Below are 103,874 nucleotides of genomic sequence, written 5' to 3' on the forward strand. Positions count from 1 at the left end.
TTAAAAAAATAACCCATCATCTCAATAGGTCACATTAGAAAAACCTATGTGATCATTTCAATAGATGTTGGAACTTAACTTCCTAAACAGCAGAGGCCCAGGGATCCAGAGCTGGGCTGGGTGTGGGCTGGCAGAGGGTGTCCCAAAGGTGGCGTCTAGGGGTCAAGGCAGCACGAGGCCCAGCAGACAGCCCACTCCAAAGAACTGGACAGAAAAGCAGCAACCGGATAAAGGTGAGAGGACAGAGCCAGGGGAGACGCGTGGAGGCACAGGCATGGGCTTCGCTGCAGGGGCCCTCATGTCCTCTGGTCCTGAGCCACGTGTAAACTCAGCTGCTGAAAACGCATTTGAAAACATTCAGCATCCACGTCTCATAAAGTAGCTCTTAAGCCTAAGACGCTAAGGATAATGCCTTCACACGAGAAAGGACGCATCAAAAGGCAGCCCACTTAAACCTAAAAAAAAAAAAAAAAATGCTTTCCTGTTCTGATTTTCTGAGGAGCCATTTTGCATCTTCAAGATTTTCTACGATAAAAAGGGAGGGGGAGTGCAGTGACAATTACCGGGGAACCTGAGGAGGAGAGGAGACCGTGGGGAGCAATGAACCTAGTATTTTCTGTGGTCGAACCTACATCAATCTATTTACGTTATATCTCAATAACGAAGTCGTTTTTAGAAAAACAGTTCAGTCTAAATGGAGACCGATAGAGTGGCTGGGAACACGTGTTCCGTCAAGACCCCCGCACCTCTACTTCATAGCATACACAAAAACAAGTTCCAGGTGCACTGAAGGCTTACACGTAAAGCTGTAAAATGAAAACTGTGGGAGAAAATATATGGGCTGAGGATTAGATGGGGTCAGGCAGTTTAGGGTAAGGGCCTCGGGAAGGAAAGATGGTAGATAAGGAGGAGAGGAGCTGATGGTCAGGATGTGAGCAAGACAGGCAGCATGTACCTGTCAGCCACAGAGCTGCCCTTCCCCTGAACCCAAGAGCGGGAACTAAAAGTGGGGAGATGAGGGCAAAAGGAGATTGGCTGGTGTTTTTTGAAAGAGCCAATAGAAGGCAAGTGCAGGAAATATAAACCCCTAGACTAGTGAGCTTCTGAGGCAACCCTTTTCTGGGACCCCTCTGGCATGCTGAGAGCTTTGTTACTTCCAGCTGTAGTAAATGTCTCTTCCCTTGTGCTTACCCCTCCCTTGTCCATGAATTCACTCATGGACAATAAACCCAACAGTTCACACTCATTTCTCAAGACCATATACTTATTCCAAGATCAGGAGATCTACTAGACCAGAACAGAAAACAGTAAGTCATAAAACAAGAGGAACACCATTTGATTTCCCCTCAAATTAAAAATTTTAGAAAGGGCTTACATCAAAGTGCAGTGATAAATTGAGGGAAAATTTAAAAGGATTAAAAAGAAACTCTTAAAATCGATAAGAGAAAGACATATAATGTAACAGCAGTAGATATATTCATGAAGATGGTGAAGAGGCAATTCTGGCAAGAGCAGATCCAGGCAAGAAACCAATTAACAGACACTCCCCAGCAGAGACCCGCAAATTAAAAAAACCCAAGGAGGTCACTTCTCACCTAGCGGAGGAGCAAAAATTAAAAATAGTGACAACACCTGCTGATGAAAGGCATGCTTGGAAATACTCTCTCTCATACATGGCTGTTGGAAATGTGAATTACAATAAAAAAAAATTCCCTTTTCCCAGTAAAACCATTCCTGGAAAACCACCATGGAAATAGAGGCAACAACTCATTGGGATCTGGCTAGAACCACGCGGTACCGTAGCCTGGTAGAAGTAGCGGCAATCTGGAAACCACGTGAGTGAAGGCCCTTCCAAGAAGGGAGTGGAATCTTACGCAGCCATTACTGGTAAAAGGACTGATTAGGCCTGCACCCCAACATGGCGGGATTTCTACTATGTACTCACAGTTAAAGGAGGAAAGCAAGGTGGAGAGTATTGTATGTTAATATGATTCAACTTTAAAAAATATAATTTTATTGATTTCAGAGAGGGAGAGGGAGAGAGAGATAGAAACATCAATGATGAGAGAGAATCATTGATTGGCTGCCTCCTGCACAGCACACCCCCTACTGGGGATCGAACCCACAACCTGGGCATGTGCCCTGACTGGGAATCTAACCATGACCTCCTGATTCATAGGTCGATGCTCAACCACTGAGCCATGCCAGCTGGGCATGATGCAACTTTTTAAATATGATAACACCTGTCCCCTCAAAATATAAAACCTCTGAGTGTGTGTGTGTGTGTGTGAATTGCTAGACAGAGTGGTGGAAGGAAAGAAGTTACTAAGGAAGCAAGCAAGCTAGGCTGTTAACATGGAGAGGGAGGGGAGAGAAACACTACTTAAAAATAAGTCTCTATGCTTAAAAACCATGTGTATGATGTGACTCCATCCATGCAAAATTATGTGCATAGAGATGGGGGAAAGGGTGGTCCCCAGAATATTAATGATGGTTATCTCAGGGGGTGGGAATTGCAGGTGACTTACTTTTTTCCTTACATTTTTTTCTGTGTTTTAACTGTTATGTCATGAGTATATACTATTTATATAATCTGTGGAAAACAAAGCTATTTTCATGGGGGGGAGGGGGAAGTATTGGCATGTAGAGGTCCCCAGGGGACCTCATTTAATGAGCACAGAAGATCAAAGATCGATATTTAATTAACATATCAATTGCTGGCATGTCAACTGATGTTTTCCAAAACGCTTGCAGGGTGGGTTCTCTTAAGTAGCCAAACTGTCATCTGAAACATTGTTTATAATCCTCCCATTTAACTAAGACCGAAGAAGGCAATGATTACAAATACCAGTGGGGCAGGAGGCGTTAAAGGACGGTTTATTTCAGTGCCCCATCGCATACCTGGGTAACTGGCTCTCCTGGACTCATCACAGCCTAGAAGTCCCTCAGCGAGCTAATCTCCTGGCAACTCCCAAACCCCTTCATCATCATTGCTTTCGAACTTTTTTGTTAAAGCCATTTTTTCCCTAGACCTCTCGGTAATGGTTCTTAAAGTCTTCATTTTAAATCTTCAGTCTTGGTTTTGCTCTTCTTACTACTTCCTTCTCACGCTGCTTGGCTCCCCCCGGCTGGGTATGCCCCTTGCTTTTGGTGGGCACCGATTTCCCTCTTCTCCCATGCCTTCTCTCCACACACCTGCCGGGTTCAGAGGGGGGCTGCAGAGCTTGGACATGCCAGGCTCTCCAAAAGAAAAACGATAGGGTCAGCAGGTGAAACGGGAAGTTGGGCCTCACCGGCTCTCCCTTTCACAACATGCATTGAGCATTGCTGTAAGTCCAAAGTCCAGCAGCTGTGGTCAGTGCTGGGGAAGCGCTTGGGGAGGATGCCACTGGAGGGAAGGCGGCGGGGGACAGCTGCTAGAACTTGGCCAAGAGATGAGCAGCATCGCCATCACCTGGGAACTTGCTGAAAATTCCAATTCTCGGGCCCCACTCCCGACCTTCCAAAGCGGACACTCTGGGGGCGCGACCCAGCAGTGTTTTATCAAGTCCCCCGGGGGATTCGGACGCACCCTGGAATTTGAGAACCACGGCTCTAGTGGAGGCCAGAGGGAGGATCTTTAGAGGAGAGGGCGAGGAGAAAGAAAGGAGGCTTTGTGAGGGCCTCTGATGCCAGTCAAGGGGGTTAGACTGCCCCGTAGGTGCTGCCTCCAGGGTCGTGACAAAAGCAGGGGCCGGCGTCACCTATACAAGCTCTCAGCTCGGCGCGTCTGGCAGCTCTGGCATTCTCTGTGCACCTGGGTCCGAGGAAGGTACTGAGTTCCCCCCCTCCACCCCCCGAAACACCGGGCGGTGGGCAGAAGAGAGGTCGGGCTGCAGACATCTCCGCACCGCGGAGCCATGGGTTTGCGATCCAAGAGGAGGTGAGCCCACGCGGGAGCTGGGGAACCAGCAAAGACAGGGAAGGAGGTGCCGGGACCGAGTCCCAGAGCCGCGCCGCGCCCCGACGCCCACCACCGCCCAGCGGGCGGCCCGGCGCGCCCAGGCCCCGCCCCTGGCCCGCGGGGCGCGGCGATTCGAGACCTCGGGCCCCGCCCCCGGCCCCGCCCAGGCCCAGCGCGCTCTGCCCGCCTCCCGCGTGGGGGGAGCCGTGGGGACCCGCGCGCCTGCGCGCGCCCGCGGCCGGGTTGCAGGGCTGAGCGCGCGCCCCGCGGCCGGGGCAGGAAGATGGTGGCGAGCGCGCGGGTGCAGAAGCTGGTGCGGCGCTACAAGCTGGCAATCGCCACGGCGCTCGCCATCCTGCTGCTGCAGGGCCTGGTCGTGTGGAGCTTCAGCGGCCTGGAGGAGGACGAGCCGGGCGAGGTGCGCTGAGGGCCGGGCGGGCAGGCCGGGCGCGGGGCGCGCGGGGTCCTGGCGGGGCTGAGGGCGGCCGGGGCTGGGGAAGTGGGGCACGGGCCGCAGGCGTGCCTGACGCGGGAGGCCGTCTGGAGCTGGGCATCCGACTCCTGGCGCCCCTTCCCAGGCGGGCCTGGGCGGCTGCACGCGCGGCGGGGCGCGACCCGGAGGCTCGGGCCGCAGGCGGGCCGGGGGCCGGAGCGGGAGGAGCGGGTCTCGGTGGGGTGGTCTCCGGCCCGGGGAGCAATGAAGGTCAGGCGCGGGGAGCGGGGCCGGGAGGCGGGGCTAGGCCTGAGCCTGCTCCGGGGTGGGGAGCCCCAGGCCAAACTTTCTGAAGTTGGGAGGGGGCTGGTGTGCGCGCCGCGGGGGGAGGCGTGGGGCCGAGGGACCCCCAGAAGCGCCTGCCGGGCAGCGGCCGGTGGGGAAGTGGAGGCCGGGGGTGGAACTCAGTCCAGCAACTGAGGGAACAGGGAGTGACCCCGAGGGAAAGACCTACTAGTGTCCGAGGCGTGGCTTTCTTAGCCCAGCGACTCCAGGGGTCTGAGGAACCTGCACGGGTGGGTCTTCGGCAGGAGATGCCAGAGGCGGGTGGGGGGAAGTGAACTGGTGAGTTGACCTCAGGGAATTGGCTCCAAGGGAGTGGTGGCGGCGGCAGCTGGCTTAGTAGAGCCCCAGGCCCTGGAGCGGGGCAGACCCACCCTGCTCACTCCCTGGTCCCTGCGCCCCAGGGTCTGAGGTTCTGACATTCTTGGCTGACCATGGTTTCAGCTAGAGGCCCGGGTCTGTCCTTCCCAATGTGGTCAGGAGTCCAATGGGGTCTGTGACTGTCCTGGAAGGTTGGGGAGGATAGGCCAAATCCCGGCCCTATGCTGTGGGCCAGGGGGCAGAGCTCCCCTGTGCCCAACCTGCCCCCTGGGTTTGGGTGGCTCTAAGGCAGGCGCTCTGTTTGCCACGTCCTGTCCTCCCGGGCCTCTCCACCTGGCAGGGTGAAGACCAAAGGAACCCCGGTGTCCACGTTCCCTTTGTGCATCTGGGCGTCGGGGAGGCCTGGTGTGGGGGCTGGTTGAAGAGCTGCCCTTGCCTTTTTTGGGAGAACCAAGAGCTGGGATGGTGAGGGGAGATGGGACATAGTCACGGGAGACCGTCACTCCTAAAGGAGCTGAGATGGGGGTGTGGGAGGCTGGCTCGGGGCACCTGAAGGGAGTGAGTTTATTCTGTGTGGCCCAATAAGTAGGAGGAAGAGGATGTTTGGGGCTCAGTGTAAGAAGGCTCTTTGGGCAGAGGAGACATCCTAAGGCCAAGGCAGGCAGGAGGCCTCTGACCCTGGAGGAGGTGAGCAGGGGCCAGCGGCCCCTGGGGGGGAGGGGCACAGCGAAACCTCTGAGGCTTCTCAGAAACGAATGGCCCCGAGCAGCCGCATAACCCTGAGCGGAGAGTGACAGGGAAAGAGGTGGTGGTGTGTGCTTTCTTAAAAAAAAAAAAAAAAAACAACCCTGAGCGGCTCTGGCCAGCCTGAGAGTGTGCAGGCTCGAAGTCCCTGCTGCCCTGGGGTGGGGACCTGGGCAGTGGCGTGGTTGGGATCCCCCCTTCCCACCTCTTCCTGGCAGAAGCTGATAAGGAGATCCTGTGCTGGAATGGAAGATGTCCTCGATGATTGAAAGACTGTGTAGTCCACGTAGCCATCAGTGCTCGGCCCCCTCAGCAGCCACCTCACCAGTTCTCGGGGTTACCAGGCAGCATAACCTAGAGCTTAGGAAGGTGGGCACTGAAGTTGGACTGCCCCACTTGGCCGTCCCGTGTCCTGTTCCAGCGCTGCTGCTAAGTAGCGGGTGACCACTGACAAGTCACCTAACCTCTCTGTGCCCCCATCAGTGTCTCCCCTCACGATGGGGATCAGAATAGCACCTCTCCGGTTGGGTGACTGTAAAGATTACATGAAAATGATGCCCGTGAAGTATTTGCAGGAGTTCCTGGCATCTGCTAAGCCATCAGTAAATAACTCGTTGTTATCCCAGCATGGCACATCAGGGTAGGGACTCATTCATTCATTCATTCATTCATTCATTCAACAAATATTTATTAAGTCCTACTTGGTACCAAGCACTATGCTAATGCTGGGAATACAGAAATAAACAAAATAGACAGGGTCACAGCCCTCATGGTCTGCAGGGAGAGCCCCCCAGGGGAAAGGAAACTCATTAGAATAACAAGGGGGCTGGTTTAGATCCCTTGGTCTGGGAAGGCTTCTGAGGAGGTAGCTTGTGAGCGGAAGGAGCTGGTCAGCCTGGGGCAGAGGGGGGCAGAGTTTGGGCAGAAGGCCCTGAGTTGAATGGGCTCAGCTGCCTTCGAGGAATGAAAGGAGGGTGTGGTATGTTCCCTGGAAGAAGGCTCAGGAGTTAGTCCAGGACGCATCCTAGAGACCACAGGGAGGGCTGAGGGTTTTAGTGTGAGTGCAGTGGGCAAGCCCAGGGGGGTTGCGCAGCGATGGGATCCGATGTGCACTTAGGATGCCCATCTGTGGAGGGGGCTGGCGTGGAGACCAGGATGATCATTAACATCCAGAGAGCCAGTGTATCGAAGCTTTCACAAACACTGCCTCGCCACTGATTTTAAACGCAGCCTGAGAAGCCCAGGGAGGTGGGGTGTGGGGTGAGCGGTTCTGCGCTCTGTCTCCCCGGCTCAGAGGATCCCGGGGGGTTGCAGAGCCCGGAGGTGAGAGAGGACTTCAAATGCCTCCGCAGTGGGGAGGAGGGGGGCCTTGGAGGCCAGAAGGCACCCAGGTCAGAGGGACAGTCCCCACCCTCAGGGATCAGAGGGGACCCTGACCTCAGGGACTCGGACCTCAAGGACTATTTGAGACAGCTCCTCCAGCAGCCCTGCAGCTACCATCTGCACATGCCTGGAAGGGGGCAGGGCTGGGGGCTGGCTGTCCACCAAGGACCCTCTTCTCCCCCCCCCCCCCCCCCCCCCCCCCCCGTTCCTCACTGCTGCCTCCTGGCCCCCCAGCCTCCTCGGGGATTGTCCTTCTCCGCGTCAGCCAGCTCCCTGCTGCAGTGCAGGGCACCAGCATGCCCATCTCCTCCCACATCCTATCTCCCACCGCAGCTGGCCTGGCCCTGTGCCCTGGACCCTGCCCTCCTGACCAGCTTTCTGACTTGCTGAGACTGACTCCCACCCTGAGAGCCCACAGCTCCCCTGCCATCGCTGCCCACCGAAGCTGGAGGGGATCTTTGTCCATCGTGTGGCCAGATCAGACATCGCCAGGTTGACACTCAGCTCAGTGGAGCTGCACTCACCTTTCCTGGGGACTGCCCACTTCAAGGTGTCCTCCTGCGTGGGCACAGGACGGGGTCTGTGCCTCCTCCCCACCCTGCCCTCCCTCTTGCAGATGCCTCTTCTCAGATGGGAATAAACACTCCCGGCTCTCACTGGGCGCCTCTCAAGAGATGAGCAGGCTGGCTGGGTGCGGGGCATAAAGGGCGTGGGTGCTCGGGTGGAGGGATGGGGCTCTGGCCCTGAGGTGGCCGCCAGCCTGACGTGTGAGGTGCCGTGCTCCATGCTCCCACAGGGAAGAGGAAGAAGGTTCTAGGGAGGTGAGGGGCAGAGAAAAACCAACACAGCCGAGTCCACAGGGTCTGCAGGCCTGGGGCCCTCTCCTGACATCACACTGGACTAGGTTCTCCTCCCCTTCCAGTAATAATGATTACCAAGTTCTAGCCTATGCCAGGAGCTTTGCATTCCTTCATTTCACTCATTCATTCGACAAATATTTGCTGAGTGTGCACCGTTGCGACATTCTGGGCTCTCAGGATGCATCAGCGAACAGAACAAGCCCTGTCTTCAGGAAGCTTGCATTCTTGGAAGGGGAGGGGCACAGAATCCTACCTAATAAAATAGTAATATGCAAATTGACCGCACCTTTGCTACGCCCAAGCCACACCCACCAGCCAAAGCCATGCCCACCAGCCAATCAGGCCAAGTATGCAAATTACCCAACAAAGATGGAGGTTAATTTGCATACACTGAGGGAGGGAGGAGTGAAGACTGAAGACAACTTAGAAGGAAGAGGGAGGAAAAGCGGAAAGCAAGGTGGCTGCCAGAGGGAAAGCCCGGGTGGGGCGGAGCAGGGCGGGCAGCAGCTGCGCGCAGGTGTAGGTGCGGCGGCTGCAATGGCGGCGGCAGCGGCCACTTGCAGGATTCTTCCTGCAAATGGGCTACTAGTCTATAATAATAAAAGCGTAATATGCAAATTGACCGAACGGCCGAACAATAGAACGACTGTCCGGACGACCTTCCGGATGAAGCAGCCGTGTCGGCTGCGAGGGATCGAGGCAGCTGTGGCGGCTGTGAGGGGGCTGCGAAGGCCTACTCTTGCACGAATTTCGTGTATCGGGCCTCTAGTAACAATATAAATACGTGGTAGGTAGGACCAGAGAAGGCAGCAAGTGCTAAGGGAAAAATAAAGCGGAGGATGAGGGCGGGCTGGAGTTTTAGGTACGGTGTTACCGTGGGCCATACTGAGAAGACACCACCTGAGCCAAGAATTGAAGGAGGCAAGAATGAGCTGTGGGGGCAAGGCGGGCAGGGAGCGTTCCAGGCACTGGACAGGCAGGAGTGGCAGTGATGGAGGCAGTGAGAAGTGATCTGATTCCGGATGTAGTTACCTTCTTTATTTATTTAAGTTTGTGTGTGTGTGTGTGTATGTGTTTTTAATCCTCACCAAAAGCTATGCTTTTACAGATTTTAGGAACAGAGGGAGGGAGGGAGGGAGGGAGGGAGGGAGGGAGGGAGGGAGGGAGGGAGGGAGGGAGGATGAGAGAGAGACATCAATCGGTTGTCTGCCATATGTGCTCTGATCGGGGATTGAACCTGCAACCTAGGTATGTGCCCTCAACGGGAATCGAATCCGAGACCCTTCAGTGCATGGGATGATGCTCCAGCCAGTTGAGCCACACTGGCCAGGCTGTAGTTCCCTTCCTGAAGCTAACCCCCACAGGGCTTACTGATGATTGATTGGCTGTGGGGTGTGAGGGAAATGAGTCAAAGCTGACTCCTAAGAGGTTTTGGCCTGAGCAACTTGAAGGATGGAGTCGCCGTTCGCTGAGCCGGTGAAACAGGAGTGGCTAGGGAGGAAGACCGGAGTCTGCTTCTGGACGTGTGGGGTTGACAGGGCTGGCAAGCTCCCATGGGAGATGTCAAGAGGGTGGGCAGTTAAAAGCCTGAAGGTTCAAGGGAGCAGTCCAGGCCAGAGGGAGAGACGGTGGAGTTGAGACGGAAGGCGGTCCCTGTAGAGCAGGACAAGGAAGGCCCAGGGAAGCCCTGGGAGAGAAGGAAGGCTCGGCCAAGAGGGCTGATGGGTGGTCACGAGGCCGGGGAAACACGGGGAGGGCATCCTGGCAGCCAGGTGAGGGGGTGCTCCTAGAAGAGGCTGGGTGCCGGGGGTCCTGCTCCTGAAAGGCCAGGCCAGAAGGGCCTGAGGAGCTTGTGGGGTGCAGGGGAGGAGGTCTGTAGAGGGGGAGACCCATGGAGCGGGTCGACAGAGAATGGCGAGAGAAAGTGGGGACAGCTAACGAGACAGCTCTTTCTAGCTGCATTATCTTGTGTCCGTCTCATTGGACACGGTCCCTCCTGTATCTCACAGCTGAGGGAATGTGCTCAGAAGGTGGGTGACGGGGAGTGGCCGAGGCAGGCGGGGAGCCCTGGGGCTCGGAGTGGTCACACTGTCCCTCTTGCTTCTCCTGTGCCGTGTCTCATCCACCAGACACCACCCAGGTGGCCCTTGTGCCAGTGACTCCCCCGGGTGCTGGGAGATGGGGCTGACATGACAGTCCCCCCAACAGCTCCGTCTGCTAGAGGAACGTCTGACTCAAATGGGACGGCTTCGCTTGAGGAGAGGTGGATGGGATTTGGTCAGGCAGGGAAGCGGGGTCAAGAGGGGGGGACAGGGCGAGCCGGGGAGAGGGGGACCGGGCCACCTTTGAGAAGAGGCAGCAGAGGCCAGGAAGCGGGTGTAGCAGCCACCAAGGCCCGCCACTCGGATTTCCCTCCCGGAGGGAGAACCTGCTGTAGCAGCGTCTAGTTGCCCGCCTCCAGCTGCGGGGTCTCCATGCTCTGCCTTGGCCTCCCAGCCCCAGCCACGCACCTCCCAGGCAGCCCCAGCCCGTGCTGAATGTGGCCGTGGTACCAGGCCCCCATCTAAGGCTGTCTTTGCACTGGGGTTCCCATGAGCCAGCCGGGGCTCCCTCCATGCAGTCCCTCCCTCCTTGCACAGGCGTCAGCCTGGAGGCCTTGCCTGCTCCCCATCGTCCTCAGGTGCTGCTCCCACAGCAAATCTCGCACTGACTCTGTCTTGGTCTCTGCTTCCGAGAGAACCCAACCGGTGTGGGGTCTCGGGTTTCACCTCCGTCCTCTCCACCAGGCAAGGCCCCTGCTCCCTGCCGTGGCCTCCATGGCGCAGCCGCGTGGACGTGCTGCAGGCAGAGGAACGCTTTCCTTCCGTCTCTTCCCAGCTAAGCGGGGCGGGAGCGGACACGCATGGCCTCTGCAGGGTCCCCCCCGCACCCTTCCCTGTGGCGTGGGGACATTCCTGTTCACATCTGCCGAAAAGGAAAGCGGCACTGAGTACAAAGCACAAAGGAGCCACGAGGCCCGTGGTCTGTGTGGTGGTGGGTGTGGGTGCAATGGTGCTGGAGGGAGGCCGGCGCTTCTCAGCCAGCGGCTCGGGGACTCGCAGCTGTGCGGAGTCCTCGGTGCACAGGACTCCTCTCGGTAAAGGGAAGCAGGGGCTCGGCGGCCTGAGGCCAGCAGGGAGCTGAGGGAGCAGAGCGGAGTGACTGTCCCAGTGACCTGTGCCTGCCTGTCTTTCACAGAAAGGAAGACAGAGGAAGCCACGGCCCCTGGACCCCGGCGAGGGCTCCAAGGACACAGACAGCTCGGCGGGGCGGCGGGGCAGCGCCGGCAGAAGGCATGGGCGCTGGCGGGGCCGTGCCGAGAGCCCAGGTGTGCCCGTGGCCAAAGTGGTGCGGGCAGTTACCAGCCGGCACAGAGCTAGCCGGAGGGTCCCTCCCGCCCCACCCCCAGAGGCCCCCGGCCGCCAGAACCTGAGTGGGGCAGCCGCCGGGGAGGCGCTGGCCGGGGCAGCCGGCTTCCCCCCACATGGAGACACAGGGAGTGTGGAGGGCGCCCCCCAGCCCACAGACAATGGCTTCACCCCAAAGTGCGAGATTTTGGGCAAGGACGCGCTGTCCGCACTGGCCCGGGCCAGCTCCAAGCAATGCCAGCAAGAGATCGCCAACGTGGTGTGCCAGCACCAGGCCGGGAGCCTCATGCCCAAGGCTGTGCCCCGGCACTGCCAACTGGCTGGTAAGGGACAGGCCTGGGTGGAGAGGTGGCAGCCCCGGGAGGTGACGTGGCAGGGACCCCACCCCCGCTTCTCAGAGGAGCCAGCTCAGAGGGGCGCATCTCCTTGCCCAGCTGGTGACGAGCACACCAGGTGGCAGAGGGGGGCCTGGCCCCGGAGCGCTGGGCTCCAGGTCCGGGATTCTTCCTTGGGAGGCAGGCGGCTCCCTCTTCCCATCAGGCCTCCACCCTGTGGCGGGCAGGGCCTCACTGATGCCCTGCTCTCTGCTCAGGGAAGATGAACCCCGGCATCCAGTGGGAGGAGGCCCGGGCCCAGCAGCCCGCGGAGGGCCCCCCGGTCCGAATTGCCTACATGCTGGTGGTTCACGGCCGCGCCATCCGCCAGCTGAAGCGTCTCCTCAAGGCCGTCTACCACGAGCAGCACTTCTTTTATATCCACGTGGACAAGGTACGGTGGGGAGACCCCGGGGTTCTGGGTGAGCAGAGCGGAAACCAGGACGGTCACAGACACAGGGTTTCTGAGCTGCTCAGGGGGCCCGAGTTAGGGGAACAGGCCTCGAATAGGGAGCGGCCAGCGCCAGGTGACATGTGCTCGCCATTCCTTGCCAGTGGTACTCTGTCCCGGGTTGGGGCGGGGTGGGTGTGGAGGTCGTAATGCCGAGGGCCCACCTACAGCTGCTAAGAATCTTCCCCCCACCCTTAGCGCTCCAACTACCTGCACCGGGAGGTGGTGGAGCTGGCCCGGCAGTATGATAATATTCGCGTGACGCCCTGGCGCATGGTCACCATCTGGGGCGGGGCCAGCCTGCTGAGGATGTATCTGCGGAGCATGCAGGACCTGCTGGAGGTGCCTGGCTGGGCCTGGGACTTCTTCATCAACCTCAGTGCCACCGACTACCCGACCAGGTGGGGGAGGGGGGGTGCTCCGAACCTCCTGATGGGAGGGGGCCCATGTGGGCACTGGGGTGGGAGGGTCCTGGCAGACCCCTTCCTCTCCCCAGCCCAGATTCCTCCTCTCTTGGCCCCAGCCATGTTTTAGGGGAGGGGTTGGTGAATGATGATGTGAGGATTGAGAGTGACAAGAGATGGGGAAGAGGAGGAGCCAGAGGTGTGTACGAGGGGTGCTGGGTCAGACAGCAAGGGGTACAGGAAGGATGGGGTGGTCTTTCTCGGGGGCCTCAGGTACCCATCACCCTGGGGTAGGGCACATGTCCTGGAGGCCAAGAGGTGAAAGTGATGAGGGCTGGAGGGAGTCCGCTCTGGGCCAGTGACTGAGCAACTGCCCACACCCCATTCCCTCTCCAGGACCAACGAGGAGCTGGTGGCTTTCCTGTCCAAGAACCGGGACAAGAATTTCCTCAAGTCACATGGCAGGGACAACTCCAGGTGACGGGCTGGGGGAGGGGGCCCTGGCCCTGGGGTCTCAACACAGTCCCTCCCACAAGGGGATATGGACACCCAGCAAACCAATCACGGATGGAGGAGTGCTGGTTCTTAGGCGGATGGGACCCCACCCTACACAACCCCCAGCCTGGGCTGGTCTGCGGCCCACAGGTTCATCAAGAAACAGGGCCTGGACCGGCTCTTCCATGAATGTGACTCGCACATGTGGCGCCTGGGCGAACGGCAGATCCCGGCGGGCATCGTGGTGGACGGCGGCTCCGACTGGTTCGTGCTGACGCGCAGTTTCGTGGAGTACGTGGTGTACACGGACGACCCGCTTGTGGCCCAGCTGCGCCAGTTCTACACCTACACGCTGCTCCCGGCCGAGGTGGGTGGCCCGGCCCTGACCCAGGCCAGGGAGGGAGCATGGTGGGGTGCCCGTGGCTCACCGCCCGCCCTGCCCTGCCCTGCCACCTGCAGTCCTTCTTCCACACGGTGCTGGAGAACAGCCCGGCCTGCGAGAGCCTCGTGGACAACAACCTGCGGGTCACCAACTGGAACCGCAAGCTGGGCTGCAAGTGCCAGTACAAGCACATCGTGGACTGGTGCGGCTGCTCCCCCAACGACTTCAAGCCGCAGGACTTCCTACGGCTGCAGGTGCTCCCACGGCCCCAGTCGCTGCCCCTTGCTAGGGCCTCGCCCCGGCCTTCCGCCAGGTCAGGAAGGACTCAGGGTGGGCCAGTCAGAGGAGCTAGGGCCTGCCGCTGGAGCTGCTCTCGGGGCTCAGGGATGACTGTGGCCAGTCTGGGGTGCTGGGAGGGGCCCCTGGGACCTCCAGACCCCTTACCATGCTTGCTCTCCCTCTCCAGCAAGTCTCTAGGCCCACCTTCTTCGCCCGGAAGTTTGAGTCCACTGTGAACCAGGAGGTCCTGGAAATTCTGGACTTCCACCTGTATGGCAGCTACCCGCCCGGCACGCCAGCCCTCAAGGCCTACTGGGAGAACGTCTATGACGTGGCCGATGGCCCCAGTGGGCTCAGTGATGTCATGCTCACCGCTTACACCGCCTTTGTCCGCCTCAGCCTACGCCATGCCGTCACTACTGCGCCTGCGCCGGCCACCCCTCTCTGCAGGTGAGACCTTCTTCTGACATATTGCAGGGGCCCTCAAGGTGTGGTGACTTAGGGGGAAGCCAATCAGAAAGAGAGCCCCGGCTCCCAGGGAGCCCCCAGTCTCAGGCAGGGGGAATGCAACGAAAACACAGGCACAGAGGTGCTTGGGTGTGAGATTTGGGGCAAAGGAAGTACCTGGGAATGGGACTCCCCAGAGCCCCCTCCCTGGGACTCCAGACCACGTTGGATATGCTGATGGCATCTCCCTTTCTCCCCGCTGGAACCTTCTTAGGTTTGAGCCCAGGGGCTTGCCGTCCAGCGTGCACCTGTATTTCTATGACGACCATTTCCAGGGCTACCTGGTGACGCAGGAGGTGCAGTCCTCAGTCGAGGGGCCGGCAGAGACGCTTGAGATGTGGCTGATGCCCCAGGGGTCGCTGAAGCTGTTGGGCCGCAGTGACCAGGCCAGCCGGCTCCAGAGTTTGGAGGTGGGACATCTGACCCCCAGCAAGACTCAGGGTAGAGGGAAGAGAGGGAGACACTAAGGGAGGGGCAAGGACTGGGTTCACGGGCCCTTCTTACCCAGTGACGGCAGCCTTGGCGAGGCCTCGTGCACATGCCTGGCCCCCCCTGCATGCACACGTGGAGGAGCAGCGCCCCTGGGGTGCAGAGGACGCGCAGTGATCAGAGAGGGGACTAGTTCCGCTGTAAGGCAACCTCATCTTCTAAACGGCCAGGGCTTTCTTCTAGAGGGGCTGGGACACCCCATTCAGGCCGCCGCTTAGGCTTTTCACGGTCTCTCATTCTCTTCCTCAGAGGCCTTGGCTTCCTGTGGGGTGGTCTCTGGGCAGGACCTTGAACCTTATCTGCCTTCCTGCCCCGCCGCTGCAGAGCAGGTCGGAAGGCGAGCCTAGAAAGAATTGTAGTCCAAGACCCTCACTTTGCAGATGGGGAAACTGGGACCCAGCAGGAGACAGTGACCAGCTCGAGGTCCCACAGTGAGTTAGAGGCAGCATCAGAGTAGAGAGGACTCTTCCCCAGGCTCCTGCCCAGCTGCCTCCCTCCTTACAGGTTGGCACCGAGTGGGACCCCAAAGAGCGTCTTTTCCGGAACTTTGGGGGGTTGCTGGGACCATTGGATGAGCCTGTGGCCATGCAGCGCTGGGCCCGGGGCCCCAACCTCACAGCCACCGTGGTGTGGATCGACCCCACCTACGTGGTGGCCACGTCTTACGACCTCGTGGTGGACGCAGAGACCGAGGTCACTCAGTACAAGCCCCCACTGAGCCGGCCCCTGCGGCCAGGGGCCTGGACGGTTCGACTGCTTCAGTTTTGGGAACCCCTAGGGGAGACCCGCTTCCTCGTGCTGCCCTTGACCTTCAACCGCAAACTACCTCTCAGGAAAGGTAAGGATCTAGTTCCCAGAGGCCAGGGAGATGACCCCAGGAAGCTGATCATCAGAGCTAACCCCCCTCCCCCTTAGCTAGAGAAGGGAAGGGGGAAGGCTGGGAACTTGATGGTCTGCCCCTTAGCATCCTGGGGCTCTGCTGTGGTATGAAAGGGGAGCTGTGGAGTCAGGTAGACTTGGCTTTGGGACAGCTCTGACACTTTAATTGGGCTTTTTAGCCTTGGCCCGTGGTGGGCAAACTGCGGCTCTTTGGCCCCTTGAGTGTGGCTCTTCCACAAAATACCACGGCCTGGGCGAGTCTATGTTGAAGAAGTGGCGTTAGAAGAAGTTTAAGTTTAAAAAACTTGGCTCTCCAAAGAAATTTCAATTGTTGTCCTGTTGATATTTGGCTTTGTTGACTAATGAGTTTGCCGACCACTGGCCTTGGCAATCTATGTCCTGAGCCTCAGCCTTACTACGTGTAAAGTAGGAGCTAATGTGACTATCGGAGAGCTCCTGGGTGCCTGGAACACAATCCACTCAAACTAGCTCACCTGAAGAAGGGGGAGTTACTGGAAGAATGCAGGCTGTGCCCCCAGGCCCCAGGAAATGTCTCAGATCTCACGGGATGTCAGAGGTACTTTCTCGGACTCTCTGGGCCCTCTTGTCCCTCGTCCTGTCTTCTGTTAGCCTCGATTCCCGACACATGACACATGGCCTCTCAGGAAGACTGACCAGGGCCTCTTGGTCCCCAGGTGCCACATTCTTGGGACAGCAAATCTGTGCCCGGTGGGCAGGGTCCCATAGCTCTCCACCCACTTGGCTGAGGCTAAGGGAGCGGACCCTGAACGCGGGTATAGGATGCAGGTTCCCGGGGGGCGGGGGGTTGGGGGGTCTATGTCTCCCAAGTAACTAGTCCCTGGGAGGCATTCAGGATGAGTCTGTGGGTAAATGTGTCAGGTACAAATAGGTGGGTAGATGTTTCCGTCCTCTGGCCACATCCTATCACAGAGAAGATGGATCAGACTGGGGGTAACCCAGAGGAGGATGGAGTAGTGGGGGGCTGTGGCAGATCCAGAGCAGGCAGCCGCACCCCTACTTTCCCAGGACTCAGCCTGACAGGCTGAGGGAGGAATGGTGGCAGCTTCACAGCAGGCAGGTCCCGGAGCTGAGCCTGAGCAGCTGGGTTTTATGGACCGAAGGGGTTCTGAGCTGAGGGAACAAAGCTGGCAGGTGTCCGGCTTTGGGGGAAGCGGAGTGGAGGGGAGTGGGATGCAGGGGGTGGCAGGAGAGAAGGCTGGCGAAGCAGGGCCCCACAGCTGGAGGGCCTGGGCATGAGGCTTCCGATGGCTCTGGGAACCACTGGAGATGGTTGAGAAGGGGCGGGAAAGTTACCTTATTTCCTGTTGGGCTTCAAACCTACTGTTTTACTTAATCCTCAAGCTGGGAATTCAGCAATGACTGTCTTGATTTGATAAACGAATGGTTTTACGGGCACAGAAAGTTCTGTGGATTAGCCCAGGTCACTCAGCAAAGGTGTGTGTGACTCAGTAGTAGACTTGGGGACAGAACTGGGGTGCCCAGACCAGACTTCCCGGGTCTGGCCTTCATGGAATCAGTGGGGCCAGGCGTGCTGACTGCATGCTCTTGCACCCCCAGATGAAGCCAGCTGGCTGCATGCCGGGCCCCCCCACAACGAGTACATGGAGCAGAGTTTCCAGGGCCTGAGCGGCATCCTGAGCCTGCCGCAGCCAGAGCCCGCGGAGGAGGCCGCCCGGCGGCACGCCTTGCTCACAGGCCCGGCGCTCGAGGCCTGGACAGATGGGGAACTGAGCGGCTTCTGGTCTGTGGCTGGACTGTGTGCCACGGGCCCCTCCGCCTGCCCCTCCCTGGAGCTCTGCAGACTGACCAGCTGGAGCTCTCTGTTCCCCGACCCCAAATCGGAGCTGGGGCCTGTCAAAGCAGACGGGCGACTCAGGTAGCAGGGCCCCGCCAGCACCTCCAGAACACCCGGGGAATTGCACCTTACGGACAACGGAGGGCTGTCCCCACACACACAAAGACCGGAGGCCCAGGCAACACACCCGTGACAGCCATCAAGAACCCGCACAGACGGCAAGGAAGGTGGGCGTAGTCCTCACTACTGCTGATGGCTCTGCTGGGGACCAGCGGGTGGCAGGAATGTGGGGAGAAGGGCTCCAGTTTCCATGCCCCACGCTTCTAAACCTTCCCCGCTAGTTTTTTTTTTTTAAAGGAAAATGGGTGGTGGGGGAGGAACTGGAAACAAAAGATGTGCAATAGGGCTCAGAGGAGCCCCAGGAAGTGGGCCATGGCTCTGGGGAGCAGGGCCTGATGAGCCCATCTGCTGTTGCTCTGGAGGTGGGGCCTGGCTCCCTCTCCAGGGCCTCCCCCAGCCTGGGCCTTGGTGCTCATGGCTGAGGCTCTGTAAGTGCCATGCCAGGCTCTGAGGACCTGAGAACAGGTGATTTGGGGGAGAACTGCAGAGCTGGACTCGAGTGGGACAGCCTCTCCTCTCGTGGCCAGGGGACCGGAGTGAGGGCTGGGGCTGGCTCTAGGGCTTCCCAGCATGCCCTGCTCCTTGATGGGAAAGGCGACACCAGGGCCTACTGAGACCAGTGCAGTCTCCCAGGCACCCAGAACTGCAAGCAGGGCCTGGGCTCCTGCCTGAGGGGCGAGCCCTCGCGAGCAGCGTGGGAAGAATTCTCTGCCGGGGCTCTCAGCAGAACCTGGAGCAGCATTGTGCCTGAAGCTCAGTGTGAAGTCTGATATATGCAACAGAAGAAATATATCTCTATCTCTCTAAGCCGAGCCTCTGTGTTTTTCCTCTGGGCGTGGGAAGCCGTCACCCTTAGGCCTTCTTCTCCTAAAAGTCTTGGCTGATACTTTGGCAGCCACGAGGTGGAGGTCTCATTCCAGAATGGCGACAGCTCAGAATCAACCCAAGAACCAGAAGGGATGCAAAAACCCATCTAATTCAGCTCTTTTTCGGAGGGGTCAAGAGGCCCAGAGACTTTCAATTGCCTCCCGTGAGGCCTGCCGGAGAGCCAGTTCGGTTCCTGAGAGTCCTGACCCAGCACTTCCTCCCCTGCTGCCAGGCCAAAGCAGGTGCCGCTGCTCTGGTATCCCCAGGGCCCATCCCAGAAGCCCTCCTCACTCTGCTTCCCGCCCAGTCCTGAGTATGGAGCGCCCTCAAGAACAGAGGGTCCCGGCCCCGGCCTGCCGGCTACCTTCAGAGTTTGTCCCTTTAGGGCCCTGGCCACTGCCCTCGGACCTGGGAGGGCCAACAGCTTCCCCCTTGTTCTCAGGACCTTTTCCCTCCTCCTCTCCTGCCATTGTCAGCAAGGGCTCTCAGCAGCAGTCCTTCGCCTTACTTCACGGGGGGGTGAGGGTGAAGGGTTCTTGGCCTTGGTCAGCCAGTCACGCTGGCCTGGTCAGCTCAGCCTGGGAACATCGGGCTCAGTTCCTGCCCTGGCTGCCACATGTGAAGTTTGCCTAGTGGCCAGGAGAGGGCACCCCTGACCACCAATAAGGGCGTTGGGGTTTTCCATTTGTTTAGCCACTGTGCTGACTCCTGCGTGCAATCTCATTTACTCCTCAGAATCCTTTGAGGCAGACTTTTATTACCTTCATTTAGCACATCAGGAAACTGAAATGATGAGCCCACAGTCACAACTATTAGGTGGTGGCAGCAGGTTTCAGATGGAGCAGGCCTCCCTGTCACTCTGTCACTACATTCTGCTCAGGGCGGAGACCGAAGAGCAAGAACTCTTAAGAAAATAGTGTTTGGGTTCAGTGGCTAAGATAACTGTTTTCTTCTGGCCCCTACTTTAGTGAACATCGAGAAGCTCTACTCTCGTTCTCTAGAATATTTTTAACATCAAATCTTAGGTAAATAAAAAGAAAAACTGAGTTCAGCACATTCGATCCAGGTAGTCAAGATCAGAACATTTAGACTGCTTGCTAAGGACTCAGACCAGCCTGCGAGTTTGGCCTGGGCTGTGGCTATGCTACTGTCAGGCTAGTATACGTCTTCAGTCTTCTGTTTGAGCTTGGGTCGGACCGGTGCTCTTGGTTCAGTCCCTGCCACTCTGTCACACCAGGTCCTTGTTACTCATTACTGTCACCTGCTGAACATTTTGCCTTTGCACTTTTAGTCCAGTGCCGTGGTCGGCAAACTGCGGCTCGCGAGCCACACGCGGCTCTTTGGCCCCTTGAGTGTGGCTCTTCTACAAAATACCACGGCCTGGGCGAGTCTATTTTGAAGAAGTGGCGTTAGAAGTTTAAGTTTAAAAAAATTTGGCTCTCCAAAGAAATTTCAATCGTTGCACTGTTGATATTTGGCTCTGTTGACTAATGAGTTTGCCGACCACTGGTCCAGTGGATCATGAGCCTCACCAAAGGCTCTGAATTAATTGGCCTCACGTGGGAACACAACGATGACGACGAAGTCTGGGTTCAAAGCTCCCACAGGTGATTCTAATTTGCACACCTGTGTGAAGTACAAGTCCAGCCTCGCCCTCATTGCTCTGGAGGCAAGTCTTGGCCCCATGAGTTAGAATCACTGCAGACCAAGGACCAGGCTCCTCTCTGATTCCTGACAGGTTCAGAGGACAGGCTTGGGGGTGAAGGCCCTCCTCTCCTATCCTCCCCCCAATCCACATCACTGAGGGGTGCCGAGTGCAGCTTCTCTGCCGACAGTGTTTCTCACCCCATCTTTCTGTAGGGTTAGCTGTCTAGGGGCTTGGGCTTGTTGAGTCTTCTTTGAAATCCTTCCCTGGGGTCAAGATCAGGATTCTGGTCAGGCAGTGGGATAGTGGTGGGGTGGGGGCTGGTTGGGGAAGTCTGGGCCCCGGGTGCTGCACAATTCCTTTGGAGGGAGAGCCAGGGCTTTTGTATTGTGGCCTGCATGCCCCGTTTCCAGGCAACCACGGCCAGCTAGGTTCCATTCGTGGTGGAGTCAAGACCAGAGGATAGCCAATTGGCATTCAGAGCCCAGTTACCTGGGTCAATGGGAAGTGGAGTGGGGCAGAGTCGGGCTGGGAGGGAATCTGGGAATGCCAAGTGCAGAAATCTGGGCGAGTTGGAGCTCCCCTCTGGCTGGCTGTGAGGTTCAACAGAAACCAAATCTAAGTCCTGAGCTTCACTCTGAGTCGTCCTTCATCCCCAGGACGGCTCGGCTCCCCTCCCTGCTTCAGCACCACGGGATCCTCACTGAGGTCCAGGCAGTGCAAAGGTGCCAAGAGTCCTGGGGCCATTTCTGGAGTGCTTCCTCTGCTGGCCCCCCCACCTGCTCTTCCCAGGGCCCAGCCCAGCTTCTGTGGGATCCAGGCGGGAAGCAGTGACATCCTCAAGCACAAGCTCTCCTCTTCCCTCCCCTCTGGGGATGGCCTAAAACAATCCCCTCATCAAAGCAAGTCCCCGCTCGGCATTCGCTCAAGCTCCTCTTTCCTGCCAGGGGTTCCCCCTTGGTGTGCACTACACAACATGCAGAAAGACCAACAGATCAATAAGCAGCTCCATCCAGGTTGTCCCCAAATACAGACTCGACTCCAACTAACTTTATTCTTGCCCCAAGGTCAGGTCTCCAAAGTCACTTCACAGACTTCTTCCCCAGGAAGCCTTGTTGTCACCCCAACCCTTGACTTCGGTACCACCCACTCCTGTCACTTGGCTCCAGTCTCAGTCCAACAGCCTTGACCAGGAGCTCAAAGCATAGCCACCAGTTTGAAGGTGCCCTCAGGCTTGGCAGGAACCACGTGGACAAAAGTCTTATAGAGCACAGCGCCCTTGGGCAGCCTGGTGACCAGATCCACAGCCTCCGAGTTGTTGGGGTTGGGCACGTAGACATCCTTCGTGTAGCGGACGATCCCCTCCTCCAGGGCATACAGACACCTCCTCTTCCCCAGCCCCACCTGCAACACACAGACCTGCTCAGCTACAGGGAAAGCCAGGCAGGTGGGAAAGGGACCCCAGGAGCTACTCATGTCTGCGCAGTTGGCTAGAAGCCACACTGGCCAGATCTGAAAAGGCCCAGGAAATGCCCCTACTCTCTGCCCCTGGGAACCTGTTTCACGTAGACTTCAAAAAGTTGTCATACGAAACACTAGTCTGACCCACATTTTCATTTATACAGTGACCTGTCAAGTGTAGACTTTAACGAAACAACAGACCAAAGCTATATGGACAATGTATATGCTAATGAAACATAATGATATTAGGTAATACTTCATATAGTGCTTACCATGTATAACCTTCGAGGGATGTCTGACTGCCCTCTCACAATCCAGGACTGCTGGCTCCCAACTGTTTGCCTGCCTGCCTGCCTGCCTGATTGCCCCTAACTGCTTCTGCCTGCTAGCCTGATCACCCCCTAACCACTCCCCTACCAGCCTGATTGACACCTAACTGCTCCCCTGCCGGCCCGATTGCCCTAAACTGCCCTCCTCTGCTGGCCTGGTCACCCCTAACTGCCCTCCCCAGCTGGTCTGGTTGCCCCCAACTGCCTTCCCCTGCCAGTCTGGTCACCCCTAACTGCCCTCCCCTGCTGGCTTGGTTGCCCCTAACTGCCCTCCCCTGCTGGCTTGGTTGCCCCTAACTGCCCTCCCCTGCAGGCCTGATTGCCCACAACTTCCCTCCCCTACTGGCCATCTTGCAGCGGCTATCTTGCATACACATGGGGGTGGCCATCTTGTGTGTTGGAGTGTTGGTCAATTTGTATATTACCTCTTTATTATATAGGATTACTGTGCGTAGGAGCATGGAGAGGTGGTCCCAGAAAAGAAATGGGAGAGGGCACAAAACAACTCACATGGGCGCCTGGGTGCCAGCGAAAGTGGCGCTGAGTCCCAAGGATGTTGCCGGCATGAACATAGTGACCTAGAAGAGAAGTCCACAAGTGCACTGACTATGGAGCAGCACAGCAAACTGCTGAGAAAACATGATGGCCCACACAGTCCTGACCCAAAGGCTGCACACCAACCTCTGAGCCTGCACCTGGATAAAACCAATTCCCAGGTGGTCCAGCATGAGCAGCTCCCTGTCTCCCACCCAGCAGCCTCCTCCCCTGAGTCGCATGCCCAAGGTTAACACTATCTGCTCTTCCTCAAGGCCCCCACCCCGCCTCAGGCTTTATCTGACTCTAATCTGGAGCCAAATGCTCTGGTGAGCTAAGTGGAGAGCAGTAGGCCAGGCTCTCCTGCTCTTCAAAGGAAGGCTGGGGCACAAGATAGGTGCAGTGGGAAATGAAAGCCAAGGCACAACCTCACCCTCATATTTCTTGATGCCATAGCTTTTGCCTCGTGACTTTCCACCGAGGTTTTTGGAGCTGCCACCTGTCTTCTTGGATGCATATCTGACGGCAAGAGCTGCAACCTGAGGAGGCCTCAGCAGGGCTGTAGCTGCAGAGAGAACAGAAATGCTGTTCAGACACTCTGTTTCTCTGCCCCAGTAGCCATTTGCTAGTTTGAGGGGTGGTAGGAGGCAGTGGCAGGGGAGGTGAGGAGATAGGCGAGCAGAAATGCCACTTGACTGTGTTGGTTTTCAGGGAGTGTCTCAAGCCTTTGGCCTTCTCCCATGGTAGGAGACAAGTCATTCCTTGTATTGTCCAGAGTGTAAGCACTGCATGGGATGTGTGTGTGTGTGGCCAGGGGATGAGGGATGGGGCATAAAATATTAATGGGGAAAAAAAACCCAAAACACCATGTGCCCTGGGTCTTGACACATTCAGCCCTGTTGAGGAGAAACAAACACTGCAGAAATAGAAGTCAGCAAGAGGACACCACAGAGCTGCCTATTTCAGCCTCACTCACCATCACGCCCTCAAGCACTGTGGAGGGGCCAGACCACAGAGCCCAGCAACAGGACACCCAGAGAGACACCCACCACTTCCTTAGCCAGCCACCCATCCACTGCACACCAAATACTTGTAAACAACAAGAGAGCCATCTAAGGATGGCTCCCACAGGATCCCGGGCATCCAGAAGGCTGGACCCTTTCTTCAGCAAGCCCACCAGGCGCAGGTCCAACCAAGAGGGCTGACACTCTGCCCTGCTAATCTGACCTCTCTATACCCATTCTAAGGTGCTCAGTGGCATTTGTTTTAAAAAGGAAAGTGAACTAAAATTCATACTAACCGAGATGTAAGCCACTTGCTATATGACAAGCTCAGGGCTGGCAGTCCTTGCATTCAGGTCTCCAGACACAGTCATGGTTAACCAGGGACATGACAGGTATAAGAGATCTTGTGGGTCTCTGGAGCCTGTAAGTTCAGAGTTCCTAAAGACTAAGTTTCTGAAGTTTTAATGAGAACTGAGACTAGCTGGGGCAACACACCAGAGATAAGGACTTAGATAGACAACACATTAAACACATGTCCAGCACCACAGTCTACCTCCATTTAAATACCGATTCATTTGTTCACTTACTCACGTATTAAGCTCAGGAACTGGGCTTTTGCTTTACCTACATTATCTCACTCACAAATCTTTGCCCTTCACTCTACTCCTCAGCCTTCTTTTCAAAGTAAGTGATGCTACCACCTATGCAGTTGCTCAGGCAGAAATCAAGGAGTCATCGCAAATCCCTTCCCTCTGCTCACCTCAATCTCCAGTTCACCAGCAAGCTCAATGGGTTCTACCTCCAAAACAGACTTCAAATCCATCCCTGTGCCTCCAAGTTCACTGACACTAACATCTCACCTAAATCATCTCTCATCTCTCAGGAAGCCTGGGTTCCTGACTTCCACCCCTACCTTCCAGATTCACATAAGAACAAGGGTTTGCTTCTCAAAGTTTAAAATTGAGCCAGGTCACTCTTTTGCCCTTCACTCTTACAGAGCTGAGCTTCCTGTCATCCTTCTTAACATCAGGTCTCAACTTAGATGTTACCTCCTCCGAGGGCTCTCCTGACCACGCAACCTACACACACACACACACCTGCTTTCTTTCACAGCACTTGTTACTATTTACATTTCATTTGTGCTCATTTATTGGCTTATTCACTAAAAAGAATCGTCCAGGGCAGTGGTCAGCAAACTCAATAGTCAACAGAGCCAAATATCAACAGTACAACGATTGAGAGCCAAATATTTTAAACTTAAACTTCTTCTAACGCCACTTCTTCAAAATAGACTCGCCCAGGCCGTGGTATTTTGTGGAAGAGCCACACACAAGGGGCCAAAGAGCCGCATGTGGCTCGCGAGCCGCAGTTTGCCGACCACGGGTCCAGGGGATACAGACTATGTCTTCTTTTCTGCTGAGATCCCCAGTGTTTGGCACAAAGACCTCCATCTGTTGAGCCAACAGACTGACTGAGCTCAGTGTGCCGATGTTAGTAACCCATTTATGTAGACGAAAGCGCCCAAACAAAACCAGAGAAGGGAAGCGGGGAGCCCATGCCACCCATCGCTAGGGAAGCTGTATTTCCACTCCAGGCAGAGGAAGGACACGTGTTCCTCGAACCACCACCCACAGCTCGGCGCCCTGGCTTGTCACGTGATCAGCGACAGCCGCCCTTCAAACCTCGTGGCCCCGCACACTCCCCCCCACCCCCCACGCCCCGCACCCAGGGTCCTCCGCAGGGAGCGGCCTGCACCCCCGCCCCCAAGGCTCCCTGCAAGGTCTCCGCTCCTCCTCCACGCCTCCCCCCGGAACGGCCACGCGTCCCTTTACCAGCGGCCCGCGTCGTCAGCGCCAGCACCGCCGACGCCATGTTTGCCGTACACTCGCTTCCGGTCTCACAAAGCTTCTGCTTCCGCTATCGGGGGATTTGCTTCCGGGTCCCGCGTGGCAATTCAAAGAGAAGCGGGAGAAGTTGCCGGTGAGCTAGTGCGTGCAGTGCGGGTGCGGAAGCGGGTGCGGACGTGGTGGGCTGGAGAGGGCTGGGGTGGGCTGGGGTGGCCTGGGCTGGGCTCCCCTCCTGAGCACTGCTCCACAGGGACTTGGCCTGGGCGTCCTGCGCCGCTGCGCGCGGTGTGGATGAACTGAGGAGCCGCCTGGCAGAGGAGCAGGCTCTGCGGGGCCCGCCTGTCCCACTCCCTCATTTTGCAGGAGTCTCTGGAGGCTCTGCGAGGGGACCGGGATGAGGCCCCCCTCTAGTCCTTGAGCTTCCTTTCCGGAGCTCTTACTGTGTGCCAGGTACTGGCGTAAGCGCTGTAGAAGATGCATGGTTTCTCTTACTTCTCACAACCTTATAAAGTAGGTGTTGTCATTATCCCTGTTTTACTAAGAAGAACGCGAGGCCCAGGAAGGTTACAAGGTTTATCCCCGGCTCATCCCTCCAGTGTTACAAAAATTTGTTCAAAGAATGACTCTCGCACAGACCCAGCGACTGCATACCTAGCGAGAGAATTGAAAACACATCCACATAAACACTTGTGCATGAATGTGCAATGGCAGCATTATTCATAATAGCCCCCAAATGGAAACAAACCAAATGTAACAAAAGTAAACCTTGGATGCTAAGCGAAAGAAACTGGTCACAAAAGACACATATTGTATATTTCATTGATATGAAATATCTAGAACAGGAAAAAGTAGATTTGTGGTTGCTAAGGGCTGGGGGGAAGGAAATAGACAGTGACTTCTCAATGGCTATGGGGTTTCTTTTGGGGGTGATGAAGACATTCTGGAATTAGATAGTAATGATGGTTTCACAACCTTTGTGAATATACAAAGAACCACTGAACTATGCACTTTAAAAGGATGAATTTCATGATGTTAATATCTTTTTTTAAAAAGGATGACTTTTGTCAACTCCATTTCAAATGTAAAGATCAATGTGGGAGAGGTGTGTGAATCTTGTTACTACCCCCTTAACATTTTGTATTAGAAACCTCCACTTCATTTATATCTCACCTTAACCCAGAAAGGATTTGAGGAGGGTTCCTGTTAGACTGAAGGTGTAGCTCTCAGAGTTCCAGGTTGAATGTGTTGAGGACATACCCTATTTCTCTGTTTCTCTATATCATATTTATCTCCATAAAGCTTGGCCACAGAACACATCTAGTGGACTGAATTGAATGCCACAGTCTGTCTCATCTTTCTTTGTCTTTTAGAGAATTAATTTGATAGCACGTATTAATGGCTCTAAAGAAGTCATCACTCTCCCTGGACTCTTCCAGTGATGCTGAGGAGTTGCCAGTGTTTACCTTTCTGAAGAAGGAACCATGTTCGACAAAGAGGAGGCAGCCTCAGAGGGAGGAGAAGATCGTAGTGGTTCCCACCTCAGATTCTGAGGCCTCCTGTCCTCCATCACCAAGGTGGAAAGATCCACCACCCGTCCCAGACACAGCTGAAACCATCACACCAACGCAGCCGGTCAGGGAGCTGAGCAGTGGAAGTGAGGATGAGGAGGAACTCATTCCCCTGGCTGAGAGACTTACATGTAAGTTTTTGACCCACAAGCAGCTGAGCCCTGAGGATTCTAAGTCCCCAGTTAAAAGCGTTTTGGATCATCAGAATACCGAAGGAGCATCACATGACGGGGAAAAACAGCCCTTTCCAAAGATCTGTGATGTTCCCCTCCAAGACCCCTCAGAAAGGTGTACATTGAATAACAAGGACTCTACGGGAGACAGTCCATACCATCAGGTTCCAGCCTCCCAAGCGACCTGCCCTCTCCGGAGCTTCAGCTTGTCAGTAACCAAAACAAATGCCGAGGCCCGCCCACCTCCGAAGAGAACCAAGCACAGTCAGGTCCAGGGGAGAGGCTCACAGGGACGAGCAAGCCGGAAGGAAAGCACCCTGACACGACCGCCAAGGGACAAAAAGGCAGCACCGGCGAACAGACCAAAAGCCCAGAGGCCAGAGGAGTACTTAAAGCACATCGCCGTGGCGCTGGATCCAGGTCCTCCTAGCATCTGTCTTCACCCTGTGCTGGGTTTTCTGCTTTTCGGGCCACCCCCTGACAGCCCTTTCCGTCTGTTGCAGTGCTTTTACAGATGGAAGGCGGGGGCCAGCTCCTGGGAGCGCTGCAGTCCATGGAGTGCTGCTGTGTGATTGAGGCGCAGGCCGTGCCACGCAGCATCGCCTGGAGGAGGAGGGCCGGGCCGGCTGCGGTAGGGTTTCTGCTATGTCTTCCTTCCTCCCTCTTATATCAGTCAAGGCCCCAGTGGGAAAACAGATGGTACACTCAACTTCGGATAAATTGAGGAGGATTTAATAAAGGAACTATTTTCCAAGGCGTGGGTGGGGTACAAGGAAACTGCAAAGGACAGTGCAGTACTTCGGGGTGATAACAGTATTGATTATCCAGCTCGGGTACTGTTGTCATTTCAGATCATTCTGTTGTGCTGGGCTGTCCTGTGCATTGTAGAGCATTTAGCAGCATCCCTGCCATTTACTCACTAGATGCCAGTAGCCCCTTCCCCTGTTGTGACAATTGAAAATGTCTCCAGATGTTGCAAATGTTTCTTTGAGGAAAATCACCCTGGTTGGGTACCACCAGGTTATCATAGCTGTTATCATGCATAGGCCTGAAGGGAGGAGGGGAGAACGTGTTTCCTGGAATCCAGGAGAGAAATGTAGAGAAGACCACCTTGAAAGAACCTTGACCTCCCGTAGAGGAGTGTAGCAAATGCTAGGTGATCCTCTTGGGAGGGAGCCAGGGAAAGAGATACCCTGCGTTTACTCTCCTCCCTCCCTCTAATCTCCAGGGCCAGCAGCCAGAGGGCATGTGGACTTTGTGACGTGGTCTGTAGAGATCACCCTGCTTGGGCAGAGAGCAGAGTGGGGAAGGGAGGAGAGTGATCTGTGGGGCAGAGGGAAGGTAATCCACACAGGATTCCTAATCCCCTCTAACGGGGCTTTGAGAATAGGCGGGCTTGTGTTTGAATTGCAGCCTCGTGGCTTTATTGCTATGACCCCGGGCAAGTAATTTCATCACTGTGTGCTTCGTGTATAAAATGAGGATACTGTTACGTCCCTTTCAGTCCCCCCCCAACCCTTGTTGTAGGGACTAAATGAGATAACCAAGCACCGAGCACATAGTAGGCACATAGTACATCCTCCTTCCTGGCCTGGGCACCCAGGTTACTATACCTCCTGTACCTTCCACTCCTCTTATCTGCGAATCCAAAATACTCGACCCCGCATTTTCAAGAGTCTGTAGATGAAACATCATATTTTTGCTCTCGTGTTTGGATCTCATAATTTTCTCAGCCCATTTCAACTTGTAAATATAACTTTCTTTTTTTTAAAAAAAATTGATTTTAGAGAGTGGGAGAGATAGAAACAAGGATGAGAGAGAAACATCAACATCAATTGGCTGCCTCCTGCACACCTCCTACTGGGGATCGAGCCCACAATCTGGGCATGTGCCCTGACAGGGAACCCATCCAGTGAGCTCTTGGTGCATGGGATGGTGCTCAACCACTGAGCCACACCGCCCGGGCTCCTTTCTTATCTACTGCCTTTGAGATGCTGAACAGTTGAGGACTGGGGAGGGACAGGATCATGGTTATTGGTTCTTGCCACCATGACTTAATTCCAGAAGAAAACGAATAAAACAAAATGGGCTTGGCTGATGGGGGTGAGTTCCTTCCTCTAGAACAGCGATCGCCAACCGGTGGTCTGCAGACCACTGGTGGTCCATGAGGTCCGAAAGGTTGGCGACCGCTGCTCTAGAAGGCCTGGGTCTCTCTCGCAGGTGCTGAGCACCTGCTGACTTGCCTCCCTCTGCTGGGTCCCGGGTGCTTTGGCAGGATGGAGAGGAAGCCTGGGTGGAGGAGCCGGTGGTCCTGGTGCTGCTTCCGGCAGAGGCGTTTGTCTCCATGATCCACAACTTCAAGCAGGTGGGCAGAGCCGGAGGGGTGGGCGCTGAGGCATGGGACGGAGGGCTGACTCTAGGGAGCAAACACTAATGCAGCTCCTGCCCCTTTATGCAGGGAGGTCTAGGCAGCACTGAGAGAGGGAAGGAAACACTTCGGAGCTTTGTAACAGACATCACGGCAAGAACAGCGGGAAAAGCTCTGTCACTGGTGATTGTGGATCAGGAGAGATGCTTCAGGTTTGGATTTGTCAAGACTTAGCATCAAAAGGGGCAGCTCTTGGGCCAACAGGGGTGAAGTTATTCATCCCAAATCTAGATCCTTCTGCCGGGTAGCATTCCTGCCGAGCCCTGTGGGATGCTCTGGTCCAGTCTTCTTGTACCTCTTCTGCCTCAGCTCAGCCTGAAGGTGCTTGCTTCCCTTCTTTGACTTCCTCCCCTGCTTTAGTGCTCCAAATCCTCCAAGGAGAAGGAAACAGGGAGTGGCAAACGGAGAACAGGCCAAGGAGAAGAAGAAACATAGACCACCGGAGGCCAGCACAGGGCCCGTGGTGTCCAGGGTGGACATGGAGGAGGTAAGAGCGTCCTGTTGCCTGAGTCGGGCTGGGCACCCATTTTACTAACCCGATTTGCTATTGAGAAAGAGTGACATGCCTGCTGGCCAGGACTCTCTGCCTTGGGACTAAGTAGGAGAGGATGGGCTAAACAGGAGCCAAGGGGTTGGGATCAGGGAGGAGAGAAGCCTCAGGGAACATAGAGGGAAGAAAAACTTCAGGCTAGTCTCGCCGCCCTTCCAGTCCGAGGCCTTTGGGTTTTAGGCGTTGGTGGACCTGCAGCTGCACACACACGCCCAGGCTCGAGTTGTGCAGAGCTGGAAAGAGCTGGCCGACTTCGCGTGCTCGTTCACGAAGGCCGTGGCTGAGGCGCCCTTCAAGTAAGTGCCCAGGCCAATCCCAGCCCACTGCTGGCTCTGGTCCTTTACAGTCGTTCTGGTCCCCAAAGATGTCCCTTCCCCCCAAACTCAGTCCATTGTCTCAAGCTCGAAGCAGGAGCTGACCTCACAAGGGGGATTCTGGGGAAGAGCCCTCAGGCCCAGTCCCTTTCAGGTGTTCTGCTTTAGCCTGTGTGTTTGTGTGCTGCCGGTTGGCCCAGGTTGACCAGTAGGCAAAGTTACCAGGATTCATTGCAGGTCGGGTCACAATGTGATAGCCTCTCATAAAAGGAACAGTTTTAGCCTACTTAGCTCAAGGAGTGTTCCTAGTCAGAATTTAAATGAGACCTCAGAGGCCATCTAATCCAAGTCCCTCGTTTTCTACCCGAGGGAACTGAGGCCTGAAGAGACTGACTTAGCCAAGCTCCCAGCAAGTTAGAAGAGCCAGAACTAGACTGTGCAGTGCCTGACACCCAGTCCCTGGTGTTTGACCATGTGCACTGCCTCTCCAGTCAGTGCAACCCAATCTCAACATAAACTAAAGATTCTGGCACTTTCCTGGTACCTTCCCTTTTAATGAAAAGGACTAGATGTTGTTTTTAAGGGAATCAGTAACTAGCATTGCTTGGGATCAAAGTGAGCAAGACATAACCTTGTGCCCACCTCTTTCAAGGTCACTGGAGGGAGGAGTTTAAGATCCCAGTTAGGGGACAGGTACAGGAAAGTAACCAAATCTCTTCATCCCTGCTGTTTGCAGGAAACTCCGAGATCAAACTAATTTCTCCTTCTGCCTGGAGAGCGACTGGGCTGGAGGGGCGAAGGTGGACCGTGCTGGCAGGGGCCTTGCTCAGGTCTGGCGGAGGCAGATTCAGCAGCTGAACCGAGTCAGCCTGGAAATGGCTAGTGCTGTTGTGGCCGCCTATCCCTCCCCACAGCTCCTGGTCCAGGTATGCTGCTCCAGGGTCCACCACCCCACGCCCTGTGGCTAGGGGACTCCCAAATGGTTTTCACGGACAGCATGGGTGAGGGCCCAAGATTGCCTTGTAGGTCAACAGTGCAGGTCTGCTGAGACCTGAGTTAACATTGACCCAGGGTCGGGGGACAATTCTCATCCCCCAACCCAAGCTCACCACACCCTTGTTCCTCGATGAGGGATGAATGTGGATGGTGTGGTATTAAGAGATCATTTTCCACTTTCAGGCTTATAGGCGGTGCTTTTCAGAGCAAGAACGCCAGAATCTGCTTGCAGACATACAGGTGCGCCGTGGGGAAGGCGTGACATCTACCTCCCGCCGTGTTGGACCAGATCTGTCCAGGCGTATCTACCTTCAGATGACCACGTTGCAGCCAGATCTCTCTTTAGACAGTGCAGACTGAAGCTAGCCCCAAGGGACAGGATGAAAAGCTGGGGATTTCTGCCTCGGGACATGACCAATGAAGAGAGGGAAGTGTCTCCTGGAGCACAAGCCCAGGTCAGGCCCACGACAGACTCTTTCCTGGGTGCCGCTGTGAAAGTCTCCCTACTTATCAACTGGCTGAGATGTTTGCTGTTTTCTTCACCAGCATTCAGCATTCATTTTGCCTCCTGGCAAAAATCAAGTGCCATGCATAAGCCACCCCTGCCAGCCCTCAAAATACAAAGGAACACAGACAGACCATTCAGACACATATTTAATAATTGTAGAAATCCAAAAGAACCTCAACATCAAGTCTTGAGATCATGAGCGAAGTGCCCTCGGTGGGTTGGCTTTACTAGGCTGGGTGTCCAGCCCTCTGTTGGCCCACGGAGGCTGCCTCAACCAGCCAGGGAACGGGTCTGATCGCTGTGCCGACTTCTGTATTCTGTCAGTCTTATCTTATGTACTATGTGTTTAGTTTCAATAAAGCATTTGTACCAGTGGCTCTGGAGCTTGGAGGAAGACTAAAGGAATGCGTAGTGATCCAGAGTAAGGTGTGGGCCTATACAGCAGAGCTATCCTTGGGGGAGAAGTCATTTCTTCCAGGATCAGGACAATCACAACTGGCAATCCTATCCAGTTGGGCCACTGAGGCTAGAAAGCTGGAGCCTGTCCTCTTCATCTCTGAACTTTAAGGAACTTGCAATCGGGAGTTTCAGTGAATGGGCACCATGACATGGCCATTCCTGAGCCCTACATCCAGCTATTGTCAAAGATGAAGCAAAGGAGGCCACTGAGCAAGAAAACGCTTACTCTGGCAAACGAGAGTGACAGCCCTGCCCTTAATTGCACAAGTCATTAGAGTTCCTGACCCCTTTTAAATGCCTCGATGCTCCTTGATTCCCTTCGCTGCCTAGGTAAGTTCTAGGGCTAGAATCAAACAATTCTAAACCTCAGTCTCTGACGCTGGAGTGTTCAGGTTGCCTTAGAGGTATTTAGTCACACCAACTACTGACAGCTGTCACAGAAGGCAAAGGCTTTGTGAGGCTACGCCTTATTTACTGGCAATGGGGAAGTTAATGCTCTAAAATCGAGGCATTTTATGGAGGCCACATAAGTAGGGACAGGACTCCACAGGAGCTGCCCAAGACCCTCAAAGCTATGAGATTTCTACTTGTGGGCCATGAATCTGTCTACATGAAAGATTCCATGCTGTGGCTGAGAGATACTCCATTCTGGTCTCTCAGGACATTATAAGGAAGGCAAAATTATGGAAAAGAAAGAATACCAGAGTGGGAGTCCAGTTCCCTCAAAACAGCTGGGAGACCGTAAGCAAGTCATGGAAGGCCTCAAGTTCCTTACCTGCAAGTGTTCTATTGGACTGCATAGTCTAGAAGTCCCCTTCTGAGCCTGAGACTGTATGGTCATTAAAATGTCTGAATGCCTGAGGTCCTTAAGAAAATAGGTATGCCCCTCCCCTCCGATTTAGGCTAGATTTGCTGAGCATGGTGTCCTAATTCCCAATAACAACCCACTGCCTCCTGATCTGCCCCGGGTCCCCGGGGAGGAATGAAAGGGTTTGTGACACAAAAAAGTGTAAATGTAGTGACAGCTGACCAGTTAGAAATGAACCTTGCCTTTATAGTTTCGTATAACAACCAGAAAAGACTGTTCCTCTCTTCACCCCCAAGCCTATTTCTTTAGGCCTGAGGTTATTCCCTCTCCCTAATCCCACTTCTTATTCCACCAGGGAACCCTGACTGAGGAACAAAGAAGTCCTACAAAGAGGAGGTCTCAAGTACCAATCAGCAGCCATTTAATGACGGCAGGTAGGTCTGACGCTAAAAAGAGGTTGTGTCCAGCAGAACCCAATTCCATAGGAATCCAAGTCCCAGGGCTGGGAGGCAGCAGGTGTTGAGGACACGCTCATTGCTGAGGGTCGGTCTGCAGGACCCACTGGAGGATGTGGTGGCTGCGCAGACCCCGCATCGCGTTGTCGTAGATGGTGTTCACGCTGGTGCAGAGGGGCTGCTGCTGCAGCTCCGTCACCCGGCACACCACCAGCCCGCCCGCCACGCACAGCAGCAGCAGCAGCAGCAGCTTCAGCACCACCCAGGACCGGGTGTGCTTCCGGGGTGGCTGCTTCCGGGACCGAGAGCCGGACTTGGATTCTGGAGTGACAAAGTCACAGTAGACAAAAGAGTTCAGTCATTTTGAGGAGACCCACCCTGTCCACCACTCAATGCTGTTCTCCTCCATGCAGATCCACGTACACCCCTCTCAGGCATGAATATTGTTTTAAGAACATCTGAGCTCTTAAAAACTTGCTATGTGCAGACTGAAATGTAAACTGCCTTCTCCTTGGATTCAAGAAAAGACATTCAAGACTGGAACTCGTTCTGGACGTCTCACGTGGCGTACACAGTCCCCAGGGTCCTAAGGCCTTGAAAACATGGTGATGCTCCAGGCCTCTCAGGGTCAGGGGAGGGGCTTGTCAGGAGGCATGGATGGAGGGCTGCCCACTTGGGGAAGCACTTTTAAGATTTTTATTTTTTTAATTATTGATTTTTAGAGAAACATCGATTTGTTGTTCCACTTATTTATGCACTCATTGGTTCTGTATGTGCCCTGATCGGGGATTGAACCCGCAACCTTGGAGTATCGGGACAATGCTCTAATCAACTGAGCTATCTGGCCACAGCCTTGAGATGTATTAATATTGTTAATTATTAAACTGGGTGGCACAAAAGTAGGTTTATAGTTGTGAATCCGTGAAACAGCTTATTTTTGTATTATTAGTTATTAATTACGGTATTATTTTCCATAGGAACAAACCTAATTTTGTCCCACCCTGTATAAGATACATATAAAAAAACAGTGATTACTGCTGGGAATGGGGGATTAGAGGTGACTGCCATTTTCTGATCTATTTAGAGAGAACTTTTCTACATTTTCTGCAATGAACACGTATATTACATTTATAATTAGAAAAAAATGGTTTTGAGATTACTAGGCAACATTTAAAAAAAACCTGACTGAGCACCCTCATGCCAAGAACCCATGATTTTCTCTCTTCATCCTGTCACTACCCTGTAAGAAGGAGGATCCTCATTTTACACAAGGAAACCAAAAGGCGGTGAGGTTAGGCACCTTGCTCAAGGCCAGCAAGGGCGAGCAGGGCCTCCGCTCCCCTCCAGAGCTGCTCCTGCTCAGGGGGTCCCTTTGGCCCAGAGGGTATACGACCGTCCCATGTACATGGAGCCACATAACAACACAAATTCAACTGGGCACACTCAGGCAAAACACTAACGTGTTTTTTATACCCCATGGCTCCCCGAACACGGACCAAATGACTCCCGTGGTGTTCAAGCAAAAAGGGAGTACTGTGTTCCAACGTGGAAAGAAAACCATAGGCAGGGCTGGCTTTCCTGAGCCAGCTCCACGCTCTCAAAGCACACCCAGTGTTCTTCACGAGTCATGTGACCACATGCATCCTTCACCTTTCTCGGTGATTTTAGATCTAACTTACAAACAGTGCAATTCCCTGTCCTGGGAATGCTCTCAGCCACATCTGACCAAAACCCCACATGTGCCTGTGGGGAAACAAGCCAGCCAGGCCAGACACTTGTTCCCCAGGAGAATCCTCCATTCCTCATAAGTAAACCCTCCGAGGTGCTCCCAGGCCAGAGGGGTCACTGTATCTGATAAGCTTTCAAGCTCGCTCGTTCATCCACGCCTGAACACACCCGTGCGTCTCCCCTCTGCACCTGCCGGGGCCTTAAAACAGGGGCACACTTACTCGATGCCTGATTTGTTTCCTTCTTGGGTTTCTTCTCTGGTTCCCGTTTGGATGCTTTGAGGGCATCGTACTCCTTCCTCCGGCGCTCCTTCTCTTCCGCCTTCTCCCGCTTCCGCACCTCTCGCTCCTGAGCCTCCTTGGCTCGCTGCTTGGCCTCCCGCTTCTTCTCCGCCTCTACAAGGAAAGATTTCCCCAAATGGCTTCTCTCCCCACACCTCCCAGGGTGCTTTCCCAGCGACTGAAAGCGTGGATTCAGCCTCCATTTCCCTAGGCCAAGGGTCGCCAAGGACACCTGAGGAGCCAGCTGCCTTCCTGCCCTCCCTGCAGTGTAATGAGCGGCCCTCGGGGTTTGCTGGATGGACTCATGAGGGGGTTTCTAGCCACGAGCTGCGAAGAGATCAGGGTGAGCTAACAAGAGGGGCACAAGGCATGCGTGATGAGGCCGGTGCTCCCCTAGAACAGGTACCGACTCAGAAAGCACAGCGATCGACAACTCGGCTCTGAGCAGAAGCAACAACGGAGGTGTCGAGTCCGCAGGATTCCTGTCTCCCGAGCTCCGGGAAGGAACGTGGCTTGAGAAGGACAAGCAAGAAGAGAAAGTGAGCACTCAGGTTCAGGGTTAGAGACGATGGAAATGTTTTTCTGAACCAGCGACATGAATAGTTTGTAATGTCTAGACTTATTCTGATTTACTTCACAGTTCAAAGATGTTTACACGCAGTCCCCAACTTACAAATTATTGGCTTCTAAAAATGCATTGCCAAATTCGTTATTTGGACACCTGAAGTACATTTTTCCAAAGCCAGATGCCGCAAATGGTGGCTAAACGTCCTTTTAGGGCTTAAAGGCCTGTCTGAGCCACCATGCAGCTGAATAGCAGCACTATAAGGACTGTAGCTTTCCACTGCCTCTGAACACACAGGCTCCCGTTCCAGCTGAGCGCGGGGAGTGCCAAGAACATGCGGCCTCCGAGAGCCTGGCGTGAAGCAGCGGGAGCAGCAGTGGTGGGGTAAACACGGCATCACAGTAGCCATGTGCGTGTAAGGAACAGGCGTAGCTCAGAGTTCTGATCTCAGGGACTGCGTGCAATCAGTACCACATGAGCCTCTAACCACAGGAGCCAGCCAGCCAGGCGACAGAGCACCCGGGCGCCAGGCCTTGTTCTAAGTGCTCGAGAGACAGCCGTGAAGACAAGCAGGTTCTAGTGCCCAAGTCGTCTACTCTGTAGAGAAGGAGACGAACAATAAACAAGCGAGCAAATAGTAAAACAGAAATGATGTGTGCCATAGAGTAAATGCTAGAGGATGAGTGGAGAATGACAGGTAGGATGGTATTCTAGTTTGGGTGGTCCGGAAAGGGTTAAGGTTCACCTAAGGCAACATTTGCGCAGAGACATGGAGGATTACACGAAACCAACTGTGGAAAGATCTGAGGGAAAAGGAAGCCAAGCAAAGCCCCAGAGGTGAGACTACCTGCTGTGTTCCAGCAACAGCAGGGGCCTGTGTGGCTGAAGGTAACTGTATTCTGTGTGTGTGTGTGTGTGTGTGTGTGTGTGTGTGTGTGAGAGAGAGAGAGAGAGAGAGAGAGAGAGAGAGAGAGAGAGGCAGACAGACAGACAAGGCTGGAGAAGTAAGCAGGCGTGGGCCGTGGCAGGTCTTGAGGGCCATGTTACTGAGTTTGAGTTTCATTCTAAGTTCAATTGGAAGCCATTAGAGGGTTTTAAACAAAAAGCATAATTGGTTTGTTTTAAAAAGATCTCTCTGGCTGCTGTGTGGAAGGCACATGCGTGGAGACCACATTGTATTCGGAGGGACTGTGGCAGCCCACGGGATGGAGGCTTGATTTCGGTGCTGGCCCTGGAGGTGGGGGAACAGCCGCATACAAACGTGCTGACAGACAGGAGGAGTAACAGGAGAAAGGAATCATGGACAACTTTCTGATTTCCGGCTAGAATGATGGCAGGGATGTTGATTTCCTCTCCTGGGGAACACTGCGAGGACCTGTTTTAGCCAGGCTGAGTTTGAGATGCCTATTAATCCTCCAGGCAGACAGACAAGCAGTTGAACGTGACAAGCTCAGTGGAGAGACCAAGACTGGAAAGAGGTTCGTCAGACAAAGATGATACTGTCTACCCCCACACTGTTCCCCACTGCTCTGCACGACTCCTCTGCTGGATTCCAGCTCCTGAAGCAGAACCAGTGGCTGGGATCAGGGCCCGGAAGATGACTAGAAGAGGGATGGCCACCTACCGCGTTCTACTTCCTGCCGCCGCTGCCTCTCTCGCTCCTGATCCGCCTGCACGACCTTCATGTGCTGTAAAACCTGCAAAGGCAGAAGAGGGCGCTCAACGACTCCACGCAGCAGCCTACAGCCACACTCAGCTCAGGGGACGTCTCAAAAGACGGCTCTTCCCAGGATCCCCGATCAGCGCAAGCCTCCGGAGCAGTGCAGAGCTAATGGAGCTAATCCCAACTTGGTGCCAATCCCTGGAGAAGAGTCTGAGCCTAGTTCACTATAGCTGTCAGGGAAAAAAACTGTGAACTCGGTGACAATGGAATCTGTACAATCCCCGCCATTTAGTCTCTGATGTGCACAATTTCATAATTCTTCGTAATTCTCCCAGCAGCTCTGTGCCGAACATGGACTACTCTGTGATGAGCAGGGACCGCAGTTTCCCCCAAGACGCTTTCCGGACCTCCCTCCTTTGGCTGCCTCAGGTTCCCCTCTCCTCAGTCCTGGGGAGTTTTCTTATCTAACTCAGGTATCAGACTTTGAGTTCCTTTGTCCTGTCTGTAGGCGAGCACAGAGCTTAGCTAACTATAGGCACTCAATACATGTTTGATGAACAACTGACAGACTGGGTATAGGAGTAACAGGATTCCCATTTCAAACGGAGGAAAACCGAGACTCAGGGCGATCTGTCCACACCTCGTGGGCTGGAAGCAGCACAGCTGGGAGGGCAGGTCTTCTGAGTTTCCAGACCAGAGCCTGTTCCACTCACTTGTGCAGAGGCAGGAGCGCTTGAGGAGAAAGGGAAGGAGCCATTCTGCCCAAACACCACACCACGCACGGGCACCCGAGCCCCTCGACTTCTCAGCTGTCATGGCTGACCTCCACCTCCAATTTAACCTCAGAGATTCTCCCGCTGGGCACGGTTAAGGGAGGAGGTAAACGCCTTTTTATTTTTCTAGCAGCTGACATTCCTTGGATGTAGGGGACTTAGTACAAGCTTGGAGCCCAGCACAATCCTGACTCTTACTTACTAACAGTGTGACCTTAGCAAGTGACTTAGTGACTTTTCTTTTTCTTTTTTTTTGACTAACCTTTCTGAGCTGATTTTCTCATCTGGGAAACAGAGATAAGACTTCTCTGGCCTGTTGCAAAGATTAAATTACATAACTTGTACTAGCTGCCTAACATAGCCCCTGGCATTATGTGTGCTCAGTAAATACGGCTGCTTTTTTACTTCAGCTTCCTAACTGCGTTAATGAGAAGAGAGAGGAAAACCTAAACTATTGTAAATTACAACAGCAAATGGTCTGCATTTCACTACCGCACTAGACACCCTACAGGACAGACACGTATTCAAATGCAATTATTGTACTTCGTGGGAACTTCAGACATGCACACACCCATCATGAGAGGGCTCGGGCAGGCCTGCCAAAGCAGCTCCCTCCAAGGGCCTGGTGTGAAGTCACAAGGAACCAACTGTGTAACCCAGGAGTCAAATCTCTTCTCTCCAATGGGAAACAACACCCTAAAAATTGGCTTCTCAACGAGGAGTTACAGGATCTGGAGGAAGGTAAAGCATGATGGGGACAGTCCGTGTCACTCTGAATTGTAAATAAGCACCAACCATTCGGTTGGTTTTAGGGAGTGTACAGCTGGCTAAGTAAAGAGCTAGGAGGTTTAAGAGACGTCCCTTTTACCTTTGTATCAGGAGTAACTTGTATTTATCTGAAAACACAGCAAGTTCAGAAATGGGAGGGATTCTTCTAGTCTAGACTATAAGCCCTAGAGCAGAGTGGAGAACCTTTTTCTGCCAAGGGCCATTTGGATATTTATAACATCATTCACAGACCATACAAAATTATCAACTTGAAAATTAGCCTGTATCTGGTCAAACATTTAATTAACTCACCCCTAATGCCTTAGTAGGGTCAGACCAAATAATTTCTCGGGCCTTATACCGCCCGTGGGCCAGATGTTCCCCATCCATGCCCTAGAGCAGGCGTCCTCAAACTATGGCCCACGGGCCACATGCGGGTGTTTTTGCCGTTTTGTTTTTTTACTTCAAAATAAAGATATGTGCAGTGTGCATGGGAATTTGTTCATAGTTTTTTTTAAACTATAGTCCGGCCCTCCAACAGTCTGAGGGACAGTGAACTGGCCCCCTGTTTAAAAAGTTAGAGGACCCCTGCCCTAGAGGGTAGATTTTGTCTACTTACCCCAGTTCACAGCATATAGTGAGCACCTGATGAATACTGTTGAACTAACAAATTATTTTTAAAAGATTCTTTACTACGTACCAAGCTGATGAGTGACTACGATTAACCCACACGAGGTGAGATCTAAACTAACTCATGGAGACAAGTGACCTCATTCTGACACCCAGGCCACCCCCCAGCAATGCCTAAAGGTGTGCTGCAGGAGACAGCTCAGGGGCAGCCATGCCGGAAGGATGGCTTAGTTACCACAACCACAGGGCACTGTGCTACCTGGAGCTTTGTCTGTAAGGTATGTGGGAGCACTACTCAAGACCAATGAAAACTTTCTATAGGTCACTAACTGTAGAGTATCAGCAATTTCATATGGCTCAATGTATTATTTGTTAACCAAATAAATGGACAAACGAAAGGCATGTGCACAATGAGGGTAGGGTGCCTAGTGTCAGAGATATGAACACCTATTTCCCACAGAGCATGTAGTAGAGAGAGTAGTCAATGGTAGCTACCACTGTTCTTCGAAACAAACGTCCCTCCTAAAGTACCACATTTTCAAAATGGGACTTCACCGATCACCTGAGGTGTCCTCAGCTACGGGCAAGCTGTCGCCTTGGTTCCTTGGCTGCCTTCATTTTGCTGTTGGTTTCTTACAATAATAGGTGGTACAGATGATGGGACTATCTAAGAAGCTAATGATAAGAAGGTCCATTACTCTCGAGGTTCCTGTAGAGACCCATCATACACACATTTCACTTACATTAATTCTTGCTTTTAAAGTTAAGGCCTTTTGCTCACCACGCCCCCTAAGCAAAGCCAGTCATCGGGTGCCCCGTGCAAGCAGCAGCCCTCCGTTCTGAAGCTGGAAGGGAAAATGACTGCAGGTGGGGAATTCTGAGAGATGGGTGTAGTGCTGTTCTTAGCCATGTGAGGCGTCTTCAAGGTTACTGGCAATGTTTGCCTTCCATGTTGCCTTTATTTCCTCACTATTTCACATGACTCGACTGAAATCAAATGCCAGGTCTGCAAAGGATACGTCTGTTTATAGCTATCAACTCACAAATACACACAATACCTTTATTATCAAAGTTCCTTTCTGTGACTCAGAAAGGCCACTGCCCCTAACTCTCTGGCCCCATTCAAACAACAGTGACAGTGAAATGTTGGATCAGGGAGGTCCTGGTTTCTTAAGAATGGAAGACCTGCAGTAGAGCCAAACTAGTATTGTTCTACTACTTGTAAAGTCAACACAGAAACAAAGGTCCCTTTGCTTGCCAGGTTCATAGTAGACAAACGGCACTTTAATCAACACACAGCTACGGTGCCCTGGAAGGGAAAACAAGAGGCAGAGGCAAGTCCCAGGAGTCAGTGAAGGAGACCCGGGGGGGGGGGGGGGGGGCGTGGCGTTGTGCTTACCTTGTTGGCACACTGCTTACACTGCTTCTCGTCCAGGCAGTCCCCTGCCACTTTGGCCAGGACAGGGTCCAGGGGGTTGTCCTTCAGGTCCAGCCACTTCAGGCTCTAAAGAGATGGGGCAAAAATAACAAAATTTAAAAAAGGAAGAGATGGGAGCCCTGACTGGTTTGGCTCAGTGGCTAGAGCGTCGGCCTGCGGACTCAGGGGTCCCAGGTTCAATTCTGGTCAAGGGCATGTACCTTGGTTGTGGGCACATACCCAGTGGGGAGTGTGTAGGAGGCAACTGATAGATGTTTCTCTCTCATCGATGTTTCTAACTCTCTATTCCTCTCCCTTTCTCTCTGTAGAAAATCAATAAAATATATTTTATAAAAAAAAAAAAAAAAAAGGAAGAGATGGGCATTGAGACTGGCTAAGCCTGAGTTCACACACTGAGTCCCTCCGAGTGGAACAAAACGAGTAGGGAGAGAGCTCCTCTGTGTCCCGGCCGTAGGAAACGCCATGAGGCAGCACCTGTCCGGTCAGCCTTTCTCAAAGCCGTGGTCCAGGAGTCCCTGAGCCCTTGGCCATCCCTGGCCATGAAGCACCGGTTCAAGAATTGTTACCTTGAGCTGAGCAAAGCTGACAGGCAGGGTGACCAGTCTGTTTTTGAGGAGATCCAGGTGCTGGAGGTTGACCAGACGGCCAAAGTCGGCTGGCAGTTGCTGCAGTTTGTTCTTACTCAGGTCCAGCTTCACCAGGTGGATGAGGCCGCAGAAATCCGACTAGGACCCGAAGAGAGAACACCTAAGCCTGGGGCTCACACACTGGTGCAACAGCCCAGGAGCCCCCAACTCAGGCACCTGTGTGTAAATCCTGATTCTACTTTTTACCAGCTATTCCATCTCAAATGAGAACAGACATAATGAGCATCACTCCTGGTGGTAAGTAGTGAGATGTGTATGCAAAAGGGCTGAACACAAAGCAGGCACAAAATAAATGTGGGTCCCTTCACCCTCAGTTCTCCCTCTAACCCAGTGGTTCTCAACCTTTCTGATGCCGCGACACTTTAATACAGTTCCTCATGTTGTGGTAACCCCCAACCATAAAATTATTTTCGTTGCTACTTCATAACTGTAATTTTGCTACTGTTAATGAACCGTAATGTAAATATCTGTGTTTTCCGATGGTCTTAGGTGACCCTGCTAGCGGTTCTCAACCTGTGGGTCACGACCCACAGGTTGAGAACTGCTGCTGTAGAGACTAAGACCATCGGAAAACACAGATATTTACACTACGGTTCATTAACAGTAGCAAAATTACAGTTATGAAGTAGCAACGAAAATAATTTTATGGTTGGGGGTCACCACAACATGAGGAACTGTATTAAAGGGTCGCGGCATCAGAAAGGTTGAGAACCACTGCTCTAACCTATCCTCCACATTGCTACTAGAGTGACTGGAGACACATTCTGTCCTCACACACCACCCTATGTTCACCTTTCATAGGAGCTGTCAAAACATAGTGAGATCATCCATTTTCCTAAAAGGATCAAGTTCCCCTTGAATACCAGTGTTATTCTGTTTATTTTTGTAGCACCTGGCACAGGACTTAGCACAGGTGCCCTGTGAGGGTTCTTTAAATGACTGACTGAATGGGCTGAGGCACACCCTCCCCATATCCTGGCTGTTCTCCAGCTCATGTCAAAACATCCCTCTTGTCATTAAGCCGTCAAGGTACTATTCGTGTTCTCTGGGGACTTGTGAACGCCAAGGGACCTACGCCAGGGGACCTACGCCAGGGGACCTGCACTGCAGAGGAAGGCAAGACAACGGATTGAAAAGTACACTTGGGGTGCCGAGTGGCCATCCGACAAAGTGTACAGCAGGTGTCAGGTTGCAAGGAATTCTGTCCTCCTTTAATTCAGCACAAACTACTTCCTAGAAGTGGGAGCTCAGATGCCTTTTCGGTATTAAAAATGGTTCTTGGTGAGCTGTGGGATGACGCTGCAGATAATGAGAGAGGTCCAGGTGAATGCTGAGAGGGGAATGGACTAATGACCCCGGGAAGAAACTGCCAACTTCTGAGACTCGATTCCTGAGTAAATGAGTGAATATCAGAGAAAGGCAAGAAGGGACTTGGCCAGGGCAATGGACGGGAAAGGCAACAATGCGCACCCCCCCCCCCCCCCCCCGCCCACGTAGACCTGACTGTGAAGGAGCACTGCTATAGAGGAGAGAGCCGCCATTACCCAGGAAAGGCTGAAGGGATGAACAAGTCCAGCGCCTACACAGGTGCAGCAAAGGAGAACTGGTACAAGAAATATCAAAAGGATCTGACCATGGATTGGATGTGCGGAACCAAAAGTTACCTCAAGCAATTAAAGACTGAAAGGATAATGACACGGTAGCCCATCCGACCACACTTTTTCCTGCTCCCCATTAACTGCTGCACAGATAACAAGCAATTTAAGAAGTTCTCCAGTCTCCTCTATGCAACAGGGTGATAAACTATTTTACAAAGTACTAATATCAGGCAGGAAAAAAGGATGAGCCCAATAAGGGACTCAGCCAGCATCCTGTTGTTGACTTTAGTCTTCTGTGGCTGGCTGTCCCACTGTTCCAAAGAACGAGGCCCCTACCTTGCTTTCCTTCCCACTGAGATGACTCCACCCCCAACACACTCAGACTTAGTTGAAGGCGGCCTGCAGGCCTGTTCTGAAATCATGCCTATGACACAACTGCTCCAAACAGGAAGATGAAGCATCAGGGCTCCAGAAGGAATTGTGCTTGCTTGCCCGTCTTACCGGGAGAGTTGTCAGTTTGTTGCAGGACAGATCCAGTATGGTGGCCTTTGGAAGGGCAGCCTAGAAAAGGGAATGAGAACAAAACATCAAATCAACACACGAACTGATTCAGTGACATCTGCTAAGGAAGCATTTACCAGTTCCCATGATCAGGAAAGGCCTTTAAAAAAAAATTAACACTGAAGTATAATGTTCTTAGGGATAGGAGAGGAAATATGAGCCCATCAACCAAAACCTAGGGAAGAATGCAAACAGAGGTTTGGCTATGGAACATCCAAGAAAGGAAAACAGATTCTTAAGGAATTCTCCCTAGCATTTCTAATATTTTCTCTAGCACCCTTCCTTATCGGTTTTAACAAAGGGACTGTGTCTAATACGGCTTTGCAATTTCCATATTCCCTAGTTCAGGCCTTCTGGGCTCTCAATATACTTGTTGGCCGGTTCGTGACTGGATGAATGAGTAAAATGAGTGACTATGAGAGTGAAAATAAGGCCCTCCGGACCCATCTCCATTTTCCCTGGTGTCCAGGACTGGAGAAGCTCAGCAAAACCAGCCCTTCTTTCTCCCCAGGGGCAATGCTGTGCGAACAGACGCCTGGAGTACATGGTTCCCCGCCGCAGCCCTCGGGCCAGGCGGAAACAAGGCTGGCCATCCTCCCGGGGTGGGAACGAAGCCAAGTACTCAGATGAAGGACCCTGGGCCAACCTACACCTTCCAATGGTCAGAAAGTCCCAAGACTGAAGTTTGACCACCTAAAAAAGTTTTAGATTTTACAGTGGGAAGAAAGCCGTAATACCTACACGTTTCAGCATTGGCTACCTGCCAAACAGTTCACTTCACAATCACACCGAATCCTCATAACCTCTATGAGATGGGAACTGTGACTACCATTTTATAAATGAGGAAATCTAGGGGCGGGGGGAAAGTGAACTAGCTTGCCAAGGGCACTCAGCTATGAAGCAATGGGGAGCTGACACGCTAACTGGGAATCTTGTGCTAAGCTCCATACCGCACAGCCAAGGCGGCGGGAAGACTGGGTCCAGCGCCAAAGGCAGTGAAAAGTCGACGTCATCCAAAGTGAGGCCAGCGAGGAGGGCGCAGGTGGGGCACCGGGTTGTCCCATCTCACTCACTCCACTTTGGCAACTAGTTGTGCAAAATCTCCTAAGGGCCTCAGACCTCGGTTTCCTGGGTGGGAGCGTGGGAGTAGAGGGGTTGGAGGGATGGGCCCCGGGCAGCGGGGGATTCTGGTCAGTTTCAGTCCAGTAGGCAAGAGACCTTGCCAACCACGCCGGGAGACCTCGCCTCCTTCAAGGAAGGGCGCCTCAGGGCTGGGGCGGCCACCTGGGATTGCTGGCTCCATAGAAAACCCTGGTTCCGGGCCACACCCCGGTCTACCTGGAAGCCTACTTCTCAGACCTAGTCATTCATTCATTTGTTCATTCATTCTCCGAATACATCCAGCAGCCGCTCTGTGGGCCGCCTACCCGGGGTCCGGCACGGAGCTGGGCGTTGTGAACACCGCCCAGATGGGGCAGGGGGAGCATTTACTCTCGACCCGTACAGAGCCAAAGGCCAGACCAGCAGCCCCCCTCCCCCAAACCCCATCTTCTGGAACTGCGCCAAAGTGACACGTGTACATCCCAGAAGAACACTGGGCCCGGACGCGGCCTCCCCGGGGGGCGCAGTCCCGCTCTCCCCACCGTATCTCAAGACCTAACAGCGGAGGCATGGGATGGGGAAGGAGACGGCCCGGGCCAGGGCCAGGGGCAGGCACGGTGGACGCCTGGGCCTCGCGCGGCTGTACTGACCAGCTCCTTGACCGGGACCTCATTCAGGTCGCTGAGGCTCAGGTCCAGCTCGTTGCCGTCCAGCTTTTCGCGGAGATTCCCGCCCTTGTTACCGGCCTTGGTCATGGTGACGCCGGCGGAGCGGTCCCGTCGCTCTCGGGCTGCAACCGGCAGGAGATGCTTGAGAAGCCGCACTTGGGCTCAGGGGTCTCGCACCCAACCGATAACGCCGGCGTCCGCCGCCGCCGCCGGTGCAAAACCTCCGCCGCCCGTCTGCCCGCCGGCCGCACTCTGATCCCCGCGCCCCGCTCCCACCGGTGCCGCCGCGACGACGACCACTTCCGTGTCCACGTCACCTTTCACGGCCACCGAGACGCGCCGGGCTAGAGTGGCTCTCGCAGGTGCCTGAGCGCCCTCTGGCGCCCGAGACCGCGCACTGCAGGCGCCGCCAACACCAGAGGGGTGGGGTTCAAGGCTCTGAGTTGGTTTGCGAAGGCGGGGCCGCCGCGTTCCCTGGTGACTTGGGGGCACGCCTGCGGGCATCGTTGCTGACCACGTTACGGGGCGAAAGGGCACGCGAATGGGGCCAGAAGACCTGGGCTGCGTCCAAAACTGACCTCATGAGATCACCCCCATTCTCCTGGATTAGAAGCCGAAACTGTGTGTCCTTCAAAATTGCTCCTGTCCTCTACCCAACAATCTCCAAATCATCCGGAAAACTCAACCTCTGCCCGTCTCTGATCCCCTCCTCACTGCCCCAGACCTTGTCTAGGCCACCATCAACTCGCACCTGGGATTACTCTGAGTCTCTCTTCCTCTCATCCACCTCTACGCAGCTGCCCAGATGATGTTTGTAAAAATCTAGCCAGGTCTCCCCTCTGCTTAAAACCCTTCAAACCTCCAGCGACCTCTAGGATATGGATCGCTCTCCTTTCTAGACTGGCCCAGCCTGCTTCTGCAGCCTCCTCCTAAGCCCCCTCCCCCCCCCCCCCCCCCCCCCCCCCCCGTCCCTGCCTGGGATGCTGTGCGAGACCTTCAGTGGGGGACTCCTCACCTCTCCCTCTCCTGGAACGGCCCTGCCTGCCTCACGCACCTCTGAAGCTTAGCTAATTCCCCCAGTCCTTCAGGAAACCCCTCAGCCACCGGCTGAACCCCAGAGTTAGAGGCCCCTCCCTGGGGCTTTGACGATGCCCTATATGCTGCCTTATCGTCAGAGGTGGTAGAGCTTGGTGGCTAAGGTGGGGACTAGACCAACTGGGTATTAATCTTGGCTCTGCCTCTTGCTCCTTATGAAACCTTAAGCAATCACTATGCCTTGTCTATGAATACATGAGAAACAGGCGTAAGCATGTTCCCTAGCTGACAGGGTTTGGGAAGGACTGAATGAGCTTGCCACAGTGACTGGCACTTAGTAAGAACCCAATAAATATTATACTTATTTATACTTATAAATAATTATACTTATTTTTATGGGCCTGCCCGCCACTCTGGACTGTGAGGGGCAGAGATCTTTATCTTCGTATCCCCAGCATCTGAGTGTCTGATGCATGGTAGTTGCTCATTCAGGTGTCTATTGAATGAATGGACGAAGCACTTTGTTCACTCCAAGCCTCAGTTCTCTCATCTTTGAAATGGGGATATGAAAGCTTATCTCGGAGGGGAGATGTGAAGACCAAATGAAGTCAATGCAATGTCCCACTCATGTAACAAATCCGTGGGCACACTCCCCCCCCCCCCGCCCCCAGCCAGATACTGTGCTGAGCTTTGGGAAACAGACAAGGGCAGTTGGGTAGAAGACATTAGTGCTTGTTTTGATAACGTACATGAAAAGACCATGGGACATTTTATTGTGTATCTTCCTTTTACGAAGAAAGAAACTCAGGGAGGAGAAATACCTTGTCCTCGGTCACATAGCTGGTTGAGAAGCAGACCCAACTCTTTTTATTCCAAATCCTGTTTCTTTTCACTATACCCTATTTTCCCTCCCTTCCTACTCCCTGCCCCGGCCCCAGGAGCTTACAGTCAACACAAATAACTATTATATAAAGTAAAAAGAATAAGGGCCCTCACACATACAGAAAACATCTGTGTGTGCATTTCAGGGCAGTGCAGATGTACGTGAGAATGTCAGACTAACATGTTAAGTGTGTTCTGTGTCCTAGGACTGTGGTTCACATATATTTCTCTTAACTCACAACAGCGAGAGATGGCAGGTATTATTTCAGTTTTACAAAGGAACTAATTGAGGCTCAGAAAGGTCATCAATGTAACTATTTAAGGACTGTCACAGCCAGTGAGTAATTGCATTCCAAGGGGAGTGGGGCATAGGCCCCATGGCAGGAAGGAGGAGCCTAGGAAGAAAGAAGAAATCAGAAAAGGCTCCCCAGTGGAGGTGGCATGTAAGTTCAGCTTTGAAGAATGGCTCAGATTCAGACAAGAAGAGACACAGCCCAGAGGAGTGAGGCAGCAAAGTGAGGGCCTGACAGCAGCTGTCACTTTGAGAAAGATTTTTTTCAAAGGATGTTTTTATTGATTTCAGAGAGAGGAAGGAAGAAGGGGAGAGAGATAGAAACATCAACGATGAGCCCGGGCCGGCATGGTTCAGTGATTGAGCATTGACCCATGAACCAGGAAGTCAGGGTTCAATTCCCTGTCAGGACACATGCCAGGGTTTCAGGCTCGATCCCCACTAGGGGGCATGCAGGAGGCAGCCGATCAATGATTCTCATCACTGATGTTTCTATCTCTCTGTTCCTCTCTGAAATCAATCTTCTAGAATAATAAAAGCGTAATATGCAAATCGACCGAACGGCTGAACAGTGGAACCACCGTCCGGACATCCTTCCGAACGAAGCCGGGGCTGCGAGGGCCAAGGCAGCCGTTGTGGCTGCGAGGCAGCGGCCAAGGCCGCCAGGGCTACGAGGCCTACCCTTGCACGAATTTCGTGCATCGGGCCTCTAGTTGATGGATATATAAAAATCCATCAACAGGGGAGTGATTGAATAAATTAGAATGTGATTAAGAATATTGAAATGGAGAGATCACCCAGGATTATCCAGATGGGCCCTAAATGCAGTCACAAGTGTCCTTATAAGAAAGGCAGAGGGAGATTGGACATAGGAGAGGAGGCAGTGTGACCACGAAGGCAGAGAGAAGAGTGCTGTGGCCACAAGCCAAGGACTCCCTGGAGCTGGAAGAGACAAAGAAGGATTCTCCCCTGAACCTTCGAGAAGGAACCAGCCCTGTCAACACTTTGATTTTAGTCCCATAAGACACTTCAGACTTCTGATCTGTAGAACTGTGGGGGAATAAACTTCTGCTGTTTAAGCCACTACATTTGTGCAATTTATTCCAGCAGTGATAGGAAACGAATACACTACTCGTTTCTCAGGCCTTGGCTCAGACCTCTAGGAGACCTTCCGCGACATGCCCAGGGTAGGTGCTGTCCCCCACACCCTCTCACCCACAGCATGGCCTCAGGGCCGGTGTCCTTTACTGGACAGTGAGCTCCCTGAGGACAGACGCCCTGTCTCATGCATATCTCCAGCCTGAGCACCCAGCGTGGTGCCTGGTAGGAAGTCAGCATTCGGTGAATGTCTGTGAGACCACGAATGAGGAAAGGGAGATACGTTGGATTTGTTCTCATTTACCAAGGCACTGGGTCTCTATCCAAGACTGTACAGTTAACTTGAGCTCTTGACTTTGACTCAAGTTAAAAATGACATCATCCAAAGAAAGATTGTTGTCCCACACTCTATGAAAGCAAGGTTTGCACAACGTTTGGCAGCTGCTGGGATCGCAGCTTATTTGGTTTTTCGATTTGGGGCTGTCTGCAAGAAAATACTGACTGTTTCAGATCACCTCGGCCTGCGTCCGCCTTCAATTATCAGTTGTGATCAAAATAAGTTTACCCTACACAGCAGTTCAGAACAAGTTTCTTCTTTTCACTTTCCATTTGAAAATCAGAAGCTTTCGTTTTTAGAACAATTTTTACTAGCCTTTTCGTTTTGTTTGTTTTTTTTTGGTATTGGCTACTGTTATGTACTGTTTGGTATTGGATCTAACGGGCAAAGTATAAGCATTATATTCCAAGTCACTATCATCTCTTCTTTCAAAATTAAAACTCTCTTCCTCATCTTGCTATCCTTTATGTGGCTGCTAGCCGTCTCTTCCCCCTTCCCCCCGCCCCCACCAACGCTGTGGTATTTCTCAGTACAGTACTCCCTTCTCAGACATACAGTGAAGAAAATCCTTTAAAAGGGGCGCTTTTCATATGCTACTTGGAAACAGTCGATTACAACAGAGAGCTATGAAAAATTACACCAGAGAGGAGATATTTGCTCAAGGTCATTGAGAGAAAAAGAAGCAGAGCTGGATTCTTCCCAGGGTGACCACAGGCCTATGTAAGCCCTTTGCACTCATCGCTTTAGAGTGAAAACCTCACATACTAGTCCCTGCTACCAAAAATTATTAAGATAAAGCACGTACGCCGTCTTAGGGAAATACAACAAGAAAAAGGCTTTTAACCAAGAAGAGCAGTTCTCTGCTTTACACCTCCTCTCAGTCCCATGCTCCAAAAAGAACCATTTCCTGTTATTGTGGTAAAAGAGACAATAAAAATCTTTAAATATTTTTATTGGTTTCAGAAAGGAAGGGAGAGATCGAAACATCAATGATGAAAGAGAATCATTGATTGGTTGCCTTCTGCATGCCCCCCATTGGGAATCAAGCCTACAACCCAGGCATGTGCCCTTGACCAGAATCGAATCCGGGACCCTCCAGTCCACAGGCTGACGCTCTATCCACGGAGCCAAACCGGCGAGGGCATAAAATTTAACATTTTAAACATTTCAGGTGTGCCGTTCAGTAGCATTAAGTACAGTCACATTGTTGTGTAACCATCCATCTCCAGAACTTTTTCATCTTCCCTATGCCCCCTCCCTCCAGTAACCACCATTCTACTTCCTGTCTCTATGAATGTGACTCTCTAGGCTCTTCATATAAGTGAAATCATACAGTATTCATCCTTTTGTATCTGGCTTATTTCACTTTAGTGTATGCTTTAAAGCAGGGGTCCTCAAACTTTTTAAACAGGGGGCCAGTTCACTGTCCCTCAGACCTTTGGAGGGCCGGACTATAGTTTAAAACAAAACTATGAACAAATTCCTATGCACACTGCACATATCTTATTTTGAAGTAAAAAACAAAATGGCAAAAACACCCGCATGTGGCCCGCGGGCCGTAGTTTGAGGACGCCTGCTTTAAAGGTTCATCCCTGTTATAGCATGTGTCAGAATTTTCTTCCTTTATAAGGCTGAATAATGTTCTTTTTTCTTTTTTCAAATAAATTTTTATTGATTTCAGAGAGGAAGGGAGAGGGAGAGAGATAGAAACATTAAGAATGAGAGAGAACCATTGATCGGCTGCCTCCTGCATGCCCCACATTGAGGACCAAGCCCGCAACCCGGGCGTGGGAACCTGACCGAGAATCAAACCATGACCTCCTGGTTCATAGGCCGATGCCGGCTGGGCCAAGGCTGAATAATATTCTATTGTAGTATAAAGGTGGGGCAAAAGTAGGTTTACAGTTATTCATATGGAAATTAATATAAGCTATATATATATAAAACCTAATATGCAAATTGGCCCCGTGGGAGTTCAACTGGGAGACCAATTGCTCACTATGACGTGCGCTGACTACCAGGGGATGGCACAGAATGAAGGAAGGCCCTGGCTGGCAGCTGGGGAAGGGAGGCCCTGATCAGCCCTAATTGCCGGCCAAGCCTAGGGACCCTACCTGTGCACGAATTTTGTGTACTGGGCCTCTAGTAATTAATAAACAATAATACAAGAATAAACTCTGGTGTTTTGCATACTCACGACTGTAAACCTGCTCATGCCCCACCCTGTATATCATATTTTTTTTAAAATATATTTTTATTGATTTTCCACAGAGAGGAAGGGAGAGGGATAGAGAGCTAGAAACATCGATGAGAGAGAAACATCTACCAGCTGCCTCCTGCACACCCCACACCGGGGATGTGCCCGCAATCAATGTACATGCCCTTGACCGGAATCGAACCTGGGACCTTTCAGTCCGCAGACCGACGCTCCATCCACTGAGCCAAACCGGTTTTGGCATGTATATCATATTTTATTTATCCATCCATTGAAGAACATCTGGGTTGTTTTGTCTTTTGGCTGTTAATAATACTGCTATGCACACTGGTGCACAAATGTCTGCTCGAGTCCCTACTTTCAAATCTTTATTTTTTTTTAATCCTCACTTGAGGATATTTTTTCCATTGATTTTTCAGGAAGAGTGGAAGGGAGGAAGGAGGGGGGAAGAGAGAGAGAGAAAGACATTGACTGGTTGCCTCCTGCATGGGCCCCCCAAAGGGCCAGGGATCAAACCGGTGACCCTTCAGTCCATGGGCCGATGCTCTAACCACTGAACAAACCTGGCCAGGGCCCTACTTTCAATTCTTTTGGACCCATACCCAGAAGTAGAATTGCTGGATCATGTGGTAAATTCTGTTTTTAATTTTTTGAGGAACGGTCAAAAAAGTTTCCATAGCAACTGCACCATTTTACATTTGTACCAACAGTGCACAGTGTTTCTCCACATCCTCACCAACACTTGTTTTCTGTTCTTTTGAAGAGTCATGCTAATGGGTACGAGGTGATTTCTCACTCTGGTTTGGATTTGCATTCCCCTAATGACTAGTAATGTTGTCATTACCGGAGCCTATTGGCCATTCGTATATCTTCTTTGGAGAAATGTCTATTCACGTCCAAAGGGGAACATTTTGAACTATTTTAGCCATTTGTTTTATTATCTTCTGTGATTTACTTCCAAACCACATAGTTATTCAGCTATTTCTTGGTTTTGTTTGATAGGTAAGGATTTGTACTTCCATCTCTTTTCCCCAAGTCCTCCTAAATAGCTTCCTGTTATTTTGTATATATACTGGCTGCCTTTGTAACTTTGAATAACATACTCCATACACACACACACACACACACACACACACACACACACACATATATATATGAAAGGTGGAAAATTATTGAAGAACAAGTACAGACTCCCACGTGGGGAAGGGGAAAGAGTCCCCCATACTCCTTTATTTCATGTCCATCATTGGTAGGCAGGATCTCCTGACACCTTGATTTATAAGGTAAGAACATGTGCCTCCACTCCCCATCTCCAGCCCTCTCTCTACCTCTCAACTGGCATCCCTCCCCCCCACTGGCATCCCTCCCCCCCACTGGCATCCCTCCCCCCACTGGCATCCCTCCCAGGTGTGACTTCCAGGTTCATAGTATTTACAACGTCTTCTAACTATGATGAAGTCTTCTGGACTTTTTTCATAGGTTAATAATAAGAATTTAAAAAATCTGTAGGTGGTGTTTACAGTTTGAGCCATTTTTGAAGCACAGATGGGAAGGGTATTGACAAAGGGGAGGGGCTAAGGGCTTTCTCAGAGTAGCCAATGGCAGGCGCAAAATCATAGGGACCACGTACTGTGTGAGTCATGTCCAGCTTACAGCAGATGTGCTCAGTTCAGGCGGAAAGACCCTCGGGGAGCTAGGAGGAATGGAGGTGGTTGAAGAAAGAGGAAGGAAAGTTGAAGGGCCTGGATGGTCCACGTGCCCCGTTTCCCACTCCCAGAATTCTGGTCAACATGGCCCAATACAAAGACTCGGGGACTTACACATCGGGTATGTTCACTATCCTTTCTCCCAGCCTTTCTCCCCTCTCCCATGGAACCAGTGTCTACGAGGACTCTCATGGCTTTGCAGACACGAAAAACAATTCCTCCTCCTAAAATAGGCTTGCCACGCCTGCCACGGAGGAAGGTCTCAGAGTGTAGACACAGGAGGAAGGAGAGGAGGGTGAAAGTAAAAAAACTGAAAACTGGCGGAGCACCAGTTCTGTACCACGGTACTCAATCCTGACCCCAACCCTTGGCAGGAGGCTGCTATTCTTTCCCCGCCTTAAAGATGGCCACGGAGGCTGGAAAGGCTCCACAACGCACCCAAAGCCACAGAGCGAGCATGGGGAGAGCCTTGGCCTGTGTCACTGTGGCCTTGGGCAAGTAGCTGAATCTCTCTGAGTCTGTTTCTTCGCCCATGAGAACGTGTTCCAAGGCACGCCTGTTCCTTGCAGGGGCATTGTGTGTGCCAGAGGTAACAGCCATGAGGAGTCTGACTTGTGGGAGGTATTCTGAAACTGCTGGCTGTGATTCCATGGCATGTGTGTCTGGAAAAGCAGGGAAACGCAGTGTGTGGAGAGCCAAGGCTGGAGCAAAGTTCAAGGATGAACTCATCCGTCTCTATCCCCAAGACCGACCCTCAACCCAGCAAGGTAAGTGGAAGGGCCTGCAAGATGGGTGTCCGCCCCTCACGTCACAGGCCCGGAGAGGGGCAGCAACTTACCCAGGGTCACCCAGCAAGCTAGTGGCAAAGCCTGCCAGGCAGGTTAATATCCCAGACTTGGGGTACTCGTCCTCACCCCACATGCCTGGGCTGGGCTATTTGAGTCAGTGAGTCTCATCAGGAAGGCCTGCCCTTGCAAGCCCAGCTTCCCATCATCTCTCTGCTCCTCCATCTTCCTTCCTGTTCCATTCCCAGACCATTTAAAAACACACACATATTTTTATTGTTTTCAGAGAGGAAGAGAGAGGGAGACAGAGATGGAAACATCAGTGATGCGAGAGAATCATTGATCGGCTGCCTCCTGCACGCCCCACACCAGGGATTGAGCCCGCAACTTTTGGCGTGTGCCCTGACGGGGAATCGAACCATGACCCCCTGGTTCATAGGTCCACGCTCAACTCCTGAGCCGCCGCGGCCGGGCTCCACACCATGTGAAGTATGGAGAGCCTTCCCAGGAGCCAGGGCTTCCCTCTCAGGATCCTGGAGAGGAGCAGCACAGTATCCTTCCCACGTGAGCCAACATTCCCAGATGAGGGCAGAGGTCTTCTCAGGCCACCCCCCACCCTCAGCTGTCCCCTCCGTCTAGCCCAGCTCTCGTCAGCACCTCTGGGTCACGAGACGGAAGGTCACCTTGCCGGGGCCTTTGCCCCATTGCTCTCCCTCTCCGCCTCTGGAGGAAGGGTCAAGGCTCGAGACAGACAGGGTGGACCTGGCACCCGTGCCACCCTGGTGCCCAGTGCCACCTTTTCCAGCCCGGACCAGAGATGGGCAGTTCCCTCTCAGTCCTGCAGCCACCCCTGGGCTTCAGGGGACCAGGAAGAGGATCTGGAAATAGAGTGAGGTTGCTTTCCACTTGCTCCGGGGGCAGCTCACGGGAACTGTGCCGGGGTGGGCAGATGAGGGGCGGTGAAAGCCAGGTGGCAGTGCCTGAGGCCACCTTACCGCACCGGTGGGCCGATGAAGGCAGAGGCCCGGGAACAGGGACGGGGAGGCTGCCCCATGGGAGATGGGGGTACAAGCTAACGTGTGGCCCAGCTGGGCTCGCTCACCCGCGGCACCTTTTGTCCTGTCCCCGCGGCCCCCTGACCCAGCTGGCAGGCCTGGGGAACACAAGGGCGGGAGGGGGCGGGGGTGGAGCGGAGGCTGCACGTAACCCGCGCGCTAAACCGGTCTCCAGGGATGGACGAAGGGGTGCCCGCCCCCATTCAAGCACCACTGGCTCCCCTCTAGGAAGTCCACCGGATCTTGCGCCCCCAAACCCAGGTCCCTGGTGGCTGGGAGGGGAACGAACCTGCCCTGGGCGGCAGCCGCGGGCCCTCGGATCTAGAGGGAAATCCAGGCAATTCTTCGAAGGTGGGCGATAGCGGGCCGCGGGCACAGAGGAAGGTGGCCGGGCGCGGAGTCGCTTCCTCCACGCCACGCCACGCCTCGCCTCGCCCCGCCCCGCCGGGCCCAGTCCTCCGCACCCATAGGCAGAGGCGACCCTCTCCGCCTCCCCGCCGGCTGCGCGCTCGCCCCGCCTCGGCTCTCTTTAAAAGTTTCCTGCCGCCGGGACCCGGGCGCGGCGAGCCATGGCTGTCTGCGTCGGGATGCTGCGCCTGGGGAGGCTGTGCGTCGGCAGCACGGGGGTGCTAGGGACCCGCACCGTGCTCTCCCGGGGCTGGCAGGAAGCCAGGGTGCTGGGCGTCCGGCTCATCAGGTACGGGGGGGGGGGGGGGGGGGGGCTCCGGGGAAGAGAGGGGGCGGGCCGGTCCCCCGGGAGGTTCTGCACAGCCTCGCTGGGGGCCGATCCCACCGCTGCTCGGCCGATGGGCGGCTCTCGGGAGAGCGGTTCCCCCGCACCAGCACCCGGGCAACAGGAAATGCTGGCGTCGCCGGCGCAGAGTGGGGCGCGGCTGGTGGCGGGCAGGGACCCTGCCCTGACTCTGGGTTCTGGTCCAGGTCGCTAAGAGTCTTCGGTTCACGCACAGGAAGCGGGCCAGGAGCGCGGGCCTTTCTCAGCCTAGTCTGAAGGGGAAGGGCAAGGCCTGGACCCCGCTCCAGGGATGGAGTTGGGGGTTTTCATTCCGGTCTTGCTCACCCCAGGCCACGAAACTCAGCAGTCTCCCTTCTCCTCATTAGCCGCCGCCAAACACTGCCTCTGATCCTTCCTACTGACCCGGCCTGTTGGCTTCTGTCCTCCGTGCAAAGGGTGGGATGCTGGCAGGTGGAGGATGCGCTGATGCCTCTGTGCAGCACCAGTCAATGCTGCCTTCCTGTCGGATTGCAAATGTGCAAGTGGTGTTGTTTAGCAGGGCTGGGCTCCCACTGATGTTCTCAGTGGAGGGAATCATCTTCAGGCCTGGGCACCACTGAGCCGGCCCGGCTGCTCAGCTGGGCCAGGTCCTACGTCTGGGGTCAGGACACAGTGGTGGACACCAGATCTCAGCGTGTGGGCCTGGGCATGGGAAAAGGAGGAGAAGGCCGGAGAGGCTTCTCATCGGAGAGAACCGTTCGGTTCAAAGGAGAACAATTGGTTGGTGGGAGCTGGGGGAAGATACAAACCCCTCTTTTGGCTAGAATGCCAAGATCACAGTGTTTTGAACTTGCGTTGAGATCCCTATGCCTCGTTTTCTGTTTCTCACTACTTTCCAGGGTTTCCCTGGGCAAGCTCAGCCACGTAGGCCGCCCCTTAGCCTCCAGCCCCCACCTCGTGACTCCTGGGTGCCCTCTTTTATTGTGAGGGCTCCAAGGAAAGGTACCCCCCGCCCCCAAAGTGTACGTGCTTCACGATGCTCAGTCAGGCCACCTCTGGATACCTGGCAACATTTCTGAACTTTGACTTTTTGGTGTGCGTACACACAACAGGTCACCTTCCTGCTGCCGGCCTGCGATTCCAGGGGAGAGGCACCAGGCCTCAGGAAAACCTATTTACCCAGAGAGAGAAGATTTCTAAGCCTTTTGGCCTAATTCCTCCCCATCGCTTCCACTCTTAGTTTGCCCTTCAGAAACCTTCAAGAATCTCGGACATTCCTGAAAACATGTTCTGTCCAGCCCCTGGTGGGTGCTGTGGCTGGGGAAGCCGTTGGACCCAGCCCTCCAGAAACGTACGGTCTAGCGGGGAAAACCTAAACCAAGGTGATCATGGCTCCCTGTTCCAAGTCAAAGGGTGTCAAAGCTCATGTACTCCTGTCCTTTGCTCTTTCTAATCTGGTTCCGTACAGCCTGCTAGTCTGCTGCTCAATACTCTAGGCCTGTTATTTACCAGATTCCCAGGGTAGCCTGTTACAGCCCTGGCGTTCCACCTATTTGCTGCACGACCTTTGGCACCTAACCGGCATGTTCCCTAACCTTTGAGCATGGTGAGCTGCTGCTCACTAATGCTACCTCCTTGCTGGAGGCTTGCTCTTCTCAGCCTTCCCTTTGAGGCAGGGCTGGTCCTTGGGAACCTTCGAATGGTGCCTGGGTAGGAATTCCAACCGATTTGAAGGTAGGACGGGATCCCCTTGTCAGAGGCCTCTTTCTTGCACCTGGTCCTCGCTCCTGGCCAGTTGCTAAGATGGCAGTCTCTGCCAAGCCACAAGTCCAGTCCTTGGATCTGCTGGGCACTCCTCTCTCCATCAACGTCAGGGCTGTCCAGCCCGGCTCAGTGGTTGAGCATCTACCCAGGCCAGGAACCAAGAGGTCGCCGATTTGATTCCGGGTCAGGGCACGTGCCCAGGTTGCAGGCTTGATCCCCAGGAGGGGTGCATGCAGGAGGCAGCCGATTGATGATGTTCCTCTCTCATCCATGTTTCTCCCTCTCCCTTCCTCTCTCTCTAAAATAAATAAAATAAAATAAAATAAAATAAAATAAAATAAAATAAAATACTAGATAAATCATTAAAAAGTCAAGGCTGTCCAGAGCCCTTTTCCCTGAAGGAAATAAGAAGCTGTCCATTGCTCTGCAGGTGCCCTGAACCACCAGTCCTTCCCCCTTGCCGCCACATCCCCTTCCCCAAGGAAACCCCAGTGTGGGGCTTTGGAGAGCCTCGGAGGGAGCCATCTAACACGGATTCCTTGACGAACCCGAGATGAACAGGCTTCCTCCGTTCTCTAAAGCTGGCCTGGGCCACCTGCGACATAGTGGCATCCATCTAGGGCAGCGATTTTCAGCCGGTGTGCTGCAGGAGGCACCCTGGTGTGTCCCAAGAATGTTTAAACACGCAATGCCTGACTACTTGGTTAGGGGCACTGGCCTCTTTTCCCTTAGATTGCCATATAGAAAAATGACAGGCCCTGGCCAGTTTGGCTCAATAGTTGGAGCGTCAGCCCACGGACGGAAGGGTCACTGGTTTGATTACCGGTCAAGGGCACTTACCTCGGTTGCAGGTTTGATCCCTGGCCCCAGTTGGGGCGAGAGTGGGAGGCAGCCAATTGATGTGTCTTTCTCAAGTAGCGTGCTCGCTCGCGCTCTCTTTCTCTCTCTCTCTCTCTCTCTCTCCCTCACCCTCCCTTCCTAGCTCCTCCTTCCCGTCCATTCTCTCTAAAAATCAATGGAAAAAATATCCTCACTCCTTGGGTGAGGATTAAAAAAAAAAAAAAAAACAACAAGCAACACAATAGCTGTCCAGTGTGAATGAATCAAAATTATACCTATTTTTTTTTGTCAGATCGGCAAAAATCATATTTGTGTGTGTGCTACAGAATCGTATAATTAGTGGATGTGTACCATGAGCTGAAGAAGGTTGAAAATCGCTGATCTGGGGTTTTGGGAGCCCTTGGAGCTGGGAAGGACAGAGAGAACAGTGACTTGAACCTCTCAGAATTGGGGGTGATGCTCAGAGCTGGGGCTCCAGTGACGTGATGGGGATGGTTGGGGCAGAGGGGTAAGTGGCCTTCATGGACCACCCTCCAGGGGGACGGCTGCCATTAGGTGGGACCAGTATCGGAAACTATAAAATGCTATCCCTATATGAGGGGATTGCATTAAGCCAGGAAGTGTTTGGGATGGAAACCATAATGGTTACAAAAAATAGACTCTTCTCCTAATTCCTCAGAGATGATTAACAAAGTGATTTGGTAATGACAGCCCTATGCGGCTTACACAGGAGCGCCTCCACTCTAAATGTAACAACAGAAAATAAACTATAAACTTGAACGTTGTAGCCAGTGACTGGTACACATCGGTTACACATTAATGCTTTGTACAAGGTAGGTGTGCACCCTACTGTAGAGGGTGTGGCGGGGGGGGGGGGGTACAAACTTGTTTTTACTGAGTTCTTTGTCCAAAAAGGATCTACAGGGAAGACCATAGACTCACTGACTCAAGGCGGGAAGGGTGCTGCACCGTGGGTGCTGTCAATCAAAGCAGGAGAGCATTGGATTGGTGGAAATGGGCTTAGGGAAGGCTTCCTAAAGAGGCCGGAACCCTCCCCCCATAGGACTATATTATAGTTTCAAATATGAAGCCTCTAGACTTGTAGGAGATCTTGCTTGTGCTTGAACTCTTTTGACTCTGGGTATGAAGCCCTCCTCACCTTCCCAACATGATTGTACTGATTTAATCTACAGGCAGAAACGTTAGTCAGACAGGCCTGGATTCAAATGAACCACTTTCTAGCTGGTAGCTTTGGCACTGAAGTTGAACTTGACTTTTCTCATGTGTCATGTTGTGAGGGTTTAGTGAGATCACATAAGGAAATTCTTAACCCACAATCTGGTGCTGAGAGCTTCAGTTCATTGCAGTGATGAGTTATTTATTATACAGGTAGTGCTTGTGAAACAATGGCTTTGCACATGTCTACAATGTCCCTGAGGCCCACAGTTTAATAACCTTGTCCTGAGAGGAGGGGGGACACAGGTCTGGCAGGGGCAACTGTTTCATGCTGAGTGTTGGGATTAAGGGCTACTTTTTTTTTTTTTTTGCTAATTTTTGCTGAACAAAACAAAAAGTACAGGATGGCAGGATGTCAGTTGATCTCTTTTTAAAACTTTTTAACAAATTTAAATATATTTGTATTGATTTCAGAGAGGAAGGGAGAGGGAGAGAGAGCTAGAAACATCAATGATGAGAGAGAATCATTGATCGGCTGCCTCCTGCACTTCCCCCACTGGGGATGGAGCCCAAAACCCAGGCACATGCCCTGACCGGGAATCAAATCATGATCTCCTGGTTGATGGGTCGACGCTCAACCACTGAGCCACACCGGCCGGGCACATGTTTAGTTTTTAAAGAAACTGCCTGTTTTTCAGAATGACTATACCATTTTACTTTCCTACCAGCAATGTAAGTGATCAGCATCCTTGCCAGCATTTGGTATTGTCACTATTTTTTTTTGTGACACTGTGATAAGTAAATATAGCGATATCTTACTGTGGTTTTAGTGTCCATTTCCTTAATTATTAATGATGTTGAATATCCTTTCATGTCCTATTCATCCTCTTTGGTGAACTGTCTCTTCATGTCTTTTGTCCAATTTCTGGTTGGATTGTTTGTTTTATGACTGTGGAGTTTTCAGAGTTCTTTATGTATTCTAGATACAATTGGTTAGAATGTTGTTCTTGAGTGTCAACCTATGAATGAGGAAGTTGCCGTTCGATTCCCAGTCAGGGCACATGCCTGGGTTGCAGGCTCTGATCCCCAGTGTGGGGAGTGCAGGAGGCAGCCCATCAATGACTCTCTGGCATGGCTCAGTGGTTGAGCGTCAACCTATGAATGAGGAAGTTGCCATTCGATTCCCAGTCAGGGCACATGCCTGGGTTGCAGGCTCTGAGCCCCAGTGTGGGGAGTGCAGGAGGCAGCCGATCAATGACTTTCTCACTGATGTTTCTATCTCTCTCTTCCCCTCCCTTCCTCTCTGAAATCAATAAAAATGTATTTAAAAAGAGAAGAAGCAACCAATGAATGCATAAATCAGTGGAACAACAAATTGATGTCTCTTTCTCTCTCTCTTGCTCTTTCTTTCTCGCTCTCTCTTTTCCTCTCTCTTTCTCTCAAATCAATAAATAAAGTTTATAAAAGTGAAATGAAATTTGTAAACCTAGGCAGTTACTAGTTTTTTAGCTTTGTTGATGATTTATATTTTTCTTAGGGCTGGGGGCCAGCCTGGCATCAAATGCCTGTGGGTGGAGGGGCAGAGGCCAGGCCAAGACTTGGAACAAAAGCAAGCAATTGCTTTCAATTTTGTTTCTAAAGCCTTTTTGCTGGTGGCTGGCATGGCACTGGCACCTTGCCCAGGGAGCGACGCTCGGCCTCGGCGTGGGGCATGTTTCTGCAGTTCGATGGGCCCCTCACATCTACTCACCCGCCCTCCCTGGTGGCTTCTGAAAGGATTAAGAGGCCTCGCTCGGGACCTGGGCTAATTCCAGCCTCCAGCAGGAGCAGAATCTACCTCCAGGCCTCTGGCCCAGGTCCCAAGCACCTCCACCCAACAGTAATCTGACGGGAGACCAAACAAACAGCTTCGCCCCCAAGTCGATTCTGCAGATCTGTTTGCTCAGGTGACCTGACCATCCCTGCCTCCCAGGACTAATCAGAGCCCAGCTCTGCCTGTGGCCTCTGCCTGACCCTTTATGACGGTATGAGCCTTGGTGCCCAGAGAGGCCTCTAGCCTGGACTTGGCTGTCAGCCTCGGAAAGTGACAGAGTGTCACAGCTGTCCCACCCGAGTTCCCTGAACCAGCCAGCCTATATTTTTGTGCCCAGCTCCTGCTTGAAGGCCAGGCTAGGCTGACACTGGGGCACCAGGCTTTCCAGGTGTGGGCCACCAGGGGGCTGTGCCGTTAGGATGCAAGGCCATTACCGTTTGTTCCAGGAGCGGTGTGCGGGGACCATGAGGACAGGACCATAGGAACAGAGGCAGCAAAGAAGAGGAGTCAGATACACAAGAGAACAATAAACAGGGCTAGCTGTGCTTGAGCACTGAGAGGTGGCGGTTGGAGGGGCCAGGCCCGTGTCATTGGAGGGCCCCATCCGCCTCAGGTGTGCTGCTCCCGCCACTGCAGGCCCCCCAGGGGAGGCTGTGGGTGGGCTGCAGTACAAAGAGCAGTACACAGCTCGGCCAACATGGCTCAGTGGTTGAGCACTGACCAATAAACCGGAAGGCTGCGGTTCGATTCCCGGTCAGGGCATATGTCCAGGTTGCGGGCTCCATCCCCAGTGTGTGTGTGTGTGTGGGGGGGGGGGGGGTGCTAGAGGCAGCCAATCGATGATTCTCTCTCATCACTGATGTTTCTATCTCTCTTTCCCTCTCCCTTCCTCTCTGAACTCAATAAAAAATATTTTAAAAAGTAAAATAAAGAGCAGTACACAAAACCCCCCACCAGAGTTAGAACCTTAAGAAAATGAACCTCTTGCATCTTCATCCACAGAAAGAAATAAGCCTTTTAATAGATGGTCCAAAACTGACGTGAGGATCATGTGAGACTTATACGGAAGCCCGTGTTAAGCCATCAGGCTCTACAAAGATTCATTTCGTATTGTATCAAGGCTTTAGGAACGAGGCAGTCCTGGGTTTGAACCTCAGCTTGCCTGTCTTCCTGACTTGCTTTGAGCCTCATTTTCTCTCCTGTGAAGTGGGCACGTTTCTTGGTCAGGGAGTGGTTATAAAGATCACAGGAGGTCATGAGTGTGGAGTTTTTGGAGGAGAGCTGGTATGAGGTTACACCATGAAATGTCAGCTTACATTATTTTTTTAAATGCTCTTTAATATATTTTATTGAATTTATTTTATTTTATTTTATTTTATTTTATTTTATTTTAGGGAAAGGGATAGAGAGTTAGAAACATTGATGAGAGGGAAACATCAATCAGCTGCCTCCTGCACACCCCCTACTGGGGATGTGCCCACAACCAAGGTACAATGCCCTTGATCAGAATCGAACCTGGGACCCTTGAGTCCGTAGGCCGATGCTCTATCCACTGAGCCAAACTGGTTAGGGCCAGTTTACATTATTAAAAAAATGTGCTTTTTCACCTAAAACACGTGAGACATTTTCATATCATTAAATATACAAAGAGTGTCTTCGTTTTTATTAATGGTGTCGTGTTCATCCATGCTTTGGAATGTATCAGTATGCCATTCCTTTTTATGGACAGATAATATTTCATTACCTGGGTATCCCACCTTTTGTTTACCCGTCATCCATGGCTGACATTTGGGTTGTTGTTTTGTTGATGGTGAGCAGTATTGCCATGAACTTTGTGTGCAAGTCTTTGTACACCTGTTTTCAATTCTTTTGAGTATATACCAAGGAGTGGAATTGCTGGGTCCTACGGTAAATCTATGTTTAACTTTTTGGAGAACCGTCGCCAAACCGTTTGCCACTGTAACTGCCCCATTTTACATTCCCTCCAACAGTGCTCGAGGGTTCCAGTGTCTCCACGTGCTGGCCAACACTGGTTGTTTTGTGTGTTTTTTCATTATAGCCTTCCAAGTGGTGGGCAGTAGCATCTCATTGTGGTTTCAGTTTGCATTTCCTGCACACAATGACCATTCGTATCTCTCTTTTGGAAAAATGTCTATTCGAGTCCTTTGCTCATTATTTATTTATTTATCTTTAAAATATTTTTATTGAGCCCTAACCGGTTTGGCTCAGTGAATGGAGCATCGGCCTGCGGACTGAAGGGTCACAGGTTCGATTCCGGTCAAGGGCATGTGCCTTGGTTGTGGGCTCATCCCCAGTGGGGGTTGTGCAGGAGGCAGCTGATCGATGTTTCTCTCTCATCAATGTTTCTAACTCTCTATCCCTCTCCCTTCCTCTCTGTAAAAAAAAAATCAATAAAAATATATTAAAAAATATTTTTATTGATTTCAGAGAGATAGAAACATCAATGATGAGAGAGAATCATTGATTGGATGCCTCCTGCACACCCCACACTGGGGATCAAGCCTGCAACCCGGGCATGTGCCCTTGACCAGAATCGAACCCGGGACCCTTCAGTCCGCAGGTCAACGCTCTATCCACTGAGCCAAACCAGCTAGGGCTTTTGCTCATTTTTTAATTGGGTTGTTATATGCATTACTATCAACTCATTTTTTTGGTCGTTCAGTTAAGCACCTCTTACATGCCAGGCACTGGGAGGCACTGGGAATAAAACAATGAACACACCAGTGGCCAAACACTGAGAAGTCAAGAGAGTTCTTTAAAAAGTAAAAAACCCCTGTTTCCTGAATTTCTTATGAAATCAGATCTGGCAGCAGATGTGGGCCTGAGTTCTCCTGGGCCAGCTCTCGGGGGGTGCCGTGAGGGGCTGTGCTTTGTCTCCAGCTCCCTCACCGCCTCCACCTGGCCGACTTAACACTTCAGCTGGGACCTTGAGTTTCACAATCACCTTCCCAGTAGCCAAGGCCTCCCTAGATATGTATTTACTTTCGTTCTTTGAATTGGGTGCAACTGGGACTGCTGGCCGTCCTTCAACTGCAACACGTTTAACCAAGCAAATGACCTTTCCTGAAACCAAATCTCTTTATTGTCTTTTTTCGGGTTTAAATGGAGTCTCTGCCACTTTGTTTAAGAATAGAAAAAGAAGTGGCCCCCTTTTTGCCCAAAGCCTCTGGGGTGTGTTAGAGGAAGGAGGGAAGCAGAATCGGTTCTGTTTGTGCCTGGACTTTTGACATGATGGGCGTTCTGAAGTTCATGAGCAAATGGCATTGATACGAGTTTCTAGAATTCTTAAGGCCTTTGAAGGAGCCACCTGTTCCCACTTCAGCCCTGCCCTACCCCAGTCCCAGTTTCTTGTGGAAAAAATAAAATTGAGATTAGACAGTCTCTAGTGATCAGATAGGAGGTAAATCCAAACCCTAGACCCCGGGTCCGGGGGAGGCCCTGGGCCCCTGGATCCGGGTGAGCCTGGGCCCCGGGTCCGGGCGAGGCCCTGGGCCCCTGGATCCGGGTGAGCCTGGGCCCCGGGTCCGGGCGAGGCCCTGGGCCCCTGGATCCGGGTGAGCCTGGCCCCCGGGTCCGGGTGAGGCCGTGGGCCCCTGGATCCGGGTGAGCCTGGCCCCGGGTCCGGGTGAGGCCGTGGGCCCCTGGATCCGGGTGAGCCTGGCCCCGGGTCCGGGTGAGGCCGTGGGCCCCTGGATCCGGGTGAGGCCACGCGACCCTGGGTCTGGGAGAGGCCACGCGCCCCTGGGTCCGGGTGAGGCCATGCGCCCCTGGGTCCGGATGAAGCTGAATCCTGGGTCTGGGCGAGGCTGTGTGCCCCTAGATCCGAGTGAGACTGGATCCCGGGTCCGGGCGAGGCCGTGGGCCCCTGGATCCGGGTGAGCCTGGGTCCCGGGTCCGGGCGAGGCCCTGGGCCCCTGGATCCGGGTGAGCCTGGGTCCCGGGTCCGGGCGAGGCCCTGGGCCCCTGGATCCGGGTGAGCCTGGGTCCCGGGTCCGGGCGAGGCCCTGGGCCCCTGGATCCGGGTGAGCCTGGGTCCCGGGTCCGGGCGAGGCCCTGGGCCCCTGGATCCGGGTGAGCCTGGGCCCCGGGTCCGGGCGAGGCCCTGGGCCCCTGGATCCGGGTGAGCCTGGGCCCCGGGTCCGGGCGAGGCCCTGGGCCCCTGGATCCGGGTGAGCCTGGGCCCCGGGTCCGGGCGAGGCCCTGGGCCCCTGGATCCGGGTGAGCCTGGGCCCCGGGTCCGGGGGAGGCCCTGGGCCCCTGGATCCGGGTGAGCCTGGGCCCCGGGTCCGGGGGAGGCCCTGGGCCCCTGGATCCGGGTGAGCCTGGGCCCCGGGTCCGGGCGAGGCCCTGGGCCCCTGGATCCGGGTGAGCCTGGGCCCCGGGTCCGGGCGAGGCCCTGGGCCCCTGGATCCGGGTGAGCCTGGGCCCCGGGTCCGGGCGAGGCCCTGGGCCCCTGGATCCGGGTGAGCCTGGCCCCCGGGTCCGGGCGAGGCCGTGGGCCCCTGGATCCGGGTGAGCCTGGCCCCGGGTCCGGGTGAGGCCGTGGGCCCCTGGATCCGGGTGAGCCTGGCCCCGGGTCCGGGTGAGGCCGTGGGCCCCTGGATCCGGGTGAGGCCACGCGACCCTGGGTCTGGGAGAGGCCACGCGCCCCTGGGTCCGGGTGAGGCCATGCGCCCCTGGGTCCGGATGAAGCTGAATCCTGGGTCTGGGCGAGGCTGTGTGCCCCTAGATCCGAGTGAGAATGGATCCCGGGTCCGGGTGAGGCCGTGGGCCCCTGGATCCGGGTGAAGCCGTGCCCCTGGATCCGGCCGAGACCAAACCAGAGGGAGTCGGACCTGCACTACCACCATTTGTCCACCATCCAGAGCTGAGGGGTCAGTGCCGACATGTACTCATAAGGAACTGGTGGACATTGATATTGGGTCTCAAAAGAACTGTTGGACCAGAAAGAAACTCACTACAGACTGATTCATTTGCCTGTCAGCATAACTATTATTGCTCGTCGCACATTCAATTCTTATAAGTATATCTCTAGTGACACATGATTTCGCTCATCTAGGGGAAATGATGAACAACATAGACTGATGAACAAGAACAGAACCAGAAACAAGGAGGCATCGATCGGACTATCGGGCCTCAGAGGGAGGATGGGGAGGGTGGGGGGAGGGGGGAGAGATCAACCAAAGGTCTTGTGTGCATGCATATGAGCCTAACCAATGCTTAAGTTCAACAGAGGGTTGGGGCATCCATGGGGAGGGGGGTGGGATGGGAATGGGGGGATGAGGACAAATATATGACACCTTAATCAATAAAGAAATTTAAAAAAAAAAAAAAAAAAAATGAAAAAAAAAAAAAAAAAAAAATCCAAACCCTAGAGAACAGAGGTACCCAGTGTACCCCTTTCTCCCAGTCCTCCTGGGTTCTCCACATTGGGCTCAGCTGCTTACCAGGGTCGTCCCTTTGGCCTCTTTGACCTTCCGTTTTCTTATCTACGGAATAAAGAGTTCGTCATTCCTACCTTGGTTTCCTTAGGATTTGCTTAGTATATTCGACATAAGGATGTTCAAGCCTGTAGAGAATTTTCATAAAAATGTATTTGAGCCAAAAAAGAGAATACACCTGGAAGCAAGATCTCAACAGACGGACTGAATGCTTCAGAGAAAAACAGTTTGCAGGTTCCTTTATGCATTTGAAACTAAGGAGGGACGCTAGGGAGGGTTACGTGGAGGTGGGGGAAAGCAAGGCAGGGGTTGGAATTAGTAAGATTGTGCGCTCGCTTGAGGGTGGTTATGCTTATTTCAAAGGTGTGTGAAACTAGATGCACAGAAACAATGGACAGGGCTTACTTAAGGCCAAGATAAACCTTCACCAAAGAAGTGATAGGCCTGGGATGTGAATACCCACCAGAATTTAGGATAAGATCGCCTTACTTTCCATAGAACCCCTTTTTTCGTCCACAACGTGTAGCCGAGAAACCACTCTCCCTGTGGCTTAAAGGAGGTGGGAGTTACTGTCTCTGGGAGACAGCCAGTCTGTCGCTGGCTTGGTGCATCCTGCCGCAGGCTCCAGCCCCCTCTGTCTTGCTGCTCTGCGGTGTCCCAGCTCAGCAGGTAGTCCAGATAGCTGCCTTTCTTTTTATTTGTTTGTTAATCCTCACTCCAGGATATTTTTTTCCATTGATTTTAGAGAGAGTGGAATGGAGGCAGAGGATGGGGGAGAGAGAGAATTAGAGAGAGAGAGAGAGCAAGAAACATCCATATGAGAGAGACACATTGATTGGTTGCCTCTCGCGCGCACACACACATGCCCCGACTGGGGCCAGGGATTGAGCCTGCAGTCAAGGTAGGAGGTCCATGCCCTTGACTGGAATCAAACGTGGGGCCCTTCAGTCCACGGGCCAACGCTCTATCCACTGAGCGAACCTGGAGAGGACTCGCTGCCACGCTTCCCTGTCACAAGCTGCATGTGGCTGGCTAGAAAGAAGAAGAGAAGGTGGTCTTCCCTTTGAGGATTCTTCTCAGAAGTTGCACCCACTCCCTCTCTTTAAACACCATTGGCCAGAATTTCACCTTCGAGTCAGATCACCTTCTGGGGGAGCTTGAAAGAGTGCTCTGTATTCCACATGGCCAGAGAAACGTCTGAGGGTGTATTACCAAGGAAGAAGGCGCTGTTGGGGTCTCTGTCAGAGCTGCTGTAAAGATAACGGAGATAGCACGTGTGACAATTGAACTGGGTTTTTGGGGTTTTTTTTTTGGGGGGGGGGGGATGAAAATCATACTGTTGATTCGATAACTAGATTTTCTAAGAGGCCACTGGCCAATCTGAAAACGATGGTGAAAGAGGAGAAAACCAAGTTCCAAACCAAATAAAACTCTGGTTCACTGTGAAACTAGGAGGATGCCTGTTGTGAAGCAGAAACACACACCTCCCCCCGCTCCCACCACCACCTTCAGTGCTTTGTTGACAATCAGACCATTAAACTGGAAGAGATTTGCACTTTGCTGCCTCCTAATCTAGAGGTTGGGCTGGGCGAGGTGGCCTGCTAGGCCTTCAAGGGCCCCCGTTATCCACTGACCGTGGAAAATGTAGGTATAGTTAGGATTCACCAGTTGTAAGCAACAGACACCAAACTAAGACTGACATTAACTAATTAATTAATATTTTAGATTCCACATATAAGTGAGATCATGCAATATTTGTCTTTCTATGCCTGGCTTATTTGCTTAGTACCGTGGTCGGCAAACTGCGGCTCAAGAGCCACATGTGGCTCTTTGGCCCCTTGAGTGTGGCTCTTCCACCAAATACCACGGCCTGGGCGAGTCTATTTTGAAGAAGTGGTGTTAGAAGAAGTTTAAGTTTTAAATATTGGCTCTCAAAAGAAATTTCAATCATTGTACTGTTGATATTTGGCTCTGTTGACTAATGAGTTTGCCGACCACTGGCTTAGTATAATGTCCTTCAGTTTTCATCAGCGTTGTCACAAATGGAGTTTGGCTATTCCCTCCTCCCCGCCAACTGGGTTAAATTTAAAGAGGGGCCCTGGCTGGTGTGGCTTAGTTGGTTGGGCATCGTCCTGTGCACCAACAGCTTGCGGGTTTGATTCCTAGTCAGGACACATGCCCGGGTAGCGGGCTCACTCCCTGGAGGGGCCTTGTAGGAGGCAGCTGATTGATGCTTTGCTCTCACATCAATGTTTCTCTCCCTCTCCCTATTTCTCTCTCTAAAAATCAGTTTAAAAAAAAAACATTAAAAAATTGCTTGAAGAGGGAGTTTATTGGCTTTTGACAGTGAAAAGTCTAGAGGTAGACTTACATGACTGGGCCTAGGGATCCAATAATCGTAAGATTAAGTTGGCCACTGTCTTCCTGTTTCTGTCTCTGTCTCCCTCCGCCTCTCCGTCTCCTTCTCTCCCTGCTTTCCCCTGTGTTGGCTTTCTGCTTGCGCAGGTTCTCTCCACATGCTTGCTCTTGCAACGATGGCTTTGGCAAACCCAAAGGAAAGAGCATATCTGTTTCCCAATAAGGGCAAACACGGGTGCCCTTATTGACCTCGCACAAACGAAGCAGGAAGCTTTGGCTAGAAATAAATGACTAAGTTTTATTCCCGGCTCTTAGGATTCGCACACCAGAAACACAACTAGGCAATACCCAGAGTGTTCCCAAGAATGAAAAGCTAAGCGTTCTTATAGTAAAATTACACTCTTGAGAAGAACCAGCCTTGCCTTCTTAGCCTCTGGGTTGTTCCAGGATAGCCAGTGGACACCCAAACATTCTTTCCTTCGTCCTTCAGGGGGTGACCAGAGGATTACCAATAGGATAGCTATAGAAAACTTTTAAGTCCCTGGGCTAAAGCAAGAATACTTTCCTCACGCCTCAACCTTCTTGATTTTCGTCATTTAGCAGCTTGACGGTAGGGACTCCATTTTATTTCTTCACTCTATTCCTCACTCTCTACAGTATGCCTGTGAGCTAGGGGCTTGGGGTACACTGTCCTGAGGGGTGTCACGGTGACCACTGGGAACCACATCAGCAGTTCTTTAAGCTTGTCAACCTGTGGACTCACAGGACCTTAGACCCTGCAGTTCTTGGCTATTTTCTTAGCTTAGGTGGCTCACCACAACCCTTTGAGAAGACTGTCCGGCTCATTCAGATAACATTCCCTTGAGAATAACCACTGATTCAGTCCCCAAACGTTCTGGGTGGGAAAGCTGAGGCCTAGAGAGGTAAGTCCTGGGCCTTAATTTGGATTCCCCTGAGAACAAGGACTTGTTTGTGATCCTAGGAATGGGAGTGAGGAAGTGGGAAAAGGAGAGAGGAGGAGAAGCTAATATCGGCTGTGTTATTTTTTTTAAATATATTTTATTGATTTTTTTACAGAGAGGAAGGGAGAGGGATAGAAAGTTAGAAACATCGATCAGCTGCCTCCTGCACACCCCCTACTGGGGATGTGCCCACAACCAAGGTACATGCCCTTGACCGGACTCGAACCTGGGACCCTTCAGTCCACAGGCCGACGCTCTATCCACTGAGCCAAACCGGTTTCAGCTCGGCCGTGTTATTGAAGTCGTCACCCCAGGGCCGTGGTCAGCAAACTGCGGCTCGCGAGCCACATGCGGCTCTTTGGCCCCTTGAGTGTGGCTCTTCCACAAAATACCACGGCCTGGGCGAGTCTATTTTGAAGAAGTGGCGTTCAAAGAAGTTTAAGTTTAAAAAATGTGGCTCTCAAAAGAAATTTCAATCGTTGTACTGTTGATATTTGGCTCTGTTGACTAATGAGTTTGCCGACCGCTGCCCCAGGGAACCAGGACCTCTGAGAGGGTACAGCTGCCTCCCAGAACTGTCCAGCGGCAGAAAGGAAGATTTGAGGAAGTCCCTGAGCAGACAGACCCCCAAGGAACTGTCCCAGCAGCTGAAACCAGAGATGCACTGAGGAGGTGTGACATGGGACACCAAAGGTGTCTGCGACAGTCACTGGCCCAGCCGGCAGCACACCTGGGATGAGACCTCAGGCCTCCAACTCCAGCCTAGGGCTTGCTCGCTCCCTACAGAGCTTCAGCAGCCCCCCACTGTGTGGCTCATGCTCCCCTCCCCAGCTCTAACTCAGGAGCCACGTCAGGGCCGCCTCCCCATCAGTCGGCATCTCCACCCACCCTTCTGTGAGATGGTGGTGGCTTCCTCTCTCGTGTACAAGGTGACCTAGTTTTGCTCCCTCCTGCCCTGCATACCTTGTTCTTCCCAGAAATTCTCCCCACAAGCCATAACCGATCAATCAACGAAAGATAGCCTTGGTATTTTTAGCAGCTGCAGAACGGAATCATCAGGATTGGCCCTCAGGGCCCACCTCACCCAGGGGTGGCCTGGAAGGCTGGAGCCTGGAGCATGCCCGGTCTGCCAGGAGCAGGGTCTGAAACCTGTTACACTCCTCCCCAGGCCTGGGTGGGAGCCCAGCAGCTGTCACCGGGATGGGCAAATGAGCACCCACTGGCCTAAGCATGTGATACCTGGACTTCTGGAGGCCTTTTTTTGGTTTTGTTTCTTTAATAATACACTTAATTTTTGTATATGTTTTATTGATTGATTTTAGAGAGAGAGGAAGGAGAGGGATAGAGAGATAGAAACATCGGTGAGAGAGAAACAGCATCAATTGGCTGCCTCCTGTACTCCCCCTATTGGGGATCAAACCCGAAACCTAGATATGTGCTCTGACCAGGAATCGAACCAGTGACCTCATAGTTCATGGGTCGATGCTCAACCACTGAGCCACACAGGTCAGGCTAGACTTAATTTTTAAAGTACAGTTTTAGAGTTACAGAATAACCGAGCAGGTCGAACTAGAGTTCCATATACCTACCCCACGCAGACACAGTTTCCCTGTTATTAACATCTTGCATTAGTGTAGTAAGTACATTTGTACCATTAGTGCCCCCGACATTGATACGTTATTATGACCATAGTCCATAGTTTACATCAAGGTTTAGTCCTCGAGTTGGACTGTTCGATGGGTTTTGAGGAATGCCCAGGGGCTTTCTAACCCCGAGGGTATCTAGGATAAGGCCATTGTTCTTAGCCCTTAGGCAACCTCTCTGCTTAGTCAAAGGAACGTGATTTGCCTCAGTTTCCTTTTCCAGTGTTTTTGCACCAAGGCTCCAGGCCCCTGGCTCTGACTGGAAACTGGGGAGTGGAAACTGATGAAGGACAGGAAGTCAGATTCTGGTTTGGATCCCCCCAGGGTGAAGCGGCCCCTAAGTTCCATGGCCAGGGCTCCAGTTTCTGCAGGGGTCCCTAACACATTGTAAGCAGCCTGCCTCCCAGCTGGGGGTGCCAGGCCCTGGGTGCCAGGGAGGCCTGGCCTGGCGCATTGGACCCCATGGCGCCTCTCCCTGCAGTTCCGGAGAGGACCGCACTGCCACGCTGCCTATCGGAGGCCTTAGCTATGTCCAGGGTTACACCAAATTCCGTCTGATCAACAAGACCGTGGGGCGCTGCCTGGATGCCGCAGCACAGAAGTTCCCGGACCGAGAGGCGTTGATCGTTGTCCATGAGAACATCAGATTGACCTTTGCTCAGCTCAAGGAAGAGGTGGGTCCTGACCTTGAACCCTGAAAGTGGGCAGGTGCTACCCCCAGGCTTCCCTGGCTGGGTGGAGCCACAAGAGTGGCACCTGACGGGGCGGGGGTGCGGGGGGGCAGCATGTTGGGGCTGCCTGAGAACACCAAGGGACGTTAGGAGATGGGGACAGGACTGAGGCAGAGGTGGCCTGGATGCCTCTTGCATCAGTTGCGCTGGGGCAGTTGCTAATTCCGTGTATTCCATGCCCCACTCCAGATCCAGATAGGGAACTCTGCTGTGATCTGCTGGGCCGAGGGCTGAGGTGGGAGCCGTGGCCCCTTCCTGCTTGCCCACACCTTACCCCTTGTACCCCGTCTGTTTACACCAGGTGGACAAAGCTGCTGCTGGGCTCCTGAGTATCGGCCTTCGCAAGGGTGACCGGCTGGGCATGTGGGGACCCAACTCCTATGCATGGGTGCTCTTGCAGCTGGCCACAGCCCAGGCGGGCATCGTTCTGGTGAGGAGGGGCTGACCTGACCCAGCTGGGTATGCAGGGGAACATCATTCGTGGGTAGCCTGCTGGTCCCTTGGCCTCAGAACCAAACCAGCGCCTGCATGGCTATTTGGGTAGCTTTCTCCTGAAGCCACCAAGGACAGCCAGGGGGGTAGGGTGCTACCTCTGTCTACACCGTGTTTCTGTGCCTGCTGAGCGTGGAGGGACAAGGAGAGGGACAGGGTCTTCCCAGGACACCGACATCCCCTTGCTGTCTCCACCAGGTATCTGTGAACCCCGCCTACCAGGCTATGGAACTGGAGTATGCCCTCAAGAAGGTAGGATCCGTTCCTGGGGCTGGGTGGGTGCCTGGGCCAGGCAGCTTCCGGTTGATGAGGTGGGGAAGGCATGCATAGGTGGGGGTGCCTGGAGTCTGTCCTTCCCTAGGCTGTGAGTGGGTGGGAGGAGGAGGTAGTTGGGCAGATACGAAGCTGATGTATGTGTTGGGGGGGTGTGTGGTGGTACATGCATGTGTCCTGGCAGTAGTGTGTGAGTGAGTTGGTGTGTGTCGTGTTAGAGGTGGTACATGTGTGTAAGGGTTGTGGTGCGTGTGTGTGAGAGAGAGAGCAGCGTGGGGCTTTCTGCTGACTGGGGAGGGGGGCTCCCTCCCACAGGTGGGCTGCAAAGCCCTGGCGTTCCCCAAGCAATTCAAGACCCAGCAATACTACAACATCCTGAAGCACATCTGTCCGGAACTGGAGAAGGCCCACCCAGGGTTCTTGAGGAGTCAGAGGTGGGATTTCCCGGGTTAGGAAGAGTGCGCCATGTGGCGTCCCAGCCCCCTCATTCCCTCCCCACCTCCAGGGAGGAGGCGGGTGTCTCTGTGGGCCCGTCCTCAGCCCCCGACTCTCTCCATCCTCCCTCCCCCCAGGCTCCCAGACCTGACCACTGTCATCTCCGTGGACACCCCTATGCCAGGGACTCTGCTCCTGGACGACGTGGTGGCCGCGGGAAGCAAAGAGCAGCATATGGCCGAGCTCCGGCACGCCCAGCTGTTCCTGTCCTGCCACGACCCCGTCAACATCCAGTTCACCTCGGTAAGGCAGAGGTCGTCCGCACCGGAGCCCAGGCTGGCGTGCTAACCCCTGCCTGCCCCGTGACCCTTCCCCGAGAAGGAGGGCGCGCGCAGGAGGTCAGGAGGGCAGCCACTCTTCTGGGGCTCGCCCCAGTTGTCCTCTCTGCCCTGGAAGACATCAGCCACTGGTGCCCTGTCCCACGTCCCCCGCCCCTGGCCCTCTTGTCCCCAGCCCAGGGGCAGACGCACAGGGAGAGCGGCCCCCTCATGTAGCCGATGGGCAAAGTGAGGCCCAGACGCGGAATCTGCTGCTGGGCCACAGAGTTCTCTCAGCCACGTGAGTGGCATGGCGGACAGAGATCTTATCTTCCATGCTTCTGGATCCCAACACTGGGCACCACGCAGGCGCGTGGTAACCCTTTGTGAACACGTATTGAGTGAATGAATGGATCTGGGGCCGCAGTCCCAGGCTCCCGACTCCCAGTCCAGAGCTCTTCCAGGCGGCGGCCCAGGGCATGAGGGAGATGGGGAGAAGGAGGCCAAGTGTCACCTGCTTGTCTTATCAGGGAACGACAGGAAGCCCCAAGGGGGCCACCCTTTCCCACTACAACATTGTCAACAATGCCAACATCATAGGGGAGCGCTTGAAATTGCACCTGAAGGTGAGGGGGTGCTGGCGAAGGCTTGCTGGCACCCTGCATGGGTGGGGGTCTTGCTGGGTTCCCCCTGCTGGCTAGAGGAACTAGCTTCTGGGGCTTTGGGCTCCAGGATAGACCTAGCCTCCTGCCTCCATCTCCAGACACCAGAGGAGTCGAGGGTGGTCCTGCCCACCCCCCTGTACCACTGCCTGGGTTCTGTGGGGGGCACAATGGTGAGCATGATGCACGGTGTCACCCTCATCCTGTCCTCTCCGGTTTTTGATGGCAAGATGGCGCTGGAGACCGTCAGCAAAGAGAGGTGGGCATCAGTGGGCTGCTACCTGCTGGCTCATGAGACCCTCCTATCCCTCACTCCTGGGCCCCGATCCCTCTCCAGGATGTCTCCTCCCTCCAGCCAGGAGAAAGGGAGACAGGGGAGTGGGGCACCCCAGGAGAGCATCAGCTCCTGCCCCCAACGAATTCCTGCCTGTTTCCCTCAGTGGCAGCCTTGGCCCTTACTATAGGTTCAAGGTGGGTGGGTGAAAAGACGGGGTTCCCTTCTACTTCCAAGCCTGATTTTGAGATGCCACCCCCCTTATACAGAGGCTCCTTCCTGTATGGCACCCCCACAATGTTCGTGGACATTCTGAACCAGCCAAACTTCTCCAGTTACGACATCTCAACCATGCGTGGAGGTGGGATGGGGCCAAGGGTGGTCAGGCCAGCATTGGCCTGGGTGAGCTAGATGGGCGCCCAGTCCTTTACTTAGGGGGCGAAGAGGTCACTGTAGAAATGTGGGTGGAAGGGAGGCAAGGTCCCAGCCACCCTGGACACCAGCCCAAGGCCAGATGCCAAGTGTAGGAACAGGTCCAGGGTCGGGGAAGAGAAGTGAATGTTCTTCCCTAGAAAGAGCTGCAGGTGAAGGGGGTCCCCGGGGCCTGGAGAAGCAGCAGCGAGCCGTGTGAGCCCTCTCTCTGATTCAGGTGTGATCGCTGGGTCCCCTGCACCCCCCGAGGTGGTCCGAGCCATCATCAACAAGCTGAACGCAAGGGAACTGGTGGTGAGTGGGGGCTGGGGCTGGGGCTGGGGCTGGGACTGGGGCTGTGGGAAGGAGGCAGGACAGCCTGGGGTGAGAACAGATGTTGGGGAGTGGGGATGAGCCAGGCCAGGTCTCCAACGTAGACCCTCTCAGCCCACCCTTCTTCCCGAAAACAGATGTGAGAAAACACAATCTGACCCCATCATCAGCTGGCGCGTCACAGAGATCGGGAACAGCGGGGAGTGACTATCATACATACGTACATTTATACTCATAGGAACCTGGGGAAGAGATGCGGCAGGGGTATTTGGCAAAGCACCGGTATCCTGCTAGAGCGTCCTGGCAGGCAGGGGCTGGCGGAGTTGGCATATGGGCTTAAGACCCTTTCTGGACACAAGGGGCGGGGCAAGGATCTGATGTTTGTTTCCAAATGGAAGGGAAAGGGGAGCCGACAGCGGAAGGAGGGTTCCGGAAGGGCGGCCATCCTGATGACCACCCAGTTCTGGTTCTGAAGGTCTTGAGGGTCTCGGCAACAGCTTCTCTGAGAGGAGCCGTGGCGGGGCCGGGTGTGATGGAGCCCTCGCTGTCAGGCAGGGATGGTGGAGCTGGGTTCACGCTGGAGTGCTGAGCCCCCTGCCAGGACGCGTCTAGGTGTGGACAGCTCTGTGCATCAGCAGAGGTGGGAGGTCAGTAGTTTCTCCAGCAGAAGGCAGAGACCAGTCGCCGGGACTGGCTGGATCAGGACCTGCGGTGAGGCAAGGATTGGGTCAGGACTCCAGGAACCCAGAGGACGCTTGGAGAGAATGGTGAGAGCTGTGGGCGGGGATCCCTTTAGGAGGGAGCCCCAGTTCCCCTCCTCTCCCTGCAAAACTGGAGGGCCTACACACCCCTCTGTGGAGAGGGCGTACCCTGGGACCCCCTCCTGGCTTGCCAGGTTCTCCAGAGAGGGCAGCTGCGACCTGCCTGCCCTGTGCCCACCTGTTCAATGGCGGCGGGCTTTCTTGGACCTCTTAGTGGGGAACTTGCAGCTGCGGAAGGCGTCCGTGTCACGGATGTGCTGGCCCTTGAACTTGGCAGGCGAGGCACAAGTGGCATCGGGGCGGGAAGTCTTGGCTTCCAGCCACCTGGGGAGACAGAGAAATGCCGGGGTTGGGGAAGAGATGTGGCAATGCTGGGGGAGGAACCAGGCTTCACTTGGCTCCAGGAGAGTCTGGGAGCGGTCCTCTTCATTTCACAGACAGAGGGCCTCTGCTATCAGGTAGAGACCTAGGCCATTTGCCCAGGACGTCTTTGCGCAGGGCCAGCCTGCCTCCACTGCATCACATGAAGGGGGGTTCTGGGGGTGGCATGGGGGTGCTCTCACCTCCGGAGGCCCCGGAGCTGGCAGGTACACTTCCAGGGGTTGTTGGTGAGAGTGAGTGACTCCAGGTTGTCGAAGGGGAAGTTGGAGGGCAGCTGGGTCAGGCGGTTGTTCTCCAGATGGACGTTTTTCAGCGTGGTCACCCCCAGGAAGGCACCGTCAGAAATCTGTGGAGCGAGGCAAACACGAGTGAGCACCCCAGCCCCAGTGTCCAGCCTCTCCCAGAGCTACGGCCCCAGAGGGGCAGGGTCCTTCCCTGGACATAAGCAGTAGCACCTTGAGGAGTGTCTCAAGGTGACCAAGTTGTCTCTGATGCTTTAGTGCAGTGGTCGGCAAACTGCGGCTCGCGAGCCACATGCGGCTCTTTGGCCCCTTGAGTGTGGCTCTTCCACAGAATGCCACGTGCGGGCGCGCACGTACAGTGCTATTGAAACTTCGTGGCCCATGCGCAGAAGTCGGTTTTCGGCTCTCAAAAGAAATGTCAATCGTCGTACTGTTGCTATTTGGCTCTGTTGACTAATGAGTTTGCCGACCACTGCTTTAGTGCAAGCAACCACCTTTTGAGATAGCTCGCGCTATTTCCAACATGCAGGCAGGGGGGGAAGTGAAGTCCCTTGCCCAGCGTCACACTAGGGAGTAAACAGTAGCTGTAGGACCACACCCAGCTCCTCGGCCCCTGGCACCACGCTCCCTGCACAAACACTGCCCCTGGGGAGGCAGCCAGGGTTTGGCCCCAGCGGCCCACGCTGGCAGATGGTGAAGCTGGTCAGTGTTTGGTGGGATGGGCAGTGGGCCCAGGCTCCCCGCAGCCCTAGGGTGCTGGGACTTCCCCCAGCTCTGTCCTCACTGCTCCCTCGCTGCCTGCCAGCAGCTATTTGTGGAGCCTCCTTGGTGGAGCCTCTGGCCAGGTTGGACAGTTCCAGAGGAAATGTTCTATTGGTGCCCACATCTTGGCCTGGGCGTCACAGATCCTGCCTGGCCTCCCCTGGCCCAGATCAGTCCCTGCTGCCCCTGCTCTGCTGCCCACCGAAAAGCTGCTCTGGCACTGCCCCCCCCCCCCCCCCACGGGACTCTGACTTCAGCGGGGGAGGGGCCAGGTTGAAGAAGGGCAGGCTCCATTCATGCAAACAAAGGTTGGCTGCCGTCCAGGGTTGGTTCTGTCCTTATCTCCATGCTCGTGGCCAGGGAGGGGTGTGAAGTTCTCTGGTAACCAGACAGTTCTGGTGGCCGTCTCCCCCACCTTTCCCCGGTGCCTGCCCAGACTCCTGGCCGCAGCCCCTGCACCACAGCAATTTTTCCAGCCCCCCAAAGGGATTCCGCCTGGACCCAAGGCAGCCCCACCTGGCCAGGTGCTGAGCCTCACAAGGGAGGAGGGATTCCATGAGGCTGCAGCCAGGAGATGGGTCTGGTGACTGGGGTGGGCAGGGGACAAGGTGGCATAGCTAGTCTTTCCCGGAGGGAGACACTGGGGACCTGTGCCAGAGGTTGACAACGGTGTGTGGCTCCTGCCTTTGCCCTTTCACAGAGCTCTTGGGTGCCGCGCCTGCAATCTGGGGGAGCCTCTGGTCCCTGGTCCCCATTCGGTTGAAATGGGCCTGAGAACGCAGAGGAATACGTGTGTGGACGGGGGGGCGGGGCATTCGCCACGGCCCCCAGGGTGCGTGGAGGAGGTCTTCCTCGGGCATTTGCTCCCCCCTCACTCCCCAGCCCCCCATCCCACCACAGCGCACACGCACACCCCCGTCCAGGAACAGGGTCTCTTTGTGGGCCTGATTCACCCAGCTCCTCTGGAAGTCTCCTCAATAAACAAACCTTCCTTTATGGGGTGGTAGGTTTACTGGAGACAGAAAAACAGAAGAGGCGGGGCAGAAGGCCCAACAGGAAGAGGTGGCTGCTGCCCACAGTGGGGGGTTCGGGAGCCCTGGACCTGCTTCCTAAGGGGCCATTGGAGGGGTCAGGGCAGCCAGGCTCCGTTTATAAGTAGAAACGCTAGGAGGGCAGGGGCTGCGACGAGGGCCAGGGGCTGCTGGGCCAGGGTGGGGATGTGGCAAGACGAGAGACAGAGCTCCTCACCTTGGAGACAGCCAGACGGACAGAGGCAGTTTTAGGGCAGAGGGAACGGTGCCCAGCCGTGGCCCCGGCTCCCTGGGCCTCCCCGGCAGCGAAGAAGGAGCCGGGGCCGAGCGCTGCCGCAGCCCGGAGCTCACCTTGTCCAGGTTGGCGCTGTCCAGCCAGAGGGTCTCCAGGTACCGGCCGAACGACTGGAAGGCGCCGTCGGGAATGCTCCTCAGCGGGTTGTGGGACAGCTTCAGCTCCTCCACCACGCGCAGCTTGCTCAGGGCCGCCGCGGGGTAGCTGGACAGCTGGTTCCTGTCCAGGTGGAACTTGGCCAGGTTCTCCACGTCGTCCAGGGCTCCGGGCTGCAGGGAGCTGAGCGCGTTCTCCGACAGGTAGAGCCAGCGCAGGTCCTTGGCGCCCTGGAAGGCGCCGGCGCGCAGCTCGCGGATCTTGTTGTTGTTGAGCTGCAGGATGAAGAGGTTGACCAGCGGGGACAGCAGCCCCCGGGGCAGCTCGGTCACCTTGTTGTGGTCCAGGTAGAGGTAGGTGAGCTCGGTCAGGTCGTCGAAGGCGCCGGCGCGCAGCACGCGGATGTCGTTGTGGGACAGGTACAGGTAGATGAGCTGCTTGAGGCCGCGGAAGGCGCCGGCGGCCACCTCGCGGATCTGGCAGTGCTGCAGGTGCAGCGACACCAGGTTGGGCAGGCCCCGGAAGGCGTTGGCGGCCAGCACGGGGAAGTTGTTGCGCTGGAGGTTGAGCAGTTTGGTCTTCTCCGAGGCCTTGGGGATCTTCTGCAGGCCCACCTTGTCGCAGATGACGTGCTGCAGGTCGCCGTGGCAGTGGCAGCTCTGGGGGCAGGCGGCCAGCGCCGGCAGCAGGCCGGCCAGGAGGCCGAGGCTGAGCAGGAGGACCGGGCCGGCCATGGCCGGGACGCCTGGGGCCGGGCTGGGGGCAGCGGCGACAGCGACGGCCGGCGGGGCACGGGCAGCGGGAAGTCCTCGGCGCCCGGGTCTCCCGCCCTATTTATACGGTCGCCCTGACCGCAACGGACAGCCAGAGCCAGCTCCTACGTGGAGCATCGAGGCCACCGGGCTTAACTCCCGCCCGCCCGCCCGCCCGCCCGCCCGGTGATGCGCCCCCGCCCTCCCTGGGTGGGGGCGGCCCCTCCCCCAGCTGGCGACCTCGCAGGACAGGGACTGTGGCCCTCCGCCTCCTCCCCTGCTCTGGGATCCTGCTTCTTTCCAGACCCCCTAGCGCCTTCCCGGGGCTGTTTTTTTGGGGGTGAGATGGGGGGGGGGGGTGGCTTAGAGCCCTGTGATGACACCGCGGGGTTGGAGGCGTTCCGTGGACGTATTTGTTTGCTCAAGTTCGAGCCTCCGTGCGCCCGCCCCCTCCCGTACACACTGGGCCGGGTGCCCTGGACCCAGAGAGGGAGGAAGCGGGGCCGGACGGCCGGACGCGAGTCTCGCCGCCGCCGTGGTCGGCCAGCCCCGCCGGTGCTTTAATGGGGCCCTTGTGCGGCGCCCGCTGAGCGTGCGAGCCGCCCTGGCGTCGGGCTCCCCCTTCTGGCTAGACTCGCAGGCAGCCCCAGGGAGATGGGCGCTCCTTCCCGCCCCCGCCCTTGGACTTGCCCCGGGCTCCTCTCTACCAGCCTGAAGCTGGAGTTTCCCCTGCATCCACTCTCCCCTTTTTCCATGGCTGAAGACTAGCCGGAACTGTGTGTGTGTGTGTGTGTGTGTGTGTGTGTGTGTGTGTGTGTGTGTGTGTGTCAGGGGCGGAGGGTCGGGGAGGGAGGGGAGGTGACCAACAGGACTCAAAAACACACCTGAAGACCACAGGCAGGGAGTCAGGGCAACTGAACAAGCACAGTCCCACCCCCACCCCTTTTCATCTCCTTAAAATATCCCATCCCCTCATCCCCCTCTCCAGGGTGGTGGCCAGAGTGGCGCCAAGATGTACTTGGCAGAGGCCACACCTGGGCAGTGGCCCCAGGACTAGGAGGGCCGGGCGGGTGAGGGGGCCCAGGTCCTGTGGGCAGCCCGGCCCCAGCCGACCAGGCCTCTGTGTGTCCGGATTCCTGCGGGAAGGGGGAGGGTGGGCAGTCAGGGTCTCGGTGCGGGGCTGCCTGGCAGGGAATGTTGTCTGTGTTGGGAGGGGGTGGAGGAACTGGACCCCAGGTGTTGCCAGACCCCAGCTGTGCCTGAGCTGTGCCAGCTGACACAGAGGAAGTGGGAGGTGGGGGTGTGGAGGACAAAGGTCTCGTGTCTTTGTGGACTGGGAAGGACATAGGATACAGAGTGGCTAGCCCTCTCCTCACTCAGGTGTGGGGGCCTGCCCCTCATCCGAGCCCCTTTCACCCCGTTGCCTCTAAATGAGGATCGTACTTGCCCGGGACATTCCCTGATGGTATTTAGGCTCCTCCAAGACTGGCTTCTGGTTTTCTGTTGCTCAGGATGTTCCAACCACTAGGGGCGGGGGGAGGGGGGCAGAGGGGGCCACTGGCTTTAAAAACCCTTGCTTTGGCTGGATTTTTATTTTGATGGAAATAAAATCCACAGGAAACTCTCCAGAGCTTAGGGGCACTCACCCCAAGGCCAGGCACTTGTCCCGGGTTTTGGTGGATGGGGCAGGGTGGGGTGGGGGTTATGGATGTGCGGCTCCCAGCTGGACCCAGGCAGGCTGGCTTTCTCATGAAGCTTATGGGATCTTTGGCTTGGAAGGGAGGGGGAGGGGATGCTGTGGCCTGAAGTCAGGAAGTGGGGCTCAGGCAGCCTGGGGAGGGGGGAGAGAAGGCTGGGCGCGGGTGAGGCTGGGAGCCATGGACTGTGGCGTGTGGCTGCTCCAGGGAAACAGGGACTGAGAGCGCCCTGGCTAGAAGAGAGTGGCCCCCCTGCTCTCAGTTTCACATCTGGGGCCCCTGTTAGTTGAGTTAGTCAGGTCAGTGTCCTACCGGCTCTGCCTCCTGACCTCTGACCTCGACCCACTGTGCCTCTTTCCCCACCGCACTCAGCTGCCCTCCACATTCCCCCGATTCCTTCCATCCCTCAGGGCGGCTCACCCCCTTTCTCCGCAGCCCCCCACCTCCCTCCAAACACCCTTTCTGGACCCTCTAGGTTGCCTATGGAACCACAGAGAACAGTCCTGTGACCTTCATGAGCTTTCCCGAGGACACGGAGGAGCAGAAGTCCCAAAGTGTGGGCAGAATCATGCCTCACACAGAGGTGAGCCCCCCCCGACCACCGGGAACCCCAGTCCTCACCCCCTGTAGAGACCCACCTCCCTCCCCCCAGCAGGGTCTTCCCCAGGCCTGGCCGCGGGCTTTCTCTGTGGGCTGAGGCCTGAGAGGAAGAGCTGAGCGGCGGCCATGAGCAGCTGCCAGCTGAACTTCTCCGCAGCCTCCCTTGCTGTCTGAGGTGTGTTTTTGCCAAGCCCCACTGTCTGCTCTGGGGCAGCCAGGACAGCCTCCAAGAGGAGCCAGAGCACAGAGGTTTTTCCTAACAGCGCTTCCCACCCCCGACTCCCCCACCCCCACCCCCCGGCCCCCTACCCTCACTTCCACAGAGTTCCTCCTCCCGCTTGGCGGAAATACCGACTTTCCCAAGCAGCCTGTCCCTTTGGGGATCCCTTGCGCCTCCAGGCCGACCCCGAACATCTCTCGCTGTCACATTCCCAGCGGTGACTCCTCTCCTGCTCCGTCGCTGGTGCTTTAGGCCGGTCCACACCTGGCTCCCCGTGCCCCCTTGTGCCCGGGCGCCTCTGAGGTCACTGCCAGTGTGCCCAGGCAGCTGCTTCCTCTGGAGCCAACTGCCGTCCCGGTGCGAATCTTTCCTGCCCTCCTCCCTGGAGTGAGCGTGCAGTGACCTCAGCCCCCTCCCATGCGTCTGACAGCCTCACGGCCGCTTGGTGGGACGCCCACCTGTGAGGCAGACAGGGCCAGCGCCGTTCTCCCCATTTCACAGAGGCGAACACTGAGGCACACAGAGGCTGAGTTTTCCTTTCACGTTGGCTGCGGCCCATTTTCCTGCTAGGCTTTCAGGCTGCCTCTCCTGTGCACACGGCCTGACCACACCACCCTCTTTGGCTTCTCTATTTGCTGCTAAATGGCAAGTAAGGGAACACTGCCGTTTCTTCTGCACAGTGTATAACTCCTCAGCCTGCGTGGCCCGCCATCGGCCTCCTCCTCTGTGGCAGCCTCTGTCCACTCGGTTTCCTCAGGACCTCTGCGCTGGGCCTCACCTGTTCTTGTGTGCCCGGCTCAGGTGTCTGCCTGGTGATGGGTCCACTCTGGCCTTTGTGTCCCTTCCTTGGATCTAGCTGGGCAGAGCCAGGGGGGGCCTCACTATTAGGGGGGGAGGAAAGACAAAGCTCCCAGCCATTCCCGAGTCTCTCCCCCAACCCCATCCTGAAGTGGGAGGGTGGAGGCCCCCCGACTGAAGCTGCCCTGTCCCAGGCCCAGATCGTGAACATGGAGCTGGGGACCATGGCTGAGCTGAACACGCCCGGAGAGCTGTGGATCCGAGGGTACTGCGTCATGCTGGGTTACTGGGGGGAGCCCCAGAAGACGGAGGAAGTCATTGGACAGGACAAGTGGTATCGGACAGGGTGAGAGGGCGGAGCGGGGCAGAGGGCTTGGCTGCTGAGGGGAAGCTGGGGGTCCTGAGGCTGAGCTGGGGACATTAAACTAGAAGAGGGAGAATATGTGGGTCAATATGGCCCCTTCCTCAGACCTCATTTCCACAGTGTGTAAAACGGGGACGATCAGAGTCAGTGCCTAGGACCCCTGGACCGCGCACTACACCGGTGTCTCCAAAATCGGAGCCAAGATTTAGACGCTCATTTGTTAATTCAACAAACTCTTATTCGCCGGCCACTCTTCTAGACACTGGCAGACCAGTGGAAAGCAAGATGAGAACGATCTTACCGTTACTTCGCACATGTCTGGTGGAGGGAGACCAATACAAATAAGAGAATTTCAGACGTTGATAAAAATGAAGAAAAGAAAATAGGATCAGAGGAAAGGAAATGCCTCTAAGAGAGAGGGGAGCTTGAGTGGTCAGAGAAGGCCTCCAAGGTGTAAGCCTTTGAGCTGAGACCTGAATGAGAGAAAAGAAGTCAAGCCCTGGCCAGGTAGTCGGGTGGTTAGAGCACTCTCCCTATACACCAAGGATGCAGGTTTGATTCCTGGTCAGGCACATACAAGACTCAACCAATGGCCCGGCCGGTGTGGCTCATTCGACCTATGAACCAGGAAGTCATAGTTCAATTCCTGATCAGGGCACATGCCCGGATTGTGGGCTCGATCCCCAGTGGGAGGCATGTAGGAAGCAACCGATCAATGATTCTCTCTCATCATTGATGTTTCTATCTCTCCCTCCCTCTCCCTTCCGCTCTGAAATCTATAAAACTATATTAAAAAAAAAAGAATCAACCAATGAATGCATAAATAAGTGGAACAACAAATCGGTGTTTCTTCTCTCTCCCTCAAATCAATAAATTAAAAAAAAAAAAAGTCAGCCATGAAACGCATGTGCATAGATTTGTTGAGAGAGAGGCCATGTTATAGGTATTGGTTTGTTTTTTTTCTCCCTCCCCCACTAGACTGTAAGTTCCAGGGAATGTCTTGTTCATGCTGTAGCCTCCAGAGTCTAGAGCAATGCAAGACACATAGTAGGTGCTCAGTGAAGGTTGGATGAATGAGTGAGTGCGCCGGCCGCTTGAGCAGAGGCAAGAGGCCATTTCTGGCCTTTCCTTGCAGAGACATTGCCACCATGGATGAGCAGGGCTTCTGCAAAATCGTGGGCCGCTCCAAGGATATGATCATCCGGGGCGGCGAGAACATCTACCCCACAGAGCTTGAGGACTTCCTTCACACACACCCGAAGGTGCAGGAGGTGCAGGTGAGGCACCCAGGCCAGGGGAGCCCCAGGGGCAGGAACCACCGAGGGGGATGGTGAGGTCTGAGACCTGTCTGTGACTCCGGAAGGTGGTGGGAGTGAAGGATGACCGGATGGGGGAGGAAGTGTGCGCCTGCATTCAGCTGAAGAGTGGGGAAGAGACCACACCAGAGGAGATCAAGGCTTTCTGCAAAGGGAAGGTGGGAGCCTCAGCGCACCTCAACTTACGGTGCTCTGTTCTTCACCCCCTGACCCCCGCTTCTCCCTGCCAACCACTCCACCCACTGTCCCCTCCCCCAACCCTATGATCCCCACCCAGCCTCATGCTTTATCTCCCTCTGGTCTGCAGATCTCCCACTTCAAGATTCCCCGGTACATCGTGTTTGTCACCAGCTACCCCCTCACCATCTCAGGAAAGGTGTGTAAGATGGAGCAGACAAGGGAGGGGCAGGATAGCCTGGGACCCGGGCACAGAAGGCCAGGTGGCCCTAACTCTGCCCCAGGGATGGGTAAGAGTATGGCAGTAGGATGACCAACTAGTCAACTCATCCTGGTTTGCCCCAAAGTTTCCTGGCTTTAGCCTAAGAAACTCCTCAGTCCCAGGCAAACCAAGACGATTGGTCGCGATCCTGGCTTTTATTCCTTTCTCTTTGCTGCAGGTCCAGAAATTCAAACTTCGAGAGCAGATGGAACGGCATCTAAACCTGTGAATAAAGGGGAGGGGGGTCTGCTAGGCCCTCCCTGCCCTTCCCCCACATCCCCCTCGTCTGTCTTTGTGATTTGACATAAAGAGCTTCTCTGTTTTCTTTGGCTGATCTCTTGCTGGTGTGGTCTCTTGGCAGCTACTATGGGATGGAGGGAAGACTCCAAAGGGGAACGAGCACTTTCAGACCCACTCCTTATCAACGCTGGTGCTAAGCACTTTGGTGTGCATTCGCTACTTAATTTAATCCTCACTCGCTCCCTTGAGATACCAAAGGGATTCGGTGAGGATTTTTAAAGACTATACGCATTTCTTTTTCATATTGTCACCAGATTAGTCCATCAAGGAGTATTCTTTTTTCATAACAGCTTCACTGAGATATAGTTCACATACCATCCAGTTCCCCCATTTAAAGTGTACGATTCATTGGTTTTTAGTATATTCACAGACCTATGCCACCATCATCACAGTCAATTTTGAACATTTTCATCTCCTGAAAAAGAAACTCTATACCCTTTAGCTATCATCCCACCTCTCCCTCCCCCCAAAACAAATATATATTTTTTTCAATCAATGAACCTGGGTTTGCTTGATGGGCAGAGCCAGATAAAGCAGGCTGTACCTTGACCCAAGAAATAAAAACAGCACTTCCTGCTTGCAATCCTTACCCTCTAGTGTGTCTACACTCAGCAGCAGCGGCCTTCTCCTCTTTTTAGACCATGAACATAAGTTTAGGGTACTCCGGGTGCCAGGCACTATGCTAGGTGCTTTCTTGAAATCTCCCCAACAACCCTGTCAAGTGGACATTAGCCCCATTTCACAAATGATGAAACGGAAACTCAGGCCATTTGGTGTCTTGCCCAGGGTCACACAGCTGGAATTAGAACCTACTTGTCCGACTCCAAAGCCCATGATCTTCCCACTTCATGGAACAGTTCAGGTGCCTACTTTCCCAGCCCTTCACCTGAACCCTGTCTCTCCTCCCCACAGGTGCGGGGGTGGGGAGGGTTGGGGGGGTCTGACGTAGGAGTTGACAGCCTAGTCTCCTGGCCTAGCGGCTTCCCCTGGGATTTTTCTGCTCCTTCAACGTCCAACCCAAGTGCCCTCTCCTCCCATACCGACTCGCCGGCCCTTGTAACAGATCGCCCCACAGCACAGAGCAGACTGGCCTAGTGTCCAGCAGATGCTGAATTAATATCTGTTGCCTTTTGTCTCTCGTTGGCTTGCTTCTCCTGTACTGTGACTTGGTCTTATGCATCAGATGTGCCCAGTGCCCAGCTCTGAGCCAGGCACATAAAATGTTAAGGAATTCATTGCATGAACTAGGAATTCCTGGGTGGGCCAGGGTACTCGCCCTCCACAGGGTGCGGAAAGCAGGCAGCGGCAGCTCACCCCAGAACCTCCCTGCGGCCAGCGAAAGGAAGGCCAGGTGGCTGCGGTGAGCGCATATGTGCCCGGCAGGTGGCGCCAGAGACCCCAGGCCCCCGGCCCTCCGGGCGCGTCGGACGCGGCGCTCAGGCGCGCAGCCCCTCTTCCTTCCGCCGGGGCGGCCCAACCGGTTCGGCTCTGCGCACCCCGTGCGCCCTGGGCGCGTCTCGGGCTCGGATCCTGCCGGGTGCACCGCGCCGCCCGCCCCGCCGCGGAGCGCACCATGTCGCTTCCCCGGGCCCGGGCCGGAGCCTGGGCGGCAGCGGCCAAAGTGGCCCAGAGGCGCCGCCGCGTGGAGGGCGCGGGAAGATCGCCGAGTCCTGTGACCCGGAGCCAGCGCGCGGCGCTTTACGTCCACGTGAGTGGGGAGGAGGCGGCCGGGCAGGAGTCCACACGGGGACTTGTCACGCGTGAGCCCACCCGCCGACTTTCCCCGCTCCCGGGCGAGGTCTTGGCTAGGACCCGTGCCCTGGCAGGGAAATGTCTGTGCCCGGGGACCCGAAGTCTCTGGTGCTCAGCAGCGCGGTGACCTTTGACCATGTGACTTCCCTTCTGAACCCCAGTTTTGTCATGTGATACTTGTCTTTCATAATCCCAGTCTTAGGGAGTTGTGTGGCTCAGATGGCGTAGCCACTGTCGACAGACCTGGAATGGGGGTGGGAATGTGTGCATCTGAACCCTGGACGTGGCCAGGGCAGCCCGGAGTCCCGGCTCACACCCTTCCAACACCCCTTCCCCCAGTGGCCCTACTGCGAGAAGCGCTGCAGTTACTGCAACTTCAATAAGTACATCCCCCGCGGCGTGGACGAGGCTGCGATGCGGAGCTGCCTGGTGACTGAGGCTCAGACACTGCTGCGGCTCAGCGGGGTGCAGCGGTGGGTACTGGGGGGCTGGAGGCGGGGCTTGGAGGGAATGGATAGGTCCGGTGCTGCAGGCCTCCTGGAGGGCTCCCCCAGGTCTCATCTTCTTTATCTTCTTTACCCAGGGTGGAGTCTGTCTTCTTTGGTGGAGGCACCCCGAGTCTGGCCAGTCCCCACACTGTGGCTGCTGTCCTGGAGGCAGTGGCCCAGACAGCTCACCTGCCCGCAGACTCCGAAGTCACATTGGAGGTCAACCCCACTTCTGCCCCAGCCTCTAGGCTGGCAGCGTTTGGGGCAGCAGGAGTCAATAGGCTGTCCATTGGCCTCCAGGTAACCAGTCTGTCCACCCCATCCCAGGGCACCCAGCCCTTCCGTGCTGTCTCTCCACTGGTCACATTCATTTATCGGGCAAACATTTCCTAATTTATTTTTTAAATATATTTTATTGATTTTTTTACAGAGAGGAAGGGAGAGGGATAGAGTTAGAAACATCCATGATAGAGAAACATCGATCAGCTGCCTCCTGCACGCCCCCTACTGGGGATGTGCCAGCAACCAAGGTACATGCCCTTGACCAGAATCGAACCTGTGACCCTTCAGTCCTCAGGCTGACACTCTATGCACTGAGCCAAACCAGTTAGGGCAATTTTTAAAAACAATTCTTTATTTTTGAAAGTATTACTATGTATGTCTCCCTTTTTCCCCCATTGACCCCCTCCAGCCGCAGGCCTTCAGCACCCTATTGTCTGTGTCCATGGGTTATGCATATATGCACACAAGGTCCTTGGTTGATTACCTCCCACCCACCCACCCTCCCCGCCTTCCCTCCGAGATTCTGCACTCTGTTCCATGCTTCCATGGCTCTGGATCCACTCAGCTTATCAGTTTATTTTGTTACTTAGACTCCACATCTGAGTGAGGTCATGTGATACTTGTCTTTCTCTGACTGACTTATTTCATTTAGCATGACACTCTCCAGGTCCCTCCATGCTTGGACAAACATTTAGTGAGCCCCTTCCGGGTGCCAAGGCCTCGTAGGTACTGAAGTCTTTGGTGACGCTTTTGTAACTATGCTATGGTCTGCGTCTGTGCTAGTCCACAGTGCTCCAAGCACCCTCCATAGTGCCTGGCACATAGTAGGTGCTCAGGAAAGATTGTTACATGATTGGAGACACAGCAGGAGGCAAGCAGGTGGTCAGCCCATTGCAGCATGGTAAGGGGGGGGTCTCTACAAAAGGCTTTCAGAGTACAGACTGAAGGGCATCTCAGTCTGATGAAACCATAGAAGCCCTCCCAGACCGGAGATGTTTGAATGAGGAGGAGGAGTTCACCAGGGGAGAGGGTGTGGGGGGAACAGACACAGGATACAGAAGAGCCTTGCATGTTTTGGGGGAGCTGCGAGTCATTCCTTGTGACTGGAGAGGCTGGACACAAGGAAGCCTTCAGCACCATGCTAGCGAGTTTGGGTTTTGCCTCGTGGTTTATAGGGGAGCCACTGGAGGTGTGTAAGTGGGGAGAAATAGAATCCTCTCGGGTTGGCCTCTCGTGTTTTCATATCCGGTATTGCTTTCCCCACTTCTAATTCATGCACCACTTACCACAGGGTTTGGGGTCAGAGCCTTGTTCTCATGGGACATACTGCAAGGAACACATCATTGCTGAGATAGTCTGGCCCCAGATGCATGCATATCTGGACTCTAATGGCAAAGAAACCTAAACCAAGAGACTTTCTGCCCTGGCTGGGTAGCTCAGTTGGTTAGTGTGTCGTCCTGATACGCCAAGGTTGTGGGTTCGATCCCCAGTCTGGGCACATACAAGGATCAACCAGTGAATGCATAAATAAGTGGAACAACAAATCGGTGTTTCAATAAGAAAATGAAAAGGAAAAAGACGTTTTGTATGTGTGGTAAGAACAGATAGCATGAGGTTGATCTAACCTCATCAAATTTTTAGTATACAGTATACAGTAAAAATTTGTTAACTGTTAGGACAGTGGTGAGCAGCAGATCTCTAGAATTTCTTCATTAAGCGATATTTTTGAAAAAAATAACTGGCCCGTACTCTTCAAAAAAATGTCAATTATCTTGAAAGCTATGGGAAGGCTAAGGATCTAGACTACAGGCAATGAATGAGACCATGACGGCTGAGTGCAACATGTGACCCCTGACTGGATCCTGGAGTGGGGTGGGGAGAGGAAATTACTACAGTAGCCATTATTGGGACAGTTGGCTAGATTTGAATATGACTGTGTATTAGATAATGGCATTGTGTCAACGTTACATTTCCTGAACTCTGTAATTGGCTTGTGGTTATGTAAGAGAATGTCCTTGTTGTGAGGAAGTACACGCATAACTATTTAGGGGTGAAAGGGTACAATATTTAAGTTGATTACATTTAAGTAACACATTTGCAAATGCTCACTAGCATGTGGCCAGTGGCCACCATCTCCTGCTAAAATGCTCTATAGCCGCACTGACTATATGCCAGGAAACACTTGGCATGTGACCACTTAAATTTAATTACCTTAACATTTAAATAGCCACATGTGTGAGCGCCTACTGTATTGGACAGTGCAGGTATAGAACATTTCCATAGTGCTGGTCTGTCCGTTACTCTCCAATGGGTCAACATCGTCATCATACGCGTGTATATTTATAGAGAGACAAAGCAAATGTGGCAAAATGTGAGCTGGTGAATCTAGATGGTGGTGTTCATTGACTTCTTTTTTCTAACTTTTCTATAGGTTTGAAATATTTTAAAATCAAAAATAAAATTAAGAAAGGCTCTTGGCTTTGGGGCCAGGCAGTCCTAAACTCCAGGTCTGACTCTGTTACTGTGTGACCTTGGGAACGTTACTTAACATCTCTGAACGTCAGTTTTCTCCTTTGTAAATTTGGAGCGAACGTTGGAGGGTTATAAGGATGAATTAGACGTTGCATAAAAAAGCTTGGCCCGTAGTGCGTGACCCTTCAGTGAATGGTATGCCCTCGGTATTGGGTCTGGCCCTGCCCAGGCATTAGGGGTGAGTTGATTACATATTTGACTAAATATAGCAGGCTAATTTTTAAAAATATATTTTATTGAGTTTTTACAGAGAGGAAGGGAGAGGGATAGAGAGTTAGAAACATCGATGAGAGAGAAACATCGATCAGCTGCTTCCTGCACACTCCCTACTGGGTATGTGCCTGCAACCAAGGTACATGCCCTTGACCGGAATCGAACCTGGGACCCTTGAGTCCGCAGGCCGATGCTCTATCCACTGAGCCAAACCGGTGAGGGCAAGCAGGCTAATTTTTAAGTTGATCATTTTTGCTTGGCCCGTGGATGATGTTATAAATGTCCAAATGGCCCTTGGCAGAAGCAAGGGTCCCCACCCCGGGTCTACAGTCAGGCGGGCCAAGTGGTTTTGTTTCCCTCTGAGCCGGCCGGTGTGCTTACCGAGCCTCTCTCCCCAGGCCCTGGATGACACTGAGCTCCAGCTGCTGGGGCGGACACACTCGGCCAGCGACGCTCTGCGGACACTGGCAGAGGCCCGGCGCCTGTTCCCCGGGCGCGTGTCCGTGGACCTGATGCTGGGGCTGCCGGCGCAGCAGGTGAGAGCCTGGCTCAGGCAGCTGGAGGAGCTGCTGCGCCTCGCTGACGACCACGTCTCCCTCTACCAGCTGTCCCTGGAGCGGGGCACTGCCCTCTTCGCCCAGGTGCAGCAGGGTGCCCTCCCCGCCCCGGACCCCGAGCTGGCTGCCCAGATGTACCAGGAGGGACGGGCGGTCCTTCGGGAGGCTGGCTTCCGCCAGTACGAGGTCTCCAACTTTGCTCGGAATGTAAGTCCTGGGGCTGCTGGCTGACGGTGGGGAGTGGGCAGGCTGAGGCGAGCCCTAGGACAGGGACCCTGTGGGGAGAAGGGTCTCAGCTGGGTCCTCGAGGCCTGAGGTGGGGGGACATTTTAACCAGGTTCCCCTTACCTGAGCAGCAACCGGGCTGCCAGCTCTGCTCGGCCCTGACTATCCTCTCCCTCCCCACAGGGGGCGCTGAGCACCCACAATTGGACTTACTGGCAGTGCGGCCAGTACATTGGCGTTGGGCCTGGTGAGTGCCTGGTGAACCATAGGGGGGTGGCTCAGGAATGGAATGTCACGGCTGTGTGATCTTGGGCCACTTATTAACCTCTGTTCGCTCATATGTACAGCGCGGCAAAAAAGTGATGTCGTTGAGTGTGTGTTTTGAGGTGCTCTTAATGCCTGGCACTGTGGTTCTCAGCCTTGGGCACCCGCCAGAATTACCGGGAAGGCTTGTTCAAACCCAGGCAGCTGGGCCCCACCTCCAGAATGTCTGGGTGCACAGGGCGGGAGTAAGGCCCGCAAATTTAGGTTTCTAGCGTATTCGATGCTGTGGGTCCGGGGATCACACTTGGAGAGCCACGGACAACCTCTGGCAGGCACGCCGAGTCGGCGGGTATTAAAGTGGGTGTGGTTGTTGATGTTGTCAGGGGCCCATGGGCGATTTGTGCCCCAGGGGGCCGGGGGCCTTGCTCGGGAGGCTCGGATCCAGACCCTGGAGCCTGACAACTGGATGAAGGAGGTGAAGCTGTTCGGTCACGGCACCCGGAAGCGCTTCTCCCTGGGCGAGCTGGAGCTGTGAGCATCTGAGGGCACAGGGCGCTTCCCCCGGGGTTCCCCTGCGGCCCCAGAACCGCCTCCATGTGCACCTTCTTATTTCTTACCTTGTCCCGTACTGCACGGTCCTCATAAGCCCCCCATACACACATCCCAGCACGGGGCTAGAAGGCTGGGAGAAGCACGAGTCTCCTCTCCAAGACCCCCGGATGGTTTTCCTTTCAGACTGGAGGAAGTTTTGGCGATGGGGCTACGCACAGACGTAGGGATCACTCACCAGGTAAGGGGTCCAGGGGCTCTGGCACACTGCTTCCTCCTAAGCCATGCATAATCATTTTACACACACACACACACACACACCTCCCATCCCTCTGGCACACTGCTTCCTCCTAAGCCGTGCGTAATCATTACACACACACACACACACACACACACACACACACTTCCCATCCCTCTGGCACACTGCTTCCTCCTAAGCCACGCATAATCATTTCACACACACACACACACACACACACACACACACCCCTCCCATTCCTCTGGCAGCTGGAGGTTGGGCTTTAGTCCAGCTGAGGCCTGATGGGCAGTGTGGTGCAATGGTGAGGGCTCTGGACTAGGGCTGCAGAGACCCAGGCTCTAGTCCCCTCTCCTGCACCATTGAGCACACATCCTCTCACCTCTCTGAATGTCCCTTTTCTCAGCTGTGTGAGGGAATAGACTAGATTAAGGGCTTCAGATGTTGTAAGTAGCACTGAGAGCTCAGATAGGAAGTACAGTCAATGATCAGTGCAACTCAAGCTTCCCTGGATGAAGTCAGGGCTCTAAAGCCCTGGCCATATCCTGAGCAGCAGGGGTAGGGGGTGGGGGATGAGTCGAGGGAGACCTGGCTTTCGGCCTAAACATGGAGGAGTGGAGGTGCCCATGTCCCTGCTGGCCTGTTGGCCTGGGCCTGGGGTGCATGAGAGTCAGTTGGCTGAGATCCCTGTGCTGGACTGTACCCTCCCTCACCCCTCCCCACACCCCCAGACACATGGCCCAGCGTAACCCCACACCTCTGCCCCTTCTGGTCTCCCCAGCACTGGCAGCAGTTTGAGCCCCAGCTGACCCTGGGGGACGTGTTTGGAGCAAGCAAGGCGGTGAACGCGCTGCTGGAGCAGGGCCTGTTGCTGCTGGACCACAGGTGTGCTGGCGGTGGGAGGGCGGTTAGACGTCGCAGGAAGTCCTGACTTCCGATCACACACCTGGGAAAAGTGAGAAACGCTGATGAGGAAGGGCCTGTGGGTGCCAGGGGCCCTGGTAGACGGTGGGCATTGAAACTGGTGAGAGGAGGCAGCTGCCACACCCAGGCCTCTTGGTTTTCTAGGGGTCTTCGGTGCTCCTGGGAAGGTCTGGCTGTGCTGGACTCTCTGTTGCTGACCCTTCTACCTCGGCTCCAAGAGGCCTGGCAGCAGAAAACCCCCTCCCCTGTGCCAGGAGGGTGACGGATGTCCCTGCATTCCAGGACAGTGTCCCGGGTGGGCTTGGGGCTGGACTGATACTACGGACATCTCAGCTCTCATCATGGCCCAGCCCTGGCATCCCCAGGGGACCGCCTACAGTGAGGGGGATGGGAGGACCACTGTCGGAGGTCTGGGAACTGGCATCGAGTGTGCCCACCGCTGCCAGGGCAGGGGTCGTGGTGTCGGCGAGTGCCTCTCACTGGTGGTCTCTAAAGCAACTCCTGGCTGGCAAGAGCTGCTGAGGGATCCAGCTCTCAGGCTTCCAGCCCCTACGATACAGGACGGGACCTAGAAGGGGCTGAGCGATGCCGGCCGACCCCTGTGTGCATCCAGCACAGGGCCTGCCTGCTGGACTCTGAGAACAGTGGGCAAGATCAGAGCAAGCCCTGCCCCTTCTCTTTTGGCAACCAGGGTATGTTTGGGGTGTCGGGAGCCTCACAGACCTTCCTGAGTTTCCTCCCCAGTTCCCTCTCCCTGCAGCCTTTCCCTTAAAGAGAGTGAAGGGGGAGATAGGGGGCGGGGCAAGCAGGGAAGAGGGAGGGAAGAAGGATTCAGAAAAGACCCAGAGCCTGCTCATCCTCCCCTGGCCTTTCACTTGCAGAAATGGTCGCCTGGTGTGTATGTTAGTAGCCTAACAAGACCCTCTGGAGCCTGTCTTGACTCTGGTCCTCTCCTTTGTCTGGGCTCCATTGTGGAGCGTGGGATTCTGACTTGGGGGCTAGAGACTTAGTCTAGGCTGAGATTTCTTCCTGTTCCCTGGCCATTATTTACCCGGTGATTTTAGCATCCATCCATGATCCTTGCCCACATCTGCTGTGTATACGTGCGTGTGTGTGAGAGAGAAAGGCGTTATCCTGTGAAAAGGCTTCCTACCTCTTCATATCACCTCATCACATCACATTACTGTGATGCCCAAAGGAATTCAGTCCTGCCGCAAATCGGGGCGTGCCTCAGCCTCTGGCCGGGTGACTCAGGATGGGGTTCCCCGCCCCTCCGCGGTGAGCACGTGCGTTTCCCGTGTGCCCGGTGGGTGTGAATATCAGTCCTCCTGTGAACCTGTGGTAAGTGTTACGACTTCTCATTTCTTCATGAAATATTCAGCAGGCACTACTGGTGTGCCAGGCACTGTGCTGGGCACGCAGCGAGGAATAAGACCTGTCCCCGCCCGTGAGGAACTCACCGCCGTGTTGACAGATGCGGAAAGAGATACATTTCGGGGTGATCGGTGAGGACGTGCAGTTGGGCTTCGAAGCCGGCCACGCGTCTGGTTCAGAGGGGCTGGGAGCAGAAAGGGGGAATCCCTTCTTCTTACGACGCCTCTGGCCCGGGGGAGGCTTGCGGGGTGACTGTGCTGCCCCGGGCAGCCTCTTCCCAAGCCTTCCCCTGATCTTGATATTCAAGAAGTGAGCACGGGGCCGGAGCAGGTGCACCATCAGATAACCTGGGCCCGCTCAGGTTCCTCCCCGTGGCCAGGCTCCTGCCACCTGAGACACCCAGGCCCTCCCGGCTCACTCGGCCTGGACAGGCGCCAGGGCCAGGTGGGGGGTGGCACGGATCAGCTTCTGTGACTCAGCCTGGTCCCACCCTCCGCAGGTGAATCAGAATCTCCCGGAGGTGGAGCCCAGGAAACCAGTTTTTAAATGCTTCCTACATGGCTCTGACGATCAGGCCCGCGTGGGGAGCCCTGCCATGTGCCTTCCATCCTCAGAGGCTGGGGTCAGGAGGGACGTGGGGGACACGGCTACTTCCGCCTGCATCCAGGCCTGCCAGGCCTCGTTCCTCAAAGGGGTCCTCCACAGTGAGACTTCCGTTGTCATTTTTCACCTGCCCACCCCCCCCCAAAAAAAAGCACATGAACACAACGAAGAAGTGAACGAGCTACTTTGGTGATGAGAGGAGATGGGGAGATGGAATGTGTGTCCGTGTGTTGGTTACAACTCGAAAGAGCAAACCTTCCTCGTACAAGAGTACTCACAATTTTAGAGATTGAACCCCCCCCCCTCCCCCGACCAAGTAGTGTGCATAGGCAGGGCAGCTATTATAATTGCTATTTTATATTCAAAGAGGCTCTCTAACTTGACCCAAGTCATCTAAGTAGGAAGTAGCAGAGCTGGCATAACACTTCTGGGCATCCAGAACTTGTGTTACATCATTACCTTATACTTAACCGTGGGTCTGGGTCGACTGACCTGTCTCTTAAATTAGGCAAAATCCTGACCTTTCTCCCCTGAAGAGGCTTGAACAGTGAGAACCCACATGTCCCATCTCCATGTGACCATCCACTTCCTGGGACAGAACTCTATTTTTGCAAAGAAAGGGGCTTCAATAATACAGTTGCTATAGACTGAATGTCTGTGCCCCCAGAATTCATACGTGGAGACCTCCTCCCTGAGCTGATATGGATTGGGAGGCGGAGCTTTGGCAGGCGATTAGGTCATGAGGATGGAGCCCTCGTGAATGAGATTAGTGCCCTTTAAGAAACAAGACCTCAGAGAGCTCCCTAACCTCATGTGATGACATGGCGAGAAGGCACCGAGTCTGCTGGTGCCTTGCTCGTGAACTTCCCAGCCTTTAAAACTGTGAGAAATAAATGTCTGTTGTTTAAGCCACCCAGTCGATGGTATTTTTGTTATAGCAGCCCAAATGGACTAAGACAAGGATGAATAACTTTAGTAGATGGTGTTATTATTCAAATGTTTGCCATCCTTCTTCGAGTGCCCCTTCCTGAGGGCCTGTGGGGGGTCATCTCTCCCTGCCCTGGTGAACCTGAGAAGGACCCAGAGACTTGCCTACCCGGACTGTAAGAGCCAGTAGGTGGTCCACCTCTCTCTGCCACAGAGACCTGCCGTGTTCAGACAGAGATTGTGTCCTCAGCCTCGGTCCTCGAGTTAAGATGTTGGGCAGGGGAGCAGTCGACCTTGGAGACTTGAGCAGGGATGAGAAATTCCAATTCACTGTTGTAAGCCAGGGGATTTTTTGGGTTGTTTATTACCGAAGCATAACTGAGACTAAACTGACTGATACCATTTGTAATCCCACCATGCAAAGATTAATCACTGTTAAGATTCTGGTGTATATATTAGCAAAAATTCTTACATGCAAATGAACATATTTCGATATACAGTCTTACAAAAATGAGATAATATGCATCTTTCTTTGGAGCCTTTTTTATTTTTTTAATTTAATTTTATTGTTTAAAGCATTACAAATAGTAGTACATATGTCTCCTTTTTTCCCCATTGACCTCCCCCCCAACCTCCCCTACCCACCCCCGCACAGGCCCTCCCCCTTCCCCCAGTGTCTGTGTCCATTGGTTATGCTTATATCGGTTGATCTCTTACCTCCCCGCTCAACCCTCCCCTGCCTTCCCGCTGTAGTTTGACAGTCTGTTCGATGCTTCTTTGCCTCTGGATCTCTTTTCTTTGGAGCCTTCTTGTTCTAGCTAATATGTGGTGGGCATCTATGCATGTCAAGTTTATATCTACATCCTATTTTTTGAGTATAGCTTCATCGGAAACCACTGCATGGTTGTGCCAGGATTTAGTTCACCATTTCTTTTTTGGTGAAATGAAGGGTTTAATTTTTATTTTTCAAACTCTGTGATGAACATCTTATGTAAATATTTGTATGCACTGGCTTGATCCTTTCCTTAGGTTTAGGATAAATCCCAAGAAGTGTGGTTGCTGACTGAGGATACACATTCTTTGTTTGGATACACGATACCAAGCTACCCTCCAGGAAACCTTCATAATGCATGCTCTTGCCAGCTTGCTAGTGTTCTTGTTCCTTTATAATTTTGTCAATAGCAAACATGATCCATTTTCCCAAAGGATTCCAATCTGGAGAGCACTCTTTAAAAAAAAAAAATCTTTATTTATTGATTTCAGAGAGGAAGGGAGAGGGAAAGATAGAAACATCAATGATGAGAGAGAGAGTCATTGATTGGCTGCCTCCTGCACGCCCTCCACTGGGGATCGAGCACGCAACCCGGGCATGTGCCCTTGACCGGAATCGAACCCAGGACCCTTCAGTCTGCAGGCCGACGCTCTATCCACTGAGACAAACCAGCTAGGGCTGAAGAGCACTCGTAACCCTAGCTTTAGCATCAGCTAACATGCTGCCTTCCAGTCCGGCAGTTATTTTGTCCATCTAATCATTCAAGTCAGAGAGTAAAGAGGATGCAAACGCTGGGGCCACCCAGGTAGAAGACCCAACTGGACGTGTTTGCCAGTGTGTTGCCTCTTGAATTTCTCTTACCCACACCCACCCAGATCTCCCTCTATCTTCCTCTCCCTGCTCCCCCTTCTTTTCCCTGCTGGGATTTTTAAAAAAATATATTTTTTTATTGATTTCAGAGAGGAAAGGAGAGGGAGAGAGAATCATTGATTGGCTGCCTCCTGCACACCCCACACTGGGGACCGAGCCTGCAACCCAGGCATGTGACCTTGACCGGGAATCGAACCTCCTGGGTCTTAGGTCATTGCTCAACACTGAGCCACGCCAGCAGGGCCCTGCCCGGATTTTTAAAGCCAAATTTTAAAATTATACAAACAACATTATAGAAACATTAGAATTCTAAATGAGAAAGAAACAGCACCCACAATCAATGGCCCCAACAAATTAAACTGTTTTTATTTGCCTGTGTTCCCCTCCAGCCCTCGTCCAAATGCATGCAGGCTCTGAGCCCAGGACGCTCCTGGCACAGATCTAATTCTGCATTCTGCCCTTTCTGCTTCTCCTCCTGCCATAAGCATTTTTCTGTGTCGTTACATGGCCATCATCTTTTCAGTTAAATTGTTGCACAGTGTTCCAGTGACTGAATAATTTAATAATTATTACCCTAATGTAAGTCACTTAAGCGGCTCCCCGTTTTCCTCTGTTATAAATAATGCTGCACTGCATGCTTTGATGGAGAGAGCGTCTTTCTTCATTGGAGTTATTTCTTCAGGCCTCTTCCCAAGAGTGAGGTAGCTAGGCCAAAGGGCATGAATGCTTTAATAATTCTTGATGTGAACTGTAACATTGTTTAATAAAGGGTTTTTCTTTTTTTTCCTGCTCCAAAATAATAATGCTTTTTTCCCTCCTTTTCAACCATCTAGAAGGAAGAAAAATTTTACTACCCAGACATTACCATTACTACTACATTTGGGTAACCCTCCCTCCAGAAACCTCTCGGTGCATAGATATACATATAAATGTAGAAATAAAAATAATTTTCCACAAAAGATACCGTACTCCTGTGCCAGTTTTACAACCTGGTGTTTTGGGTATTTTTTCCCCCAGCAACATGTCCTGGGCTTTTCTAATTGGTTCTGCTACCACCAGTGCCTATGTGGTAGCATAATGTATTACATACGGTAATAGCTGTAAGCCAGGCATGTGCCAAGAAGGTTATCTGCATTAGCTCATTTAAGCTCTGCAGCAACCCGGTGAGAGAAGTTCTATTATTATCATGCCCATTTTTGCAGATGAGGAAACAGGCTCGGAGAAATTAATGGACTGCTCAAGGTCACATAGCTAGGAAGTGGTGGGGCTGGCTCTCAACTTGAGTTCTCTGGGGCTCCAAAACATGCTCATACAAATCATACACAAATGCATTCTTATTGTAAAAAATATAAAGATAATAAATGCAGCCGAAACCGGTTTGGCTCAGTGGCTAGAGCGTCGGCCTGGGGACTGAAGGGTCCCAGGTTCGATTCCGGTCAAGGGCATGTGCATTGGTTGCAGGCACATCCCCAGTAGGGGGTGTGCAGGAGGCAGCTGGTCGATGTTTCTCTCTCATCGATGTTTCTAGCTCTCCCTTCCTCTATGTAAAAAAATCAATAAAATATATTTTTTAAAAATAAAATAAAATAAATGCAAGCAATACCAAATAGAAAGGAAAGTGTGAAAGTCCCCTTTACACTTCCACAGAGGTTTGATGTGTGTATCAGTTAAAGTTTAACTGCATATGACAAAATCAGAGTCGTGTAAGCTTAAACAAGTCAATTTAGTTATTTTCCTTCCACACAAAAGAAGTCTAGACGAAGCATTTCAGGGCGAGCATGGTGGACCCCTGCTCACGGGTCACGAAGAACCAGGCTTCTGTCTTCCTGCTCTGCGTCCTCAGTTCATGGCTTCCATCCCTCAGGGCTCCATCTGGGCTAATGTGGTCCCTGGAGCTCCAACCATCACATCTGCATTCCAGGCCCCAAGAAGGAGAAAGGCTGGAGGGGCCACAGTGTGTTTTTCCCAGGTGAATCAGCCCTCTGTGAAGAGCTTCCTGGGAAGTCCCCCTGCCCCATGACATCCGCTTGCTTCTAATTGGCCACCCTTATACCTAAGGGAGGCTGGGAAATGTAGTTTTAAAGTGGGCATGTTGCTTCTTCCCGCCCCCCAGCTCAATCCCCCAGAATAGAAGGGGTGGTTAATTAAAAGGGGGAAGAACAGACATGGAGCTATCATCAGACAGCCCTGCCACTGTGTATCCTTCCCAGTCCTTCCCTATCAATGGACACATATGTACATATAGAAAATAGAGTTCAGAAAAAGTCTAATGTGTACATGGTACCTTGTTTCAATTTACATTTTAAAGTTTACCAACCAGATTAAACATTCTCCATTAAATATTGGTTTACTAATAATTGTGTTGTGTGCACATTTAAGCTCTTTGTTTATTTAGCCAATTAAAGCCATGGTGATTTCCTAATCGACTTGAGTGAACTAGATGGATAGACAGATGAGGTAGATGTTACAAGTATACTGACTCTTGGTCATATCTGCTGCAAGTATTGCTTCCACTATGCTATACTTTTAGCCGTTAATGAAGTATTTCTATATCGAGTCCATCTTTTGCCTCGTGACTTTTCTTATCAGTTCCAGGCTCCAGAGGTTTGGCCAGCTTTCAAGGTGGCTTTCCTCTCCCAGGAGACACAGTGGAACAAAAGGTGGCAGCCAGGCCCAGCTGGCCCGCATCTCCACTCCGCCACTTCCTTCCTGTGTGACTAGAGGCGGGACACTTCCCGCACCCAAGATCTTGACTGTTTAGTGAAGGAGTTGGACCAGCCCCAGGTTCTCAAACCTGGCTCTGCATCACAGCTAACCACGGCCCCACATAACACGCCCATTCCTGGACACCCCCCCTCAGATCTACAGAATCTAAACCTCTGTGCCCAGCAATCTGCACTTGTAAATGCTCTCTAAGGAGCCCGATGCTCAGCCATGTTGCAGAACCTCTGGACCCGCCAGTGTCTGCGATTGCTTCCTGTGCCGGGCTCTGAGTAGTCAGTGAGAGGAGGGAGGGAGCCCTGGGCCACGGTCATCCGCCAAAGCCAGTTTGCCCTGCCTCTTCCTGCTGGGTCACTGCCCCCATTTCACATCCAGCCTGAGCAGCAGCCCCGTCATCCTGCTTCCTTGGGGCTGGGCGTGAGGTGAGATGGTGGTCAGGTTCCTGGGCTATAGCCTGGCGGGGGCGGGCGTGCCATAGCAATGCCCCTGGAAGGGGGCCATGTCACTTACTAGCTGGGTGACCTTCGTTAAGCCACTCACTCTGCGAGTCTCCATTTTCTCAGCTCTGAAAGCAGGGACTGAGCCTTCTTCAAGGTTATTATGATGGGTGGATGGATGGGTGGATGGAAAGAGCCTGTTGCAGTTCCTGGCACAAAATGGGCATCTGACAAATGTGGCAGTTGTTACTACTGATGTTTTCATGGTGGTGTGAGTGCCCGGGGCATGCTAGCTCTAAGGAAGGCATGTCCCAAACAGAAATTCCTGGTGCCTGACAAGACGGGAACTTGTTGTTTCCCTGCGATGCTGAAACTTGTCAGAAGGTAACCCGTGGCTCAGGGCAGGACTTGCCACCTCCCAGGTAGCTGGGAGGGTGTGTGCCACAGGCAGACGGACAGCCTCCAGACAGCAGGTGACTCCTCCTACCTCGCTCTCCCCCATCAGGTCAGACGGGAATGGCCCCATTCCTCAGGTGGAGGGACCAGACCCTGGCACCTGGGACACACTCCCAGCAGGCGCCTTTCCTCTGCCCCAGCCTCCGGGTTAGGTCTCTCCTGCTGTCCTTGCTCCCCATCCTTCCCTAGACCTGATGTCTCCTCAGCTCCATTCCTGCTGGCCCTGACTCGGCCCAGGGCTCCCCCCACCCTTGAACCTGACCAACTTGCACAGGCCTCACCTGCTTTGCTTCTGGTGATTAAGACCTCAGGGAGGGCCTTAGCAGCACTGATGGGGGACAAGGTGGGCAGAGCTTTAGATCAGTGAGGAACGTGCTGTGGGAACACCCGACTTCCTGGTCCTCGCCCCACTCTGACCCTTCAAATGCATTTATGAACAATATAAAACACGTTTTAAAAACTGTCACGCAGCCCTGGCCGGGTGGGTCAGTGGAGCGGAGCGTGTGCACCAAAAAGTTGCGGGTTCAGTTCCCGGTCAGGGCACATACCTACTAGTAGGTTGCAGGTTCGAGCCCAGGTCAGGTGAGTACAAGAGGAAACAGATCAATGTTTCTCTTCACATCGATGCTTCTCTCCCTCTCTCTCTAAAAACCAACAAAAACATATTTTTTAAAAAATATATTAAAAAACAACAACATGGGAGTCCTGAGCTACCCTGGTAAGGACAGAAGATTTCATCAACTGAGAAGGAATATTGAAAAAGAGAGTTTGGAGAATCAGACTTGAAAGTGTTTGTATGCCTGTCTATACCTTCCTATTGCTGCCATAACACATTACCACAAACTTAGAACAACACAAATGTATAACCTTACCGTTCTGGAGGCCAGAAGTCTGCAATGGCTAAAATCGAGGTGCCAGCAGAGTACAGACTCCTCCTGGGGGCTCCAGGAAAGAATCCACTTGTTGCCTTTTCCAGCTTCTATTTTTTTTTTAATACATATTTTATTGATTTTTTACAGAGAAGAAGGGAGAGGGATAGAAAGTTAGAAACATCGATCAGCTGCCTCCTGCACACCTCCCACTGGGGATGTGCCCGCAACCAAGGTACATGCCCTTGACCAGAATCGAACCTGGGACCCTTCAGTCCGCAGGCAGATGCTCTATCCACTGAGCCACACCAGTCAGGGCCTTTTCCAGCTTCTAAAGGCTGCATTTCTTGGCTCATGGCCACACCACGCTGACCTCTGCTTCCATCACCTCAGCTCCCTCTCTGATCCTCCTGCCTCCCCCTCATAAGGACCCTTGTGATTACGTTGGGCCCCTCTGGATAATCCAGGATAATCTCCCTATCTCAGAATCCTTAGTCACATCTGCAACGTTCTTTTTTGCTATGTAAGGCAACAAATTCATAGCTTCCGGCGATGAGGATGCAAATATCTTTCGACAGCTATTCTGCCTACCACGCTAAGAGAGAAATTATCTAGTGGATTTGAGTGTTCTGGGCCTTAACAAGGACC

At 53.8% G+C, this 103,874-nt stretch overlaps 7 protein-coding genes across 8 annotated transcripts; 4 read left to right on the top strand and 3 right to left on the bottom strand.

Annotated features, from left to right (window-relative positions):
* Nucleotides 1–4,153: 4,153 nt before the first annotated feature.
* On the top strand, nt 4,154–18,468 carry XYLT2 (xylosyltransferase 2). The gene is made up of 11 exons (XM_079797478.1): nt 4,154–4,361; nt 11,264–11,756; nt 12,026–12,201; nt 12,457–12,659; nt 13,059–13,139; nt 13,308–13,524; nt 13,617–13,793; nt 14,006–14,268; nt 14,540–14,735; nt 15,319–15,652; nt 17,293–18,468. The coding sequence occupies exons 1-11, from the start codon at nt 4,227–4,229 to the stop codon at nt 17,613–17,615; spliced, it is 2,598 nt and encodes an 865-aa protein (XP_079653604.1). The 5' UTR covers nt 4,154–4,226; the 3' UTR covers nt 17,616–18,468.
* Nucleotides 18,469–21,190: 2,722 nt separating this feature from the next.
* On the bottom strand, nt 21,191–25,383 carry MRPL27 (mitochondrial ribosomal protein L27). Its single transcript, XM_079797479.1, has 4 exons — nt 25,323–25,383; nt 22,920–23,051; nt 22,463–22,530; nt 21,191–21,566 (listed from the first exon to the last, which is right to left on the bottom strand). The coding sequence occupies exons 1-4, from the start codon at nt 25,360–25,362 to the stop codon at nt 21,360–21,362; spliced, it is 447 nt and encodes a 148-aa protein (XP_079653605.1). The 5' UTR covers nt 25,363–25,383; the 3' UTR covers nt 21,191–21,359.
* Nucleotides 25,384–25,433: 50 nt separating this feature from the next.
* On the top strand, nt 25,434–31,892 carry EME1 (essential meiotic structure-specific endonuclease 1). The gene is made up of 9 exons (XM_079797897.1): nt 25,434–25,470; nt 26,708–27,498; nt 27,582–27,709; nt 29,354–29,443; nt 29,537–29,658; nt 29,867–29,993; nt 30,237–30,352; nt 31,107–31,296; nt 31,550–31,892. The coding sequence occupies exons 2-9, from the start codon at nt 26,733–26,735 to the stop codon at nt 31,724–31,726; spliced, it is 1,716 nt and encodes a 571-aa protein (XP_079654023.1). The 5' UTR covers nt 25,434–25,470; nt 26,708–26,732; the 3' UTR covers nt 31,727–31,892.
* Nucleotides 31,893–32,016: 124 nt separating this feature from the next.
* On the bottom strand, nt 32,017–46,335 carry LRRC59 (leucine rich repeat containing 59). Its single transcript, XM_079797896.1, has 7 exons — nt 46,000–46,335; nt 44,189–44,248; nt 42,009–42,167; nt 41,404–41,508; nt 37,795–37,867; nt 35,546–35,719; nt 32,017–33,917 (listed from the first exon to the last, which is right to left on the bottom strand). The coding sequence occupies exons 1-7, from the start codon at nt 46,102–46,104 to the stop codon at nt 33,673–33,675; spliced, it is 921 nt and encodes a 306-aa protein (XP_079654022.1). The 5' UTR covers nt 46,105–46,335; the 3' UTR covers nt 32,017–33,672.
* A 9,620-nt stretch (nt 46,336–55,955) lies between these two features.
* ACSF2 (acyl-CoA synthetase family member 2) lies at nt 55,956–86,184 on the top strand. The gene is made up of 16 exons (XM_079798390.1): nt 55,956–56,119; nt 72,655–72,847; nt 73,206–73,334; nt 73,595–73,648; nt 73,985–74,103; nt 74,242–74,407; nt 74,952–75,047; nt 75,185–75,342; nt 75,627–75,718; nt 76,007–76,083; nt 82,594–82,701; nt 83,931–84,082; nt 85,236–85,377; nt 85,464–85,574; nt 85,724–85,792; nt 86,034–86,184. The coding sequence occupies exons 1-16, from the start codon at nt 55,992–55,994 to the stop codon at nt 86,082–86,084; spliced, it is 1,845 nt and encodes a 614-aa protein (XP_079654516.1). The 5' UTR covers nt 55,956–55,991; the 3' UTR covers nt 86,085–86,184.
* On the bottom strand, nt 76,367–80,642 carry CHAD (chondroadherin). The gene is made up of 4 exons (XM_079798391.1): nt 79,630–80,642; nt 77,426–77,589; nt 77,041–77,186; nt 76,367–76,807 (listed from the first exon to the last, which is right to left on the bottom strand). Exons 1-3 carry the CDS (start codon nt 80,401–80,403, stop codon nt 77,045–77,047), a joined length of 1,080 nt encoding a protein of 359 aa, XP_079654517.1. The 5' UTR covers nt 80,404–80,642; the 3' UTR covers nt 76,367–76,807; nt 77,041–77,044.
* Nucleotides 86,185–87,566: 1,382 nt separating the features above from the next.
* On the top strand, nt 87,567–97,692 carry RSAD1 (radical S-adenosyl methionine domain containing 1). 2 transcript variants are annotated; one of them, XR_013815013.1, is made up of 10 exons: nt 87,567–87,863; nt 88,247–88,380; nt 88,491–88,695; nt 91,821–92,186; nt 92,388–92,451; nt 92,852–92,999; nt 93,204–93,258; nt 94,055–94,158; nt 94,342–95,702; nt 96,071–97,692. XR_013815013.1 is itself a non-coding variant. In XM_079796954.1 (9 exons), exons 1-9 carry the CDS (start codon nt 87,729–87,731, stop codon nt 94,457–94,459), a joined length of 1,329 nt encoding a protein of 442 aa, XP_079653080.1. In that variant the 5' UTR covers nt 87,683–87,728; the 3' UTR covers nt 94,460–97,692. The 2 variants fall into 2 exon arrangements, 1 of the variants encoding a protein (XP_079653080.1); XM_079796954.1 differs by having other exon boundaries at nt 87,683–87,863; nt 94,342–97,692.
* Nucleotides 97,693–103,874: the final 6,182 nt, after the last annotated feature.

This window comes from Cnephaeus nilssonii (assembly GCF_951640355.1).
Source record: "Cnephaeus nilssonii genome assembly, chromosome: 19".
NCBI classification, from domain to species: Eukaryota; Metazoa; Chordata; class Mammalia; order Chiroptera; family Vespertilionidae; genus Cnephaeus; species Cnephaeus nilssonii.

Bases quoted from the DNA above. Each gene is read 5' to 3' on its own strand.
- XYLT2 (XM_079797478.1), top strand. From the start codon at position 4,227: ATGGTGGCGAGCGCGCGGGTGCAGAAGCTGGTGCGGCGCTACAAGCTG. The intron at 12,660-13,058 runs GTGGGGGAGGGG...TTCCCTCTCCAG, and splicing joins GCCACCGACTACCCGACCAG to GACCAACGAGGAGCTGGTGG. The intron at 13,140-13,307 runs GTGACGGGCTGG...TGCGGCCCACAG, and splicing joins CATGGCAGGGACAACTCCAG to GTTCATCAAGAAACAGGGCC.
- MRPL27 (XM_079797479.1), bottom strand. From the start codon at position 25,362: ATGGCGTCGGCGGTGCTGGCGCTGACGACGCGGGCCGCTG. The intron at 22,531-22,919 runs GTGAGGTTGTGC...CTTCTCTTCTAG, and splicing joins TGGCATCAAGAAATATGAGG to GTCACTATGTTCATGCCGGC. The intron at 21,567-22,462 runs GTGAGTTGTTTT...TGTGTGTTGCAG, and splicing joins GCTGGCACCCAGGCGCCCAT to GTGGGGCTGGGGAAGAGGAG.
- EME1 (XM_079797897.1), top strand. From the start codon at position 26,733: ATGGCTCTAAAGAAGTCATCACTCTCCCTGGACTCTTCCAGTGATGCT. The intron at 30,353-31,106 runs GTAAGTGCCCAG...TGCTGTTTGCAG, and splicing joins GTGGCTGAGGCGCCCTTCAA to GAAACTCCGAGATCAAACTA. The intron at 31,297-31,549 runs GTATGCTGCTCC...TTCCACTTTCAG, and splicing joins CCCCACAGCTCCTGGTCCAG to GCTTATAGGCGGTGCTTTTC.
- LRRC59 (XM_079797896.1), bottom strand. From the start codon at position 46,104: ATGACCAAGGCCGGTAACAAGGGCGGGAATCTCCGCGAAAAGCTGGAC. The intron at 44,249-45,999 runs GTCAGTACAGCC...TCCCTTTTCTAG, and splicing joins AGGTCCCGGTCAAGGAGCTG to GCTGCCCTTCCAAAGGCCAC. The intron at 37,868-41,403 runs GTAAGCACAACG...CTGCCTTTGCAG, and splicing joins GTAAGCAGTGTGCCAACAAG to GTTTTACAGCACATGAAGGT.
- ACSF2 (XM_079798390.1), top strand. From the start codon at position 55,992: ATGGCTGTCTGCGTCGGGATGCTGCGCCTGGGGAGGCTGTGCGTCGGC. The intron at 73,335-73,594 runs GTGAGGAGGGGC...TGTCTCCACCAG, and splicing joins CCCAGGCGGGCATCGTTCTG to GTATCTGTGAACCCCGCCTA. The intron at 85,378-85,463 runs GTGAGGCACCCA...TGACTCCGGAAG, and splicing joins CGAAGGTGCAGGAGGTGCAG to GTGGTGGGAGTGAAGGATGA.
- CHAD (XM_079798391.1), bottom strand. From the start codon at position 80,403: ATGGCCGGCCCGGTCCTCCTGCTCAGCCTCGGCCTCCTGGCCGGCCTG. The intron at 77,590-79,629 runs GTGAGCTCCGGG...CTCGCTCCACAG, and splicing joins ACAGCGCCAACCTGGACAAG to ATTTCTGACGGTGCCTTCCT. The intron at 77,187-77,425 runs GTGAGAGCACCC...CTGTCTCCCCAG, and splicing joins CAGCTCCGGGGCCTCCGGAG to GTGGCTGGAAGCCAAGACTT.
- RSAD1 (XM_079796954.1), top strand. From the start codon at position 87,729: ATGTCGCTTCCCCGGGCCCGGGCCGGAGCCTGGGCGGCAGCGGCCAAA. The intron at 87,864-88,246 runs GTGAGTGGGGAG...CCCTTCCCCCAG, and splicing joins GCGCGGCGCTTTACGTCCAC to TGGCCCTACTGCGAGAAGCG. The intron at 93,000-93,203 runs GTGAGCATCTGA...TTTTCCTTTCAG, and splicing joins TCCCTGGGCGAGCTGGAGCT to ACTGGAGGAAGTTTTGGCGA.